This window comes from Bufo bufo, chromosome 1 (genome assembly GCF_905171765.1).
Source record: "Bufo bufo chromosome 1, aBufBuf1.1, whole genome shotgun sequence".
Taxonomy (NCBI): domain Eukaryota; kingdom Metazoa; phylum Chordata; class Amphibia; order Anura; family Bufonidae; genus Bufo; species Bufo bufo.
In genome coordinates, this window is record NC_053389.1 from 234399649 (window position 1) to 234532491 (window position 132843).

At 46.0% G+C, this 132843-nt stretch overlaps 3 protein-coding genes across 4 annotated transcripts; 1 reads left to right on the forward strand and 2 right to left on the reverse strand.

The window, feature by feature from the left end:
* Positions 1 to 22754: 22754 nt before the first annotated feature.
* CREBL2 (cAMP responsive element binding protein like 2) lies at positions 22755 to 29874 on the reverse strand. Its single transcript, XM_040437090.1, has 4 exons — positions 29617 to 29874; positions 28836 to 29033; positions 26070 to 26214; positions 22755 to 23601 (listed from the first exon to the last, which is right to left on the reverse strand). The coding sequence occupies exons 1-3, from the start codon at positions 29629 to 29631 to the stop codon at positions 26074 to 26076; spliced, it is 354 nt and encodes a 117-aa protein (XP_040293024.1). The 5' UTR covers positions 29632 to 29874; the 3' UTR covers positions 22755 to 23601; positions 26070 to 26073.
* Positions 29875 to 55968: 26094 nt separating this feature from the next.
* On the forward strand, positions 55969 to 74734 carry DUSP16 (dual specificity phosphatase 16). Its single transcript, XM_040437103.1, has 7 exons — positions 55969 to 56084; positions 64210 to 64676; positions 65841 to 65982; positions 68738 to 68901; positions 70044 to 70203; positions 70357 to 70480; positions 71896 to 74734. The coding sequence occupies exons 2-7, from the start codon at positions 64446 to 64448 to the stop codon at positions 72953 to 72955; spliced, it is 1881 nt and encodes a 626-aa protein (XP_040293037.1). The 5' UTR covers positions 55969 to 56084; positions 64210 to 64445; the 3' UTR covers positions 72956 to 74734.
* A 7049-nt stretch (positions 74735 to 81783) lies between these two features.
* Positions 81784 to 120541, reverse strand: BORCS5 (BLOC-1 related complex subunit 5). Of its 2 annotated transcripts, none has more exons than XM_040437113.1 (5): positions 120398 to 120541; positions 119186 to 119266; positions 118617 to 118760; positions 82385 to 82542; positions 81784 to 82313 (listed from the first exon to the last, which is right to left on the reverse strand). In XM_040437113.1, the coding sequence occupies exons 2-5, from the start codon at positions 119241 to 119243 to the stop codon at positions 82083 to 82085; spliced, it is 591 nt and encodes a 196-aa protein (XP_040293047.1). In that variant the 5' UTR covers positions 119244 to 119266; positions 120398 to 120541; the 3' UTR covers positions 81784 to 82082. The 2 variants fall into 2 exon arrangements, with proteins under 2 accessions (XP_040293047.1, XP_040293055.1); XM_040437121.1 differs by having other exon boundaries at positions 120377 to 120511.
* Positions 120542 to 132843: the final 12302 nt, after the last annotated feature.

The following is a 132843-nucleotide window of genomic DNA, read 5'->3' on the forward strand; positions in this document are numbered from 1 at the left end:
TAGTTGGCTGCCGTCCGAAATTCCAAGAAATAAGCCAGCACAGGAGAACCTCTTCCTCCGAATCGTCAGACATTATCCAACAGATAGCAGGAGCTAGAAAACAATGCCAGCCAAGCACAGTATTCCAACAAAGCTCTCAATGCTGAAACAAGCTGAAGAAAATACTGTCAAGGCAATCACATGACCATCTTATATAGGGGGTGTGAAAAGCGGGAAGTGGCTAAAATTTTTAACTCTTTATTGGCTCATTCTTTCGTCCATATACGATCTGCAAAAAAACGTAACACATATGGAAACCATACGGATATGATTTGTGACATAACGGAACGGATGCGGACTCAAAACAGGAAAAAAAAAACCTCAGATACGGAACAATGGATCAGTGAAAAACGAACCGCAAAACAACAACGGTCGTGTGCATGAGCCCTGAGACTAATAACATCACTAAGCAGCCCCAGAGTCTGCCAGTTATTGTCAGAAGGATCCTTTGTGCACTAGGCCAGCAATGATTACCTGATCATCGGTGTAACGACAAGATGCATGTACCACATACTGCCATTTCATACACGTGCAGAAAATGAGAATATAGAACAATTATGTATTTGTAACTTGGTATAAACATGAAGCTTGCAAAATGAGTGCAGATTGTTTCCAGGATACTAGACTATCACATGTGTATCTTCCATTCACTCTGCTGCACAGTTGCTGGGAAACAGTACATACGCCAGTCAATGATTAAAAAGAAAAAAAAAGAGGATAAAATCTAATGGATGGGGTTCTTACAGTATAATCATTCACATGTGGAAATTTATCCTAATGTTGCAGATCAGTGCAGAGGTGCAACTCCTGAACTGCTCTCTAGTCAGTGGCGTACATACAGGTGTCGCAGTTGCGACCGGGCCCGGCATTTCAGGGGGCCCGGCCGCCTGTGGACCCCTGGCCCCTGCATAAGTGCCACTCAGACTTGGTACTCAGGCACTTGATACTGGAAAATGAGGGAGGGGAAGGGGCACTTGATACTGGAAAATGGGGGGAGAAGGTTGGCACTTGATACTGGAAAATGAGGGGGGGGGGAGGTTGGCACTTGATACTGGAAAAAGGGGGGGGGGAGGTTGGGACTTGATACTGGAAAATGAGGGGGGGGAGTTGGCACTTGATACTGGAAAATGAGGGGAGGGGGGAGTTGGCACTTGATACTGGAAAATGAGAGGGGGGGCGGTTGGCACTTGATACTGGCACACGGGGCGGTTGGCACTTGATACTGGCACACAGGGCGGTTGGCTTTTGATACTGGCACAATATTGGGGGCACTATTGGGGACCACAGGGCACAGTATTGGGGTAGTAGGATGTTTTGTCCAGAAGATGGTAGGATGATGGAAAAGTAGTAAACTAAGATATTTTTTTGTTGTCAAACTGCAGAGATTAAAAACGGCGTAAAAATGGTGGTCTGGTCTGAAAGGAGAAGACGAGGACAGAGAACATCTACTTCAAAGGAGACGTCACTGGATGTAAGATGTACGGGCGCGATTTATGGGTGGGGCTGTGTGTGGGTGTGGTTTGAGGGTGGGTGGGGACACAGGGGCCCCATAATCTCCTATTGCCCGGGGAAATGCCCCTCCCGAGACTGGGGGGGGGGGGGGGGCATGGATCAGTTTCGCATCGGGGCCCCATGGATTGTGTGTACGCCACTGTCTCTAGTGAATGGATAGGCTACATTCTCAGTGATGATGTCACCACTGATCTCTAGTGAATGGATAGGCTGCATTCTCAGTGATGATGTCATGGCTGCTCTCTAGTGAATGGATAGACTGTATTCTCTGTGATGGCACTGCATATCTCTAGTGAATGAATAGGCTGCCTTCTCAGTGATGTCACCACTGCTCTGTAGTGAATGGATAGGCTGCCTTCTCAGTGATGTCACCACTGCTCTGTAGTGAATGGATAGGCTGCATTCTCAGTGATGTCATCACTGATCTCCAGTGAATGGATAGGACACATTCTCTGTGATCTCATAGCTACTCTCCGGTGAATGGATAGGCTGCATTCTCACTGATCTCTAGTGAATGGTTAGGCTGCATTCTCAGTGATGTCACCACTGCTCTCTAGTGAATAGATAGACTGCATTCTCAGTGATGTCAGCACTGATCTCTAGTGAATGGATAGGCTGCATTCTCAGTGATGTCAGCACTGATCTCTAGTGAATGGATAGGCTGCATTCTCAGTGATGTCAGCACTGATCTCTAGTGAATGGATATGCTGCATTCTCAGTGATGTTGCCACTGCTTTCTAGTGAATAGATAGGCTCCATTCTCCATGATGTCACCACTGTTCACTAGTGAATGGATAGGCTGCATTCTCTGTGATGTCACCACTGCTCTCTAATGAATGGATAGGCTGCATTCTCAGTGATGTCACCACTGCTCTCTAATGAATGGATAGGCTGCATTCTCAGTGATGTCACCACTGCTCTCTAATGAATGGATAGGCTGCATTCTCAGTGATGTCACCACTGATCTCTAGTGAATGGATAGGCTGCATTCTCAGTGATGTCACCACTGCTCTCTAGTGAATGGATAGGCTGCATTCTCAGTGATGTCACCACTGCTTTCTAGGGAATGGATGGATAGGGTGCATTCTCAGTGATGTCACCACTGCTTTCTAGGGAATGGATAGGCTGCATTTCCAGTGATGTCACAACTGATCTCTAGTGAATGAATAGGATGCATTCTCAGTAATGTCACCACTGATCTCTAGGGAATTGATAGGCTGCATTCTCAGTGATGACACTGCTGATCTCTAGTAAATGAATAGGTTGCATTGTCTCATTGACATCCCCCTTGGTTTCTATGGAATGAATAGACTGCATTCTCTGTGATGTCACTAAGACCCCCGCTGATCAGCTGTTTGAGAAGAAACCAGCGCTCGCAGTAGCTGATTGGTGGGGTTCCCAGGTGCTGGATGACCACTGATCAAATACTGATAACCTATCTGGAAGCTAGGTTATCAGTTCAAAAATCTCAGAATAGCCCATTTATGCTTTGCTGGAACAATTTAATTGCTAGAGTTAAAATGTGAATTTAATTTTAGTCTATAAAGCTCCGAAATCTCAGCATGTAGGAAATAGCTACAGCGATTTTAAAGAGATACTCAAGTTACTTAATGCATTCACTATGGAAAGTGACATCAGAATGATTTTTGGTAGTGTGAGAAAAGTCTCGGTGTAGCCCTAGCCTAAACCCAGAGAGCCCAGGCCCTGAAGACTTGCAAGTTGAGCGCTTGTTTGTCGATTAAACTGATTCTGTCTAATAAGCGTCTCTTCCTGCAGTAGTGAGAAGCAGATCACTTTTCTCCGGGGGCTGTTAATTCCTTCCCGTCTGCGCTGTGCCTGGCGCTCTGATTTAATTAAATCCAGAGTTGGCTTATTGATAGTCATTTCTCTATCTATAATTGGCAATTAGTCTGTGTTGTGGGTGCAGCAAATTCCCGCCGGGGAGAGTGAAGTATGCACAAAGTGCTAGAGCTTGCAGGAGTCACTGTCACAAAATAAGCACCCTTGGGGTTTCTGCTTACGCAATACATTATATATAGCACCACCATATTCTGCAGCGCTTTACAATTCAAAGGGTTCATCTGCAAAACAAAAGACATTACAACGTAACAGGCTAATATACAACTGAAACACTAGGAAGTGAGGGCCCTGCTTGCAAAAGCTTACAATGGGGCAGAGCATTCCAGAGAGTAGGTGCAGCTCGAGAAAAGTCTTGAAGACAGGAGTGAGAGGTATGAATTATGGAGGATGTTAATCTTACATCACTGGCAGAATGGAGAGCACGAGTAGGGTGGTAGATGGAGATGAGGGAGGAGATGTATGGAGGTGCAGCACTGTGGAGAGCACGAGTAGGGTGGTAGATGGAGATGAGGGAGGAGATGTATGGAGGTGCAGCACTGTGGAGAGCACGAGTAGGGTGGTAGATGGAGATGAGGGAGGAGATGTATGGAGGTGCAGCACTGTGGAGAGCACGAGTAGGGTGGTAGATGGAGATGAGGGAGGAGATGTATGGAGGTGCAGCACTGTGGAGAGCACGAGTAGGGTGGTAGATGGAAATGAGGGAGGAGATGTATGGAGGTGCAGCACTGTGGAGAGCACGAGTAGGGTGGTAGATGGAGATGAGGGAGGAGATGTATGGAGGTGCAGCACTGTGGAGAGCTTTGTGGGTTAGAAGTTTGAACTGTATTCTGTGGTAGATGGGCAACCAGTGAAGTGACTGGCACAGGCTAGTAGCATCAGTATAGCGGGTGGACAGATAGATGAGCCTGGCTGCAGCATTTAGGACTGACTGAAGGGGGGGGAGTTTAGTGAGAGGGAGACCGATTAGAAATGAATTACAGTAGTCAGGACGACAATGAATCAGGGCAACAACAAGAGTTTTGGTCATTTCCACTGTAAAAAAAAAAAAAAGGCGGATTCTGGCGATATTCTTCAGATGCAGACGACAAAAGCGTGCAAGTGATTGGATGTGGGGAACAAAGAAAAGACAAACATGACCCCAAGACAGCGGGCGTGTTGCCCAGGAGTTATGATAGTGGCACATACCGATATTGAAATATCAAGTTTAGGTGAGTTACTAGATAGTAAAGGACATAGATTTAGTTTTAAATACAGAGAGGAGATGATGTTACAGACAGCTGCCAGACAATTACTGGTGTTTTGGAGTAAAACCACAAACCAGTAAATAAAAATAAAAATAGGTAAACATATACAGTACATATAAGTAACTCACTTCACAGAGGAGATAGTCTAAGGCAGGGATGCTCAACCTGTGGCCCTCAAGCTGTTGTAAAACAACTCCCATCATGCCCTGCTGTAGGCTGATAGCTGTAGTGTCACGGAACCATGAACCAGACGTACAACAAGAGATAAGTGAAAATAAGAAGGCTTTATTGAAAATAAAGCTGTAAAGCAAAAGTCCAAACGGATGGTGAAACCGAGCAGAGTCTTTGCGAAGCCAGAGGTCAGGAACCAGCAGGGTAGTCAGACGAAGCCAGGATCAGGAACCAGCAGGGTAGTCAGACGAAGCCAGGATCAGGAACCAGCAGGGTAGTCAGACGAAGCCAGGATCAGGAACCAGAAGCAGCAGCAGTCTTAGAAGCATGTGAACACAAGAGGACCAAGCAAGGAACTGAAGCCACAGACCTCCTATATATATGAGCTAGGCATCCAGCTCCTCCCAGGGGAAGGAGGAGCCGCAGGGTGGAAGGCTACAAGAAACCCAGAAACCAAGATGGCCGCCAGCACATGTCAAACGAAGGAGAGCAGCAAGCAGGTAAGACCATGACAGTACCTCCCCCTCAAGGGCCCCTCCTCCGCGGAGCACAAAACGGTTTCTGAGGGAAGCGTGCGTGGAAGGCTCGGAGCAAGGCAGGAGCATGGACATCTGCGGAGGGAACCCAGGAACGCTCCTCTGGACCATAACCACGCCAATGGACCAAAAACTGCAACCGACCGCGGACCAGGCGTGAGTCCAGGATATTGCTCACCTCATATTCCTCACGATTGCCCACTTGGACCGGACGAGGCCGAGGAACCGAGGAAGTGAAACGATTACACACCAGTGGCTTCAACAGGGAGACATGAAACACGTTGGAGATCCGCATGCCAGGAGGAAGCGCAAGGGCATAGGCTACCGGGTTTACCCTGCGAAGCACTCGGAAGGGACCAACAAAGCGAGGCGCCAGCTTGGGAGTGGGCACTCGAAGGTTGAGGTTGCGGGTGGACAACCATACACGGTCTCCGACCTGGTAGGAAGGAGCAGGTGCTCGTCTGCGATCAGCCTGGAGTCTCTGGCGCTGCGCAGAGACCTCAAGGGACTTCTGGATCTGTACCCAAGAAGCACGTAGGACGGAAATGTGATCCTCCACAGCCGGAATATCCTGGGGAGAGAATACCTCCGGTAACACGGCAGGTTGGAACCCATAATTGGCCATGAAGGGAGACGTCCCAGAGGAAGAGTTCACCGCCGTGTTCCTGGCAAACTCAGCCCAAGGCAGGAGGTCAACCCAATTGTCTTGGTGATCGGAGACATAGCAACGAAGGAATTGCTCCAAGGCCTGATTGGATCGTTCTGCGGCCCCATTGGACTGAGGGTGGTAGGCCGAGGAGAAGGAGAGATGAATCCCCAACTGGGAGCAAAAGGCGCGCCAGAACCTGGACACAAACTGACTCCCCCGATCCGACACAATCTCCTTAGGCAAACCGTGCAACCGGAAGACCTCCCTGGCAAAAATCGTGGCCAACTCTTGTGCAGAGAGTAACTTCTTGAGAGGAACACAGTGGCACATTTTGGAAAACCGATCCACAATCATGAGAATGACCGTATGGCCTCGGGATGCAGGGAGGTCCACAATGAAATCCATCCCCAGGTGTGACCATGGGCGCTCCCCGGTGGCTATGGGTTGCAGAAGGCCCAACGGAAGGTGCCGAGGGGACTTACTCTGGGCACAAACGGAGCATGCCGCTACATATGCGGCGATGTCGGAACGTAGGGAAGGCCACCAGAACAGACGTGAAACAGCCCAGGACAGCTGATTCTTTCCAGGATGCCCCGCGGTCTTGGAGTTATGGTAGGTTCGCAACAACCGAGTGCGCAACTCCTCAGGCACAAAACATCTGCCGTTGGGTCTCCCAGAGGGAGCACCAGATTGAGCCGCCAAAATCTGCTCACCCAGGGGAGAGGTCAGGCTGGTGCGAATGGCGGCCAGGATCTGATTCGGAGGTATGACCGAAGTCGGAATCGACTCCTCCCTGGACAGCTCGGAGTACTGCCGTGATAAGGCATCCGCCCTGATGTTCTTGGAACCGGGTAGGTAGGAGACCACGTAATTAAAACGTGACAAGAACAGAGCCCATCTGGCCTGACGTGGTGTCAATCTCTTGGCCTCAGAAAGGTAGGTCAGATTCTTGTGGTCCGTCAGGATGAGAACCGGAACCACCGAACCCTCGAGCAAGTGCCTCCATTCTTTAAGGGCCTGCACGATGGCCAATAACTCCCTGTCACCAATCTGATAGTTGCACTCCGCGGAAGACAGTTTCCGGGAGTAAAACCCACAAGGAAGCAGAGGACCCTCTGGTGTTCTACGCTGAGACAGAAGGGCGCCTACTCCCGTCTCAGACGCGTCCACCTCGAGGACAAAGGGCAACCCAGGGTTGGGATGCGACAGAATCGGAGCCGACACAAAGGCGGACTTTAGGGCCTCAAAAGCTCGGATGGCCTCGAGCGGCCAGACCTGGGAATTACTGCCCTTCCTGGTCAGATCCGTGAGAGGCTTGGCCAGCATGGAAAAGTCCCTGATGAACTTCCGATAATAATTGGCGAAGCCCAAAAAGCGCTGCAGGGAACGAAGACCACTGGGCTGGGGCCACTGTAAGACAGCCGAAACCTTCTCAGGATCCATGGAGAACCCCTCAGCGGAAATGATGTAACCTAAGAAGGTTACCTGGGATCGGTGAAATTCGCATTTCTCAAGCTTACCGAACAGCTTGTTCTCTCGTAACCGTTGCAACACTCGTCTGACATCCAGAATGTGGGCCTCCATGGATTCAGAATATACCAAGATGTCATCCAAATAGACTACCACACACTGCTGCAACAGGTCACGGAAAACATCGTTGATGAATTCCTGAAAGACTGCGGGCGCATTGCACAACCCAAAGGGCATAACCAAGGATTCGTAATGACCGGTCCTGGTGTTAAACGCGGTCTTCCACTCATCGCCCGCCTTGATCCTTACCAGGTTATATGCCGCCCTCAGGTCGAGTTTGGTAAAGACCGTGGCCCCTTTAAGGCGATCGAACAGCTCGGAAATCAAGGGTATCGGGTAAGCGTTCTTGATCGTGATGCGATTGAGACCCCTGTAATCGATGCAAGGCCTCAACTCACCGCCCTTCTTTTTCACAAAGAAAAATCCAGCCCCTGCCGGGGACGAAGATTTGCGAATGTGTCCGCGTGAAAGCGCCTCCCTCACGTACTCCTCCATGGCCTCATTCTCCGCTACCGACAGTGGATAGACTTTGCCACGAGGAGGAACGGCACCAGATTGTAACTCTATGGCACAATCGTATGGGCGGTGCGGAGGTAGGGCAACCGCACGCACCTTATCGAATACATCCCGGTACTCCTCGTATTCAGGAGGCAACAGAGAGTCCGAGGAAGTACACAGCAACTTGACAGACCCATGGATGCAACTAGCCCCACACTGCGGTGACCACGAGAGGATCTCGACCGATCTCCAATCGAAAGTCGGATTATGCTTCTGGAGCCAGGGGTACCCCAAGACCACCGAGTAGTGTGGAGACGAAATAACCTGGAGGCAGACCGACTCTCTGTGAACGGCACCAATGGCTATCCCCACTGGAAGGGTCTCATGAGTCACGTGTGGCGGCAGAAGGGGTCTGCCGTCTATCGCCTCAAGAACCAGTGGGGAACCTCGAGCCTGCAGAGGAATGGAATTGGCGGCAGCGAACACACTATCAATGAACAAACCACCAGCACCAGAGTCCACCAACGCCTGGGTCGTCACCGAGCCCCCGACCCAGGAGAGGACAACAGTGATCAGTGGTTTGTCAACACGGGAAACCGGGGACGAGGAAACTCCACCCAAGATCTGCCCCCGACAGGATCTCAGGGTACGAGCGTTTCCCGGACGGTTCGGACATGCCAACCGAAAATGCCCACCGAGACCACAGTACATGCATCGGCCCTCGCGTCTCCGGAGTGCCCTCTCCCCCTCGGACAGGCGAGCAAACCCCAGCTGCATGGGTTCACCCCCAGACAAGTCATCCCCAGGAGGCGTGGGAGGAGAGGGAGGCACGGGTGGGACAGCAAACGTAGGCACCAATCTGTTAGAAGACCTCCGCAGGTTCTCCTTAAAGGAAGGTCTCTCCCTGAGTCTGGTGTCAATCAAAATCAGGAAAGAAATAAGAGACTCGAGCTCAACTGGTAGGTCCTTAGCTGCAACCTCATCCTTCAAGGCATCCGAGAGACCATGAGAGAAAGCAGCGACCAGAGCCTCATTATTCCAGCCCACCTCTGCTGCCAGGGTACGAAACTCAATGGCGTATTCAGCTACGGATCGTGAACCCTGTCTGATGGACATAAGGAGCTTCGCAGCAGAGGCAGCACGAGCCGGCACATCGAATACCTTCCGAAGAGAAGCAACAAAACCGGAAAACTCGGCAACCACCGGATTGTTGTTCTCCCATAAAGGGCTGGCCCAGGCCAAGGCCTTGTCCGAGAGCAGCGAGATCAAGAAGCCCACCTTTGATCTCTCAGTAGGAAAGGCATGTGGCAGCAACTCGAAATAAATGCCCACCTGGTTAAGGAAACCTCGGCACTGAGTTGGCTCTCCCCCAAAGCGCTGTGGAAGAGGGGCAGAACCGGTCATACCCCGAAACACCGCAGGCGCAACAACAGGTGTCGGGGTAGACTCTGGCGCAACAACCGGAGCGGCAGTAGGAGCGAGCCCAGGAGCGACAACCGACCCATCGGCAACGGGAGCGAAATGAGCCGTGCGTTCAAGCAGGGTTTGCAACGCCACAGCGAACCGACCCAACAGGTGATCCTGCTGATCAAGTCTGGCAACCAGCGTGGGTAGCGAGGATGGCCCTGTACCGTCAGAATTCATGGCTTGGTCCTAATGTCACGGAACCATGAACCAGACGTACAACAAGAGATAAGTGAAAATAAGAAGGCTTTATTGAAAATAAAGCTGTAAAGCAAAAGTCCAAACGGATGGTGAAACCGAGCAGAGTCTTTGCGAAGCCAGAGGTCAGGAACCAGCAGGGTAGTCAGACGAAGCCAGGATCAGGAACCAGCAGGGTAGTCAGACGAAGCCAGGATCAGGAACCAGCAGGGTAGTCAGACGAAGCCAGGATCAGGAACCAGAAGCAGCAGCAGTCTTAGAAGCATGTGAACACAAGAGGACCAAGCAAGGAACTGAAGCCACAGACCTCCTATATATATGAGCTAGGCATCCAGCTCCTCCCAGGGGAAGGAGGAGCCGCAGGGTGGAAGGCTACAAGAAACCCAGAAACCAAGATGGCCGCCAGCACATGTCAAACGAAGGAGAGCAGCAAGCAGGTAAGACCATGACATGTAGGCTGTCTGGGAATGCTGGGAGTTGTAGTTTTGCAACAGCTGGAGGGCCGCAGGTTGAGCATCCTTGGTCTAAGGTATAAGCATAAAACACCCAAAGGCTAAACTCCCCCGGCCAGGATCACTTGTAGAATCACAAGAACAAACCGCAGTCACCACAGGAAGAGCTTCTGGAGTATTCCTTTTATTAGAATCAAGGCTCAACGCTTTTCGGGGGCTGGGCAGATACCCCCTTCCTCAGGAGAAATTAATATGCATAGGTACAAAATATTATATTCTATATTTTGTACCTATGCATAATAATTGCTCCTGAGGAAGGGGGTATCTGCCCAGCCCCCGAAACGCGTTGAGCCTTGATTCTAATAAAAGGAATACTCCAGAAACTCTTCCTGTGGTGACTGCGGTTTGTTCTTGTGATTCTACAAGTGATCCTGGCCGGGGGAGTTTAGCCTTTAGGTGTTTTATGGTTATCCCCTTAGACTATCTCCCCCTGTGAAGTGAGTTACCGATATGTATATGTTTACCTACTGGTTTGTGGTTTTAATTTACCTTTATATGCTGCTATATACTGAGGTCTGAACGCACTATTAACTATTTGTTGATACATACAGACTGTTCCTCTATATAGCACATGGCCGTCCTATTGTTCACGGACTATATACATTCTAAAAACTTACTCTAAACATTATAATATTTATTCTGCCTCCTTATACCGCACTTCACTTTACCCAGGTGATTGGTGCCCTCATTGTGGCTGGGTTCTCAGTTTTTTTCCCTTTGCCTTATCGCTACTGTATACAGCTATTATTGCTGTATATTCAGCCACTCCTGGCAGCCTCTCACCACCTACCTACCTACTTATTCACTAGTGGTTTCTCTCTCCTCCCTGGTGGCGCCCGGTTGTTTTTCGAAAGACCACCTTTGGATATACCGTCCAAGGGAAGTCTAAGACTAACGCTCTTTTTCTGGTATTTTTCCCCCTCTCTCGTTTTGGAGTAAAGCAGGGATGATGTCAGGGGATGAAGTGTATAGTTGTGTATTGTCAGCATAGAGATGGTACTGAAAGCCGAATCTACTGATAGTCTGTCCGATGGGGGCTTTGTAGAGAGAGAAGAGTAGAGGACTTAGGACAGAACCCTGTGGAAGTGGAGTAGAACTTGCATAAAAAAAAAAATATATATACATATAGTAGCTCACAAGAGTACACCCCTCACATTTTTGAAAATATTTTATTATATATTTTCATGGGACAACACTGAAGATATAAGACTTTGATACAATGTAAAGTAGTCAGTGTACAGCTTGTATAACAGTGTAAATTAGTTGTGCCCTCAAAATAACTCAACACACAGACATTACTGTCTAAACCGCTGGCGACAAAAGTGAGTACACCCCTAAGTGAAAATGGCCAAATTGTGTCCAAAGTGTCAATATTTTGTGTGGCCACCATTATTTTCCAACACTGCCTTAACTCTCTTGGGCATGGAGTTCACTAGAACTTCACAGGTGGTCACTGGAATCCTCTTCCACTCCTCCGCGATGACATCACAAAGCTGGTGGATGTTAGGGACCTTGCGCTCCTCCACTGTCACGGTCCCTCAAGTGACTGATGTCAGAAAATCAAGGAGATTGGCTGAGCGTGGAGGAATCTAACAGCCTCCTTGATTTCTCTTGATTCAGTGTTGATAGGGTTAATGGCCACTTCCCTTTCCTCAGCTGTTGCTCAGTGGTCATCACTTCTACCCTTTATAGTCTCACCCCACCCTTCTGACTATGCGGTTGATAGCTTCATTTGGGTTTGGCTAAGCTGGTGTGAGATCCTCTCTGGTGTTCCTGTTCTTCCATCTCTACAGAAGTTAAGTGTCGCGTTTGTTTGTATTTGTTATTTTTCCTGTTATTGTATATGGGCCTGAGACAGAGACTTCCATTCGTCCATCTGGGGAGGAATGGGTTGTCTCTGGTCCTATACTTATTCCAGGGCATTATAGGGAAATCAGGGCCTAGGTATCCTGCTTATGAATATTCCTACCTTTAAGGTCTATTTAGATTGATAGGTAGTCAGGGCCCGGATTAGGGTTGTCTAGGAGTTGACCTGTTTCTTCCCTAGTTTCCAGGCCCAGTTACTGTTCCCCTTCCCTCCTGTGTTCAGTGTGGAGTCCCCCCCCCCACTAATTGTGACATCCACATTCCGTTTGATGATGCCCCACAAATACTCAATAGTGTTTAGGTCTGAAGACCTGCTTGGCCAGTCCAGCACCTTTACCCTCAGTTTCTTTAGCAAGGCAGTGGTCCTCTTGTAGGTGTGGTTGGGGTTGTTATCATGATCGAATACTGCCCTGCGGCCCAGTTTCCGAAGGGAGGGGATCATGCTCTACTTTACTATGTCACAGTACACATTGGCATTCATGGTTCCCTCAATGAACTGTAGCTCCCCACAGCCGGCAGCACTCATGCAGCCCCAAACCATGACACTCCCACCACCATGATTGACTGGAGACAAGACACACTTGTCTTTGTACTCCTCACCTGGTTGCCGCCCCACACGCTTGAAACCATCTGAACTAAATAAGTTTATCTTGGTCTCATCAGACCACAGGACATGGTTCCAGTAATCCATCTCCTTAGTCTGCTTGTCTTCAGCAAACTGTTTGCAGGCTTTCTTGTGCATCATCTTTAGAAGAGGCTTCCTTCTGGGCCGACAGCCATGCAGACCAATTTGATGTATGTGCGGTGTATGGTCTGAGCACTGACAGGCTAACCCCCCACCCTCTAACCTCTGCAGCAATGCTGGCAGCACTCATCTATTTTGAACAGACAACCTCTGGATATGACACTGAGGACGTGCACTCAAGCAGCAGTTTCATGGACACATCACTCCCAAAATTAAAATCGTGTCTATGAAATATGTTTCCCCTGGAAATATACAGTGGGGGAAAAGTGCTCCTGCGTCTTATGGGGCGAATACAGCATCGCAGACTGCGATGTATTAGTGAGGAGGGACTGTAGTAGACGGGGGGAGAGCGGCGGGGCAGTGCAGGCACTGTACTCTGGCCCCGCAGCTCAGTATGTACTGTATTATACAGTCCTGATCAAAAGTTTAAGACCACTTGAAAAATGGCAAAAAAATCATATTTAGCATGGCTGGATCTTAACAAGGTTCCAAGTAGAGCTTCAACATGCAACAAGAAGAAATGAGAGTGAGACAAAACTTTTTTTGAGCATTCAATTTAATGAAAACAACGATTAAACTGAAACAGGCTGTTTTTCAGCTGATCAAAATTTTAGGCCCACATGCCTTTAAAAGGCCAAATCTGTGCAAAGATGTGGATTCATTGTCATTTTCTGTCAGGTAGTCACACGTTGTGATGGCAAAGGCAAAAAAACTCTCCCTTTTTGAACGTGGTCGGGTTGTTGAACTGCATAAGCAGGGTCTCTCACAGCGCGCCATCGCTGCTGAGGTGGGACGCAGTAAGACAGTCATTTGGAATTTCTTAAATTCTTAAATGATCCTGAGGGTTATGGAACAAAAAAGTCAAGTGGAAGACCCAAAAAAATGTCCTCAGCACTGAGCCGTAGGATCCAATTGGCTGTCCGTCAAGACACTGAACGATCCTCAACCCAAATTAGGGCCCTTACTGGTGCTGAACGGCATCTGAGACTGAAGGGCTTCAAAAACAAAAAAACATCTTCAAAGACCTCGTCTCCTTGAACGCCACAGAACTGCTCGTTTGGACTTTGCAAGAGAGCACCAAACATGGGACATTCAAAGGTGGAAGAAAGTTTTATTCTCTGATGAGAAAAAATGTAAACTTGATGGTCCTGATGGTTTCCAACGTTACTAGCATGACAAGCAGATCCCACCTGAGATGTTTTCTACGCGCCACAGTGGAGGGGGCGCCATAATGGTCTGGGGTGCTTTTTCCTTCAGTGGAACAATGGAGCTTCAGGAAGTGCAGTCAAACGGCCGCTGGCTATGTCCAGATGTTGCAGAGAGCATTCCTCATGACTGAGGGCCCTCGTCTGTGTGGTAACGACTGGGTTTTTCAACAGGACAACGCTACAGTACACAATGCCCGCAGGACAAGGGACTTCTTCCAGGAGAATAACATCACTCTTTTGGCCAATCCTGCATGTTCCCCTGATTTAAATCCAATTGAGAACCTTTGGGGATGGATGGCAAGGGAAGTTTACAAAAATGGACATCAGTTCCAGACAGTAGATGGATGTCCTTCGTGCGGCCGTCTTCACCACTTGGAGAAATGTTCCCACTCACCTCATGGAAACGCTTGCATCAAGCATGCCGAAACGAATTTTTGAAGTGATCAACAATAACGGCGGAGATACTCAGTACTGAGTTCATGTTTGGAAGTTGGATTTCTGTTTTGGGGGGGTTTCGTTTTTTTTGGAGGTGTGGTCCTAAACTTTTGATCAGCTGAAAAACTGCCTGTTTCAGTTTATTCGTTGTTTTCATTAAATTGAATGCTCAAAAAATGTTTTGTCTCACTCCCATTTCTTCTTGTTGCATGTTAAAGCTCTACTTGGAACCTCACATTTAGCCATGCTAAATATGATTTTTCAAGTGGTCTTAAACTTTTGATCAGGACTGTACGTAGTGTTAATCATTAGATCTAAACTGAATAATGATGCACTCCCCCTGCTCCCCATGTGTACCGTACTTACCGGTACACATGTCACGCTCCCCTCATCATAATGCCATTCACAGCTCCCCCACATAACAGTGCCATCCACAGATCCCCCCCCCATAACAGTGCCATCCACAAATCCCCCACCCCATAACAGTGCATCATCCACAGATCCCCCATAATAGTGTCATGCACAGACTGCCATTAGTTCAAACCCACCAAAAGCACACCTTTTGGTTAAAAATAAATTTTTTCTTATTTTCCTCCTCAAAAACCTAGGTGCGTCTTATGGGCCGGTGCGTCTTATAGGGCGAAAAATACGGTAAATCCCTGATTTTGGCTATAAGAAGGAATCTCGATCATTAATTAATTGTAATTATTAATTACCATCTCACTGAACATTCCAATTGTCACTCAGCTTTCCTCAGGTCTTGAGTGCCGCATACATCTGCATTGTAGATGACATCACTACTCTTGTTGCATAGTATATATTTTTTTTTAACTAGGAAGGTCAGGAAGAACAGCTATAAATATAAATATATATCAGTGGTTAGCACTGGTGCCTTGCAGCGCTGGGGTCCTAGGTTCGAATCCGACCAAGGATAACATCTGCATGGAGTTTGTATGTTCTCCATGTGTTTGGGTGGGTTTCCTCTGGGTACTCCGGTTTCCTCCCACACTCCAAAGACATACTGAGAGGGACCTTAGATTGTGAGCCCCATTGGGGACAGTTGGAAGATAATGTCTGTAAAAGCACTGCGGAATATAGTAGCGCCATATAAGTGCATAAAATATATATATATCTTTGGCTTTCGGGTGAAATTTATGGAAAACGTAAAAAGTTTACGCTACAGTCATATTATACCATGAAAGTAGGGCATTTAAGTAGAAGTATGAAATTATGATTTCCACATCTCAAACAATTAATTGAAACAAAAGCGAACACCAGTGGTGGGTATACCACCACAAAAAAGTCAATGTCTCAAAAACTTGTCATGTGGCCTTGAGCATCTATTACAGCTTGACGACGACGACGTCTCATGCTGTTCACAAGTCGCCTTATTGTCTGCTGAGGCATGGCATCTCACTCTTCTTGAAGGACAGCCCTCAGATCATTGAGGTTCTGGGGTACAGAGTTACGAGCCTCTACACGGTGACTCAGCTGATCCCATAGGTTTTCAATGGGATTCAGGTCTGGAGAAAGTGCAGGCCACTCCATTTGAGGTACCCCAGTCTCCAGCAGCCATCCCCTAATGATGCAACCTCGATAAGCTGGCACATTGTCATCCATTAAGATGAAATTAGGCCTGTGTTGTTCATGCAGAGGCACAATGACTGGATTAATGATGTTATTCAAGTGGTATGAGCTTGTCACTGTACCAATCAAAAAGTGTAGGGCCGTTCTGCATTGTCTAGACTCTAGCCCAAGCATCCTCAACCTGCGGCCCTCCAGCTGTTGTAAAACTACAACTCCCAGCATGCCCGAACAGCCTACAGGTATCAGCCTGCAGAAGGGCATTGTGGGAGTTGTAGTTTTACAACAGCTGGAGGGCCACAGTTTGAGGATGCCTGGTCTAGACACACCTGCCCACACTGTAACACCACTATCAAAGGCTTGTCTGGTGACAACAGTGTCTGATACATAGCGCTCTCCATGTCTCTAACATTGTTGGCGGCCATCATTTCTGCTTAGCGTAAATCAACTTTCATCAGTGAACAGCACGGAGGCCCACCGATCCCTCATCCAGCGTAGATGCTCCCTGGCCCATGCAAGACGATGACGTCTGTGCCTGGTGGTGTGGTCAGGTACCCTTGCAGGTCGTCTAGCACGCAGACTACAGTCGAATGGTCTGACTTAATATTTGGGTGCCTCTGACCTCCCTTAAATGTAGCTGGAGTTGTGTGGCATTCTTTATCCGGTTCCGCAGGACATTGTTCACAATGAAGCAGTCATCAGTGTAGGATGTGGCCAAAGGATGTCCACTTTTATGCCTGTGACTCTTCTAGTCTCTCTGTTGCAACCTGATGATGACACTCTGGAACACTCTAAGCTCAGTGGCCACTTCCGTCTGAGAACATTCTGCTTAAAGGGACACTGACAGGCCCAATAAGCATAATTATCCATATATATTCATGCACAGGTCTTCTAATGTATATTAAAAACATATAAGTATAACCCCTGTCCACCTTATGAATACTGCAAACTGATGTTTTATAACCTGAAGTAATCACTCTTCTTTCTGCCCAAGGGGCGGCGTTTCAGCTTCTGCTGTCCCCGACGTTCCGAGATCCTGCGCATGCCCAATAGAAAGCTATGGGCATCGGACTCACTTTCAGCTTCTGCGCATGCGCCCGGCACCCTCACGCAGAAGCTGAAAGTGAATCCCATGCCCATAGCTTTCTATTGGGCATGCGCAGGATCTCGGAACGTCGGGGACAGCAGAAGCCGCCCAGCGAAGTGAATATTGATGAGCGGGGCAGCACTTCAAAACGGCGGTTGGGGGGCGGCTGGCTGGGCAGAAGTGAAGCTGAAACGCTGCCCCTTGGGCAGAAAGAAGAGTGATTACTTCAGGTTATAAAACATGAGTTTGCTGTATTTATAAGGTGGACAGGGGTTATACTTATATGTTTTTAATATACATTAGAAGACCTGTGTATGAATATATATGGATAATTATGCTTATTGGGCCTGTCAGTGTCCCTTTAACCTCCTCAGGACCGCTGTACGCAGGATTGCGTCTTTGCGGCGGCCCTGCTCTTCTGGGTGGACGCGCCGGTGCGTCCTCTCGCGAGACGCGAGATTTCCTGTGAACGCGCGCACACAGGCGCGCGCGTTCACAGGATCGGAAGGTAAGCGAGTGGATCTCCAGCCTGCCAGCGGCGATCGTTCGCTGGCAAGCTGGAGATGTGATTTTTTTTAACCCCTAACAGGTATATTAGACGCTGTTTTGATAACAGCGTCTAATATACCTGCTACCTGGTCCTCTGGTGGTCCCTTTTGTTTGGATCGACCACCAGAGGACACAGATAGCTCAGCAATATGTAGCACCAAGCACCACACTACACTACACCCCCCCCTGTCACTTATTAACCCCTTATTAGCCCCTGATCACCCCTGATCACCCCATATAGACTCCCTGATCACCCCCCTGTCATTGATTACCGCCGTGTCATTGATCACCCCCCTGTAAAGCTCCATTCAGACGTACGCATGATTTTTACGGATCCACTGATAGATGGATCGGATCCGCAAAACGCATACGGACGTCTGAATGGAGCCTTACAGGGGCGTGATCAATGACTGTGGTGATCACCCCATATAGACTCCCTGATCACCCCCCGTCATTGATTACCCCCCTGTCATTGATCACCCTCCTGTAAAGCTCCATTCAGACGTCCGCATGATTTTTACGGATCCACTGATAGATGGATCGGATCCGCAAAACACATACAGGCGTCTGAATGGAGCCTTACAGGGGTGTGATCAATGACTGTGGTGATCACCCCATATAGACTCCCTGATCACCCCCCTGTCATTGATCACCCCCCCTGTCATTGATCACCCCCCTGTCAGGCTGCATTCAGATGTCCGTATGATTTTTACGGATCCACGGATACATGGATCGGATCCGCAAAACACATATGGACATCTGAATGGAGCCTTATAGGGGGGTGATCAATGACAGGGGGGTGATCACCCCATATAGACTCCCTGATCACCCCCCTGTCATTGATCACCCCCCTGTCATTGATCACCCCTCTGTAAGGCTCCATTCAGACATTTTTTTGGCCCAAGTTAGCGGAAATTATTATTTTTTCTTACAAAGTCTCATATTCCACTAACTTGTGTCAAAAAATAAAATCTCACATGAACTCACCCTACCCCTCACGGAATCCAAATGCGTAAAAATTTTTAGACATTTATATTCCAGACTTCTTCTCACGCTTTAGGGCCCCTAGAATGCCAGGGCAGTATAAATACCCCACATATGACCCCATTTCGGAAAGAAGACACCCCCAGGTATTCCGTGAGGGGCATATTGAGTCCATGAAAGATTGAAATTTTTGTCCAAAGTTAGCGGAAAGGGAGACTTTGTGAGAAAAAAATAAATAAAATCAATTTCCGCTAACTTGTGCCAAAAAAAAAAAAATTCTATGAACTCGCCATGCCCGTCATTGAATACCTTGGGGTGTCTTCTTTCCAAAATGGGGTCACATGTGGGGTATTTATACTGCCCTGGCATTTTAGGGGCCCTAAAGCGTGAGAAGAAGTCTGGAATCCAAATGTCTAAAAATGCCCTCATAAAAGGAATGTGGGCCCCTTTGCGCATCTAGGCTGCAAAAAAGTGTCACACATCTGGTATCGCCGTACTCAGGAGAAGTTGGGCAATTTGTTTTTGGGTATCATTTTACATATACCCATGCTGGGTGAGACAAATATCTTGGTCAAATGCCAACTTTGTATAAAAAAAATGAGAAAAGTTGTCTTTTGCCGAGATATTTCTCTCACCCAGCATGAGTATATGTAAAAAGACACCCCAAAACACATTGCCCAACTTCTCCTGAATACGGCGATACCACATGTGTGACACTTTTTTGCAGCCTAGGTGGGCAAAGGGGCCCACATTCCAAAGAGCACCTTTAGGATTTCACAGGTCATTTACCTACTTACCACACATTAGGGCCCCTGGAAAATGCCAGGGCAGTATAACTACCCCACAAGTGACCCCATTTTGGAAAGAAGACACCCCAAGGTATTCCGTGAGGGGCATGGCGAGTTCCTAGAATTTTATATTTTTTGTCACAAGTTAGTGGAATATGAGACTTTGTAAGAAAAAAAAATCATCATTTTCCACTAACTTGTGACAAAAAATAAAAAGTTCTATGAACTCACTATGCCCATCAGCGAATACCTTAGGGTGTCTACTTTCCGAAATGGGGTCATTTGTGGGGTGTTTGTACTGTCTGGGCATTGTAGGACCTCAGGAAACATGACAGGTGCTCAGAAAGTCAGAGCTGCTTCAAAAAGCGGAAATTCACATTTTTGTACCATAGTTTGTAAACGCTATAACTTTTACCCAAAGCATTTTTTTTTTTTACCAAAGACATGTAGAACAATAAATTTAGAGAAAAATTTATATATGGATGTCGTTTTTTTTGCAAAATTTTACAACTGAAAGTGAAAAATGTCATTTTTCTGCAAAAAAATCGTTAAATTTCGATTAATAACAAAAAAAGTAAAAATGCCAGCAGCAATGAAATACCACCAAATGAAAGCTCTATTAGTGAGAAAAAAAGGAGGTAAAATTCATTTGGGTGGTAAGTTGCATGACCGAGCAATAAACGGTGAAAGTAGAGTAGGTCAGAAGTGTAAAAAGTGGCCTGGTCTTTAAGGGTGTTTAAGCTAGGGGGGCTGAGGTGGTTAAAGAGGACCTTTCACCTGGCAAAACATTGTGAACTAAGTGTCATGATCTGTACAGCGGCGCCCAGGGATCTCACTGCACTTACTATTATCCCCGGGTGCCGCTCCGTTCTCCTGCTATGCCCTCCGGTATGTTCGGTCACTTGGTTATAGTAGGAGGAGACTGCCCTTGTTCTCCTGGGCGTCTCCTTCTCCCAGGCTGTGAGCTCTGCGCTGCGATTGGCCAAGTGACCGAACATACCGGAGGGCATAGCAGGAGAACGGAGCGGCGCCCAGGGATAATAGTAAGTGCAGTGAGATCCCTGGGCACCGCTGTACATATCATGATACTTAGTTCACAATTTTTTGCCAGATGAAAGGTCCTCTTTAAAGCCTCGCAATGGCGAGGTACTGTTGATCAATTATTATGTGTTGTCTTGGTCTCATGATGTCAAAATGTGAACAGCATGATGAGGAGGACTGTTTAAATACGAATTCTAATTGAACCAGGAAATTTATTGGGCGATTCATGGACCAAACACCTGTTGTGAATTTTGCCGTTAAGCTACTTGTTAGAGAACAGCAAGTTGTGCAAAAAGTACTGAAACAATCAAAAGTTTAGAAAAGGTCACATTCAGTTCACCTGTAAAGGCTACAGTGCATTTTAGGTTCATACTGAAATTCCTAATGTTTTGTCAGTAGCGTATATATAGATATTTATCCATGCACTACAGGGAATGGAATTGTCGGAAGACACACTGGCCCACATTTACTATTCTGAGTGCACCCAGACTTTGTTGTAAAATGCAGCAAAGGCACATCTAGTTTTAGAAAAATCCACAGTATATAGCTTGCCACGGGGGCCTGTCTTAACAGAAAATGGGTGTGACCTAAGATGCAACATTTTGCACCACTGTTCTGGCATAAAATTCGGTTGCATAATAAGGCAACCAATAGTTAATATAAAGTAAACAAAAGCGTCTGCACCAAATATTCTCTACGGACAGCACACGTACCCATTGATTTCAATGTGTTTATTCAGACGTCAGTGATTCTCCACATACAGTGGAAACACATAGAAAAACAGAGACATGCACTACTTCGGTCTCTGCTGCACTCCCACTGAAATCTATGCAACGATGAAAGCCACTGACAGAACATGGATGACTTAGGCCTCTTTCACACGAGCGTGACGGATTGGCTCTGGATGCGTTCAGTGAAACTCGCACCATTTTGCAAGCAAGTTCAGTCAGTTTTGTCTGCGATTGCGATCAGTTTTTTCCGGGTGGGTGCAATGCGTTTTGATGCGTTTTTCACGCGCGTGATAAAAAACTGAAGGTTTACAAACATTACTTAGCAACCGTCAGTGAAAAACGCATTGCATCCGCACTTGCTTGCGGATGCAATATACGCTTTTCACTGAAGCCATTTACTTCTATGGGGTCAGGGCTGCGTGAAAAACTGAGAATATAGAACATGCTGTGTTTTTCATGCAACGAAAAACTGATGAGTGAAAAAACAAAAACAAACACTCATGTACACAGAAACATTGAAATTAATGGGTCAGGATTCAGTGCGGGTGCTATGCGTTAACGTCACGCATTGCACCCGCGTGAAAAACTCGCTCGTGTGAAAGGGGCCTTAGTATCCTGCAAGGAAACCAGTTTTATTCATCACCTGTAAAGTGATTTGAAAAGACACTACAAAATGCCCCAAAATAATTCCAATAACCCTGAGACTAGGGTTGAAACGAGTACTCAAATTAATCAAGTAACTTGACACCTTATTAATCACCGCTCCCTCCGGCTGGCGCTGCACTGTCCTCCTGACGTACACACATCATCAGGAAGTATGACCTGACGCTGTGTGAGGTCAGGTCCCAATGCATCGTGTGAAGAAGAGGATGCAAGATCTGTGGAGTGTCGGTGGCGCCCCTAGCAGGAGAGGTAAGTATTTGACTGGCGCTGCGGCTGGGCACTGATGGCTAGGAGGGGGAGTGGGGAAAGTGATGGCATGGGGTAGTTCATGGCATTGGGGGGAGCTGATGGTACAGGGGAGTTCATGGCACTTGGGGGAGCTGATGGCACTGGAGGAGGAACTGATGCTACTGAGGGGGCAGCTGATGGCACTGCTGAGGACTGATGGCATGGAGGGTGGGCTGATGATGGCATGGGAGGGGCTGATTAATTTTTATAGAATGTTTTTTTAATTCGTTTTTTCATATTAGAGTACTTGATTAATTGTTGGATTAAATTGGTAGAATACTTGATTGCTAAAATAATCGATAGCTGCAGCCCTACCCGAGACACGTCGGATTATCAGAAATCTGTTGTACAGAATGAACAGGTCACCTCTCAGAGTTTTCATTATTTTATTGCACAAGAAATTCTGCACAGTTTTGTCTCTACACAAGTCCCAGGTGTACTGTCCCTTTAAATAACGTATAACATTCAGTTCTGTTATTCGGTTTTACCTGAGCAGACACACAGAATATGGAATGATGCAAGCTATGCTATCCAAGATAACCTGCAGAATGCTAATCTAGCTGATTATGATCTATTGTAATGAATTCTGCTGGAGTTCCCCTATAACTAGCTTATTTCATTTGGTGATGTTAATAACTGGGGGGAGGGGAGGGGGGTTGTCCCCAATAATATATGAAGAAGAGGTATGAAACTCAAAGCTATGGATGACTAAACCAGAAGTTATAAGGGAGTAAGGAAAGGATTTGTTTTGGGTAGAGTTACCCTTTAAGCTAAGAAGTGGAATGTTGCATTTTGTGCAGTGATAGGATTTCCTCATATCTGTAGCATACCACTGGTTGTTTTTTTCTGGACAGGACACATGATGTGCTACTTTCTGTCAAATTCAGAGAATCCCTTTAAGGGCACTTTGTGTGTATGTCTATGGCTGTAATGTAGCAGAGCTGTAAAGCTACAGTTAGCTGAACTGACAGACAACATCAAGCAGAACGGACAATAGATGCTGACGCTCCAGCCACTGCTAACTTCAGATATACCCATTGAATGCACATGTCTGACCCCCAAGAACTCTTCTTAAATGGACCGACACAATTCTGCATTGCATACTGGAGCATGTAGTTACAGAATAGTAAGGAGACTAGCTTCTTATAGCACTAAAAGCAGAACACCAAGTATCTAATCCCTGGAGCCTATTTGGGGAGCAAGGTCGGTCTCTCTCCTTGGCTACGGACAGGGAGGTGACGTGCAGTCACAAACACAAGAGAAACATGAGTCCAATGTGACTTCCATTCCTGTCTGATGTTACGATCAGGGGTCTTGGGTCCAGAGGGGCCATAATAGATTCTTAGCTGCCAGACCCCCGTTCCTCCACATAGCCGTCTGTGCATAGACGTGTCCAACCAATAAAAGAACACACCGCTCCTATCAAAATAAAACAAAATTTGATTTTGTATGGATGACTCTGAGTGCCTACAGTTCCATAACACGCCATGTGTATATGCCCTTAAAACCCACATATCCCTTCACAACCAATTTTTATTTCTTCTCTGCCTCTAAAATGAAAATGAGCTTTGCAAATGGCCTTGGTTAAATACTGCGACTGTTTTGTGTCTCCATGGTTACAGACCACAAACAAACCTTACGTTGTCAGATCCTGCAGTCTTAATGCTGAGTTCACAAGGGCGTTGCGGGAAAATGTGCGGGTGCGTTGCGGGAACATGCACAATTTTTCTGCGCGAGTGCAAAACATTGTAATGCGTTTTGCACTCGCGTGAGAAAAATCGCGCATGTTTGGTACCCAAACCCCAACTTCTTCACAGAAGTTCGGGCTTGGGATCGGTGTTCTGTAGATTGTATTATTTTCCCTTATAACATGTTTATAAAGGGAAAATAATAGTATTCTGAATACAGAATGCATAGTACAATAGCGCTGGAGGGGTTAAAAAATAAATAAATAATAATTTAACTCACCTTAATCCACTTGCTCACACAGCCCAGCATCTCTTCTGTCTTCATCTTAGCTGTGTGCAGGAAAAGGACCTGTGGTGACGTCACTCCGGTCATCACATGGTCCGTCACATGATCTTTTACCATGATGATGGATCATGTGCTGACCGGAGTGACGTCACCACAGGTCCTTTTCCTGCACACAGCTAAGATGAAGACAGAAGAGATGCCGGCTGTGCGAGCAAGTGGATTAAGGTGAGTTAAATTATTATTATTATTTTTTTAACCCCTCCAGCGCTATTGTACTATGCATTCTGTATTCAGAATGCTATTATTTTCCCTTATAACCATGTTATAAGGGAAAATAATAATGATCGGGTCTCCATCCTGATAGTCTCCTAGCAACCGCGTGTGAAAATCGCACCGCATCCGCACTTGCTTGCGGATGCTTGCGATTTTCACGCAGCCCCATTCACTTCTATGGGGCCTGCGTTGCGTGGAAAACGCAGAATATAGAGCATGCTGCGATTTTCACGCAACGCATAAGTGATGCGTGAAAATCACAGCACATGTGAACAGCCCCATAGAAATGAATGGGTCCAGATTCAGTGCGGGTGCAATGCGTTCACCTCACGCATCGCACCCGCACTGAATACTCGCCCGTGTGAACTCAGCCTTACTACTTCCATCTCCTTCTTTAAATCCAACCGAATGTTGGTAAGGTAAAAACAGGAGACAGAGGGAGGGCTGTGACTGTGATGTGAACCAGAGTTGAAAACACAACAACAGTGGGAATGTTTTAACAACAAAAAAAGTTACAGCTTTCAGAATGCAAGGATGGAAAAAAAAAATAAAAAAGGCCTTAACCCCTTAAAGAGGTTTGATATTGATGGCCATCAGATCAGTGGGAGGGGGAGAAGGGGGGGTCTGACACTGGTGTCTATGAGATGCTGAACTGTAGGGTCAGCGTGCAGGTCACATAGTACAACTGAGGAATGGAAAAGGAGTGATCATTTTAGAAGTAACCCATCACAAAGAAAATTTGCAGCATGGCTATTTGCTGGACGCAAGATACAAGTGCGCCAAACAATAAAAAACTTTTCCCGGAGTTTTGCTTTAAAGAGGTTTTCCAAGATTTTTATACTGATGACCAATCCTCTGGATAGGTCGTCAGTATCTGATTGGTGAGGGTCCAACAACCGGGACCCCCGACGATCAGCGGTTTGAGAGGGCGCCGGCGCTCCTGTGAGCACCGCAGCCTTCTCTCTGCCATGTGACCAATGAACGAGGCCTAGTAGCAGCTCACCCCCCTTGAAGTGAATGGGCCTGAGCGCGATACCAAGCACTGCTGCTATACAATTTACAGAGCTGTGCTTGGTACATGGCGAGAAGGCAGCGGTGCTCGCAGGAGCGCCGGTGCCTTCTCCAACAGCTGATCAGCAGAGACCCCCACCATTCAGATACTGATGACTTATCCTGAGAGTAGGTCATCAGTATAAAATACTTCTGGGCATTCTGGTTATATGACTGACAATAGCTGCTAGGACTCCAACCGATCACGAGAATGGGGACCCCGTACCCCGTGCAGCCACCCCCAAAATGAACAGCCGAGTTCAGAGCTCAGCTACCTCCGAAACTCCCATAGATATGAATAGAGGTGCTGTCTGCATGCTCGACCTGGGGTGGGGTTCCATGGGGTACAGGGTTCCTGTTCTCTTGATCGGTGGGGGGCCCAGCTGTAGGATATCCAGTGATCTAATAGTTATCCCCTATCCTGTGGAAATGGAATAACATTATATAACCGGAATACTCCTCAATTTTTGCGGAGGGGGTGGGGGGTGGAAGGCTGTGACTTGTCAATACACCTAATTTATCCAACCCCGCCCCACAATACCATACATACTTATTACCAGTACGTGGTGCAGAGATAAGCGGCTACTCACCATTTCATTTCTCAGCTGGTTCTGTTTTTACGGATCTTTGCTGTTTACTGGAATTTGAAGATTTATTAAGTTCCTCTCCGGTGAGAAGAGCTCGGATTTCAGATGGAATTTTACCTTGATCCATCGCTTTACACCACTGCTTGTACTAGATGGACCAGAACACAGAGAAGGGTAAACGATAATACAACCCATATCACGTCAACGTCCACAGAGGGGAAGGGGCCACGGACAGTACATGGCGCATACAATGATCACTACAGGTTTTTATGAGAAAAATAAAAAAAGGTCCAAGAAACCACTTGTATTTTTTTCTCCATATCGCTTGCGATTTTTTTAGAGTAGGAAGTTTTTTCCGCTATAGGGAAAAAGATTTAAAAAAATGCCTTAAAAACCTGCAGCTTCAACATGCAAGAGATAAAAAGTCACCAATCTGAGAAAATGTCAGACAAAAAAAACCTGCATTTCATAATTTAACATTTACTTTGAGCTACCAAAAGGAATACAAAAAATAAGCAGGTTAAAAAAAAATGCCATAAAAGAGGGCAGAGTCAGTGTTTGATCAGCGAGGCCTCTTGCGGATTCCGTTTGCGGTCCATATGTGGAACCATTCATTTCAATGGTTCCGCAGAAAATACGGAATGTACTTCGTATGCATTCCGTATCCGCATTTCCGTAAATCCGTTCCGCTGAAAGATAGAACTTGTCCTATTATTGCCTGCAAATAACGATCCGTGGCTCCATTCAAGTCAAGGGGTCCGCAGAAAATTCGGAATGCATATGGAACACATCCGTATGTCATCCGTTTTTTGCAGATCCATGCTTACTTTGCCCATGTGTATAACTGTTTAAACACATTACATTAATGATTAAAAATGTTAGGCTTCTGTTTGCGATCCACAAACAACGGATAGCATGCGGAAACCGTACGGAAATTTTTTGCAGAACTATGGAATGGAAACAAAAAACGGAACAGTGGATCTGTTAAAAAGCGGACCACAAAAATACTGAAAAAAAACTGAGATGAGCGAACTTCTGTTTTAAGTTCGGCGTCTAAAGTTCGGCTTCCGGTTAGTGGAGGATCCCGATATGGATTCTGAATTCCGTTGTGGTCCGTGGTAGCGGAATCAATAATGACCATTATTGATTCCGCTACCACGGACCACAACGGAATTCAGAATCCATATCGAGATCCTCCGCTAACCGGAAGCCGAACTTTAGACGCCGAACTTAAAACAGAAGTTCGCTCATCTCTAAAAAAAAAAACATACGGTTGTGTGCAAGAGGCCTGATTGTGAGCCAAGAACAGTTCTGGGTCAAAAACACTGAATGGATCGGCAATCTGGGAGATGCGGATCGGAAGCACTAAGGAGTGCTTCCGTGGCATTTCTGTCTGTGCCTCCGCACCGCAAAAAAATAGAACATGTTCTATTTTTTTACGGTGCGGACGGATCACGGACCCATTAAAGTTGAATGGGTCTTGATCCGTCCTGGCCGCCGCACGGATGCTGCGCGTGCATTGGGGACCGCACATTGCGGTCCCCAATGCACGGAAAGGCCGCATGCATGAGCCCTTACACTGTATGGGTAGGTTCACATCTCCGCTAATATAATCATCCAGTCGTCTGTTTCGGCAGAGTAACAAATTACTGATCTGTATCTGTCATAGCCGGATCCCCATTGACTTTAATGGGATCTAGCTTAAATGCCACCATTTAGGATGGAAAGCTGCCGGTTCCCATTATAGTGAATGGGGATGTGGCAGTGGACAGCCGTGTCTGGCTATGACGGGTACAGCAACTCCTGCTCTGCTGAAACAGACTACCGGATTATTTTAGCAGAGATGTGAACCCTAAAAGGCAGCTGCAGCAGGAAACTGTATGAAAGAGACCCTACCACAAGGTGGCGCTTCAGGACTTGTGATTCTGATGTCTCTCACCTGACTTTCTATACATTTCTATCTCCTTTCCATTTGCAGGTCAACATAGTCTTATTGCTCCCTGTTATCATCCATTTCAGGCAGGAGAGCCATGGAAGCATTCCTTTCTATACCCAGAGGCTGTAAACCTGTCCAGAGCGGACACAGCATCAGTCTATTGAATCACATCCACAGCACAAGTTGATAGTTTGGTACAATGTATCAGTCTGAAGTCAAGGCAGATTAGATCACAAAGGGCTGCCTACACTGGATACAACTGCAGCAAACCCTCAGCTGTAATACTGGTTTTCAGCTTCTGGATACAAGAAATATAGTAGAGGAATAGAAGATAATGGGAATCACGTATTACGTCCCTCTATGCCAGACACTGCCATTAAAAAGTCACACGGGTCCATGTTGCGTCTTTATCCCATTTTCACCACTGGGGACTGGTGGGGCAGGACCATCAGCCCCGGCAAATTTACTGGCATAAATGACAACTGAAATCTACTCCACTAGGGACTGGCACACAGAATGGCAGAGGATTCACCTAAATTAAAGGGAACCTGTCACCTGGATTTTGAGTATGAGTCACGTACAGGACTCCTCTCGGGTTAATTTGCCTATGTATAAAATCTTTTTGTTTTTTTACACAATAAAAGCACAGAGCTGTGGGGACTGGGTATTGCGGATGTGCTAGTGGCCATCTAGCAACCCATGTCCTCAGCTCTATACACAAATCCCGGTGACAGGTTCCCTTTAATGTCACCCTCAAGCAGCACAGGGGATATCACAGGCCAGTGTTTTACGGGCTCGAGTGGGTACTAGTATTTAGGAAGTCTTTGACTTACCATCTCCAGCTCCTCCCTCAGAGCACAGATGGCTCGTTCCCGGCTGGACACCAACTCCTCCAGGTACTGGTAACGCAGTTTCTTCCGGGCTCGACATTCCCGCGCGCTCTGACGGCTTCGCTCCAGTTTGGCTTTCAGGTCAATTTTGGCTGGTTTCCTCCCCCTCTTTCCAGGCTTCTTCACCTTTCCTCCAGATACCTGTAAAGATGATTGGCCTGAGATACTGTATTCTGACATTGATATGTATTACTCCAATCACATCCAGAGCTGCGCTCACAATTCTGCTGGTTTCCTGCTTGTTTGGCATCTGTAGAGAGCATGATAATGCATTGTGGGAGCCTTAGTGATTACACACTATCCCACAATGCAATGCAGCATAGAGCAGGTAAGACATGAGGGGGCGTGTCTGTCAGCAAACTGCTGAGGGGGCGTGTCTGTCAGCAAACTGCTGAGGGGGCGTGTCTGTCAGCAAACTGCTGAGGGGGCGTGTCTGTCAGCAAACTGCTGAGGGGGCGTGTCTGTCAGCAAACTGCTGAGGGGGCGTGTCTGTCAGCAAACTGACAACAGATTCCAGGAGTCAGCCAATGAGATTGTGAGTGCTGCTCAGGAGGTCCAGCCCTGGGGGCATCACCCTCCCCTGTGGCAGTCCAGGTTGTCATGACAGCCCTGGTCCTGGCCAGTGGTCCTCCTCCCCAGCAGGCCGGTCCAGTAGGCGCTGCACTGGTTATAATGGAGCAGGCAGCTGTAGATTATAGCAGAATTTGGCTCCTTATGCTCTTACCTTGTTTTCCTCCATGTCGCTGATGCTTTGTGCTCCGAATATAGCAGATGGTATTCTATGGCAGCTTCCCACTGATGTACGCTCAGCACTACTGGGCCCCTGAGTCGTCCTGTGGCCCCTAACACGCCGTACAGCTCTTTACAGGCCCTTGAGGAAAAAGCCCAGTTTGTTTACAATCGCTCAGCTGACTCCCGATCCTTTAAACGGGAAGTGGCGTGGAGACTTCTGGGAAATGTAGTTCTCCACCTCTCCACACACCCATCTGTGTCGTGTATACGAAGGGACTTGCTCCTGATGTCACGGGAAGAGGTGGAGTCTAATGGGCGGGGCCGCGAGGGTTACGAAAGAAGCGCCAGTGCACGCACGCTGGTGAGGAGGGGAGTCACAGGTGGCCCCGTGTGTGGAGGGGGAAATGGGGTTTCTTTGACATGGGACTATTTTTTATTTATTTGAAATTGTGTTTGTTTTTTAATTACAGGAGACTGTATGGTGGAGATTTTGAAGGAAGGTGTTTATTTTATTATGTAACTGTATGATGGAGGGGAGTGATTTTTTTTTTTTACATAGGACTTTCTGATGGAGGGGAGTGATGTTATTTACATAGGACTGTCTGCAGGAGGGGACTGAAGGGAGGGGAGTGATGTTATTTACATAGGACTGTCTGCAGGAGGGGACTGATGTTATTTACATAGGACTGTCTGCAGGAGGGGACTGATGTTATTTACATAGGACTGTCTGCAGGAGGGGACTGATGTTATTTACATAGGACTGTCTGCAGGAGGGGACTGATGTTATTTACATAGGACTGTCTGCAGGAGGGGACTGATGTTATTTACATAGGACTGTCTGGTGGAGGGGAGTGATGTTATTTATATGGGATAATTGTATGTTGGAGGTGGGTGAAGCTTATTACATGGGACTATATGTTGGAGGACACTGAAGGGAGACCAGTAAAGTTTCTCATATGGGACTGTAAGTTGGAGGGGCTGAAGGGAGTGGAGTAAAGATTCTTACATGGGACTGTATGTTGCAGAAGACTGAAGGGAGGGAAATTGGGTTACTTGCTGAAGGAAGGGGAATGATGTTTTGCACATGGGGGGGGGGGCTGTATGTTGGAGTGGGTTGAAGGTGTTGTTTTTTTTTTTGTTTTTTTTACATGGGACTCTTTGTTGGAGGGGAGAGATGTTCCTCAGAGTGGGACTGTATGTTGGTGGTGACCCATAAAATGGAGATACTCCAGATAGGTATTAAACCATGTTTATAGGCTTTCTGATAATGGTGACTTTGTTGTAGTTTTGAGATTTTATTTTCTCTAACTTTACTTATCGAGTCTTTTCCTCCCCCAGCCTGTGACCCCACAGCATTGTTAGGCCCTGTGAGGGATACCACCCCTCGTGCCCGCTTGACGTCAACTACGTCGAGCTCACAACATACGATATGGTCACTGGTTACCAAGGCGTGACGTTACGCCCTCCTGGAGGAGTGGGTAAGGTCAGTCTTGGTACAGTTTTCACAGACTCCTCCTGTCCACACGGGCACAGAGAGGCAACAAGCTGAGAGAGCCTTTTCACTGCCCCAGTGAAACAGCGCGTTCTCAGCCCGGAAAGACTGCCACCAGTTCCTTGTTTGATATAAGCCCGATCCGCTAACGGGATTATATAGGGTAAGGAACAAACCCGCGTAGCGTATTACTAGGCCGAAACACGGACGTGGGGATTCGTGATCGAGACACAAGACAGCACAAGATTAAATTATATATTTAATTGCCTTAAGGACTCACTAGAAATAACACTATACACACAAGGAATATATACAGTGGTCAGAGGTTACAAATATAGGTGGTATGGTACAAACAGGGTTAAGCAGAACAAAAGTCAGTTTACCAGATGGATGAGTCCTTTTAGGTTGTGATGAGTTCTTCGCTGTATTCACATGGAGGGCAGTGATGTCAGCAGGTCCCTCTAAACACATGGCACGATGTGATCCTCCTTTAGAGAAAAGACATGCCCGCTTGCTGGCACAAGCCTTTTACGGTTCAATCATTATTTTATTAAATCGTATAATTGAATAATGTATAAATATATCCAATGAGTATACAAAACAGTAAAGTACAAGGTCGAGAACTGGACATACCAATAAGTCTGAGGTAGTATTACATTCAATAATTAGTCTTACGGAACAAAATTTCAAGCATTAGCAGGCACAAGCCTTTTAAACTGTAGCCGGCCCCTCCCGGCCTCAGGGAGGGGTCCACTCCCCCTCTTCTGGGCTGGCAGCAAATGACCCACAAAACCCTTTAGGGTTCATCGCTCCAGACTAGAAGGTCACAGGGAGATGGTTCTGGGACCAACAGACCTGCCTTGGTTCCGACTACAAATAGAGTCCCAACCAGGTACCGTTATGTGGTTTCTGTGGGGAGATATGTATATCTCCCCTCCCTGGCATCCGAACACAGGCCTGTTCATCGTGGCCACAGGGACACAAATATGTATCCGTTTTGTGCCTGTGATGGCCGGACGATTTGTAATTCCTTATGAACTGCCGGCTCCAATATGTCTGATAATTCTGACTAAACTGGGAACTGGCCTAGACCCCCTGCACAGAGGTCTTTCCTGTTCCATTAGTTGGGTTCCTGGCTGGCTGAATGGAGGTGAGAAATGTAAACAAAGGTGGACTGCTAGAGGCTCTCTGCCATCTGGCTGGCTGGCTTTGAAGCAGGGCCCCCCTGTGGAGCTCACTACCTCTGCTACCTTTCAGCAGATGGTTGGTGTGGAAACATGGCTGACAGTAAATATTAATCCATATTCCTCACAGGCCTCTTTCACACAAGCGAGTTTTCAGCGCGGGTGCAATGCGTGACGTGAACGCATAGCACCCGCACTGAATCCTGACCCATTCATTTCAATGGGCCTGTGTACATGAGCATTTTTTTTTTTTTCACGCATCACTTCTGCGTTGCGTGAAAAACGCAGCATGTTCTATATTCTGTGTTTTTCACGCAGCCTTGGCCCCATAGAAGTGAATGGGGCTTCAGTGAAAAACGCATTGCATCCGGAAGCAAGTGCGGATGCAATGCGTTTTTCACCGATGGCTGTTAAGAGATGTTGTTTGTAAACCTTCAGTTTTTTTATCACGTGCGTCAAAAACGCATCGAAACGCATTGCACCCGCACGGAAAAAACTGAACGCAATCGCAGACAAAACTGACTGAACTTGCTTACAAAATGGTGCGAGTTTTACTGAACGCATCCGGAGCCAATCCGTCACGCTCGTGTGAAAAAGGCCTTACAGCGCCCCCACTGCCCAAGAGCTTGGAGAAGTGGTCAGTGTAGTGACAACCATGATTAAATTAAAAGGTGTTAAAGGGGGTTTCTGAGATTTGACTGGTGACTAGGGTTGAGAGAAGCATGCTTCAGATCATAGATCTAAGGTCGCTTCATTTAAAACTTCTTTTGAATGCTGTATAGAAACCCATCTCTGTACAGCATTTAAATGTATAGGCTCCCCTGAGGTGAAATTCGTTAAAGGGGTTGTCTCACCTCATTAATCAATAGTCATTCTGTTCCTTGCAGCGTGATGATTGATTTTGCCATTTACTTCTATTTTCCATTTTTCCTCTGTGAACTCTTTTTCCCCAGCTAAGACTCCCAAATTGCCTGCTCATTTCTAGGGGCTACGGCCACCGCTATAATGCCATCAGTGGTGGCTGTGCAGGCGCATGGAAAGAGCTTTGGCCGACTGCTCTGGTGGCTGGGATTTGCAGGAACGAGCGCGCACATATTCATGCGCAGTGACTCCCAGACACCTCGCCTGTGCTCTGTCACATTCTCCCGCAGCTTGTGGAATCTATAACGCGGGAGCGTGCACGCACAGGCAGGGGGTGGGATTGCATTATCCCTGCCCTGCTCGTCTGTGGCTTCAATCAAACCTATCAGCACCGCCCCCCCAGCAGGCTAGGAATCAAGGCCCTGAGAGGTGTGTGGAAGCCAGGAAAGACCGAGGTGAGACAACCCCTTTAAGTCTGAAGTCTCTAGAATTTGGCATTCTATTTGACAACTTGAAAACCATCTTAAAACAGCAATCTAAAGTCAGCTTCGGTACCAGTCAGTACCTACGCCGACTTCGGATTGCAGTTTTAAAATGGTTTTCAAGTTGTCAAATCGAACGCCAAATTCTTGAGACTTCGGACTTACCAAATTGCACCTCCAAAGTAAAGCTCAATCCTACTGAAGACCTATCCCCTGGATCGACACCGAGGACCGCCCTCCCAATTGGCAGTTAGAGAAGGCACCAATGCTCACAGTAGTGCTGCGGCCTTCTCTCTGCTCACCAAGCACAGTGCCGTACATTTGATAGTGACTGTGCTTGGTATTGCAGCTCAACCCCATTCATTTTAATAGGGCTGAGTTGCGCCTGGGCCATGTGAACCGTTGAATGTGAAGACCTGGCCTAGACAAAGCTTGCGAGAAGGCAGCACCGCTACTGCGAGTGCCGGTGCCTTCTCAAACAGCTGATCGATTGTGGTCCCGGGTGTCAGACCCCCACTGGTTAGATATTGATGACCTTGGCAGTGACACATTGAACCTGCTGAGTGCCTGTATTCACTGAAGAGCAACCCACAGCTTTCCTCCCCTATTATTTTAAAGGGGTTGTCCAGCTTTTGCTAAATGATGGCCTGTCCACTAGATGATGCCAGGATTTAGCAGAGCCAAGCGAGGACGGATAGGAGCTCTGCTTAGTACATTGCTGCTCTGCTCCATCCAGGCATAGTATATTGGTGCATGGTATCCTATGGCAGAGGGTGCAGGCAGGAGCACACATTGCTGCAGGGCATCGATCACTGCAGCGCATATTGTAGAAATCGGAATCCGTACACTGCATATATGGCTACGGAACGATCCTCTATGTGCTGCAGTGAGGAGCGCTTAAGGAAAGCCTGAACTTCTGGAGCCTCATTTGATTGTAAAATAATAAATGAAGTATTACAAAATATATTATTGGAGTACTTTTGACAGTTGAAAAAATATTTCTTGAAAGTATAGGTAAACTTAAGTTTTTTATTTTATTCATTTTTATTAGTAAACCTCCCCTCAGATTACAAGAAGGGGGTTCTGTGTCCCTCTGTAGCAACATGCAAACTTTAAATTTCACTCCAAAATTAAATCAATGCACACAACTGTAATCTCCACCTCTAACACATGAGTCTCAAACTCAGCCAGATGTATGGGCCTTACATGGGAAAAAAATTTGAGTAGAAGGCATACATTCTTTTCAAATACAATACAAAATTATTAATAGAATATAACACCACGTACCTATTACATCCAGTAATGTCTCCACTGATATAGACATTATCTTTCCAAATCGTCTCCATTTGGACCAGACAACACATGATGACTTCTTTCTGCCGTGTCTTGTCCTCCCCTCAAGATCGTCCATTATTATCAGATCGGCGGGAGTTAGGCTGGTTTCACACGGGCTTTGCGGGAACACCCGCGATTTTTCCGCATTGTAATGCGTTTTGCACGCACGTGAGAAAAATCGCGCATGTTTGGTACCCAAACCCGAACTTCTTCACAGAAGTTCGGGCTTGGGATCGGTATTCTGTAGATTGTATTATTTTCCCTTATAACATGGCTATAAGGGAAAATAATTGCATTCTGAATACAGAATGCAAAGTAAAACAGCGCTGGACGGGTTAAAAAAATCATGGTAAAAGATCATGTGACGTACCATGTGATGACCGGAGTGACGTCATCAAAGGTCCTGTAACTGTATTTAATGCTCACCACAGGTCCTATTTTTTTTTAACCCCTCCAGCCCTATTTTACTTTGCATTCTGTATTCAGAATGCTATTATTTTCCCTTATAACCATGTTATAAGGGAAAATAATAATGATCGGGTCTCCATCCCGATCGTCTCCTAGCAACCGTGCGTGAAAATCGCACCGCATCCGCACTTGCTTGCGGATGCTTGCGATTTTCACGCAACCCCATTCACTTCTATGGGGCCTGCGTTTCTTGAAAAACGCAGAATATAGAGCATGCTGCGATTTTCACACAACGCATAAGTGCTCATCTGAACAGCCCCATAGAAATGAATGGGTCGGTATTCAGTGTGGGTGCAATGCGTTCACCTCACGCATCGAATCCGCGCGGAATACTCGCCCGTGTGAAAGGGGCCTTACACTACATTTTCTTCACAGTATAACCCAACAGTTATACTCCGTCTGCACATTGCCACTGAAGTGAATAGGACGGCGGAGTTGTAATTATCTATTCTCCCAAAATATCAGGCACCAAATCAGCCAATAAAATCAGCCATATGCAACAGCATATGAGAAACATTCAACTAATATGTATAACATATACATAACGATGAGGGAAGGTCCTCGAAGCCCCAATTATTCCTCTTAACCCCATATGGGGAATTTCATCCGGCCTCCAGCGGATGAGTGCCAGCTCTGAGGCACCAACTGATGCAGACCTAAACCCACCACAACAAACCACTGGGAGTCCAGCACCAATTGTGGAGCCCTCCCATCCTCCACAACCTGTGATTCCACCAACTTCGAGGACCTCCCACTGCCGTGACAAGGACAAAAACATACGCAACAACCCAGAAAACACCAAAATATCAAGGGTTGGTGCTTCACAAAAAGGACCCACAAAATGGCACCTGTATCACCTTCCCTGCCCTTCTTTGCCCCACTTAAAGAGGACCTGTCACCCAAAAATGCAGTGCAATCTGAAAGCACCATGTTGTAGAGCAGAAGAAGGTGAGCAAATTAATTTGATTTTGTGGGAAAACATTCAGTAAAACCTGTAAGGCTACTTTCATATATAAATTTAGCTGTCCGGTTTTGAGATCCGGCAACGTATCTCAAAACCACAGCACAAAGCTTCTGTTCGAATAATACAAATGAACGCATCCGTTCAGAAAGGATCCAGTTGTATTATATCGAAAATGAAGAAACCGGATCAGGCACTAAAACCATTATAAGTCAATAGGCGTCGGATGCATTTTTTATGTATCTGAAAAACTGGATCTGGCACCATTGACTTACATGGTTTTTGGTGCCGGATCCAGCTTGTTGAGTTTTCCACGCCGGACACAAAGAAGCATCAAACTGGAACAGAATGCATTCTGGTGCACTCCATTCTGGTTTGTTCAGTTTTGTCCCCATTGACAATGAATGGGGACAAAATTGAAGCAATTTCCTCCGGTTTGGACATCCTCTGCCAGATCTCAAAACCAGAACGGAAATCGCATATGTGAAAGTAGCCTAATTTATCCATTTATAGCTTTGATTTTTTTTTCACCTCTTGTCAGGGGCGTTGCTATGGTCTCAAAAGATCCGGGGCCCAAGCCCCAATGAATATGGCCCAGTTCTCTAAGTCAACCCTCCCCCGCACACTGCATTTTGCTATACAGCAGCACATACCTGTAACATCCAGAGCCTCCCAGGTGACGTCTTCTCCAATGTAGATCTTCTCTGTCATCATCTTCTCCATTCGGTCCGTACAACTTCTCTCAGCCACCTCGTCTCTGCAGAGTGTGACACACAGACATCTTAGCTTCCTCACTTTTCTATTATCAACCCCCAACCTCGAGTCCCAACAGTGTTATCCTACTGCTCGCTGTGCTCCCCAATACCCCCAAATACTATCCTAAAGAAAAATGTGTGCCCCCCATAATAATAGTGCTCCTCATAGTCCCACCAATAGTAATTCCCTTCTAGAATGCCCTAATTTAGTAATACTGCTACTTACAGTGCTCCCAACAGTGATAATGCCCCCACTAGTAATACTGCCCCCTACAGTGCCCCTAACCGTGATAACGCTCCCCAAGAGTGCCCCCATTAGTAGAAGAGCCCTCCAGTATTAATAATACCCTCACAGAGCCCCCAGTAGAAATAAGGCCCCCTATTGTTCTCCCAGTGGTAATAAAGCTCTCTACAGACCCCTCAGTAGTAATAAGACCCCCATAGTGCTCTTAGTAGAAATAAGGCGGATCTATAAGTCCCTCCTATAAACCCCTCAGTAGTAATAAGAATGCCTATAATGTCCCCTGGGTTTATAATACCCCTACATACCCCTGGCAAACCAGCATGTAATTAATTGACGGGAAATGACATAGGTGTCTCCCAAAAGATAATAAGACGATGTACAATAGGCATTATTGTGGGAGAAAAAAATATTTCTCAGCTTTTATTTACATTTGAGAAAAAAGTGTCCAGTCCAAAATTATTCATTCCCTTCTCAATAATCAATAGAAAAGCCTTTATTGGCTATTACAGCAATCAAACGCTTCCTATAATTGCAGACCAGCTTTTTGCATGTCTCCACAGGTATTTTTGCCCATTCATCTTTAGCAATGAGCTCCAAATCTTTCAGGTTGGAGGGTCTTCTTGCCATCACCCTGATCTTTAGCTCCCTCCACAGATTCTCAATTGGATTCAAGTCTGGACTCTGGTTGGGCCACTCCAAAACGTTAATGTTATTGTCTGCTAACCATTTGTTCACCACTTTTGCTGTGTGTTTTGGGTCATTGTCATGCTGAAATGTCCACTGGTGCCCAAGGCCAAGTTTCTCTGCAGACTGCCTGATGTTGTCGTTGAGAATCCTCATGTATTGCTCTTTTATCATGGTGCCGTTTACGGTGATTAGGTTCCCTGGTCCATTGGCTAAAAAAAACCCCCAAAGCATTAGGTTCCCACCACCATGTTTGACAGTGGGGATGGTGTTCTTTGGGTTGAAGGCTTCTCCTTTTTTACGCCAACTGGACACTTTTTGCTCAAATGTAAATAAAAGCTGAGAATGATGTTTTTTCCCACAATAATGCTTCTTGTATAGTGTCTTATTATCTTTTGGGAGACACCTATGTCATTTCCTGTCAAAAAATTACTTGCTGGTTGAATAAAAGTAACTTTTTAAGTCAAAATTTGCCAGGGGTATGAATCATTATGGGCAGCACTGTATGTTACAACAAAAATTTGGCGACTAAAAAATTTCATTTGGCGACTAAATTTTCAGATTAGGAGCCAATGGCTCCTTGATGTTTTTTTTTGTCTGGAGCACTGATACAGTCCCATGTAAATAACATCACAGCCTCCCCCAGCCGCCTACGACATACAGTCCCATGTAAATAACATCATCCCCTCCCACAGCCGTCTTTAACATACAGTCCCACGTAAATAACATTACCCTGCCACAGCCCCTCCAACATACAGTTCCATGTAAATAACTTCCCTCCCTTCAGCCCTAAAATACAGTCCCAGTTAAATAACCACAACTCCCAGCATTGCTCTGCCTCTCCCTTCACTTACCTCTCCTCAGGTAGCAGACATCACCACAGCTTCTTCACCATGACTTGTCCTCTCTGGCACTGGTCACATGATGGTGGCATCATCGTAGGTCCTTCTCAACCACTGCCTGTTTTATTGGTCACATGACCTGTGATGTCACCACAGGTCCTTCAGCTCTTCCAGTGCATTAGATTCAATTGTAATCATGAGGACGGCAATCCAGTTGTATCTAGATGGCAGGCAGGATATTCGGGGCCTGGGACAAAATATCAGGGTCCCAGGTCCCGAATGTTTTAACCTAGCACCACCCCTGCCTCCTGTGAAGAGCTATCGGAACAGGGAGGAGGTGTTATCAGTGACTAATAGGACTGAGTGTATAAATGTGCATAGACATATCTGTCACTGATAACTCCTTCTCCCTGCACTGATAGCATGCGCAGCTTGCTGTTCTTTTATTGCCGTGGGAGTTCCAAATAGCCAAATGAGCGCAGCCATCCCTCCATCAGAGGGTGGCTGCACATGCGTAGCTGTTCTCTGTTCACTTCGGGGGTCCCATTCTTAAGATAGGAGCCTCAGTGCTCCAGATGGGAATACCCCTTTAAGTGTCTCTTAAGTTGCTCCTGTCAAGTCCTCCCTTTAGTAACTCCATTCTAGCATCCTACAGAACTGTCTAAAGTGGAGTTGCTGTAGGGAAGATCTGCAAGGAGCAGGATAGGTTATCAATATAAGATTAGCGGGGGTCCAGCACTCGTACAAGTGCCATGTTGTCTTCACGGTTTACCTGTTCGACATTGCAGTGGTGGAGCAGTGTAACTACAGCGGCTCAGTCCCTTTCACTGGAAGTGAATGGGATAGAGCCGCTGTAATTACACTGCTCTACATACGCAAGACATGAGTAGTACTGCAGATAAGAAGTCGAGATCACTAATCTTTATTTTCATCCAACCCGCTCCTGATTCCCCCACTGTGCACTGACAAACGTATGTCGGATTACACAGCCCAACAGCAGTATGAACTATGTAATGCACCTTTCTTGCCAGTGTGCCGGCGCAGTATGAAAATATAAATGAGCTATTTGGACACTTTATGGGGTATTCCAGTTATAACAAACTATCCCCTATGCATTTCTATGGGAGCGCTGGAGATAGCCAAGTAGCTCCTATAGAAATGAATGGATCGGTGGTGTGCTTTTTATTTATTTTTACCAGTCACGCTGTCCATTTCAGGGTGGGATCCACAGGTAATAATGCACAACACAATAGATGCAAGCATTATATATGGACTAAGCCCTCACTCTGATATGAAAAAATCGGAGACTCTCAGACAATATATTTTGATCAAAACATATCTGTGACCGCCTGCCCACGCCAAGGTGGTCTCAGTCAGGCAGGACCTACTCTAAACCTACCTATGTCGTTGGGCATCTACATTCAGGAGAGCCGACCCTGCACATATAGGGCCAGATTTATCATGACTCTGACAGCTCACTCCACTTTAACATATGGCTAAAGTCAGTTTTAGCCAAGTCAGATTTATGATCGGCCCTTTAAGACTGTAATAAATGTGGTTTGACGGTAGCAGTTTATCCGTCAGTAAGCAGCTTTACAAAAGTCGCACGTTTTTATCAAAAAGTCGCACGTTTTTTTATAAAAAGTCGCATGTTGTATTAAAAAGTCTCATAAGATAAGCATGGTCCTCACTGGAGTGAAATTGGGACTTTTTTGCGACTTTTTTAAATAGTCCCAATAGTAAATCTGTCTAGAGATTCATTTACATAAGAAAACACGCCCACTTTCAGAAAACTGGCGAGCATAGTGCAGAGCAGAAAAAAGTCGCGAATTTGTGCGCAGTTTTAGCGTTTGGGACTTTTTTGGGACTTTTTCAATCCATTATTCTGACCTGAGCTAATGATAAATCTGGCCCATAGAGGTGACTAGGAGCAGCACACTATGTGCACCAAGCAACCAATGAGAGGAAGAACTCGCACACCTATATGTACCACCTAATTAAAGTCGCCTGTGGGACAGGAAAAAAACATCCTGAACGATATGATTGATAAATATGCGGATTTCCATGGCTACGTTTATGAAAAAAAATCACAGACAACAGATTATAAATACAATAGATGCAAGCATTATATATGGATTAGAGGTGACTAGGAGCAGCAAACTACATGTGCAGGGCCTGCTCTCCTGAACATAGATGCCCAACGACATAGGTTTAGCGTAGGACCTGCCTGACTGAGACCATCTTGGCGCTGGTAGGCGGGCAAAGATGTGTTTTGATCAAAATATATTGGCTGAGAGTCTTAGATTTTATCATATCAGAGTGAGGGCTTAAAGAGGACCTTTCATGGGTCCAGACATTATAAACGAAGTATCAGGATATGTAGGGCATAGTGCATAGATCTAACTGCACTTACAATTTTTTCTGGGCACTGCTCCGTTCGCCCACTGTGGCCCCCGTTGTATTCTCCCACCTGGTATGCTAATTTTAGCATCAGTACAGGGAGGATGAGACTGCCCTGTTTCTCAATGGGCGTCTCCTTCTACGTGGCTGTAACGCGGTCCAATCACAGCGGAGAGCATAACAGCCAAGGAGAAGGTGAGGTTTTTTTTTTCTCCCTGACTTACCAACTAGGATGTGCGGCCACCATGATGTTCCTATAGCCCGATGGTGGTGAATTATCAATTATCCTGGAAGTTGGCGTCGGCGATAAAGAGGGATTCCCAAGATCCAGCGCCACCACTGGAGGTCCAGCTACCGCAGCCCCTGCAACCGGAGATATTGAATCCATTTCCTCCGGCAGAACGTTGCTGCAGTGATGGCGAGTGTGACCACCAGGTCATTACCAAGATCAGCCACTAGAGGTCAGTGGAGCTCCACTACAGCAACAAGCTTAGCATACAAGAGGCAGGAGCGACCTCTGTCTTTTAGCAGCAGTAGCTGCTAAAAAGATTTCAAGAACCTCCTCTAAGGAACTTCTTCCCCAGCCTGCTTAAAGAAAAGAAGAACCATGAACTAATGGGAGCCACTTCATGGACTGGACTTGATGGGTGAGGACGTGTTGGCTCGTTTTATGTTTGGTTGCCCCCGTTTGTTCCTCACATGTCTGTGAGGACTCCCCCCATCTTCAGAAACATTCACGGTTGCGCACCATTCCTTTCTCCCCCCTTCTCAGGTTGATTGGGAGCCCCTTTGCTTAAAAGAGTTCTCATTACCATTGCTGCTACTTTATATTTTATATTACTACTCCATGTGGATTATAAATGACATTGTGCCTTATGTGGATTACCAATAATGATGTTGTTATTTCCCGTGGATTACAAAGGACTTTTTGCACTAAAGATTCCAGTTTGGTGCATGTCATCCGCCAGCACTGAAGAAAAGGACTCTAATGTGAATTGCACTACGCTATTGCCTTATATATTTGCATTGTGTTTGCACTAACCTTTTGAGTTTCAGCAGCGTTCAAGTATTTTGCCCATTGTCTGTATTCTTTTATAGGTACTGCAATGTGATGTTATGGACTTTAATTGGACTCTGCACTTTATATGGTTAGCCAGATAATTAGCACCTTACTCTAATGCTCATATGGACTGCCTCTGAGGACGTTAATACTAATGGTTCTTATTTTACCTTGTGTTAGCTTAGAAAGCCTAGGCATTGTATTGTATTTTTGCTACACAAGGGGGACCAATTGTTAAGTCACAAGCAAATCTTACACCGTCAAGGGTAAACCCGCTGCTAATGTGTGTTTAGAGGGAGTAGCCCTCCTGGAGTGCTTGGAGAGAACCGGCTCCTCCTCCTACTTTAGTGTGTCCTAAGGCATTGCGCGCCGCCTTAAGGAAAAATATTAAGTTACCTTAGACAGAAGAAGCAAAGTTATACAGTCAACCTGTCAGTACAGCCGGGCCAGAGAGAAACAGATGTAGCAGAGTCGAGTTTGCCTGCCAGTTTTAATGCTAAAACCTGCTGGGACCAAGACAAAGTCTGTAAACCGTTTTGGAGAACGTTTATGCAAAGTAAAGCTGCTGTTCAATTACATACAAGGTCTGGACGCAATCTTTCTTTCAAATGCCTCAATTATTCCCCCTATTTATTGCTTCGGAGCCAAAGCCTGGGGTCCAGCTGTATCCAGGTAGGAGCACCTTGACACATCTAAAGGGAGATTTTAGGCCGCATTATACCACTCGGCATTCCTACACCTGGGCCCTAGGGAGAGGCGCCCGTCGCACATGCCAGCAGGATCAACTCAGATGCCAGGCCCTATCATGCGCCTACACCATAGTCGACACTATTGGACCATGTGCAGTACATCTACCTCTGCTTCCCCAGCAGCACAGATGACTACTGAACATGAGATGGCATCATCATCTATTTTTTTCTTGTAAAAGGATAGTGGGTGGTACCTATCCATTGCTGCACGTTGCTCCCTAGGATGGTGGGGCCATCTAAGAGACTGGAAGTCCTTAGTCCAGCCATCTTGGATCTTGGTAACTACACATGCATCCCTAGTAACATAGTATATAAGGCTGAAAAAATACATTTGTCCATCCAGTTCGGCCTGTCATCCTGCAAGTTGATCCAGAGGAAGGCAAAAAAAGACCCTGTGAGGTAGAAGCCAATTTTCCCCACTTTAGGGGAATAAAAAATTCCTTCCCGACTCCAATCAGGCAATCAGAATAACTCCCTGGATTAACGACCCCTCTCTAGTAGCTATATCCTGTAATATTATTACACTCCAGAAATACATCCAGGCCCCTCTTGAATTCCTTTATTGTACTCACCATCACTACCTCCTCAGGCAGAGAGTTCCATAGTCTCACTGCTCTTACCGTAAAGAACCCTTTTCTATGTTTGTGTACAAACCTTCTTTCCTCCAAATGCAGAGGATGTCCCCTCGTCACAGTCCTAGGGATAAATAGATGATGGGATAGATCTCTGTACTGACCCCTGATATATTTATACATAGTAATTAGATCTCCCCTCAGTCGTCTTTTTTCTAAAGTGAATAACCCTAATTTTGATAATCTTTCAGGGTACTGTAGTTGCCCCATTCCAGTTATTACTTTAGTTGCCCTCCTCTGGACCCTCTCCAGCTCTGCTATGTCTGCCTTGTTCACAGGAGCCCAGAACTGTACACAGTAGATTAGAGAGTTTACCTAGACGGATTGCCAGTACCTCGCATCTGGAGTCTGCAGGAGAAAACGTTATCCTCCAGTTTGAGAGAACTTGTAGCCATCCATCTAGCTTAACTACACATTGGTCCTCAAATCAAGCGGAGGCTGTCAGGATCATTAACAGACAGGGAAGCATGTGATTGCAATCTCTGAAATGAGTGGGAATGAACTTGACTTGGGCATAAAAGAAACTTTCTGCAGTTCACATTCAGAGAGCTTTCAGTGTGGTGGCAGACCAACTGAGTTGGAGGCACTTTAGTCCTAGGAGAATGGTCTATGAGCTGGGAGTTCTTTCATAAGATCACTCTGAGATAGGGAGTGCCAGAGATAGTTGCTCTGTTCATTCCGTGAAGGTTCAGGCTGACCTACACATTACCTCCTGTTTCCATGATACCAAGGATATTGATGAAGATCAGGCAAGACCAGGCCATGGTAAAAGCAAACATACTATTCTGGCAAAAGAGAATGTGTTTTTTCCCAACTTATTCAGATGAGTCAAGGGCAATATTGGAGACTTCCCATTGCAGAACCCGGTATCTCAGAGTACTCAGCTATGCCCAGCCCTTAATGTATTCTACAGTCGTGGCCAAAAGTTTTGAGAATTACATAAATATTGGAAATTGGAAAAGTTGCTGCTTAAGTTTTTATAATAGCAATTTGCATATACTCCAGAATGTTATGAAGAGTGATCAGATGAATTGCATAGTCCTTCTTTGCCATGAAAATTAACTTAATCCCAAAAAAACATTTCCACTGCATTTCATTGCTGTCATCAAAGGACCTGCTGAGATCATTTCAGTAATCGTCTTGTTAACTCAGGTGAGAATGTTGACGAGCACAAGGCTGGAGATCATTATGTCAGGCTGATTGGGTTAAAATGGCAGACTTGACATGTTATAAGGAGGGTGATGCTGGAAATCATTGTTCTTCCATTGTTAACCATGGTGACCTGCAAAGAAACGCGTGCAGCCATCATTGCGTTGCATAAAAATGGCTTCACAGGCAAGGATATTGTGGCTACTAAGATTGCACCTCAATCAACAATTTATAGGATCATCAAGAACTTCAAAGAAAGAGGTTCAATTCTTGTTAAGAAGGCTTAAGGGCGTCCAAGAAAGTCCAGCAAGCGCCAGGATCGTCTCCTAAAGAGGATTCAGCTGCGGGATTGGAGTGCCACCAGTGCAGAGCTTGCTCAGGAATGGCAGCAGGCAGGTGTGAGCGCATCTGCACGCACAGTGAGGCGAAGACTTTTGGAAGATGGTCTGGTGTCAAGAAGGGCAGCAAATAAGCCACTTCTCTCCAAAAAAACCCATCAGGGACAGATTGATCTTCTGCAGAAAGTATGGTGAATGGACTACTGAGGACTGGGGCAAAGTCATATTCTCCGATGAAGCCTCTTTCCGATTGTTTGGGGCATCTGGAAAAAGGCTGGTCCGGAGAAGAAAAGGTGAGCGCTACCATCAGTCCTGTGTCCTGCCAACAGTAAAGCATCCTGAGACCATTTATGTGTGGGGTTGCTTCTAATCCAAGGGAGTGGGCTCACTCACAATTTTGCCCAAAAACACAGCCATGAATAAAGAATGGTACCAAAACACCCTCCAACAGCAACTTCTTCCAACAATCCAACAACAGTTTGGTGAAGAACAATGCATTTTCCAGCACGATGGAGCACCGTGCCATAAGGCAAAAGTGATAACTAAGTGGCTCGGGGACCAAAACGTTGACATTTTGGGTCCATGGCCTGGAAACTCCCCAGATCTTAATCCCATTGAGAACTTGTGGTCAATCCTCAAGAGACGGGTGGACAAACAAAAACCCACTAATTCTGACAAACTCCAAGAAGTGATTATGAAAGAATGGGTTGCTATCAGTCAGAAATTGGCCCAGAAGTTGATTGAGAGCATGCCCAGTCGAACTGCAGAGGTCCTGAAAAAGAAGGGCCAACACTGCAAATACTGACTCTTTGCATAAATGTCATGTAATTGTCGATAAAAGCCTTTGAAACGTATATAGTGCGTGTAATTATATTTCACTACATCACAGAAACAACTGAAACAAAGATCTAAAAGCAGTTTAGCAGCAAACTTTGTGAAAACTACTATTTGTGTCATTCTCAAAACTTTTGGCCACGACTGTAGAGGGCTTCAGATGCAGTCATGAACACCTTATTCAAGTCAGGAGCTGACTCGAAAGTGTGGTGATGTGAACAGTGAAGGGTATGGTAAAGTCCTGGAATTGGGGTATATCTCACCCAGATTCCTCAACTGGGTGAGGTAAGTAAGATCCAGAATAGCACTGGCTTCAGCAAGCATAGTTGCTGGAGCTATTTTTCTTTTTGTTGTTGTATGGGCTGGATTTTATTTGGATTGGGAAGGTAGGTTTGGTAGTGCGATCTTTCCAATCCACCCCATTCCAGGGAAAGATTTTTCCCTAGCATGAGGGATCCCCAGGTGTAATCCACCTGGGATCGTTAGTGGGAAGTAAAAGCCCATTCCAGACTGTCAATCTGGGGAGAGAGTGATTTGGAACAGAGACCTGCAGAGGACTAAGGGGCCACGAGGCTATGTGAAGCCTGATCTCTTCCCGGTGTGGATTGTTGGTTGATGAGCGGACCGACTAACGGCTTGGAGCCTGAGACCCTGACCCTAAGCGATGTTCTTTAGGTGAGTCAGCGATATGATGTTTGTATTAGCAAGTGCCTAGATGGGCAGGTGTTTATTTTGTATTGTTTATGTTTGGGCTGGTGAAAATAAACCGTCATTTGGACTTCAATCCTGGTGCCGATGAAAAAATCTGTGATTGTGACCCCCTGAAAGAAGGTGATGCCTTACAAAAGCATATGTTAGAATCAAGAGAATATTTCTAGCTTGGTGTTTGTAGAAGGAGTTAGATAGTTCAGATCCATCTCTAGTTAAAATATTGGAATTACTACAGAAAGGCTTAGAGAGAGGACTTGAATGTCTCTACCCTGAGAGTCCAAGTGGCAGCTACTGTACTTTATATCTGCTTTTCTAGGCAAGTCTTTCCCAAGAACCTTTACTCAAGATTAAGACCTATAGTTTTAAGGTTGGTGCCACAGTGGGACCTCTTGGTAGTCCTTTAGAGCCACTGCGCCCATACATTTGAGCCACTGAAGGAAGGTGATATGAAATTCCTGTCTTATAAGGTTGCATTTCTACTGGCCATTACATCATCTGAGAGGCTTAGTCGGCTTCAGGCCTTTTTGGCTTCTGAGCGAAATACTAACTTCCTCCCAGATACACACTTACCTACCTTCTCTCCAAAGTTTCCTTCCTTTGAAAATATCAACCATGTCATCTCCCTGTGTTGTTTCCCGAGCATTCCTCTACATTCCATAGATATTCCTACAAAATTTACCTTCAGAGAACTAGTCTGTTCAGGAAGATTCAGAATTTGTTTCGGACTAACAAAGGCCTAAATGCCTGTTAACCAATTCTATGTAAGTGGATTAACGAGGCCATCAAATTATCTTTTCAGTCTTGGAACCTCCTTCCTTTGTTTGAGCCCATTCTATCCGTTCCTTCCCGCCAATCGCCTGCTTGTTAGTGGAGGAGATTGCTGCTATTACTTGAATAAGGCTCCGTAATTCACACTGGTGCATCGCAACTAAATAATCCCCGAATATAGCCTGATAGTTTTAATTTGTATTAGTATAGGATTGTGGTTTTAATGATAGAAATAAAGCATGTAGTTTTTTAAAGCATAGGTAGGACCCCTACAGTGATTTTCCGGCCAATTGACCGACATTGTTCTGTTCATGGTATATCCCGAGGGACTAAACCAGGGCCAATTTAGAGAACTGGATAGGAGAGCACAAAGCCTCTGGGTACCCAAAACCCAGCACACAATAACAATATATAAATCTGAATACTAGCTAGGGCTCTCAGTAATAAAGATGACCAGTTAGCTCTCTACTTATAAAATGTATTACAGATAGCATACAACTATTCCTAGTCGCTGAAGAGAGAATGACTCTGGCAGGCCACTGTTCACACACAGACATTTGCTGTTGTTTGGATTTTGTATGTCCTTTACGTGCAACACTGGTTAGGAAACACTTGAGGGCGAGCCGCTTTGCGTGATACTTTGGAGTGTGAGACACTTTTGGGCAATAGTTGCTCTATTCAGAAATATGACCCTCATGTGCAGTAGTGACTGCAAGATGCTAGGAAGAAGCTACACATGGTGCTACAGCGCTGAGGCAACCCACAACTCCAATATTCGTGGAGCATGGAGGTACAAATAGGCTAGGAGCCTGAATTAACGCTCAGGGGGGAAAATTCCTATATTAGGGCTGGCTGTATGGGGGCAAATTACTATGTGTGGGGGAAATTACTATATGGGGCAGTGTGGGGGAAATTACTATATGGGGGCAGTGTGGGGGAAATTACTACACTGCTCAAAAAAATAAAGGGAACACTTAAACAACACAATGTAACTCCAAGTCAATCACACTTCTGTGAAATCAAACTGTCCACTTAGGAAGCAACACTGAGTGACAATCAATTTCACATGCTGTTGTGCAAATGGGATAGACAACAGGTGGAAATTATAGGCAATTAGCAAGACCCCCCCAATAAAGGAGTGGTTCTGCAGGTGGTTCCCACAGACCACTTCTCAGTTCCTATGCTTCCTGGCTGATGTTTTGGTCACTTTTGAATGCTGGCGGTGCTTTCACTCTAGTGGTAGCATGAGACGGAGTCTACAACCCACACAAGTGGCTCAGGTAGTGCAGCTTATCCAGGATGGCACATCAATGCGAGCTGTGGCAAGAAGGTTTGCTGTGTCTGTCAGCGTAGTGTCCAGAGCATGGAGGCGCTACCAGGAGACAGGCCAGTACATCAGGAAACGTGGAGGAGGCCGTAGGAGGGCAACAACCCAGCAGCAGGACCGCTACCTCCGCCTTCGTGAAAGGAGGAACAGGAGGAGCACTGCCAGAGCCCTGCAAAATGACCTCCAGCAGGCCACAAATGTGCATGTGTCTGCTCAAACAGTCAGAAACAGACTCCATGAGGGTGATATGAGGGCCCGACGTCCACAGGTGGGGGTTGTGTTTACAGCCCAACACCGTGCAGGACGTTTGGCATTTGCCAGAGGACACCAAGATTGGCAAATTCGCCACTGGCGCCCTGTGCTCTTCACAGATGAAAGCAGGTTCACACTGAGCATATGTGACAGAGTCTGGAGACGCCGTGGAGAACGTTCTGCTGCCTGCAACATCCTCCAGCATGACCGGTTTGGCATTGGGTCAGTAATGGTGTGGGGTGGCATTTCTTTGGAGGGCCGCACAGCCCTCCATGTGCTCGCCAGAGGTAGCCTGACTGCCATTAGGTACCGAGATGAGATCCTCAGACCCCTTGTGAGACCATATGCTGGTGCGGTTGGCCCTGGGTTCCTCCTAATGCAAGACAATGCTAGACCTCATGTGGCTGGAGTGTGTCAGCAGTTCCTGCAAGACGAAGGCATTGATGCTATGGACTGGCCCGCCCGTTCCCCAGACCTGAATCCAATTGAGCACATCTGGGACATCATGTCTCGCTCTATCCACCAACAGACTGTCCAGGAGTTGGCAGATGCTTTAGTCCAGGTCTGGGAGGAGATCCCTCAGGAGGCCGTCCGCCACCTCATCAGGAGCATGCACAGGCGTTGTAGGGAGGTCATACAGGCACGTGGAGGCCACACATACTACTAAGCCTCATTTTGACTTGTTTTAAGGACATTACATCAAAGTGGGATCAGCCTGTAGTGTGTTTTTCCACTTTAATTTTGAGTGTGACTCCAAATCCAGACCTCCATGGGTTGAAAAATTTGATTTCCATTTTTTTTTTTTGTGTGATCTTGTTGTCAGCACATTCAACTATGTAAAGAACAAAGTATTTCAGAAGAATATTTAATTAACTCAGATCTAGGATGTGTTATTTTTGTGTTCCCTTTATTTTTTTGAGCAGTGTATATGGGGGCAGTGTGGGGGAAATTACTATATGGGGGCATTCTGGGGGAAATTACTATATGGGGGCATTCTGGGGGAAATTACTATATGCGGGGCAGTGTGGGGGAAATTACTATATGGGGGCAGTGTGGGGGAAATTACTATATGGGGGCAGTGTGGGGGAAATTACTATATGGGGCAGTGTGGGGGAAATTACTATATGGGGGCATTGTGGGGGAAATTACTATATGCGGGGCAGTGTAGGGGAAATTACTATATGGGGGCAGTGTGGGGGGAATTACTATATGGGGGGCAGTGTGGGGGGAATTACTATATGGGGGGCAGTGTAGGGGAAATTACTATATGGGGCAGTGTGGGGGTAATTACTATATGGGGGGCAGTGTAGGGGAAATTACTATATGGGGGCTGTGTGGGGGAAATTACTGTATGGGGGCAGTGTGGGGGAAATTACTGTATGGGGGCAGTGTGGGGGAAATTACTGTATGGGGGCAGTGAGGGGGAAATTACTATATGGAGGCAGTGTGGGAGAAATTACTATATGGGGCAGTGTGGGGAAAATTACTATATGGGGCAGTGTGGGGGAAATTACTATATGCGGGGCATTGTGGGGGAAATTACTATATGCGGGGCATTGTGGGGGAAATTACTATATGCGGGGCAGTGTGGGGGAAATTACTATATGGGGGCAGTGTGGGGGGAATTACTATATGGGGCAGTGTGGGGGGAATTACTATATGGGGCAGTGTGGGGGAAATTACTGTATGGGGGCAATGTGGGGGAAATTACTGTATGGGGCAGTGTGGGGGAAATTACTGTATGGGGCAGTGTGGGGGAAATTACTATATGGGGGCAGTGAGGGGGAAATTACTATATGGGGCAGTGTGGGGGAAATTACTATATGGGGCAGTGTGGGGGAAATTACTATATGGGGCAGTGTGGGGGAAATTACTGTATGGGGCAGTGTGGGGGAAATTACTGTATGGGGCAGTGTGGGGGAAATTACTGTATGGGGCAGTGTGGGGGAAATTACTATATGGGGCAGTGAGGGGGAAATTACTATATGGGGCAGTGTGGGGGAAATTACTATATGGGGCAGTGTGGGGGAAATTACTGTATGGGGCAGTGTGGGGGAAATTACTATATGGGGCAGTGAGGGGGAAATTACTATATGGGGCAGTGTGGGGGAAATTACTATATGGGGCAGTGTGGGGGGAAATTACTGTATTGGGGCATTGTGGGGGAAATTACTATGTGTGGGGGAAATTACTATATGGGGCAGTGTGGGGGAAATTACTGCATGGGGACATTGTGGGGGAAATTACTATATGGGGCAGTGTGGGGGAAATTACTGTATGGGGACATTGTGGGGGAAATTACTATATGGGGCAGTGTGGGGGAAATTACTGTATGGGGACATTGTGGGGGAAATTACTGTATGGGGACATTGTGGGGGAAATTACTGTATGGGGACATTGTGGGGGAAATTACTGTATGGGGGCAATGTGGGGGAAATTACTATATGGGGCAGTGAGGGGGAAATTACTATATGGGGCAGTGAGGGGGAAATTACTATATGGACAGTGTGGGGGAAATTACTATATGGGACAGTGTGGGGGAAATTACTGTATGGGGACATTGTGGGGGAAATTACTATATGGGGCAGTGTGGGGGAAATTACTGTATGGGGCAGTGTGGGGGAAATTACTATATGGGGCAGTGTGGGGGAAATTACTATATGGGGCAGTGTGGGGGAAATTACTATATGGGGCAGTGTGGGGGAAATTACTATATGGGGCAGTGTGGGGGAAATTACTATATGGGGCAGTGTGGGGGAAATTACTATATGGGGCAGTGTGGGGGAAATTACTATATGGGGCAGTGTGGGGGAAATTACTATATGGGGCAGTGTGGGGGAAATTACTATATGGGGCAGTGTGGGGGAAATTACTATATGGGGCAGTGTGGGGGAAATTACTATATGGGACAGTGTGGGGGAAATTACTATATGGGGCAGTGTGGGGGAAATTACTATATGGGGCAGTGAGGGGGAAATTACTGTATGGGGGCAGTGTGGGGAAATTACTGTATGGGGGCAGTGTGGGGAAATTACTATTTGGGGGCAGTGTAGGGGAAATTACTATATGGGGGCAGTATGGGGGCAGTGTGGGAGAAATTACTATATGGGGCAGTGTGGGGGAAATTACTGTATGGGGACATTGTGGGGGAAATTACTGTATGGGGACATTGTGGGGGAAATTACTGTATGGGGGCAGTGTGGGGGAAATTACTGTATGGGGGCATTGTGGGGGAAATTACTGTATGGGGGCAGTGTGGGGGAAATTACTGTATGGGGGCAGTGTGGGGGAAATTACTATATGGGGCAGTGTGGGGGAAATTACTATATGGACAGTGTGGGGGAAATTACTATATGGGGCAGTGTGGGGAAAATTACTATATGGGGCAGTGAGGGGGAAATTACTGTATGGGGGCAGTGAGGGGGAAATTACTGTATGGGGGCAGTGTGGGGGAAATTACTATTTGGGGGCAGTGTAGGGGAAATTACTATATGGGGGAAATTACTGTATGGGGGCAGTGTGGGGAAAATTACGGTATGGGGCAGTGTGGGGGAAATTACTATTTGGGGGCATTGTGGGGGAAATTACTATGTGGGGGAAATTACTGTATGGGGGAAATTACTATATGGGAGCAGTGTGGGGGAAATTACTATATGGGGGCAGTGTGGGGGAAATTACTGTATTGGGGGAAATTACTATGGGGGATTACTATATGGGGCAGTGTGGGGGAAATTACTGTATTGGGGCAAATTACTATGGGGGATTACTATGGGAGGCAGTGTGGGGAAATTATATGGGGGAAGCGTGGGGGGCGTTGCTATTGGGGCGGCACTGTAGGGGCAATTCTATTATTTCTGGGGACACTATACAGGGATTACTACCTGGAGCACAATATAGGGTGGTATTATTACTGGGGGGCTTTAGGGGACATTATAACTGCTGTAGACACATTTGGGATGATTTATCAAACTGGTGTAAAGTAGAACTGGCTTAGTTGCCCATAGCAGCCAATCAGGTTCCACCTTTCATATTTGACAGCTCTTTTGGAAATCCAGTTCTACTTTACACCAGTTTGATAAATGACCCCAATTATGTCTATTAGGGTCACTATTTTTTCAGCAGTACAGTACCTGGGGCATTGGGAGGCACAACGGGCACAGGTATTGGGGGTGGCAGCAGGATGACACTGTGGGGACACCAGGATGGGGAGGTTGATGGAAAAATTGGGAACTCTTAACGTGTCTGTGTAACAAACTCTGTAGAGACGAGATGCGGCTAAAAGAATTTGTCATGGCGGAAAGAGATGGTCTACATGACAGGAGATGTCCCTGGATGTAAGAGGTATGTGGTGCTGTATTCTCCTCCAAGTCTTTTTTTATTATAATTATATGTATTTTAAAAAAAATTCAGTTTAGGAGCCAATTTGGGGTATTTTTTTAGTCTGAAGATGTCATATGGCCTAGGAAGAGACTGTGGCGCTCATGAAGCACCGCAGCCTCTTCATACAAAAAAAATACAAAAAAAAAACTAAACTAAAATGGAGGGAGGGGCCCAAGTTGGGTAGACAGCCCCAGGCCTATCATGCACTCAATCCGCCCCTGGGAGCAAGTAAGTATAATGTAGACGAGGGCACGGGCATTGGGGGGGTTCATTATAGGGGGTTAGATAATCCCTTTAATATGTTATTACAGTGCAGGGGTTATTATATCACATTATTATGTTCCGTCACTTATTACAGTGCAGTGGTTATTATATCACATTATTATGTTCCATCAGTGATTACAGTGCAGGGGTTATTACATCACATTATTATGTCCCATCAGTGATTACAGTGCAGGGGTTATTATATCACATTATTATGTTCCATCACTTATTACAGTGCAGGGGTTATTACATCACATTATTATGTTCCATCAGTGATTACAGTGCAGGGGTTATTATATCACATTATTATGTTCCATCACTTATTACAGTGCAGGGGTTATTATATCACATTATTATGTTCATCAGTGATTACAGTGCAGGGGCTATTATATCATATTATTATGTTCCATCAGTTATTACAGTGCAGGGGTTATTACATCACATTATTATGTTTCATCAGTTATTACAGTGCAGGGGTTATTATATCACATTATTATGTTCCATCAGTGATTACAGTGCAGGGGTTATTATATCACATTATGTTCCATCAGTTATTACAGTGCAGTGGTTATTATATCACATTATTATGTTCCATCAGTTATTACAGTGCAGGGGTTATTACATCACATTATTATGTTCCATCAGTTATTACAGTGCAGGGGGTATTACATCACATTATTATGTGCCATCAGTGATTACAGTGCAGGGGTTATTACATCACATTATTATGTTCATCAGTTATTACAGGGGTTATTATATCACATTATGTTCCATCAGTTATTACAGTGCAGGGGCTATTGTATCACATTATTATGTTCCATCAGCTATTACAGTGCAGGGGTTATTATATCACATTATTATGTTCCATCAGCTATTACAGTGCAGGGGTTATTATATCACATTATGTTCCATCAGTTATTACAGTGCAGGGGTTATTATATCACATTATTATGTTCCATCAGCTATTACAGTGCAGGGGTTATTACATCACATTATTATGTTCCATCAGTTATTACAGTGCAGGGGTTATTACATCACATTATTATGTTCCATCAGTTATTACAGTGCAGTGGTTATTACATCACATTATTATGTTCCATCAGCTATTACAGTGCAGGGGTTATTATATATCACATTATTATGTTCCATCAGCTATTACAGTGCAGGGGTTATTATATCACATTATGTTCCATCAGTTATTACAGTGCAGGGGCTATTATATCACATTATGTTCCATCAGTTATTACAGTGCAGGGGCTATTATATCACATTATTATGTTCCATCAGCTATTACAGTGCAGGGGTTATTACATCACATTATTATGTTCCATCAGTGTTTACAGTGCAGGGGTTATTACATCACATTATTATGTTCCATCAGTGATTACAGTGCAGTGGTTATCATATCACATTATTATGTGCCATCAGTGATTACAGTGCAGGGGTTATTACATCACATTATTATGTTCCATCAGTTATTACAGTGCAGGGGTTATTACATCACATTATTATGTTCCATCAGTGATTACAGTGCAGGGGTTATTATATCACATTATTATGTTCATCAGTTATTACAGTGCAGGGGTTATTACATCACATTATTATGTTCCATCAGTTATTACAGTGCAGGGGTTATTATATAACATTATTATGTTCATCAGTGATTACAGTGCAGGGATTATTATATCACATTATTATGTTCCATCAGTTATTACAGTGCAGGGGTTATTACATCACATTATTATGTTCCATCAGTTATTACAGTGCAGGGGTTATTATATAACATTATTATGTTCATCAGTGATTACAGTGCAGGGATTATTATATCACATTATTATGTTCCATCAGTTATTACAGTGCAGGGGTTATTACATCACATTATTATGTTCCATCAGTTATTACAGTGCAGGGGTTATTATATAACATTATTATGTTCATCAGTGATTACAGTGCAGGGATTATTATATCACATTATTATGTTCCATCAGTTATTACAGTGCAGGGGTTATTACATCACATTATTATGTTCCATCAGTTATTACAGTGCAGGGGTTATTACAGATCGCCTGCAGCTGCTGGGACTCCCCTGCATGACATCATTCCCCCGCCCATATGAGTGACGCACATGGAGGCCACGCCGCTGTCTCCGCCCCCTGTTCTGATTGGCTGGCGCTTACGTCATGCAGCTCCTCTTCCCGGTGACCTCATTGCAGCCGCTCTCACCCGCTCCGCCTGGAGCCCGGACACTGACCCGTTGTTGAGGCCCGTACTGCAGGCCCGGATCAGCGGTGAGTACTGGCGATTATGCGTTTGACGTCATTACCCTGCGTCATTGACACCTGTGACATAAAGACCCCCCCGGCAATCATCCTGTCACCGTCCGCTGCCCGCCCCTCAGCCGTCATCACATGGAAGGACAGGCTGCGTACCCCTCCGTGTCCTGCATAGCCCCCTCTATGCCACTACATGTGCGGTCTCTTAGGGTCCGGTGTATGTGTCCCCTGTGCCCTCATATATTTCCACACTGACCTCCATACATCCCCTATAGGTACCCTCCAGCATATCCGCTGTGCCCTCTATGTGCCTCTGTGATGGGAGGTCAGTATATGAGGGGGTCGTCCAATGTCCGGCCTGAGCCATGGATGTCCCTTTATAAATGTAAGCTATGCCATCCTCACAGGCGATAACCGAGAACACCAGCTTGTCAAGGTCTTCACCCCTCCTTTTGCTTTGGTATTAAGCCAGCTCTTAAAGGGACTTGAAGTGGGGACTGAACCATCGTGGCAGGGGAGCGGGGAGGTATAGATTTTTTTTTTTTGTTTTAACTCCCTGTGAGCCATAACTTGTAATACTGCTGGACAACCCCTTTAACACTTCTTCAGCACATCAGTTGTATTTTGCTCTGTGGCCGGTGTCCAGTCTTATACTTCTGTAATGGAAAGTTCTTCAGCTGTCAGACTTTGTGCTTCTATTTTCTTTTCACACTTTTCAAGATCTCCGATAACTGTCAGCGAATAGCAACATTCATGGTTTCCATCTTTAAATCTGAAAAACCCATCACAACCTATCCAGTGTAGACAATCGCCTGTAAGCTAATCAGGCAGACACTTTACCTGCACTGATGCACTGTAACAAACCCTCAGCTGTGAAAAGTATTAGGTTTAGGCCTCATGCACGCGACCGTTGTTTTGGTCCGCATCCGAGCCGCAGTTTTTGCGGCTTGGATGCAGACCCTTTCACTTCAATGAGGCCGCAAAAGATGCGCACAGCACTCCGTGTTCTGTCCGCATCCATTGCTCCGTTCCGTGGTCCACCAAAAAAATATAACCTGTCCTATTCTTGTCCGTTTTGCGGACAAGGATAGGCAGTTATATCAATGGCTGTCCGTGGCGTTCCGCAAATCTGTGTTTTGCAGATCCGCAATTTGCGGACCGCGAAACACACAGCGGTCGCGTGCATGAGGCATTAGGCTGCATGCACACGACAGTATGTGTTTTGCGGTCCGCAAATTGCAGATCCGCAAAAAAAAAACTAAAACGGATGACATCCGTATGCCATGCGTTTTTTTTTTGCGGATCAATTGTAACAATGCTTAAAACGGACAGGAATAGGACATGTTATATTTTTTTTGCTGGACTACGTAACGGACATACGGATGCGGATAGCACACGGTGTGCTGTACGCATTTTTTGGGGACCCATTAAAATTAATCGGTCTGCATCCTATCCGCAAAAAAAAACGGAACGGACACAGAAACAAAATACTTTCGTGTGCATGAGGCCTTAGGCAGATTTTCATCTCCTGAACATAAGGAACAATCTTTCCCTTCACCGACATTAGGAAGAGATGTTAAACACAAAGGGGGGGGGGATTACTTGGCTGGCGTGGTGTTAGCAGATTGTGGCACAAGGTCCATTTTTCAGAAAATTTGCAACTTCTTTTTACAGCTTCTGCCAACCTCGCCAATTTTACAAAAAGTGTGTGTGCCAGTATGTGTGGCGCACTTTACACCAGGATGGAATCGCCAGTACGCCAGCTTCTGGTGCTCAGGACGTGCCAACGTTAACCCCCCGAAAGTCTGTTAGAAAGTTGCAGAACATTTCACCATATGGTAGTTCAGCTCTGGATCCCATTTACACAATCGAATTTTCGGACCACATTTATTCACGGATCAATGGGGCCACAAAATATGTGGACGGGACACCGCGTTCTGTCCGCATCCGTATGTCCATCCCACTTCCCTACAAAAAAGATAGAACATGTCCTATACTTGTCTGTTTTGCGGCCCAGAATAGGCTTTCCTAACACGGGGTGGGACGCGCGGAAGGGTAAAAATGCGGGATGCACACAGCCGGTATCTATATTTTGGGGATCTGCGATTTGTGGACCCCAAAACGGATACAGTTGTATGCATGAGCCCTTATTGACAGGGCACCAGCCTTTAAAGCTCAGGTATGATTGCAGCTGCATGTTCCCATTATGGCCTATAGACCATGACATGGGGGGGGCAACAAAAGCTGCATCATAAAAAGCGCGTGCGTTTCTACCGCAATCAGATACGGTAACTGTTTAATTAATGTGTTTCCCCTGTAAAATCCTCGTGGGCAATGAACACATCACAAAACCACAACTTACAGCATGTCACCCCCACCCTCATGTGGGTTGTCCTCTCCGTTTTGTACCAGGACAGGGTTGTTTTTGTTACAATGTATCAGTGCAGGGAAATGACACTTTGTAACATTGTATCTAGTGTTAGTAAAGAAACCCAAACATCTCATCTTTATAAACTCCTTTAATCCACCATCCAGTGTCAGATAACCTGGCACTTGTCTCCGTTTGTTCCGCCACTGTCTGATAGTCCAGAACACTGGACCCTCCTGCGACTATCAAGTCCTGGTGCCGCCGGATTAAAGGAATTTGTCCTGTGTGACTACACAATCCTCAGCTTCACGGTAGCAATTTCACATGGTTGAAAATGAGAAGAAGCACCATTTCCCCTTTGGAGTCCTGGCGGAGGGTGAAGGGTTAAGGCCCGGGTGACATCATGCTGTATTGTGATCACAGCTGCAGAGGAGGGAGAGGGATCGCACCCCCTGACTGGCGGGATCACAGTGGCTGATGTCATGGTGGAGCTATGTTACATGAAATGGAGGGAAAGAGGGAGAGCGGATAACATCCTGGAAAGGACCCCCTCCCTCCCCCACCATATATACGATATAATATTAAAATATTTTCAGATAACCATATGTATCCATGCAGAGCACCGTCACTTGTTGACCCCCTCCCTAATATTTTGGCGTGGCTCCCCGAGAATGATGGTGATCGCTATGCATCCCGATGGTTTTTATGAATCTTTCTATTTTCTATGCATCGGATCGTTTCGTTAGCTCTCTTCATCATTGTGTCTAACCTAGACAATCTGGACTTCAGCCTCGTACACCTTAGGCCTCATGCACACAACCGTTGTGTGTTTTGCGATCCGCAAACCGCGGATCTGCAAAACACGGATGGCGTCCATGTGCGTTCCGCAATTTGCGGAACGGCACGGACAGCCATTAATATAACTGCCTATTCTTGTCCAACAAACGCGGACAAGAATACGACAGGTAAAAAAAAAATTGCGGACCACGGAACGGAGTGCTGTCCGCATCTTTTGCGGCCCCATTGAAGTGAATGGTTCCGCACCTGAGCCGCCAAAATTGCGGCTCAGATGCAGACCAAAACAACGGCCGTGTGCATGAGGCCTTACCTGCACTGATACATTGTAACAAACCATCAGGGCAGGACAGAGATTTGTGCTGCTGCTGTCTTTAGCTCTCAGAGGATTGTCTGGCCTGGATACAATTGTAACAAACCCCCAGCTTTTTTTTCTTTTTCAGCAGAACTAGGCCAGGACAGGTTTTCAACCTCTCGATGTAAACAAGAATGTCCTCAGCAAACGGAGATCTTGAAAATGAAATGAGAGTCTATTAGGAAGTTGCAGAATGTTTCATATACAGTGAAGCATGCACCAGCCCTTTAAGCGCAGTCGCGGTGTGTCAGTGCTTGGCGGTTTGATTTGCATGTGGCGGGTGATGGTTCAGTGAACAGAACCTGGCATCTCGGGGTTACGTGCAGTTCTGCCTGGGTCGGACACTGGCGCCAGTGATAATCGGACAGGAGCTGCTGGTGTTACTCACAGTTGGGGTCTTAAATTCCTCTATGGAGCACAACTGCTGGGTGACGTCCAGGAGCTGGCAGCATCTGTACTGGGCCCAAGTAGAGGGACTTGGCAGAGGTGCCCGCTCTCATTCCTGTGTGTCTGGCACCTCACGAAGGCTCCATCCAGCAGGTCACCCCACAATGACCTGTCCCGTACAGTTCCCTGGTAATTTAGCAGCAATGGCTGCTCTTTATTTGGCCGGCTGCATAAGACATCCTGGTGGTTGAGTGGCCCCAATCCTGCTGACAGGTTCCCTTTAAAGGGACCGCCCTTTTTTATTTGGCAGCACTCCTGACAATGAGCTGAATAGAGGGGGCTCCCACTAGTTGACCTCCCTCCCCCGCTAACTTCAGAAGTCCCGATAGGGTTTAAACATTCAGAGCCATCTTTTAGCTCTCGGGGGGTGTGAGGCCTCCCTGAGCATGCTCTGCTGTAGTGCATTGTGGGAGATGACGTGTTCTCCCCAAATGCTGTATACTAGAGTCCAAGTGTGAGTGGAGCAATGTCGTGGCCTTGTGCCACCACATAACAGATACAAAAAAGTACAATACCCCATAATCACAAGGTGAAAACAATATATTTGACATTTTTGATAATTTATTGAAAAGGAAAAACTAAACTCTTGCACTGACATAAGTATTTAGGTCCTTTACTCAGGACTTGAAGAACCTTTTGGCAGTGATTACAGGCTCCAGTCTTCTTGGGTATGATACCACAAGGTTTCCACACCTGGATTTGGAGATTTTCTGCCATTCTTCTCTGCAGATCCTCTCAAGCTCTGTCAGGTTGGATGGAGACCGGTGGTGGACATCCATTTTCAGGTCTCTTCAGGGATGGTTGATTAAGTTCAGGTCAGGGAACAGAAGTGTCCCTAGGCCATTCCTGTGTTATCTTGGGCTGTGCTTACGGACATTGTCTTGTTGGAAGATGAACCGTCAGCCCAGTCGGAGGTCCAGAACACACTGGATCAGGCTTTCATTAAGAAGATATCTGTATTTTGCTCCATTCAGCTTACCCTCAACCCTGACCAGTCTCCCTGTCCCAAACACAAAAAAAAACACCCCAACTGCATAATACGGTCACTGCAGGGATGATGGTATTGGGTAGGTGATAAGCAGTGCCTGGTTTCCTTCAAACATGATGCTTAGAATTGAGGCCAATAAGTTCTGTCTTGGTTTCATCAGACCAGAGAATCGTGTTTCTCTGTCTGGGAGTCCTTTAGCTTCATTTTTTTGCAAACTCCAACTGGACTTTGATGTGTCTTTTACTGAGGAGAGGCTTCTTTTTGGCCACTCTTCCTTAAAGCCCAGTGCGACAGTGATGGTCGACATGATGGAATCACAGCATCTTTGGCGCTCATCCAGAGTGACCACTCGGTCACTGCTCTTATCAAGGTCCTTTTTTCCCCAGTTACTTAGTTTGTTGGGTTGGGCAGCTCCAAGAAACTCCTTCCATTTGAAGATTTAGGTCATTGTGCTCTTGGAAACTTTCAGTGAAGTAGAATTTTGTTTTATACATTTCTCCAGCTCTGTGCCTCCACACAATCCTTTATCTGAGCTCTACAGGCAGTGCTTTCCTCATGGCTTGGTCTTTGCACTGTCAGCTGTGAGACCTTATGTAGACAAGGGTTTGTCTTTCCAGTATTTACCACAGATGGACTTCAATCAAGATGTAGAAACATCTCAAAGATCATCAAGAGAAACAGGAGGCCCCAGAACTAAATGTCAAGTGTTATAGCAGAGGGTCCGAATACTTATGTCCATGTGAAGTTTTAGTTTTTCCTTTTTAATAAATTTGCAAACATTTCTAAAATTCTATTTTCACTTTCTCCTTATGGGGAATTAGGTGCAGATTTAGCACAAATCTGCAACATGACAAAAAGTGAAAGGGTCTGAAGACTTTCCAAAGTCATTGAAGATTCTCCACTGTATTAGGACCCCGATAGGTGCACATTACACCAGGAAATTACCGACCTGCGCTTCTCGCATCTTCCTGTTTACAGGGCGCGGTGCCAGGGATGTGATTACATTTCTTGACGGGCGTAAACATGATTCATCTGAGAATCCAAAGGTGTTTCTGGTTTTCACCGTTTAACACCAGGTTATTCAGAGCCACCACTTGTGTCTGTTTCAGTTTCACCAGAGCAGAGATTCTCATTTCTAATTTCATATCCCTTTTTATCAGATTTTGGGACAGCTGGGTGAGTACAAATATGGTCACCTTTGTGTCTCCCACAGAGGCTGCCAAGAGTCGTGCATGGCAAAGCTGCCTAGTTAAGTGGCTTATGTACAGCTGTTTAACAGATGAGCCATTCGGGACTCCAGGAAAGCTGGGTGACCCGCATGTTTTTAACGACCTATAGACTCGGCTGTGCCTGATAGGACGAGGTGTGCACGCCCAGTGCTGCTCGGTGTGAGATCACCGCTCCCTCATCTCTGAATAAACTCCATGAGGTTATTTTGTTACAAGGCCAAAGATCACGTGACTTCATCCGTGCAGCCGCTGATTACAGCTCCGGACTTTATCCGAGGTTGAAAAGAACAAACTTTACATAAGACACCAGCAGGTCACCAGCGGACAAGTACGTGGGCGGGGTAGTTACAATCTCATTCATTAGTCAGTCTTATATAGCGATCAGCAGTGACATCACTGAGAATGCAGCCTATCCATTCACTAGACAGCAACAGTGACATCACTGAGAATGCAGCCTATCCATTCACTAGACAGCAACAGTGACATCACTGAGAATGCAGCCTATCCATTCACTAGACAGCAACAGTGACATCACTGAGAATGCAGCCTATCCATTCACTAGAGATCAGCAGTGACATTGCAGCCTATCCATTCACTAGAGATCAGCAGTGACATCACAGCCTATCCATTCACTAGAGATCAGCAGTGACATCACAGCCTATCCATTCACTAGAGATCAGCAGTGACATCACAGCCTATCCATTCACTAGAGATCAGCAGTGACAATGCAGCCTATCCATTCACTAGAGATCAGCAGTGACAATGCAGCCTATCCATTCACTAGAGATCAGCAGTGACAGTGCAGCCTATCCATTCACTAGAAATCAGCAGTGACAGTGCAGCCTATCCATTCACTAGAGATCAGCAGTGACAATGCAGCCTATCCATTCACTAAAGATCAGCAGTGACGTCACAGCCTATCCATTCACTAGAGATCAGCAGTGAGAATGCAGCCTATCCATTCACTAGAGATCAGCAGTGACATCGCAGCCTATCCATTCACTAGAGATCAGCAGTGACATTGCAGCCTATCCATTCACTAGAGATCAGCAGTGACATCGCAGCCTATCCATTCACTAGAGATCAGCAGTGACATCGCAGCCTATCCATTCACTAGAGATCAGCAGTGACATCCTGCAGCTTGAAACGTTGAAAGTTTAAATGCAGCTCTGGAAGTGACCAGAGGATGACTTTATATTCAAAAGGGTTTAACACTATGGGACAGATTTGCCATCTCCCTTTGCCTTGGTTTTGGTGTTAAAAGGTTTAAAAACCTGTTTTTGCAACTTTTTAAATGCCATTGCGACTAAATCAAGTGGCCTTGGATGTTCACAAAAATGGGACGGGGCCATCGGTCCCAGCACATTTATCATATACTCCAGAAACTTGGACTCTAGTATACAGCATTTGGGGAGAACACGTCATCTCCCACAATGCACTACAGCAGACCTACGTTAGATATGAACTGGAGTAGATTTCAGTCTGTTACTCCGGAGGAGTTCTGCACCTAGTTCTAAAAATGTCTTCTCCGGTGGCGCAGGGTCCATCAAGCCCGATGTAGCACACGGCCGTCTTGATAAATCCGGGCCTATGTTTTATTTCCCCTATAATCTAATGGCCACGTAACAGCGAGGAGGCAATGAACGGCTTCTCTGAGCCAATGCTCTGGTCGCAGTTAAATGGTTTAATCTTTCACTCACTGATGTCATCCGGTTAATGTTAAACAGGATCGGCCATGGTGGAAACTTCACCAGAGAACGAAAAAATCTGGAGAATGATTAATGGGAGAGATCCTGGAAAGTGGATGTGGAATGGTCTGTCATATCAACAGACCATTCCACGTGTGTATATCTGATATGCCAGGGGCTCATTCAGGGTGTGCGGAAATCTGGGTAACCACTACAATGTTCCTGAAAAAAACCATGTGAAAATTAATTTCCAGTATGTTTTCTCCCCAGAATCCATTCATTCCTGTGACATCTGAGCTGTCGGTGACAGGAGTCGGCTGAAGAAGAGGATGTCATAACCACACATTGGAGAACGCACTAGCAGCAGATCCTGCGTTCTGCGCTGTGTTTCTGTCCACTTGAGGAGCAGGATGCCCTGATAGTGCTCCTCACATCATGAACCGGTTACAGCCCTAAGGACCGCTGGCTACTGACCCCCCTGTGTGTGACCGGCAGGAGGCGGGGCCATGGCCACGGCGGGCCTGCACTGTCGATTGCTGACTGTAGACAAGCTGGTGGCATGGATGGAGGGAGGTGCGGAAAAGGTGCTTCTGATTGATAGCCGGCCTTTTGTGGATTACAACACCTCCCACATCCTGGACGCCATCAATATCAACTGCTCAAAACTGATGAAGAGGCGACTGCAGCAGGACAAGGTGCAGATCACTGAGCTGATCCAACACTCGGCCAAGCAAAAGGTGGGACACAGCTCATCTCACACTAACGTACCAAATTTTTGATTATATTTTGATACCATAAAAAAGTATTGCGATACTCGATACCATTCGATAACATGCGAAAATAATAAAACGCCAAAAAAGCTGTGTGCATTTTATGGAATGTCTGGCCCATTATAGAACAGTCCTATCCTATTTTTTTGGGGGTCACAAGTAGACAAAAAAATGGCGAATCGCGCGTTTTCTTTTCTGTTATGCGTTCACCGTATAGGAGATATTTTTTTATATTTTGATAGTTTTGACTTTTTCGGGCGTGGCGATACGGATTATTATAATTTTTTTAATTAATATATTTTATATGTAATATACTTTTAATATTTTGGTGCTTTTGTTTTAAGATTTTTATTTTTTAATAAATAATATATTTTTTAAACTTCTTATTTAATAACTATTAGCCCCCTTAAGGGGCTAGAACCTGGGATCTATAGAATAAGAGCAGATAGTGAGAATTACACCCAGTATACAGGACAAGAGAAGTGGTACTGTGCAGTGTCTATATATACAGAATAAGAGCAGATACTGAGAATTACACCCAACATACAGGAGAATAGAAGTGGTACTGTGCAGTGTCCATATATACAGAATAAGAGCAGATACTGAGAATTACACCCAGTATACAGGACATGAGAAGTGGTACTGTGCAGTGTCCATATATACAGAATAAGAGCAGATACTGAGAATTACACCCAGTATACAGGACATGAGAAGTGGTACTGTGCAGTGTCCATATATACAGAATAAGAGCAGATACTGAGAATTACACCCTGTATACAGGACATGAGAAGTGGTACTGTGCAGTGTCCATATATACAGAATAAGAGCAGATACTGAGAATTACACCCAGTGTACAGGACAAGAGAAGTGGTAATGTGCAGTGTCCATATATACAGAATAAGAGCAGATACTGAGAATTGCACCCAACATACAGGAGAATAGAAGTGGTACTGTGCAGTGTCCATATATACAGAATAAGAGCAGATACTGAGAATTACACCCAACATACAGGAGAATAGAAGTAGTACTGTGCAGCATTCATAGGCCGCTCTTTCAGTTTGCGGTGGTTCTGCTGTAATTATTCATGCCACTCCTAATTTACCAACGTGACAATCCCTCTTCTTTTCGCAGGTGGAGCTGGAGTGTCAGGTACAGCAGGTAGTTGTATATGATCAGAGCTCAGTGGACATCTCATCTCTGCCCAGTGATTGCTTCCTCTCTGTGCTGCTGGGAAAGCTGGAGAAGTTGTTCAGCCATGTTCATCTCCTGTCAGGTATCACATACATTTCACTTGTGCTGATATAGTGCAACAAACTGTCAGGACAGTAGAGAGTTTTGTACTTCTGGGGATACATTGCAACAAACATTCAGCTATGAGAAGTGCCAGGGCTGTGCAGGTTTTTAGCCTCTGTTTCTAAACAATGAATGTTTCCTTTTAGCTAACAGCAAGAAGAGGTCTTGAAAATGGTGAGGAATGGAAACACAATGGGGGAGATTTATCATTTCCCTCACACCATGGATTTGGTGTAAGGCCTCTTCACGTACACTATCTCACAAAAGTGAATACATCTCTCACATTTTTCTAAATATTTTATTATATCTTTTCATGGGACAACACTGAAGATATAAGACTTTAATACAATGTAAAGTAGTCAGTGTACAGCTTGTATAACAGTGTAAATGTGGTGTGCCCTCAACATAACTAAACACACAGCCATTACTGTCTAAACCACTGGCAACAAAAGTGAGTACACCTCTAAGTGCAAATGGCCAAATTGTGCCCAATTAGCCATTTTCCCTCCCCGCTGTCATGTGACTCGTTAGTGTTACAAGTTCTCAGGTGTGAATGGGGAGCAGGTGTGTTAAATTTGGTGTTATCGCTCTCTCACACTCTCTCATACTGGTCACTGGAAGTTCACCATGGCACCTCATGGCAAAGAACTCTCTGAGGATCTGAAAAAAAGAATTGTTGCTCTACATAAAGACGGCCCAGGCTATAAGAAGATTGCCAAGACCCTGAAACTGAGATGCAGCATGGTGGCCAAGACCATATAGCGGTTTAACAAGACGTGTTCCTCTCAGAACACGCCTCTCCATGGTCAACCAAAAAAGTTTGCTGAAGACAAGCAGACTAAGGAGATAGATTACTGGAACCATGTCCTGTCGTCTGATGAGACCAAGAGAAACCTATTTGGTTCAGATGATGTCAAGCGTGTGTGGTGGCAGCCAGGTGAGGAGTACAAAGACAAGTGTGTCTTGCCTACAGTCAAAAATAGTGGTGGGAGTGTCATGGTTTGGGGGCTGCATAAGTGTGCCGGCTGTGGAGAGCTACAGTAAATTGAGGGAACCATGAATGCCAACGTGTACTGTGATATACTGAGGCAGAACATGATCCCCTCCCTTCGGAAAGTGGGCTATAGAGCAGTATTCCAACATAACGACCCCAAGCACACTTCCAAGATGACCACTGCCTTGCTAAAGAAACTGAGGGTAAAACTGCATGTCTCCAGACCTAAACTCTATTGAGCATCTGTGGGGCATCCTCAAACAGAAGGTGGAGGAGAGCAAGGTCTCTAACATCCACCAGCTCCGTGATGTTGTCATGGAGGAGTGGAAGAGGATTCCAGTGGCAACCTGTGAAGCTCTAGTGAACTCCATGCCCAAGAGAGATAAGACGGTGCTGGAAAATAATGGTGGCCACACAAAATATTGACACTTTGGGCACAATTTGGCCATTTGCACTTAGAGGTGTACTCACTTTTGTTGCCAGTGGTTTAGACAGTAATGGCTGTGTGTTGAGTTATGTTGAGGGCACACCACATGTACACTGTTATACAAGCTGTACACTGACTACTTTATATTGTATCAAAGTCTCATATCTTCAGTGTTGTCCCATGAAAAGATATAATAAAATATATACAAAAATGTGAGGGGTGTACTCACTTTTGTGAGATACTTTATTTCAGATGATCCGGTACAGTTCCCCTCTGGCGTGAAGCAGAAACTGCTAGGAGGGAACTGAGCTAGAACTGATCCCATAGTTTAATGTTATTGTGCGCCTCACTTATGACATGGGATGTCTAATAGCGCCGGGCAGAAAAACACTGCATACTCGGTTTTTCTGTCCGGCGCGATCAGTGTACAGACCGCGGATGTGTGTAGTTCACATATATCAGTTGTCACAACTGATATGATGTGAAGCAGGTCTAAAAAGTCACAAAACCCGGTTTTGCAACATTTTAATTGCCATTTTGACTAGATTTAGTCACAACTGGCATTTTTTACGTAACCCTCACTAGTTTCCAATAAGAGGGCAGGGATATATGTTAGTTTCTGGAATAAACGATGACTAAAATCTATGCCAACTTCAAGCTGGAGTAGATTTCAGTCTGGTACACGGACTGCCAGAGGAGGCATTTCGATTATGACAAGGCCTGCACCTCTTCCTAAATTAAAGGTGTAAAAAATGAAAATCCTATTCTTTATTACCTGACCATCTCTTTCTAACATTACTATAACCAGCCCTATACCTCACATGGATCATTTATTGCTCCAACTGCTCTGCTAGGTTTATTTCAAGCTAGCGTGGAGGCGTGTCGTCTCTGTTGCAGCTAGTGGCAGTTGATGGAATGAACTGAGCATGTGCGACCACTTCAGTGAGGTGGACAGAGAAATTAGAAAAAGAGCAAACAAGTGGGGCTTTACAGACAGATTTCATTGAATAATTTAGTGGCTATTCAAAGTTTGTAACTACAAAAGTATTCAGATCCAGGTGCTGGTTTGAAAACTGTAGAAGATTTTTCGTGGGACGACCCCTTTAATGTTTGCTTGGACAGCATAGGGCTTATCAAGGTCAGCATAACACATGCCGGTCTTGATAAATCAGGACAAAGTGTATTAGAAAGCTTTATTTTCAGAAAACCGGTTGAAGGGGGATGTTGAAATAATGCTTGCATCAGTGGCAGCAGTTGGGGCATTTTTTGGGTAGTCCTTTGTTATTCCCTCACCTGCGCTTTCCTTGTTTCCAGGTGGTTTCTACGAGTTCTCGTCGTACTTTCCTGGTCTGTGTGAAGGGAAAGCCTCTGTTGTCCCCACCTGTATCTCTCAGCCATGCCTCCCCGTGTCAAGTGTCGGCCCCACACGTATCCTGCCTCATCTCTACCTGGGCTGCCAGCGAGACGTGCTGAACAAGGTGAGGTTCATGAGGGGATCCTCAAATGAAGAAACTAAAATGAAAGCATAGAGACCCTTAATTTTTTTCCCTCTGCACTCCAAAAAACTAGAGTTGAGCGAATTTCATATTTCTCCTGCATAACGGAAATGGGACGGATCCGTTATGCAGCCCATGGACTTCTATTATAGGCATCCCGTTATGCATTCCGTCATAGAATTGCATTATGGTCCGTGGTAATGGAATCCATAATGCAATTCACCCTTTTACCAGTAAACGAATCGCAAACAAATTTTATAACCGGAAATTCGGTCATCTCTACAAAAACACTTTTTTTTTTTTTTTCCAGGATGAGTTATATAGTTGAATGTTTTAATGCCCCCATTTTGGGATACATATAATATTTTTTTTTTTTTCGGACCCCGCAGAATGGAGGGCACTACTGGGGGCAATATTTATATTGGATGCCACTATTGGGGGGCCTTATTTACAGGGGCCAGTGTGGAGGGCATTTTAGACACTGGGGCCACTACAAGGGGCCATTATAGATACTGGGGAAATATGGTGGCTCTTATTTAGGGCTCATGCACACGACCCTATATATTTTGCGGTCTGCAAAACACGGATACGCCAAAAATACAGATGACGTCCGTGTGCATTCCTTAATTTGTGGAATGGAACAGCTGGCCCCTAATAGAACAGTACTATCCTTGTCCGTAATGCAGACAATAATAGGACATGTTCTACTTTTTTGCGGAACGGACATACGGAAACAGAATGCACACGGAGAAGCTTCCGTTATTTTTTTTTTTTTTGCGGACCCATTGAAATGAACGGTTCCGCTTACAGCCCGCAAAAAAAAGGAATGGACACGGAAAGAAAATACAGTTGTGTGCATGAGCCCTTATACTGGGGGCACTGTGGGGATGTATAATATATACTGTAGGAACTTCTGAGGTTGGGATGTTCAAAAAAACTAAAACGTGACGTTAATCCATTATTCATGGGCGTTTGTTTACGGCCATGAAAAAACGGATTCAAAAGAACCATTACAAATGGGCAAACTGTTGTGTGAATTTAGCCTTAAAGGGCCAGTAATCCTCAGAGCAGAGCTTGATGTCCGATTATCTTTATCATTGTGATTTCCACCCCTCCCCCTACAGGAGCTGATGCAACAGAATGAGATTGGTTTTGTCCTAAATGCCAGTAACACCTGTCCCAAACCAGATTTCATCTGTGACTCCCACTTCTTGCGGGTCCCGGTGAATGACAGCTTCTGTGAGAAGATCCTGCCCTGGCTGGACAAGTCTGTGGACTTCATAGGTGAGGACATAGGGTGGGGTACCATGTTGACCCCTGCTCTGTTTAGCCATCTGTTATTGTTATAGCTAGCTTTTCAAGCAAGTTTGGCATTAGTATCTTCATTCTTTTTTGTTTTGTTCTTACTAAAATTAGTTGTTTTTTTTTATCACCCAGAAAAAGCGAAGGCATCTAATGGTCGCGTCCTGGTCCACTGCTTGGCAGGGATCTCTCGCTCTGCAACTATCGCCATCGCCTACATCATGAAGAGGATGGATATGACCCTTGATGAGGCCTACAGGTAAAAACTACTGTCCCTAAGTAGTAAAAATTCTATTGGACTTGTGCCCAGGAAACCTGAGTAACACTTAGGCCCTTTTCACATGGGCGCAATGCGTGAGGTGAACGCATTGCACCCGCACTGAATCCAGACCCATTCACTTCAATGGGGCTGTGCAGATGAGCAGTGATTTTCACGCATCACTTGTGCATTGCGTGAAAATCGCAGCATGCTCTATATTCTGCGTTTTTCACGCAACGCAGGCCCCATAGAAATGAATGACGCTGCATGGTTGCTAGGAGATAAGGATGAGCAACCCCAGAAACCATTAAACCCTATTCACTGTATTAATTTGCCTTATAACAATGTTATAAGGGAAAATAATAGCATTCTTAATACAGAATGCTTAGTAAAATGTGCCTTGAGGGGTTAAAAAATAAAAAAAATTAACTCCCCTCATCCACTTGATCGCGCAGCCGGCATCGTCTTTCTTCTTCTTTCTGGACCTGCAAAAGGACCTTTGATGACGTAATCGCGCTCACCACGTGGTGAGAGCGGTGATGTCAGCGCAGGTCCTGCTGAATGAAGATAGAAGATCCTTCTATCTTCATTCAGCAGGACCTGCGCTGAAGTCACCGCTCTCACCATGTGGTGAGCGCGATTACGTCATTAAAGGTCCTTTTGCAGGTCCAGAAAGATCGCGCAGCCGGGATCCTCTTCAAGTGGATGAGGTGAGTTATGTTTTTATTTTTAACCCTCAATTGACATTATACTTGGCATTCTGTATTAAAGAATGCTATTATTTTCCATGTTATAATGGAAAATAATAAAATCTACAGAACACCAAACCCGAACTTCAGTGAAAAGGTTTGGGTCTGGGTACCACATTCAGTTTTTTTTTTCACGCGCGTGCAAAACGCATTGTACTAGCGCGGAAAAAACTGAACAATGGAACGCAATCGCAGTAAAAACTGACTGAAATAGCGTGCCTACTCGCACGGTTTTCCCTGAACGCACCTGCATCGCATCTGGCCCTCACCCGCGACGCCCATGTGAAAGAGGCCTAAGGCTTTTTTCACACTGGCGTTAGGCTCGTCCAGCAGGCTCTTCGGGCAGGGGAACAGCCTGCCGGATCCGTACTAATGTTTGCACACGTGTGCTGCTGGAAGTCTGCCCCGGCCCCATTCATTATAATGGGGACGGGCCTGAGATGCGGCTGCAGCACGGCAAACATGTTGGAATAGCCTGCCGGACAAGGCTAACGCCAGTGTGAAAGTAGCCTAAGTGTGACCGCTGCAGAGTGCAGTAGGCAGACTTATGGATCAACGGGCATTGAAAGATGTACGACATGATATTGTTTGTCAGAAAAGAATGACGGAACAACTGGGTGACAAGTCTTCAGCATTTTCTGACCTTTCTTTTTTCTACGTCCACAGGTTTGTTAAGGAGAAGAGACCGACCATCTCTCCAAACTTCAACTTCTTGGGTCAGCTTCTGGACTTTGAGAAGAAGATAAAGGTTCAGACTGGCCAGACAGCGCCGGTCTGCAAACTGAAGCTACATCTGGAGTATGGCACCGTTCCAGTGGAGGTCCCTCAGCAGCCAGCAAGTCCATCGCTCGCTTTTCCTACCTCATCCGAGCCACCGAGAACGCAGGAGGAAGTGGCGGCCCCTCTCCTGCAAGGCCTCAATGGTCTGCATGTGTCCCAGAGGGAGAAGCTGGAGGACAGCAATAAGATGAAGCGTTCGTTCTCTCTGGACATAAAGTCTGTGTCTTACTGCAGCACGGTCACCACGCAACCTGGAACTTCCACTTCAGAAGGCCTGGAGGGAGGGGGCAGCAAGTTGTGCCAGTTCTCCCCAGTAGAGGAAGTGTCCGAGCAAACGCCGGAGTCCAGCCCTGACCGTGAACAGGCAGCAGTAAAGGTCCCAGAGAAGCCTATCACCTGCCGGCAAGCAGAAAACAAAGGGCGGCAGCAGCAAATGTTGAGCCGCAGCAGCATCCGGTCACTGGCAGCTCCACTGCTCCGTAGTGGGAGCATGGAGGACAATCGCAAAAGTAACTTTCTTTTTGGACTGTCCAGCAGCCAGCAGCACTTGGCCAAGCCAGCTCTGGGCCTGAAAGACTGGCACTCGGACATTCTAGCGACTCAGGCCTCCTCACTGACTGGCAGCTGGTACTTCAGCCCAGACGCCCCCGCCCACTTCTACTCTGCGTCTACTTTGTATGGAGGGGGAAACTTCACGGCCTTCAGCTGTGGTCAGCTGCCCGCTGACCCTTGCTGCGCAGTGCGCAGGAGGCAGAAGCCCAGTGCTCGTGGGGACTCTCGACGCAGTTGGCATGAGGAAAGTCCCTTTGAAAAGCAATTTAAAAGGCGCAGCTGCCAAATGGAGTTTGGAGATGAACTGGTGGATGGCCGAACCCGAGAGGAGCTGGGCAAAGTTGGCAGTCAGACCAGCTTCTCAGGAAGTATGGAAATCATTGAAGTGTCCTGAGGCGGGCACTGGGGGTGAGCCGGGCAGCGGAGCTTCCTGGGTTAATCATTAATATTATTGTTTTGTTTTTCTTGTTTCCAAATCATTTTGTTCCCTATAAATCTGAATGGAGGATTGCAGAATGTTGTGTTCAGTTAGCCAGGTGGGCAGCTGCACTGGGCACATGGTAATAGCTGATGGGACGGTTGCCCCCTTGGACAATGCCCCCTGTACTTAACACAGAATGCTTACAGCTCCACCAAACCTTTAAGATGGGCAGACTGGCTTATGAGTGTGCCCCCCACAGCATTCTGTTTAATGTAATACCCTGGTGCCACCTTTCATAATCTCCAGGGACTAATCACAGATATGAAGAAAGGACAGTGTTGATTTATTGGAGGAAAAAAAATTGCTATTACATTGTATAGTTTAGGGAGAAATGATCCTTTGAGGGAATCTAAGGAGGGGGTATAAAATAATTGGAAAGTTACTCTATGTGGTAACCCTGAGCTGATCTGAGCACAGGGGAGGTAGGAGTATCTTTCCTGGAGACTGGTCATTGATTCTTTAAATGATAGGGGTGCCCTGACATAGTTATAACCCCCCCCCCCCCCCCCCACCTTTTTTTACGTTTCATCACTCTAGTCACATACAGAGCTGCACGCACAATTCTGGTTCCATTGCCTCCTCCCTGCACTGACTGATGTAGAGATACTGCATTGCATGTGATTTGGCATCTACTGCCTGCACAGCTCTGAGGGATTCATAGTGGCAGAATTTGTGACTGCAGCTCTGGAGGTGATTGAGGGATAATAGTTTCAGAACAACAAAGGGTTTTTAGCATTTTTAAACACTGCAGTCAGAACCTAGAATTCCTCGTACAGGCTTCACATATGCCGTGTGACAGAAGATTATCTGTATATAAACGATGGTGGTGGACCTGGATCGCTGAGGGTGGCTCTCAGATTTTTAGTAGGAAGTTTACAAAGAATTCCTCCTGTGAATCCTCTTCGTGTTCTGATTGTATCGGTTCTGTTGATTTTTCTAGTGCCTTATAGCCTGGAGTTCACCCCCCCCCCCCCCAGTGGCATATTACAGGTTAAATTCACAACGAATGTTCAGGTACTTTGCTTTAGGCCCCAGGCACACGACTGTATGTGTTTTGCGTTCCGCAAAATACAGATAGAGGCAGTGTGCGTGTCATCATTTTTTTTTTCCCCACCGCTTTTTGAAATATCCTATTCTTGTCCAAAAAAACAGACAAGAAGAGGACATCTCTTTTGTGGCGCCACGGAATGGACATGCAATTTTTTGCAGCCCCATTGAAATGAATGACTCTGCATCTGATCCGCAGAAAAATGCAGATTGGATACGGACTGAAAATACGGTCATGTTCATGGGGCCTTTCTTGTTTTTTAACATGTGTAACATCATGACCCCTACTCTAGTCACATCCAGAGCTGCAATCAAAATTTTGGTTTGTTGCAGGGTCTTACACCACCCAGCCTGTGCTGGTTCAGTGTCTAGCCCAAACACCTCCTGCTGTGGTGCATTTTGTACCTGTACTGGTGGATCTCCGCTGTGCCTCTACCATCTGTCTATTTCTGTGTTCTAGGTTCACATTGCGTTTGCCCTGTACAGTTTTTTTTTCGTAGGGTTACATCTAAATGCCCGAAAACACTATTCAAACATTCACTTTAAGGCCTCTTTCACACAGGCGTCGCGTGTGAGGGCCGGATAGGATGCGGGTGCGTCGTGGGAAAATCGTGCGATTTTTATTAATTTTTTGCCTGCGAGTGGGGTGAGTTTTGTATGCGATTGCGTTGCGTTCTTTAGTTTTTTCCACGCGAGTGCAATGCATTTTGCACGCGCGTGAGAAAAAACTGAATGTGGTACCCAGACCCAAATTCGGGTTTGGCTTAGTTATCCTGTAGATTTTAGGGTACTTTCACACTTGCGGCAGGACGGATCCGACAGGCTGTTCACCCTGTCGGATCCGTCCTTCCGCTATTTCGCTGTGCCGCCGGACCACCACTCAATAGTCAATGGGCACGCGGGCGGAGCTCCGGCGCAGCACGGCAGTTTGCGGTCAGAGGCTGCCGGACTAAAAAGTCGGGCATGCAGTACTTTTAGTCAGGCGGCCTTTCGCAGTGCTGCGCCGGAGCTCCGCCCCCGTCCCCATTATAGTCAATGGGGACAGAGCGGCAGCACGGCGAAATAGCGGAAGGACGGATCAGACAGGGTGAACAGCCTGTCGGATCCGTCCTGCCGCAAGTGTGAAAGTACCCTTAATTTCCCTTATAACATGGTTATAAGGGAAAATAATAGCATTGTTAATAAAAAATAGTCACCTCATCCACTTGTTCGTGCAGCCCGGCTTGTCTTCTTTCTTCTTCTTTGAGGACCTGGGAGAAAAGGACTTTTGGTGACGTCACTACGCTCATCACATGGTCCATCACTAAAGGTCCTTTTCCTCCAAGGTCATCAAAGAAGAAGAAAGAACATGAGCCGGGCTGCGCGAACAAGTGGATGAGGTGAGTTTAATTATTTTTCTTTTTTTTAACCCCTCCATCCCTAATTTACTTCGCATTCTATATTAAGAATGCTATTATTTTCCCTTATAACCATGTTATAAGGGAAAATTAATAATGATCGGGTCCCCATCCCGATCGTCACCTAGAAACCATGCGTGAAAATCGCACCGCATCCGCACTTGCTTGCGATTTTCACGCAGCCCCATTCACTTCTATAGGGGCTGCGTTGCGTGAAAAACTCCCCCGTGTGGAAGGGGCCTAATGGATCAAGTGGAGATAAAAGGATTCATCTTTAGACTCTGCTATACTGTGTGGTAAAGAAGCTGGAAACTAATGGAAAGCAGGTTAAATGGAGTAATGAATCCTTTAATCTCCGCTTTACCCATTAAAGTGAATGTACTCTTCCGGTATATGTTTGAATACTGTTTTCAGGTATTTAGATGTATAATCCTGGAAAGCTTTAAGGAGGACTATAACGCAATGTGAACCCAGCCTTATATGCGCATCAGCAGTGGGACAACTTCAAAGTAGCAACCAGAAGATTTGTGACTTTAGTTCTAGGTGCGACTGGAGCAGGTCAGATATGTGACTAAAGTGTAAATTCTGGTGTTTCATTGGGTCCGCATAAGATGCTGTGCACTACTTTTTTTTTTTTTCTTCAAAAATTCCGTTTTTTTTGAGGGGGAGAGGAGAAAAAAACGCCATGGCCAGATGTTACATGTTGGCCAATAAGAGATTATAATGCCCTACAAATGCTGCGTTTTTTTGTAGTGGTGTTTAAAATGAGTTTCCTGGTGGTTTTTTTTTTTTTTTTTGCTTCCTCAACATTTCTTATTTTATTTTTAGGGCTAGGTTCACATTTGTAGTGCTGCAATCTGTCAGGCTGTTCAGGCAGAGACAGCCTGCCAGAGTTCTCCGGATCTGGCATTGCCAGATGTTACCAAAATGCCTGCCGGTCCTATTAACTATAATGAGATCTGGCGGAGATCCGGCCACTACCTGGCAAATATGCTGCACGCAGCGGTTTTTGTCCTACTGTTTCCCGTAATTCTGCAATGGAAAAGCCTGCCAGAAGGCTGTACTGCAAATGTGAAAGATACCTAAATCGCAGCACCTCCTGGGTGTGGTGTTTTTTCATAGACTTCTCTATAGGGCAAAAAAAGGTCTGAAAGAAAATGTGTGATAAAAAAATACACCACCCAGGATAACAGACTGAACTTTCAGCTTTATAAACTATGTTACCCCCAGGGGGAAAAAAGCTTGTAAACAAAAAAAAACATGAATTTCATGTGGGTTTTTTTTTGTTTTGTTTTTAACGAGCAAAAAAAAAAAAAGAAAAAGTGGTGTTGACAGCTGTGCATTTTATGTACAATGATCTTTATCAGATCACTTTTGCTGTGGGACCTCATACCCCACAGGAGTTACTTACAGATCTGAAGCACTCTAATGGGAGTTGCCCCTGGTGCCCGATGTCTGACGGACAACCCCCTGATACATTGTAGTAAATCAGAATCACTCGCTGCCTTCAACCAATCACAAGTCTCGTCTTCAGTGTCTTTCTTTCTCGTCAGGAATGTTCAGGGACTTCGTCTTTTCTTCTTCAGCCCATAAAACTGCAAATGTCACAAATCAGTGACTCATTTTGTACTCAGTTTCTGGCAAAACATGCGCGGATCAATCCTGTGATTTATCTGGTTATCTGTTATATTTTGAGCCTTAATTCTGAGACCTTGAACCAAACATTAAAAATTCAAGTGAATTGTTCAGAGTCCTGTGGTTATTTCATATGACAAGAGGGAAAGTTAAAGGGGCACTGTTATTGTAACCTTTGTATAATGAGAAGTTCTACATATTTGTGATAAGCTTTCTTTTTTTCATGATCTTTGCTGTCAGCGAATGGCAAAATTTAAATTCAGAAACGAAACATCTGTGATGACCTACTGACTACGCTCAGCAGAGGGTGTGTTTCAGTTGTATCCAGTCTAGAAAGGGTGACATGAACAGCCTGGACTCCAGCCTGATACATTTTACCTGCACTGATACAGATTAGGCCTCTTTCACACTTGCGTTGTCCGGATCCGTCGTGTACTCCATTTGCCGGAAGTGCCTGCCGGATCCGTAACACCGCAAGTGAACTGAAAGCATTTGAAGACTGATCCGTCTTCAAAATGCGTTCAGTGTTACTATGGCAGCCAGGACGCTATTAAAGTCCTGGTTGCCGTAGTAGTGGGGAGCGGGGGAGCAGTATACTTACCGTCCGTGCGGCTCCCGAATGACGTCAGAGCGCCCCATGCGCATGGATGACGTGATCCATGTGATCACGTCATCCATGCGTGTGGGGCGCCCTGACGTCACTCTGAAGCGCCCCGGGAGCAGCACGGACTGCTCCGCCGCTCCCCACTACACTTCACCATGGCAAACAGGACTTTAGCGTCCTGGCAGCCATGGTAACCATTCAGAAAAAGCTAAACGTCGGATCCGGTAATGCGCCGAAACAACGTTTAGCTTAAGGCCGAATCCGGATTAATGCCTTTCAATCCGGATCCGGCCTTGCGGCAAGTGTTCAGGATTTTTGACCGGAGCAAAAAGCGCAGCATGCTGCGGTATTTTCTCCGGCCAAAAAACGTTCCGGTCCGGAACTGAAGACATCCTGATGCATCCTGAACGGATTTCTCTCTATTCAGAATGCATGGGGATAATCCTGATCAGGATTCTTCCGGCATAGAGCCCCGACGACGGAACTCTATGCCGGAACAGAACAACGCAAGTGTGAAAGAGCCCTTAGTGCTGCTGATGTGTTTACATCACAGGGGATTTGCTACACTGGAAAAAACTGTATCAAGACCTCAACTGTGAGCAAACTAGATCAGGATGGTTTTTCAGCCTCTGCATGTATGTAAGAATTTTTCTGAACTGCAGGCAAAGATCTTCAGAATGATGAGTAATTGTGGCAGAACTTTTCAGTAATTCTTCAGCTGCCAATGATGTATCTCATACTTCCTAGGAGAGAGGCACATGAGCATCCAGGGACATATGAGGACTCCTTCCTACTAACAGCTCAATCTCACACTGAATAGCAGCTAGAGATATCAGCTAAGCTGTAAAACAAGACCAGGATCACGGTATGAGCTACATACACTCTGGGATGAGAAGAGGGATGCTAGTGGGTGATGTGCTGACAGACTGCAGGGAGAGGAGAGGCATAGGTCCTCCACTCCCTGTGTAACTGCATATGACCCTGGGTCCTTTTTTTTTTTCCCCCCCTCTCCCTTATTTAACCCATAATAAAAGGCTATAGCTTTGTCATAGTAAGAATAATGTTTGTTATGCTAATACATATTGCTGGTTTCTTTATAACCATATATTGTGCCTGTGAATAAACTAGTAATGTTTTCGGTTTCCAAGCATAAAAACACTATTCACAATATAGTAAGGCTGTCGCCTTTATTATAGGTTTAATGAGAGAGAAATAAATAACAGAAAAAACACATACAGTGCTGCCCATAATTATTCATACCCCTGGCAAATTTTGACTTAAAATTACTTGCTGGTTGAATAAAAGTAACTTTTTGACGGGAAATGACATAGTCTTATTATCTTTTGGGAGACACCTATGTCCTTTCCCGTCAAAAAATTACTTGCTGGTTGAATAAAAGTAACTTTAAGTCAAAATTTGTCAGGGGCATGAATAATTATGGGCAGCACTGTATATAAGTCTCTCCTGGGACTTGAATTTTGTATTTCTACTTGCAAGGCTGACCACTTATAACCAAGCAATAGCCTTGCCACGTAGAAAATAATGTTTTTTTTCTATACTTGGAAAGCTAATACATATTAGTGTTTTCTTTATAATCATGCCTGTGAATATAGCAGTAATATGTATATTAGCTTTCTAAACATAGAAATCTACTCTTCTCATTATGTTAAGGCTATAGTAAATAGTGTATAGGATATGTACATGCTAAAACACAGATCTGCTCTCGGCATGCTGATGTCTAGCCCTGTCAATCCAGGGGAAGGAGGAGTGTGCAGAGCACAGGGGGTGGTTACAAAAGCAGTGCTCCAAGGATTCAGCCCTTTTCCCTGGTGCTCCAACTTGCTTATTTGCATATAAATAATCTGTCAAACTTTTTAGCATACAGACAAAAGAAATGTATCGTTTTACTCAGCATGATCAACCCTACGAGTCAGTATGCCTGGTTTAATAGGTTAATCATGCTGACAGACTCTTTAAGGCCCCTTTGCACAAAGAAGAAAGCATTTGTTGGGAAAGAAGCGTTCCTTCCCGACAATCACTTGATCGTCAATGGAGAAGAATGTTGCATTTAAATACAGTGATCTCCTCCCCAGTATGGTGAAGAGTGATTGCTAATGTCATTGCTATTCCTCATACAGACTCATTGTTTGCTAGCAGCAGAGCGTGTTTAGATTGCACGATCTGCCGACGGCCAACGATTTAGGGGTCAGTACAAACTATTCTATTACCCGATGAACTAGTGTTTTGGCAGCACCTTTACACAGGCAGATTATCACTAACAAGTGTCCTTACGAACGCTGGTTAGCGCTAGTTTGCCCGAACAGTGCAGTGGGCAGTGTAAAGATCCCTTAAAGGGCTTCTGCCCCCCCAAAAACAGCAATTTTCAGTATTGGACTTAATATAATTGCTAATGTACGCAGAGTCCATATATACCCCTCTTACCTCTGGCTGTGCTTTAAATTCTTTAAAAACAGTACTTTTGTGATATGCAAATTTCTTCACTACCAGCAAGTTGGGCGGTTACCTGCTGGTAGCCGCCGCATCCTCGGTCTAAAAAAACGCCCCCTCCTCCACTTGATTGACAGGGCCAGTGAGCGCTCTCCTCCCTCCGCTGGCCCTGCTTGCAGCTGAAATCCCGCGCCGTACCGGTCCTCAAGCGGCACAGGCGCTCTGAGAGAAGGACGCTCGCTTGGCTGCCCCTTCCTCAGTGCGCCTGCGCCGATGAAGTCAGCCCTACACCCGGAAGAGAAGACGCCGGCATCGCTGGTAAGAAGGCGGAGAGTCCGGTGATGTCGCTGGATGCTTGATTCAGGTAAGTATTTGCCTAATAAGCATGCAGCCACTACAACCACCAACGAAATGGGGTGCCATTATTTTACAAAAAGTATATTTAGACACACTATACCACCAACGCTTATAAATAATATACCCATAATTAATATATATATATATATATATATACACACATACACACACTATACTACTATAATACCATGTACAAGAATATAACTACTATAATACTGCCCCTATGTACAAGAATACAACTATTATAATACTGTCAAAGGAAGAAATTTTCAGCCACCGGTAAAACAACTTCAGATATTTATTGTAGTTACTTAGATAAAATCCACAGGTAAGAACACATCATGCACATGTACAGTACCATTTGACGCATTTCAGATGCCTTAACACCCTCATACACACTACCGTTTTTGTGGTCCGCACCCGAGCCGCATTTTTTGCGGCTCATGTGCGGACCCATTCACTTCAATGTGCTGTCCGCATCTGTTCCTCTGTTCCACTGTTCCGTGGCCCCGCAAAAAAAAATATAGCATGTCCTATTCTTGTCCGTTTTGCGAACAAGAATAGGCATTTCTACAATGGGCTGCCCATTCCATGTACTGTACATGTGTGTGCAAGAACGGACTAGGAACTTAAAGTGGCCCCAAAAAAAAAAAAAAGGTGGCCGCATATTGTAAACGGGTCCAAATTACCGTAAAAGAAGGTGCAGCAACACAAGTGGCAGGACAATAGAAATAGGCGATGCCAGTAATATCATAGTACAGAACAAAACACCGGCCCAGTAGAACCAATATCACAGTGCAGCGGGGCAGCAGTAATTTGCACTGTTATATTTGGTTTTACTGGGGCGGTGTTTTGTGCTGTACTATGAAGGGGACCTAGCATTAATTAATGCTGAGGGTATACAGTCATTATAATTATGTACCCAGCGGCCATGTGAAGGGCTCAGGCAGCCCACCGGGAAATTTCCCTGTGGGGTCTACGGCCATGTCGCCCCGTATCCTTACGTGTGGATTTTATCTAAATAACTACAATATTGTTTTACCGGTGGCTAGAAATGTCTTCAGCTGACTGTCTTCTGGCGCTCCACCGCCTTTCTTGTGCCCCGGATCTCTGTGGGGATCTGGCGGTGTATCATTTTGTTCATACTATAATACTGCCCCTATGTCCAAGAATACAACTACTATAATGCTGCCTCCTATGTACAAGAATACAACTACTTTAGTACTGAAATGAAAGTAGACATTCACACAGAGGTTATATAATAATATATTCAGTGTTCTGAGTGAGGGTCAAAGTTCAATATTTACAATTCACATGATGCGATGCTCTGCAGCTTTGCCATCAGCTCCACTATACACCATGCTAATAGAGCAGTTTCACAGCGGGATCCCAGAGGGAGGATGATGGGCGTAGTTATACTCTTCCGCACATATAAATAGCTTTTATAGCAATGAGCTGGTAATGGCAGTATTCATATGGAGTATGCAGGCAGCACAGGGGGTTGGCGCTCTTGCCTGCAGGTCACTCAGTGTCCCTGAGGGGGCAATGCATATCACGGTTTGTGTTCCCTGTCCAGACTCATACAAAACGGCTCCAGCCTTTCATTCTCCGGCAGCATGGCATTCAGCTTCTCCATCAGGGGCACCGTCTGATCGATGCCCATCTGAATGCGCCTTAAGATTGCCGACATCTCATTCACCTTCTGGATCTGCTCTGCGTACTTGGCGAATCGTTTCTGCCGCTCCTGCATGTGGCTGTACAGAGTGTCCACTGAGGAGTCCATCTGCCGAGGACAGAGGGTGAGGTCAGGGGATAGTTACTAGATCTGTATAATGCAGGCTGCAGAACACGTACCTCTTTGATGCGCTTCACCAGGGCATTCTGGTCAAAAGCAACCGCCTCGGCGCACTGGTGCAGGTGGTCCTGGTATCGGACACACAGTTGCAGGACCTGGGGGGAGTCCAGTCTCTCCAGTCGGACGTTGGTGGGGGAAGTCTGACCACTCAGGAGACCTGGGGGAGCAGAGAGGACATATGATCAAGACCTGCACACTACAACTCCCAGTCCTGAGCCAAGTGCAGCAATCACCAACCTTAATACACAATCTGTCTGCTCTCCATTTACTTTGCAGCTATTATTTATTTATTTATTTTATGCACTTATATAGCACTACTATGTTCTGCAGCGCTTTACAGACATTAGCACCAAGCTGTCCCCAATGGGGCTCACAGTCTAAGGTCCCTATCAGTTTGTCTTCGGAGTGTGGGAGAAAACCGGAGTACCCAGAGGACACCCACCCAAACACAGGGAGAACATACAAACTACATGCAGATGTTGTCCTTGGTCGGATACGAACCCAGTGCTACAAGGCACCAGTGCTAACCACTGAGCCACCGTGCTGTCCATATTATTCACCGTTACTGGCCATTTCAGGCCAAGAAGAGGCCGACTGTAGACCAGGTGAAGGTTGGAGGCTATGGAGAAGATGTATGTAGGACAGATACCTGTAATTTCAATGGGATGAGTGACAGGCAGTGTAACCTGCCTGCCCCCCATGATTACTACTTTAGGTCAAGTATATCCAGTGCAGAGACCTCACAGAGACAGTCACATCCATATGTGACATATCAGATGACCTTCTTAGAACGCTCCAGCAGTGTTATAAACTACTGACTGCAGGGATCGTTCATCCCCATAAAGCCCCATGATCTCTGCAGCTAACAGACAGGCAATGATCGGGAAGGAACGTTCCTAGGAACATTTCTTCCTGATCAATGTTCGCTCTTCTGGCCCCTTACAAGATCCAGCCTAGGATTGTAGAGCTGTGTGCTCCCTGGGTGCCAGTGATGGGGTTAAGTTTAGGAGACTGGAGCAGCTGCCAGCGCTGACCTCACTCCATTCTTATCTGCTGATGTCATCCAAACATCAGAGAAGCCCCCTCCTCGCCCGTTTTTTATTGCTGGCCTCCATACAAACACAATAATTATGAAACTCACAGAGGACTGCTGATCTCCTCATGGCCGTTCATGTGGCCTCTTCTAGTTGGAGAGTAACCTGTCAGGACTGTCACTCAACTGTCCCAAATCCAGTTTAGTTACGCAGAGGGGGATTCATTACCCCCAGGCTTCCCAATTTAAATAACGTGCCAGCGGAGAATTTATATTCACATCTAGAGCAGCAGTCACATTTCTGCTGTGTCCAGAGCTGTAGTTACAATTCTACTATCACATCAATATCAGATCGGAGGGCCCGACAGCCTATATCCTGCTGCTGGCACTGAACTACCACTAGGTAATGGACGGAGCTGAAGTGCAGGAGTTTAACAACTGCCTCATGCAAAGCACAGGTAAGATACCAAAACCAAGGATAATGGGAGAGTGCAAGAGAGCACCTAGCCTTCTGCTGCCCGAGGAAAAAGGTAAAATGGCACCCCCTCCCACGAAAAAAAAATAATAATATAACCGATTTCCAATGTTGCCGATCTGACCTTAGATTTTAGACTTTGCAATGGTAAAATCTACGGTGAAACATGGTAAAACCCACTGTAGTACATTCGGATTTTGCTGCAAATTCTAGGGGCGTGTCCTCAGCAAAAAAAACGTCACTATGGCCTCATGCACATGACCGTATGTGTTTTGCGGTCCGCAAAAAAAAACAAAAAACGTTTTTTTTTTTGCGGATCCATTGTAATAATGCCTATCCTTGTCCGCAAACTAGAAAAAAATAAGACATGCACTATTTTTTTTGTTGCGGACCCATTGAAATGAATGTGTTCACATCCTGTAAGCAAAAAAAAATGAACGGACAAGGAAACAAAATACGGTCGTGTGCATGAGGCCTATGTGTATTATTATATTTTGTGGCTGTTAGTGATGGAGTTAAGGGTCTACGGAAGGGGATGAGTCAAGTACTTGGTGACCAGTGGTTACTCACCTCCTCAGGCTCCAGCGCTGTCCTTTGCCCCTATCCTTGGTCCACAATTAGGTGCTGAATCCAGGGATCCTGCCATATAGACAGCTGGCAATAGGTGTGGGGTCACTAACACTCAGAGGGAGAGTCAGGGACAGGCTCACACTAGGGTTGGGCAATAAACCAGTATTAACAATATACTGGAGTATTAAGAAATGATGATTAGTGACATCATAGGGGCAGTCGCACGTCCGGCGCACATTACAGCCAACACAGTGGAGAAGGAGAGAATCCCTCCATCCCCACTGTGATGTGGCTGCCGCTGCGACACCAATCAGAAGTGCAGAGAGGAGGAGGGGAAGTGGTGCTGTACGGTGTCCATATATACAGAATAAGAGCAGATACTGAGAATTACACCCAGTATACAGGACAAGAGAAGTGGTACTGTGCAGTGTCCATATATACAGAATAAGAGCAGATACTGAGAATTACACCCAGTATACAGGACAGGAGAAGTGGTACTGTGCAGTGTCCATATATACAGAATAAGAGCAGATACTGAGAATTACACCCAGTATACAGGACAAGAGAAGTGGTACTGTGCAGTGTCCATATATACAGAATAAGAGCAGATACTGAGAATTACACCCAGTATACAGGACTAGAGAAGTGGTACTGTGCAGTGTCCATATATACAGAATAAGAGCAGATACTGAGAATTACACCCAGTATACAGGACAGGAGAAGTGGTACTGTGCAGTGTCCATATATACAGAATAAGAGCAGATACTGAGAATTACACCCAGTATACAGGACAAGAGAAGTGGTACTGTGCAGTGTCCATATATACAGAATAAGAGCAGATACTGAGAATTACACCCAGTATACAGGACAAGAGAAGTGGTACTGTGCAGTGTCCATATATACAGAATAAGAGCAGATACTGAGAATTACACCCAGTATACAGGACAGGAGAAGTGGTACTGTGCAGTGTCCATATATACAGAATAAGAGCAGATACTGAGAATTACACCCAGTATACAGGACAAGAGAAGTGGTACTGTGCAGTGTGTATATATACAGAATAAGAGCAGATACTGAGAATTACACCCAGTATACAGGACAGGAGAAGTGGTACTGTGCAGTGTCCATATATACAGAATAAGAGCAGATACTGAGAATTACATCCAGTATACAGGACAGGAGAAGTGGTACTGTGCAGTGTCCACATATACAGAATAAGAGAAGATACTGAGAATTACACCCAGTATACAGGACAGGAGAAGTGGTACTGTGCAGTGTCCATATATACAGAATAAGAGCAGATACTGAGAATTACACCCAGTATACAGGACAGGAGAAGTGGTACTGTGCAGTGTCCATATATACAGAATAAGAGCAGATACTGAGAATTACACCCAGTATACAGGACAGGAGAAGTGGTACTGTGCAGTGTCCATATATACAGAATAAGAGCAGATACTGAGAATTACACCCAGTATACAGGACAAGAGAAGTGGTACTGTGCAGTGTCCATATATACAGAATAAGAGCAGATACTGAGAATTACACCCAGTATACAGGACAGGAGAAGTGGTACTGTGCAGTGTCCATATATACAGAATAAGAGCAGATACTGAGAATTACACCCAGTATACAGGACAAGAGAAGTGGTACTGTGCAGTGTGTATATATACAGAATAAGAGCAGATACTGAGAATTACACCCAGTATACAGGACAAGAGAAGTGGTACTGTGCAGTGTCCATATATACAGAATAAGAGCAGATACTGAGAATTACATCCAGTATACAGGACAGGAGAAGTGGTACTGTGCAGTGTCCACATATACAGAATAAGAGAAGATACTGAGAATTACACCCAGTATACAGGACAGGAGAAGTGGTACTGTGCAGTGTCCATATATACAGAATAAGAGCAGATACTGAGAATTACACCCAGTATACAGGACAGGAGAAGTGGTACTGTGCAGTGTCCATATATACAGAATAAGAGCAGATACTGAGAATTACACCCAGTATACAGGACAGGAGAAGTGGTACTGTGCAGTGTCCATATATACAGAATAAGAGCAGATACTGAGAATTACACCCAGTATACAGGACAAGAGAAGTGGTACTGTGCAGTGTACATATATACAGAATAAGAGCAGATACTGAGAATTACACCCAGTATACAGGACAGGAGAAGTGGTACTGTGCAGTGTTCATATATACAGAATAAGAGCAGATACTGAGAATTACACCCAGTATACAGGACAGGAGAAGTGGTACTGTGCAGTGTCCATATATACAGAATAAGAGCAGATACTGAGAATTACACCCAGTATACAGGACAAGAGAAGTGGTACTGTGCAGTGTACATATATACAGAATAAGAGCAGATACTGAGAATTACACCCAGTATACAGGACAGGAGAAGTGGTACTGTGCAGTGTCCATATATACAGAATAAGAACAGATACTGAGAACTACACCCAGTATACAGGACAAGAGAAGTGGTACTGTGCAGTGTCCATATATACAGAATAAGAGCAGATACTGAGAATTACACCCAGTATACAGGAGAATAGAAGTGGTACTGTGCAGTGTCCATATATACAGAATAAGAGCAGATACTGAGAATTACACCCAGTATACAGGACAAGAGAAGTGGTACTGTGCAGTGTCCATATATACAGAATAAGAGCAGATACTGAGAATTACACCCAGTATACAGGACAGGAGAAGTGGTACTGTGCAGTGTCCATATATACAGAATAAGAGCAGATACTGAGAATTACACCCAGTATACAGGACAAGAGAAGTGGTACTGTGCAGTGTGTATATATACAGAATAAGAGCAGATACTGAGAATTACACCCAGTATACAGGACAAGAGAAGTGGTACTGTGCAGTGTCCATATATACAGAATAAGAGCAGATACTGAGAATTACATCCAGTATACAGGACAGGAGAAGTGGTACTGTGCAGTGTCCACATATACAGAATAAGAGAAGATACTGAGAATTACACCCAGTATACAGGACAGGAGAAGTGGTACTGTGCAGTGTCCATATATACAGAATAAGAGCAGATACTGAGAATTACACCCAGTATACAGGACAGGAGAAGTGGTACTGTGCAGTGTCCATATATACAGAATAAGAGCAGATACTGAGAATTACACCCAGTATACAGGACAGGAGAAGTGGTACTGTGCAGTGTCCATATATACAGAATAAGAGCAGATACTGAGAATTACACCCAGTATACAGGACAAGAGAAGTGGTACTGTGCAGTGTACATATATACAGAATAAGAGCAGATACTGAGAATTACACCCAGTATACAGGACAGGAGAAGTGGTACTGTGCAGTGTTCATATATACAGAATAAGAGCAGATACTGAGAATTACACCCAGTATACAGGACAGGAGAAGTGGTACTGTGCAGTGTCCATATATACAGAATAAGAGCAGATACTGAGAATTACACCCAGTATACAGGACAAGAGAAGTGGTACTGTGCAGTGTCCATATATACAGAATAAGAGCAGATACTGAGAATTACACCCAGTATACAGGACAAGAGAAGTGGTACTGTGCAGTGTCCATATATACAGAATAAGAGCAGATACTGAGAATTACACCCAGTATACAGGACAGGAGAAGTGGTACTGTGCAGTGTCCATATATACAGAATAAGAGCAGATACTGAGAATTACACCCAGTATACAGGACAAGAGAAGTGGTACTGTGCAGTGTGTATATATACAGAATAAGAGCAGATACTGAGAATTACACCCAGTATACAGGACAAGAGAAGTGGTACTGTGCAGTGTCCATATATACAGAATAAGAGCAGATACTGAGAATTACATCCAGTATACAGGACAGGAGAAGTGGTACTGTGCAGTGTCCACATATACAGAATAAGAGAAGATACTGAGAATTACACCCAGTATACAGGACAGGAGAAGTGGTACTGTGCAGTGTCCATATATACAGAATAAGAGCAGATACTGAGAATTACACCCAGTATACAGGACAGGACAAGTGGTACTGTGCAGTGTGCATATATACAGAATAAGAGCAGATACTGAGAATTACACCCAGTATACAGGACAGGAGAAGTGGTACTGTGCAGTGTTCATATATACAGAATAAGAGCAGATACTGAGAATTACACCCAGTATACAGGACAGGAGAAGTGGTACTGTGCAGTGTCCATATATACAGAATAAGAGCAGATACTGAGAATTACACCCAGTATACAGGACAAGAGAAGTGGTACTGTGCAGTGTACATATATACAGAATAAGAGCAGATACTGAGAATTACACCCAGTATACAGGACAGGAGAAGTGGTACTGTGCAGTGTTCATATATACAGAATAAGAGCAGATACTGAGAATTACACCCAGTATACAGGACAGGAGAAGAAGTGGTACTGTGCAGTGTCCATATATACAGAATAAGAGCAGATACTGAGAATTACACCCAGTATACAGGACAGGAGAAGTGGTACTGTGCAGTGTCCATATATACAGAATAAGAACAGATACTGAGAACTACACCCAGTATACAGGACAGGAGAAGTGGTGGGAGGAGTTGCTGTTCCTTCCTGTTCCTGTTTCCTGTTTCCTGTTGTTTGTGGGTGTGTGAGGTCCGGGAGGCTTACCAGCGCTTTGTTTGCCGGGGGAATTGCTACCCTTTCCCCAGGGGGTGGCAGTTTCTCCCGGTATGGATCCCCGGGCCTCCGGCTGCCGGCGTTCATCACCACGTGCCGGCAGCCGTGGCGGAGATGCGCGAGTGGAGAGGAGGGCCTCCAGGACTGGAGACCTGGGCTTAGATACCTTGACGCTACTGGAGGTGGACGACGACGCGGATGTGAAGATTCCGCAGCAAGCGGCCGCAAGGTCGCAGGTAATGGAGGGCAGCCCCGCAAGTGCCGCGGGCAGGAGGGGCCCTGCTACTAGGAGCGGCCGCGATCCCTGCAGTGAGCCCAATGGAGTGCCAGGTGAGGTCCGGAGGGGTCCCAGGAGAGCAGCCAGCTTGGGATCCTCTCTGGACATTTTGAGTCAGCACCCAAGAAAACAGGATGCTGTGGAAAGGCCCGCTGCTGCACAAGCAGCGGGTGGAAACATGAAAAGTGCAATGGCTGGACAAGCTGCCGGACGGACCGTTGGACGGGATACAGGGAAGGCTGTGGAGAAGGTGACGAGGCCAGAGGCTGAGGTAGGTGATTCAGCATGTGGTGTGTCTGTGTCGGTGCCTCAGCCCGGCAACAAAGTTACTGTAAAGAAGCATGGTGTCGGGGGTTCTTCCTGCCCAGCGGTTGAGAGACTGCATAATTGGGGTACTTTGGGCCCTAAGGAGTCTCCAAAAACCTTTTCCTCCCGGGTAGCATATTTCCTGAACATGCATGAGGAGGTCAAGAGGGAATTAAAAAGACTGAATGTGGAATTTAAAAATGTACAAATGCAACTTAAAATGGCGCCTAAGACAAAGAAGGCAATCCTCTCCTCCAGACTGGTGAGGTTGGAGGAGATAATCGCGGTTTTTGAGGAGAAGAGGGCCGCCATTGTGGAAAATGGCGGCCCATTCTTGGAGAAATTCAGGAATGACTGCAGGTTTCAGGGTATGTCTGGACTGTCTGGTACGCCTGGCCCCAGTTTGTCAGGGCAGCAGGCTGGAAGCCAGGGGAAGGTGGTACCAGGAACACAGGATTCGGAGGCGGACTCTCTGCCTTGTGGCCAGGGGGACCCCTCAGACCTGATTGCGGCCGCCTCCGGGGATGAAAGCGGGTCTGGGGGAAGGCTAATGCTGGAAGTCAGGCAGCTGGAGTCCCCGGTGGGCAGACTGTATTTTGGGGATGAGGAGGTCCCTGAGGATGAGCTGGTGAAAATCAGAAAGAAGAAAAATAAAACTGTAACGGAAGAAGTGCTTCAATTTGTGCCTTTTGAATCCGCTGCTGTGCCCAGCCCGGTTCCTGTAGTGGAATCGGGTCAAACAGTGCGGGAGATTAATTCTAAGATGGTGACGGGAGGTGCCCCCCCTTCCTGTAGTGGTAGGGTGGTCACAGGAAGCGCAGGGGGTAAAACCCCAAACAGTGTGGCGGACAAGGATGTGGTGATTGTGGACAAGGTTCAAGGTGGTGGTGCTGAGAAAGAGGATGTAAAGACTTTGGAACCTGGAGAGAACACTATGGTCGATTATCCCAGGACTGTGGGGGGTGCGGGAGATGGGGAGTCCCCTGCGGGTTTTGCGGGGGGCTCCTCAGGGCCCGCCCCCAGTGATTCTCCGGTCTCTTTAGGGAACCCGACCAGTCCAGGGGGAGTGAAAGGTGATGCAAATGTGGTTGTTAATGGGATTGTGGGTAATAATGTGCAGGTGGCTGTGGGGGTGAATGAGAACGTAGACGAGGTTATAAATGAGGATACAAATGAATTGGTGAATGGGATTGTGGATGAGGAAGAAATTGAGATGGTGGATGAGGAAGCTTTGATTGAGGAGTATATTGCGGATACGGAAGTGGATGAAGAGGAGGAAGTTATGCGGAAGGAAGCAATGAGGAAGGATGTGAGAGAGAGGATGGCAAAAACAAAGACGTATGCGGGTGTTGTTTCGGGTGACTTTTTGCCCAAGGTTTCGGGCGGGGGTGACTTGCAGCGGCGCCTCCTGGAGGCCCTAAAAAAAGGACCGGGGACTTCCATACAGGTAGAGGGAGGGTCGGTTGACCTGGCTTTCTGGACAGAAAGGCATGGTTTTAGGGCCTTCCGAGAACAAAGGAGGGGTGAGATCGTATGGACTCACCCCACACCGGGGAGGGACCGTAGGAATGTGGCCCGTCTCTATTGGAGGAGTAAGGAAGCAGCAGTTCCTTCTAGGAAGACTGTTGTGGAACTTCTCCTGGGGGCGGGGTTTGTCGCGAATGACATCTTTGCGCTCATACATCCCTACGGCACCGCTATGTTCGACGTCAGCTTTGTTAGGCCGGAGGGTTTGGAGCTTTTCTGGTCTAAATATGAGCTGATGAAGAACACCCCGGAGTGGCGGGGTTTTGCCGTTGAGGCCATCACCCGCCAATCGACTGTGAAGACAGTGACCGTTTTGACCTGTAATGAATCACTGTCTAGTGTAGACATCATGACTTGGCTCAGTCGATATGGTAGGGTGGGGCAGTTCCCCGCCAAGGTGCTCGATGAGCATGGCATCTGGTCAGGTGCCTGGACCTTCAGCGTGGAGCTGTTTGATCGGGGCAATTCTGTTGCTCATATTCCCTCCTCTGCCTTCATAGGAAGGGATAGGATTATGGTGTTCTATAGGGGCCAGCCAAAGGTCTGTCACAAGTGCGGCAGTCCCACCCACTTCAGCGCACAATGCGATGTTCGCATGTGTGCGAAGTGTGGGGACACTGGTCATCTTGCCGCATCTTGTAGGCGGATCCGGTGCAACCTCTGTGGGGACCTAGGTCACCCGTTTAGTCGCTGTCCGCTTGCCTTCGCCAACAGGGTTCAGTGCCGGGCTCAAGATCAGGCAGGCACTAGCCGCGAGGCTGGGTCTGTGGTTGGGGAGGAGCCTGCTGCCGGGACTGAATCAGTTGGTGAGGGGACAAGCGCTGGAACTACTAGCGCTGGAAGAAGCAGGCAGGATCCGAAGAAGCAAAGGCCGTCCAAGATCAGGCGGCTAGAACAACGCCGTAAGGATAGGGAACAGGTAGCAGCTGATCCTTCAGCTGGTCTTTTGGCTGGTCTGGCTGAGGATCCCGGTTGTAGTGACCAGGGGTACAGCGACGATGGGGAACCAGAGGCCCAACCTGTGGAGGCTAACCCATCCGCCAACCCTGTCTCCTCGTACGGCGAAAGCTTGGACGAGGGTGGCAGAGCGTGGTTGGAGGGTAGGAGGAACAAGCGGAGTAAGAAGAAAAAGAAAGGAGAGGGTCGTAAGCCCTCTCTGGAGTGGGACCCATCTGTCCCACTCATCCTTGACCAGAGGCCTAAGGAAGGATCAACTGGGTCCCCTCTGGTGGAAGTCTCTAATCGGTACCAGGCCCTTGACGAGGATCCCCCAACTGCTTCAGCTGGGGGGGAGGAGGGTGTGGTGCCAGAACGCGTGGGGGCCTCCTCGCAGGCTGCCGGGCCCTGTCCTTCGGGGGGTAAATTACCTTCTGGAGGGGGGGCCAAGCCTGGAACCTTGGGCAAAAAGGATGGTATGGATGTCTCTGTATGTTTGAAAAGACAGAAGGAGTGTGATGGTTCAGATGAAAATGCTGATGGTGGTGGGGTGGGGAAAAAGAAGGCTATCTAACTCGATCATCAATGATGGCGGAACTCACCCCGTTGACACTGGCAAGCATTAACGTTGCCAGTATTAAGTCAGACGCAGCTCGTTTCCTGGCCTTTGATTTTTTCAGCCGTATTGAAGCTGATATTTTATTTTTGCAAGAGACCTGGTTAACAAGTACAACTCTGCTGGCAAAAGCCAAGCGAGAATGGCGGCTAGGTCCGTCTTTCTGGTCTCTTGCGGCCGAGCCACGTAGCGGGGTGGCGGTACTTTTTAAGACCGCCGAAAGAGTGGAATGCAGGAGGATAATAGAGTTAGAAATGGGAAGGTGCCTGATTTTAGATGTCCTCATGGGGAGACAAGAATTGAGACTAATAAACATCTACGGCCCACAGAGTAAGTGGGACCGCAAGTGTCTCCTCATGAGGATTAAGCCTTTTCTTTTTACCAGCCGGCAAGTGATCTTTGGAGGGGACTTCAACAATGTGACGAGGGCCTGTGATAGGGGAGGCTCCAAAGGTGGGCTGGATGCTGATAGCATTGTGTTGTCTAGGATAGTTGAGGATACTCGTCTGGTGGACGCCCATTTACGGCATAAGCCAGACCACGTGGATTTCACCTTTCATCAGGGAAATCGTAGGTCTAGAATAGATAGGTTTTATTTAAAGGAGGAGGCTGTTTTCTCGGCTTTAGAAGCCGTGGAAGTGGAATTCTCCGACCACTGTTTGATTATTTTTTCTTTGAATGTTGCAGAGACTCCCTGTATGGGCAGAGGTATGTGGAAGCTGAATTCATCTCTCCTGGAAGAAGTGACAATAAGACAGTCCTTTGAGGATTTCCTTCAGAGCCAGGAACCCTTGGTGGACCTCTGCGACAGTAAGTCGGAGTGGTGGGAGATATTCAAAAAAAGGACGGCGAGGTTTTTCCGTGAGCTTTCTAACCTCAGGAGCTGGGACAGATACTGTCTGTACCAGGAACTGAGGAAGAAACTTGAAAGACTGGTTTCGACGGGGGGTAGCCGTGAGGATATCTCTCGTGTGAAATCCTTGCTCAAGAGGTGTCAGTACGATAGATACGCCTCTTTGGTAGCTGAAAGGGATTTCGGGAAGTACCGCTCACCCGACCCCTTTGGAAACTGTAAGATGGCAGTAAAAAGTAAATTTGTGGTAGGCCTGGTCGACAGTACGGGTTCCCTGAATAGGTCCAAATCAGGGATCCTGGAGGTCGTCAGGTCTTTCTACTCTCACCTCTTGGGTAGGAAAGAACTAAATCGGGACAGTTTTTCAGCTTTCTTGGCTGAAGCTATTCCCAAGGCAGGAATAGACCCCTCTCTTGATGTTTTGGCAGAACCTATCAGGCAAGAGGAAGTGGGACTGGCCATTGATGGGCTTAGGCCCAAGAAATCGCCAGGTCCGGATGGCTTAACATCCGAGTGGTACAAGGCTTTCAAGGAACAATTAGTTCCTCTCTTGACCGAGGTGTTTAACGAGTGTCTTTCCTCGGGCACTCTGCCAAAGTCAATGGGTAAGTCAGCCCTGATTATTCTGTCAAAGGGTAAAGATCCATCCCGCATTGAGAACTGGAGACCCATATCGCTTCTCAATGTGGACAGGAAGATTCTGGCAAAAATACTTTTCTGCAGATTGGTGAAGTTTGCACCGAGACTTCTTTCTGGGGCTCAGCACTGCTCTGTTCCCGGTCGAAGCGCTTTTAGCGCCGTTCTCAGTGTCCGAGAAGCCGTGGAGCGGGGCAGGGCGGGTGTTTGGAAAGGGTTTCTGTTATCTTTGGACCAGGCGAAGGCTTTTGACCGGGTGAACCATGAGTACCTGTGGTCTGTTCTCTTGTGGTATGGTCTACCAGGGAGGTTTGTAGACTGGTTAAAAACTTTGTACAAAGGGGCGGAGAGTTTCCCGTTGATTAACGGTTGGTCGGGTCGACCTTTTGAGGTGGCTTCTGGTGTCCGCCAGGGATGTCCTTTAAGCCCTTTGCTGTATGTGTTTGCGATTGATCCCTTCATTAGAAGGGTAGATCGTGGACCGTTGGCGGGGGTGGGGATGGAACTGGCGGTGCGGGGGCCATCTCTGAAGGTGGTGGCATACGCCGATGATGTCTCCATTCTTGCCTCCTCGGAGGATGAGGTGAGCTGGGTGATGTCGGAGGTAGACTGCTATTCAGAGGTTTCTGGGTCTCAGATCAACTGGGACAAATGTGAGACTCTCTGGCTGGGGGAAGGGGATCCTGTTTTCGATCTCCAGGGCACTCTTCCAGAACCTCAGAAGTCCGTAAAGATCTTAGGCATCAATTTCGGCCAGGATAGAGATTATCATCAGCAAAATTGGGAGAGTAGACTAAAAGATGTCGCCCAAAAGGTGGACCGTTGGAAGGGATGGTCTTTATCCCTCAGGGAAAGGGTTCACCTGTGCAAAGCCTACCTGATTCCTGTGCTTTTGTATCTAAGCAGTGTTTGTGTTTTGCCAGGGTCTCTCTGGGGTACGGTCTACAGCCTCTTTTTCCAGATGTTGTGGGGAAACAGGCTGAACCTAATCAGGAGAGAGGTTACTTACCGCACAAGGAGACTAGGCGGGTTGGATATGGTCAACCCTGTGGTATTCTTAACAAATACCTTTTTGAAAATTAATATTGCAAACCTCTGGAAAGAGAGGGCTCCTTTGTGGGTAATTTCCTGTAGGGAGTGGTTTCGGCCTTTCTTCCAGGAATGGGAGACAGGAGGGCGAGTGAAAGACCTACGTGCGTCACATGGATATCTTCCGGCTTACGTTGCCCCGGTTCTGAGAATCCTGAGACGGTGGGGTCTGGGGAAGGGAGAGGTGGAGACCATGTCGAGGTTTTCCCTTGACAGGAAGGTTCTATCTTACCTTTTTCAGGCCCCACTGACCTTGAGGGACTGCCCAAGTCAGGATCTGGAGGGTGGGCTGTCTTTGTTGAATTCAGAAAGGATCCCTAAGAAAGTTTGGGATGTGACTTGGCGCTGCTTCCACGGTAAGCTATATGTAAGGGACAATGTGAAGTGTAGAAACTCTGAGGAAAGGGGTTGTCCCCGGGAGGAGTGTGGTAACCTGCTGGAAACCATGGACCACTTCTTACTTCATTGTCTCTTTAATATAGAGGTATACAAAAGGGTGGGGGCTTCCATCGGTTGGCCTAGGCTGGCCGCCCTGTCCTATGCGGAGTGGGCCTATGGGGCTTTCAAAGACCTTGGTGGGAGGGACCGTCGCACTTTATTCGTAGTTAGTGCAGTGGTTAGGCACCACATCTGGTGTGCACGGTGTCTAGTGTCAACAAAGAGTCACAAAATCCTCCCGGTGGAGACGGTATATAGGAACATCATGGGTGACCTGGTGAAGGTACGCTCTCTTGAGTACGAAAGGTGGGGGGACCCCAAGGCCTCTCGTCTGTGGAGGGGCTTCTGTTTTGGGGTTCCTTAGCTGAGTAGTGCTCTTTTCCTGGTGGTGGGCTGATATAGCACACACATAGGGTTTTGTTTTGTTTTGTAGTAATGCAAGTATGGAAAGGCTTACGGGTACCGAACCATAGCTGGTTTAGGTGTAATAGTATTGGTTTATGGTGTCTATATTGTATTATATAGGTATGTTTTGTATTATGTTAGTGTATGATAATATTATATTATTATATTAGTATTGTTAAGTTTATAGTGGGGTTTAGTTAGGTTGGGAGGGGGCTGGGAGGGAGGAGGGAGTGTATATATTTTTGTTTTCTATTATATATTATATACATATATAAAAAAAAAAAAAAAAAAAATTATAAAAAGAAAAAAATAAAGAAAAAAATATATATATCTAAAAAAAAAAAAAAAAAAATGGTGTTTTTTTTTGTTTGTTGCAAACTGACTGACCCCAGTCCGACTGGGGAAAGACTAGGACTTCTCAAAGCTCGGGGTTTATCCCCTTGGAACTTTGGGGGTTATCAGTTTGCATATTTGCTGTGGACTGGTGGTGGGTTAGTTAGATTTAGTTCTATAAGTTGTATATAATTTGTATATCATTTGTATATAGTTTGTGTATATAGTCGGTATATAGTTTGTATATAGTTTATGTATATTGTGTATATATTTTATTTTATGGATTTTATGTATACGTGTAAGATGCAAATATGTAAATATGTATAGTATGGGGTTACGAAAGTGTTTTAAGTGTGAATAGTATTGTAGGTTCTAGTGGGGTGGTGGACTGGTCGGGATGGGTTTAGTCATGTGTTTCGTTTCTGTGTATAGATATTGTTATGGCCTTTTGTTATTTATTTACAAATTAAAAGAGTCCATATATACAGAATAAGAGCAGATACTGAGAATTACACCCAGTATACAGGACAAGAGAAGTGGTACTGTGCAGTGTCCATATATACAGAATAAGAGCAGATACTGAGAATTACACCCAGTATACAGGACAGGAGAAGTGGTACTGTGCAGTGTCCATATATACAGAATAAGAGCAGATACTGAGAATTACACCCAGTATACAGGACAAGAGAAGTGGTACTGTGCAGTGTCCATATATACAGAATAAGAGCAGATACTGAGAATTACACCCAGTATACAGGACTAGAGAAGTGGTACTGTGCAGTGTCCATATATACAGAATAAGAGAAGATACTGAGAATTACACCCAGCATACAGGACAAGAGAAGTGGTACTGTGCAGTGTGTATATATACAGAATAAGAGCAGATACTGAGAATTACACCCAGTATACAGGACAGGAGAAGTGGTACTGTGTAGTGTCCATATATACAGAATAAGAGCAGATACTGAGAATTACACCCAGTATACAGGACAAGAGAAGTGGTACTGTGCAGTGTCCATATATACAGAATAAGAGCAGATACTGAGAATTACACCCAGTATACAGGACAGGAGAAGTGGTACTGTGCAGTGTCCATATATACAGAATAAGAGCAGATACTGAGAATTACACCCAGTATACAGGACAAGAGAAGTGGTACTGTGCAGTGTGTATATATACAGAATAAGAGCAGATACTGAGAATTACACCCAGTATACAGGACAAGAGAAGTGGTACTGTGCAGTGTCCATATATACAGAATAAGAGCAGATACTGAGAATTACATCCAGTATACAGGACAGGAGAAGTGGTACTGTGCAGTGTCCACATATACAGAATAAGAGAAGATACTGAGAATTACACCCAGTATACAGGACAGGAGAAGTGGTACTGTGCAGTGTCCATATATACAGAATAAGAGCAGATACTGAGAATTACACCCAGTATACAGGACAGGAGAAGTGGTACTGTGCAGTGTCCATATATACAGAATAAGAGCAGATACTGAGAATTACACCCAGTATACAGGACAGGAGAAGTGGTACTGTGCAGTGTCCATATATACAGAATAAGAGCAGATACTGAGAATTACACCCAGTATACAGGACAAGAGAAGTGGTACTGTGCAGTGTCCATATATACAGAATAAGAGCAGATACTGAGAATTACACCCAGTATACAGGACAGGAGAAGTGGTACTGTGCAGTGTCCATATATACAGAATAAGAGCAGATACTGAGAATTACACCCAGTATACAGGACAAGAGAAGTGGTACTGTGCAGTGTGTATATATACAGAATAAGAGCAGATACTGAGAATTACACCCAGTATACAGGACAGGAGAAGTGGTACTGTGCAGTGTCCACATATACAGAATAAGAGCAGATACTGAGAATTACATCCAGTATACAGGACAGGAGAAGTGGTACTGTGCAGTGTCCACATATACAGAATAAGAGAAGATACTGAGAATTACACCCAGTATACAGGACAGGAGAAGTGGTACTGTGCAGTGTCCATATATACAGAATAAGAGCAGATACTGAGAATTACACCCAGTATACAGGACAAGAGAAGTGGTACTGTGCAGTGTCCATATATACAGAATAAGAGCAGATACTGAGAATTACACCCAGTATACAGGACAGGAGAAGTGGTACTGTGCAGTGTGTATATATACAGAATAAGAGCAGATACTGAGAATTACACCCAGTATACAGGACAAGAGAAGTGGTACTGTGCAGTGTACATATATACAGAATAAGAGCAGATACTGAGAATTACACCCAGTATACAGGACAGGAGAAGTGGTACTGTGCAGTGTTCATATATACAGAATAAGAGCAGATACTGAGAATTACACCCAGTATACAGGACAGGAGAAGTGGTACTGTGCAGTGTCCATATATACAGAATAAGAGCAGATACTGAGAATTACACCCAGTATACAGGACAAGAGAAGTGGTACTGTGCAGTGTACATATATACAGAATAAGAGCAGATACTGAGAATTACACCCAGTATACAGGACAGGAGAAGTGGTACTGTGCAGTGTCCATATATACAGAATAAGAACAGATACTGAGAACTACACCCAGTATACAGGACAAGAGAAGTGGTACTGTGCAGTGTCCATATATACAGAATAAGAGCAGATACTGAGAATTACACCCAGTATACAGGAGAATAGAAGTGGTACTGTGCAGTGTCCATATATACAGAATAAGAGCAGATACTGAGAATTACACCCAGTATACAGGACAAGAGAAGTGGTACTGTGCAGTGTCCATATATACAGAATAAGAGCAGATACTGAGAATTACACCCAGTATACAGGACAGGAGAAGTGGTACTGTGCAGTGTCCATATATACAGAATAAGAGCAGATACTGAGAATTACACCCAGTATACAGGACAAGAGAAGTGGTACTGTGCAGTGTGTATATATACAGAATAAGAGCAGATACTGAGAATTACACCCAGTATACAGGACAAGAGAAGTGGTACTGTGCAGTGTCCATATATACAGAATAAGAGCAGATACTGAGAATTACATCCAGTATACAGGACAGGAGAAGTGGTACTGTGCAGTGTCCACATATACAGAATAAGAGAAGATACTGAGAATTACACCCAGTATACAGGACAGGAGAAGTGGTACTGTGCAGTGTCCATATATACAGAATAAGAGCAGATACTGAGAATTACACCCAGTATACAGGACAGGAGAAGTGGTACTGTGCAGTGTCCATATATACAGAATAAGAGCAGATACTGAGAATTACACCCAGTATACAGGACAGGAGAAGTGGTACTGTGCAGTGTCCATATATACAGAATAAGAGCAGATACTGAGAATTACACCCAGTATACAGGACAAGAGAAGTGGTACTGTGCAGTGTACATATATACAGAATAAGAGCAGATACTGAGAATTACACCCAGTATACAGGACAGGAGAAGTGGTACTGTGCAGTGTTCATATATACAGAATAAGAGCAGATACTGAGAATTACACCCAGTATACAGGACAGGAGAAGTGGTACTGTGCAGTGTCCATATATACAGAATAAGAGCAGATACTGAGAATTACACCCAGTATACAGGACAAGAGAAGTGGTACTGTGCAGTGTCCATATATACAGAATAAGAGCAGATACTGAGAATTACACCCAGTATACAGGACAAGAGAAGTGGTACTGTGCAGTGTCCATATATACAGAATAAGAGCAGATACTGAGAATTACACCCAGTATACAGGACAGGAGAAGTGGTACTGTGCAGTGTCCATATATACAGAATAAGAGCAGATACTGAGAATTACACCCAGTATACAGGACAAGAGAAGTGGTACTGTGCAGTGTGTATATATACAGAATAAGAGCAGATACTGAGAATTACACCCAGTATACAGGACAAGAGAAGTGGTACTGTGCAGTGTCCATATATACAGAATAAGAGCAGATACTGAGAATTACATCCAGTATACAGGACAGGAGAAGTGGTACTGTGCAGTGTCCACATATACAGAATAAGAGAAGATACTGAGAATTACACCCAGTATACAGGACAGGAGAAGTGGTACTGTGCAGTGTCCATATATACAGAATAAGAGCAGATACTGAGAATTACACCCAGTATACAGGACAGGACAAGTGGTACTGTGCAGTGTGCATATATACAGAATAAGAGCAGATACTGAGAATTACACCCAGTATACAGGACAGGAGAAGTGGTACTGTGCAGTGTTCATATATACAGAATAAGAGCAGATACTGAGAATTACACCCAGTATACAGGACAGGAGAAGTGGTACTGTGCAGTGTCCATATATACAGAATAAGAGCAGATACTGAGAATTACACCCAGTATACAGGACAAGAGAAGTGGTACTGTGCAGTGTACATATATACAGAATAAGAGCAGATACTGAGAATTACACCCAGTATACAGGACAGGAGAAGTGGTACTGTGCAGTGTTCATATATACAGAATAAGAGCAGATACTGAGAATTACACCCAGTATACAGGACAGGAGAAGAAGTGGTACTGTGCAGTGTCCATATATACAGAATAAGAGCAGATACTGAGAATTACACCCAGTATACAGGACAGGAGAAGTGGTACTGTGCAGTGTCCATATATACAGAATAAGAACAGATACTGAGAACTACACCCAGTATACAGGACAGGAGAAGTGGTGGGAGGAGTTGCTGTTCCTTCCTGTTCCTGTTTCCTGTTTCCTGTTGTTTGTGGGTGTGTGAGGTCCGGGAGGCTTACCAGCGCTTTGTTTGCCGGGGGAATTGCTACCCTTTCCCCAGGGGGTGGCAGTTTCTCCCGGTATGGATCCCCGGGCCTCCGGCTGCCGGCGTTCATCACCACGTGCCGGCAGCCGTGGCGGAGATGCGCGAGTGGAGAGGAGGGCCTCCAGGACTGGAGACCTGGGCTTAGATACCTTGACGCTACTGGAGGTGGACGACGACGCGGATGTGAAGATTCCGCAGCAAGCGGCCGCAAGGTCGCAGGTAATGGAGGGCAGCCCCGCAAGTGCCGCGGGCAGGAGGGGCCCTGCTACTAGGAGCGGCCGCGATCCCTGCAGTGAGCCCAATGGAGTGCCAGGTGAGGTCCGGAGGGGTCCCAGGAGAGCAGCCAGCTTGGGATCCTCTCTGGACATTTTGAGTCAGCACCCAAGAAAACAGGATGCTGTGGAAAGGCCCGCTGCTGCACAAGCAGCGGGTGGAAACATGAAAAGTGCAATGGCTGGACAAGCTGCCGGACGGACCGTTGGACGGGATACAGGGAAGGCTGTGGAGAAGGTGACGAGGCCAGAGGCTGAGGTAGGTGATTCAGCATGTGGTGTGTCTGTGTCGGTGCCTCAGCCCGGCAACAAAGTTACTGTAAAGAAGCATGGTGTCGGGGGTTCTTCCTGCCCAGCGGTTGAGAGACTGCATAATTGGGGTACTTTGGGCCCTAAGGAGTCTCCAAAAACCTTTTCCTCCCGGGTAGCATATTTCCTGAACATGCATGAGGAGGTCAAGAGGGAATTAAAAAGACTGAATGTGGAATTTAAAAATGTACAAATGCAACTTAAAATGGCGCCTAAGACAAAGAAGGCAATCCTCTCCTCCAGACTGGTGAGGTTGGAGGAGATAATCGCGGTTTTTGAGGAGAAGAGGGCCGCCATTGTGGAAAATGGCGGCCCATTCTTGGAGAAATTCAGGAATGACTGCAGGTTTCAGGGTATGTCTGGACTGTCTGGTACGCCTGGCCCCAGTTTGTCAGGGCAGCAGGCTGGAAGCCAGGGGAAGGTGGTACCAGGAACACAGGATTCGGAGGCGGACTCTCTGCCTTGTGGCCAGGGGGACCCCTCAGACCTGATTGCGGCCGCCTCCGGGGATGAAAGCGGGTCTGGGGGAAGGCTAATGCTGGAAGTCAGGCAGCTGGAGTCCCCGGTGGGCAGACTGTATTTTGGGGATGAGGAGGTCCCTGAGGATGAGCTGGTGAAAATCAGAAAGAAGAAAAATAAAACTGTAACGGAAGAAGTGCTTCAATTTGTGCCTTTTGAATCCGCTGCTGTGCCCAGCCCGGTTCCTGTAGTGGAATCGGGTCAAACAGTGCGGGAGATTAATTCTAAGATGGTGACGGGAGGTGCCCCCCCTTCCTGTAGTGGTAGGGTGGTCACAGGAAGCGCAGGGGGTAAAACCCCAAACAGTGTGGCGGACAAGGATGTGGTGATTGTGGACAAGGTTCAAGGTGGTGGTGCTGAGAAAGAGGATGTAAAGACTTTGGAACCTGGAGAGAACACTATGGTCGATTATCCCAGGACTGTGGGGGGTGCGGGAGATGGGGAGTCCCCTGCGGGTTTTGCGGGGGGCTCCTCAGGGCCCGCCCCCAGTGATTCTCCGGTCTCTTTAGGGAACCCGACCAGTCCAGGGGGAGTGAAAGGTGATGCAAATGTGGTTGTTAATGGGATTGTGGGTAATAATGTGCAGGTGGCTGTGGGGGTGAATGAGAACGTAGACGAGGTTATAAATGAGGATACAAATGAATTGGTGAATGGGATTGTGGATGAGGAAGAAATTGAGATGGTGGATGAGGAAGCTTTGATTGAGGAGTATATTGCGGATACGGAAGTGGATGAAGAGGAGGAAGTTATGCGGAAGGAAGCAATGAGGAAGGATGTGAGAGAGAGGATGGCAAAAACAAAGACGTATGCGGGTGTTGTTTCGGGTGACTTTTTGCCCAAGGTTTCGGGCGGGGGTGACTTGCAGCGGCGCCTCCTGGAGGCCCTAAAAAAAGGACCGGGGACTTCCATACAGGTAGAGGGAGGGTCGGTTGACCTGGCTTTCTGGACAGAAAGGCATGGTTTTAGGGCCTTCCGAGAACAAAGGAGGGGTGAGATCGTATGGACTCACCCCACACCGGGGAGGGACCGTAGGAATGTGGCCCGTCTCTATTGGAGGAGTAAGGAAGCAGCAGTTCCTTCTAGGAAGACTGTTGTGGAACTTCTCCTGGGGGCGGGGTTTGTCGCGAATGACATCTTTGCGCTCATACATCCCTACGGCACCGCTATGTTCGACGTCAGCTTTGTTAGGCCGGAGGGTTTGGAGCTTTTCTGGTCTAAATATGAGCTGATGAAGAACACCCCGGAGTGGCGGGGTTTTGCCGTTGAGGCCATCACCCGCCAATCGACTGTGAAGACAGTGACCGTTTTGACCTGTAATGAATCACTGTCTAGTGTAGACATCATGACTTGGCTCAGTCGATATGGTAGGGTGGGGCAGTTCCCCGCCAAGGTGCTCGATGAGCATGGCATCTGGTCAGGTGCCTGGACCTTCAGCGTGGAGCTGTTTGATCGGGGCAATTCTGTTGCTCATATTCCCTCCTCTGCCTTCATAGGAAGGGATAGGATTATGGTGTTCTATAGGGGCCAGCCAAAGGTCTGTCACAAGTGCGGCAGTCCCACCCACTTCAGCGCACAATGCGATGTTCGCATGTGTGCGAAGTGTGGGGACACTGGTCATCTTGCCGCATCTTGTAGGCGGATCCGGTGCAACCTCTGTGGGGACCTAGGTCACCCGTTTAGTCGCTGTCCGCTTGCCTTCGCCAACAGGGTTCAGTGCCGGGCTCAAGATCAGGCAGGCACTAGCCGCGAGGCTGGGTCTGTGGTTGGGGAGGAGCCTGCTGCCGGGACTGAATCAGTTGGTGAGGGGACAAGCGCTGGAACTACTAGCGCTGGAAGAAGCAGGCAGGATCCGAAGAAGCAAAGGCCGTCCAAGATCAGGCGGCTAGAACAACGCCGTAAGGATAGGGAACAGGTAGCAGCTGATCCTTCAGCTGGTCTTTTGGCTGGTCTGGCTGAGGATCCCGGTTGTAGTGACCCGGGGTACAGCGACGATGGGGAACCAGAAGCCCAACCTGTGGAGGCTAACCCATCCGCCAACCCTGTCTCCTCGTACGGCGAAAGCTTGGACGAGGGTGGCAGAGCGTGGTTGGAGGGTAGGAGGAACAAGCGGAGTAAGAAGAAGAAGAAAGGAGAGGGTCGTAAGCCCTCTCTGGAGTGGGACCCATCTGTCCCACTCATCCTTGACCAGAGGCCTAAGGAAGGATCAACTGGGTCCCCTCTGGTGGAAGTCTCTAATCGGTACCAGGCCCTTGACGAGGATCCCCCAACTGCTTCAGCTGGGGGGGAGGAGGGTGTGGTGCCAGAACGCGTGGGGGCCTCCTCGCAGGCTGCCGGGCCCTGTCCTTCGGGGGGTAAATTACCTTCTGGAGGGGGGGCCAAGCCTGGAACCTTGGGCAAAAAGGATGGTATGGATGTCTCTGTATGTTTGAAAAGACAGAAGGAGTGTGATGGTTCAGATGAAAATGCTGATGGTGGTGGGGTGGGGAAAAAGAAGGCTATCTAACTCGATCATCAATGATGGCGGAACTCACCCCGTTGACACTGGCAAGCATTAACGTTGCCAGTATTAAGTCAGACGCAGCTCGTTTCCTGGCCTTTGATTTTTTCAGCCGTATTGAAGCTGATATTTTGTTTTTGCAAGAGACCTGGTTAACAAGTACAACTCTGCTGGCAAAAGCCAAGCGAGAATGGCGGCTAGGTCCGTCTTTCTGGTCTCTTGCGGCCGAGCCACGTAGCGGGGTGGCGGTACTTTTTAAGACCGCCGAAAGAGTGGAATGCAGGAGGATAATCGAGTTAGAAATGGGAAGGTGCCTGATTTTAGATGTCCTCATGGGGAGACAAGAATTGAGACTAATAAACATCTACGGCCCACAGAGTAAGTGGGACCGCAAGTGTCTCCTCATGAGGATTAAGCCTTTTCTTTTTACCAGCCGGCAAGTGATCTTTGGAGGGGACTTCAACAATGTGACGAGGGCCTGTGATAGGGGAGGCTCCAAAGGTGGGCTGGATGCTGATAGCATTGTGTTGTCTAGGATAGTTGAGGATACTCGTCTGGTGGACGCCCATTTACGGCATAAGCCAGACCACGTGGATTTCACCTTTCATCAGGGAAATCGTAGGTCTAGAATAGATAGGTTTTATTTAAAGGAGGAGGCTGTTTTCTCGGCTTTAGAAGCCGTGGAAGTGGAATTCTCCGACCACTGTTTGATTATTTTTTCTTTGAATGTTGCAGAGACTCCCTGTATGGGCAGAGGTATGTGGAAGCTGAATTCATCTCTCCTGGAAGAAGTGACAATAAGACAGTCCTTTGAGGATTTCCTTCAGAGCCAGGAACCCTTGGTGGACCTCTGCAACAGTAAGTCGGAGTGGTGGGAGATATTCAAAAAAAGGACGGCGAGGTTTTTCCGTGAGCTTTCTAACCTCAGGAGCTGGGACAGATACTGTCTGTACCAGGAACTGAGGAAGAAACTTGAAAGACTGGTTTCGACGGGGGGTAGCCGTGAGGATATCTCTCGTGTGAAATCCTTGCTCAAGAGGTGTCAGTACGATAGATACGCCTCTTTGGTAGCTGAAAGGGATTTCGGGAAGTACCGCTCACCCGACCCCTTTGGAAACTGTAAGATGGCAGTAAAAAGTAAATTTGTGGTAGGCCTGGTCGACAGTACGGGTTCCCTGAATAGGTCCAAATCAGGGATCCTGGAGGTAGTCAGGTCTTTCTACTCTCACCTCTTGGGTAGGAAAGAACTAAATCGGGACAGTTTTTCAGCTTTCTTGGCTGAAGCTATTCCCAAGGCAGGAATAGACCCCTCTCTTGATGTTTTGGCAGAACCTATCAGGCAAGAGGAAGTGGGACTGGCCATTGATGGGCTTAGGCCCAAGAAATCGCCAGGTCCGGATGGCTTAACATCCGAGTGGTACAAGGCTTTCAAGGAACAATTAGTTCCTCTCTTGACCGAGGTGTTTAACGAGTGTCTTTCCTCGGGCACTCTGCCAAAGTCAATGGGTAAGTCAGCCCTGATTATTCTGTCAAAGGGTAAAGATCCATCCCGCATTGAGAACTGGAGACCCATATCGCTTCTCAATGTGGACAGGAAGATTCTGGCAAAAATACTTTTCTGCAGATTGGTGAAGTTTGCACCGAGACTTCTTTCTGGGGCTCAGCACTGCTCTGTTCCCGGTCGGAGCGCTTTTAGCGCCGTTCTCAGTGTCCGAGAAGCCGTGGAGCGGGGCAGGGCGGGTGTTTGGAAAGGGTTTCTGTTATCTTTGGACCAGGCAAAGGCTTTTGACCGGGTGAACCATGAGTACCTGTGGTCTGTTCTCTTGTGGTATGGTCTACCAGGGAGGTTTGTAGACTGGTTACAAACTTTGTACAAAGGGGCGGAGAGTTTCCCGTTGATTAACGGTTGGTCGGGTCGACCTTTTGAGGTGGCTTCTGGTGTCCGCCAGGGATGTCCTTTAAGCCCTTTGCTGTATGTGTTTGCGATTGATCCCTTCATTAGAAGGGTAGATCGTGGACCGTTGGCGGGGGTGGGGATGGAACTGGCGGTGCGGGGGCCATCTCTGAAGGTGGTGGCATACGCCGATGATGTCTCCATTCTTGCCTCCTCGGAGGATGAGGTGAGCTGGGTGATGTCGGAGGTGGACTGCTATTCAGAGGTTTCTGGGTCTCAGATCAACTGGGACAAATGTGAGACTCTCTGGCTGGGGGAAGGGGATCCTGTTTTCGATCTCCAGGGCACTCTTCCAGAACCTCAGAAGTCCGTAAAGATCTTAGGCATCAATTTCGGCCAGGATGGAGATTATCATCAGCAAAATTGGGAGAGTAGACTAAAAGATGTCGCCCAAAAGGTGGACCGTTGGAAGGGATGGTCTTTATCCCTCAGGGAAAGGGTTCACCTGTGCAAAGCCTACCTGATTCCCGTGCTTTTGTATCTAAGCAGTGTTTGTGTTTTGCCAGGGTCTCTCTGGGGTACGGTCTACAGCCTCTTTTTCCAGATGTTGTGGGGAAACAGGCTGAACCTAATCAGGAGAGAGGTTACTTACCGCACAAGGAGACTAGGCGGGTTGGATATGGTCAACCCTGTGGTATTCTTAACAAATACCTTTTTGAAAATTAATATTGCAAACCTCTGGAAAGAGAGGGCTCCTTTGTGGGTAATTTCCTGTAGGGAGTGGTTTCGGCCTTTCTTCCAGGAATGGGAGACAGGAGGGCGAGTGAAAGACCTACGTGCGTCACATGGATATCTTCCGGCTTACGTTGCCCCGGTTCTGAGAATCCTGAGACGGTGGGGTCTGGGGAAGGGAGAGGTGGAGACCATGTCGAGGTTTTCCCTTGACAGGAAGGTTCTATCTTACCTTTTTCAGGCCCCACTGGCCTTGAGGGACTGCCCAAGTCAGGATCTGGAGGGTGGGCTGTCTTTGTTGAATTCAGAAAGGATCCCTAAGAAAGTTTGGGATGTGACTTGGCGCTGCTTCCACGGTAAGCTATATGTAAGGGACAATGTGAAGTGTAGAAACTCTGAGGAAAGGGGTTGTCCCCGGGAGGAGTGTGGTAACCTGCTGGAAACCATGGACCACTTCTTACTTCATTGTCTCTTTAATATAGAGGTATACAAAAGGGTGGGGGCTTCCATCGGTTGGCCTAGGCTGGCCGCCCTGTCCTATGCGGAGTGGGCCTATGGGGCTTTCAAAGACCTTGGTGGGAGGGACCGTCGCACTTTATTCGTAGTTAGTGCAGTGGTTAGGCACCACATCTGGTGTGCACGGTGTCTAGTGTCAACAAAGAGTCACAAAATCCTCCCGGTGGAGACGGTATATAGGAACATCATGGGTGACCTGGTGAAGGTACGCTCTCTTGAGTACGAAAGGTGGGGGGACCCCAAGGCCTCTCGTCTGTGGAGGGGCTTCTGTTTTGGGGTTCCTTAGCTGAGTAGTGCTCTTTTCCTGGTGGTGGGCTGATATAGCACACACATAGGGTTTTGTTTTGTTTTGTAGTAATGCAAGTATGGAAAGGCTTACGGGTACCGAACCATAGCTGGTTTAGGTGTAATAGTATTGGTTTATGGTGTCTATATTGTATTATATAGGTATGTTTTGTATTATGTTAGTGTATGATAATATTATATTATTATATTAGTATTGTTAAGTTTATAGTGGGGTTTAGTTAGGTTGGGAGGGGGCTGGGAGGGAGGAGGGAGTGTATATATTTTTGTTTTCTATTATATATTATATACATATATAAAAAAAAAAAAAAAAAAATTATAAAAAGAAAAAAAATAAAGAAAAAAATATATATATATAAAAAAAAAAAAAAAAAGGGTGTTTTTTTTTTGTTTGTTGCAAACTGACTGACCCCAGTCCGACTGGGGAAAGACTAGGACTTCTCAAAGCTCGGGGTTTATCCCCTTGGAACTTTGGGGGTTATCAGTTTGCATATTTGCTGTGGACTGGTGGTGGGTTAGTTAGATTTAGTTCTATAAGTTGTATATAATTTATATATCATTTGTATATAGTTTGTGTATATAGTCGGTATATAGTTTGTATATAGTTTATGTATATTGTGTATATATTTTATTTTATGGATTTTATGTATATACGTGTAAGATGTAAATATGTTTAGTATGGGGTTACGAAAGTGTTTTAAGTGTGAATAGTATTGTAGGTTCTAGTGGGGTGGTGGACTGGTCGGGATGGGTTTAGTAATGTGTTTCATTTCTGTGTATAGATATTGTTATGGCCTTTTGTTATTTATTTACAAATTAAAAGAGTCCATATATACAGAATAAGAACAGATACTGAGAATTACACCCAGTATACAGGACAGGAGAAGTGGTACTGTGCAGTGTCCATATATACAGAATAAGAGCAGATACTGAGAATTACACCCAGTATACAGGACAGGAGAAGTGGTACTGTGCAGTGTCAATATATACAGGATAAGAGCATATACTGAGAATTACACCCAGTATACAGGACAGGAGAAGTGGTACTGTGCAGTGTCCATATATACAGAATAAGATCAGATACTGAGAATTACACCCAGTATACAGGACAGGAGAAGTGGTACTGTGCAGTGTCCATATATACAGAATAAGAGCAGATACTGAGAATTACACCCAGTATACAGGACAAGAGAAGTGGTACTGTGCAGTGTCCATATATACAGAATAAGAGCAGATACTGAGAATTACACCCAGTATACAGGACAGGAGAAGTGGTACCAATGTTCAGGACAGTGGTGCTGTGCAGTTCCCCTATATACAGATGAAGCAGATGTTGACATACATACAGACAATACCAGTAGAATATTTTTTGTGGAACAACCCCCTTAAGGACTTTTGAGATGACCGATCAGGTGACATGCACAGATCATCAATCCCAAAGGTCCTTTAACCTCACATTACATTATCCCAAAGGTCCTTTACCCTCTCCTACACAGGGGGTCATTGTACATTGCGGTTTTGTCACGGTTTTTGCCATGAATTGCTGGAAAAACCACAATAAAACTGTGGTATACAATAATCCCCAAAGACAAAGATGTGTGCAGTGCTGTGCAGGGGATGAAGACTAGAGGCTGAATTGCTGCCCTACCTTGCAGTCCGAGCACAGTCTCACTTTGCCTCATGAACAGTGCGTCCCTGGGGGTGGGGGTGATGGACGTATTGAAAGAAGATATTGGGAATGAAATGAGCAGTGTCCCTGGCATCAGGGGGCAACATGTATCATCCCCCGCAGATCAAGGAGACGGGTGTGAACTCAGTGCAGCTGCATCCTCAGAGATTAGCTTCACGCTTGGGGGAAGGGAGGATCTGAGGGACATTAAAGCTTTGATACATGACAGGAACATTAACATCACAGCGTCACCGGCTGAAAGACATCAGGACATCGACGCCCCAGGAGTGCCAAGTGGGCAGCATCACATTCAGGGCGGTCGGGAAGTTGTCTAGTTACAAAGTGAAAAGCTGATTGAACATTAAAGAAAATAACTTAACTTTGGTTTCAGGATCCTGGTAAAAAAAAAGAAACTTGATGAAAAAAGAAAACTGTGCCATCTGAGATCGGACTGTGGCACAATGTGAAGCCGCGGCCGATCGTAGGAATCCGAGGTTACTGCTTCAATTAACAGAATGAAACGTATAATCGCATAAATGGCGCAGACACCAATGCTAAACAAGGTGGCATAATGCCTAACATCCATACACACAACCCCCATCATGCTACCGCATAATAAAATGCACCACAGATCTCTCTCCTCTTTTCAGTCATCTGGATGCCTGCAGTGTAAAGCATGGGACGGTGAACTTCAGACTACCTCAGTCTCCAATAGTCACTCATCATAACTGTGTCCTAATACAGCAGTCTAAAGTATGGGGCAAGTCTTAAAGGGGTACCCCTCTGAGCAGTAAAGAAGAAGCCAGGAATATAATCAGTGGGAGAAGGAATGAAGCCGAATGTCCAGCGTCTCCAGGCACTCCTGATGCCTTGCATTCACTTGACAGCCTTGTCGGTGGGGAAGGTCCATTGGTCCAGCAATTAAAGGGACAGTATAATGTGCTCTGTTCCCTGTTATCAGCCATTCTGGGTGATAGTACAGGTTGATTTTACACGTGCAGATATTCGGGCGGATTTTCCGAGACGAACATTCCTGCGAACGCTCATTCCCGACAATCTGCCCGTTTAAAGGTGGAGCCGATCATTCGTTGAATGACCAAAACACTCGTACGTTGGGTGAAAATGTTATTAGTGCTTGCAAGTAAATTATCGTTTCAGCACTCTTCTGCCTAAAAACTATGCAGCTGTATGAGGACCAGCCATCGCTCGTTCTCACACTGTGGAGGTGATCGCTGTGGAGGTAAACAGCGCTTCACCTCCACTGAACAAGTAGCCGACTGTCAGGAAGTAACGCTATCTTCCAGATAATTGGCTGCTCCTCTGTACGTGAAAATCCACCTAAAGTTCTCTTTAGGCCTCTTTCTCACAACCGTTTTTTCTTTTCCGTATACGGGCCAGTTTTTGAGTTCCGTATACAGAACCATTCATTTCAATGGTTCCGCAAAAAAAACTGAATATACTCCATATGCATTCCGTTTCCGTATTTCCATTCCGTTGAAAGATAGACCATATCCTATTATTGCACGCAACTCACGTTCCGTGGCTCCATTCAAATCAATGGGTCCACACAAAAAATGAACACATACGGAAATGCATCCGTATGTCTTCCGTATTCGTTCCGTTTTGGGGAACCATCTATTGAAAATTTTATGCCCAGCCCAATTTTTTCGATGTAATTACTGTATACTGTATATGCCATAAGGAAAAACGCAACGGACACACAAAGGAAACAAAAAACGGAACAGATCCGTGAAAAACGGACTGCAAAACACTGAAAAAGCCATACGGTCGTGTGAAAGAGGCTTTAGACGGGTCAATCGTTCAGGCGATTCCTTTCCGGCAATTGCCTGCTCAGCAGTGGAGGAGACTACTGCATTTACATGCAGTGATCTCCTCTACATTATGGGAAGAAGCAAATCGCTAATGCCATCGCTCGTCCCCATACAAACTTGTTGTTCGCCGCCAGCAGATCGCTGTTTACACAGAACGATCTTCTGCCGGCAAAAAATGATTTAGGTGCCTGCACAGACAATCTAATCCCCCGAGGAACGAGCTTTCCGCTCATTGATCGGGTAATGGGTGGCACCTTTACACCACCAGATTATCACTATGAATGATCGTTAGCGATTATCTGGCGGATTCTCGGCCAGTGTAAAGGGCCCTTTAAGAGAGGCGCATACAATCTGTTATCAGACATTTAGGGCCCTGGAGAGGTTGTACAACAGATGAATGTTATCTATTGTTCCCAGTTATCGCCCCACACTGTAGTGGCTTACTTGAATTCAGGAGGGCACCTTCGGACACTGGCCACTCGCATAAGTGCCTGATGCTCCTACATTAAGTAATGCTGAGCCCATCGGATCTTAAGGTACCTAGCTGGCGTCCATAAGGGGAGCTTGGGCAGCCCTGTGGGCATCAGCCCACCAGTAAATTTCCCTGTTGGGTCTAAGGCCAGTCCGCCCATGGGGAGACCATGCTATTACAAGCAGCAATCTCCTGCCAGATGAACAAGCGTTTTCTCGTTCATCTGGTAATCCGTGGCAGTATTACACTGCCAGTCTAATATAACCCCTCTTGACTTGTCGGTTTTAGTAGCTACCCATGTAATCATTCAATTCATTTCTAGTGTAATACAATTATTTACTAAAAAAAGACTGGTGAATACAATCTATTGTTCAGCTGTTTCAGGCTGGCTGTAGTGTTGTATAATGGGATGAGTGACAGGTAGTGCAGAAACCTCCCGGACCCCCATGATGACTACTTTATGTCACATATTTCCAGAGACATTTACATCCCTATGTGACCCATATCAGCTGCCCCTCTTATAACGCTCCTGCACTAAATATAGACACACACCATACCTCCATACTTTTGAAAAGCCCAAAGAGAGCGAACAGCTGCAAAAATGTGAAAAATGTTTATTTTTTTACACTAAACCATGCCTTTAACTCTGCCCAATGCCTGTCTATACATGCCCATTTTCAACAAGTCGTTCTTGTGCCTTCACACAGTACTTAAGCCCCCTTCGTTCCCCCACAGACTAGAATGTCCCCTTGGTGTCCCTACACAGTAAAATGTCCCCATAGTGCCACCACACAATAGTGCTGAACCATTAATGTTAATCCGTTCCCGACCACCTTATCTATAGATATATATATATATATAGATATATCGGCGGTTGGGACTTTAACCCCTTCAGGACCTCCGCCGTACATATATGAGCCCTCACACATCCCCGTACATATAACTACAAAAAATTTATAAGGGTCAGAATAGGGTGATAAAATGTTAATTTTTTTCTGTATTAAAATGCAAGAAAAACATACAACTGTGGTATTGTTGTAACCATACTGACCTGGAGAATGAAGATAACAGGTACATTTTATCGCATAGTGTAAAAATAAAATAAATTTAAACCTGTCAGAATTGCGTTTTTTCCCAATTCTACCCCATTTGGAATTTTATTTCTGCTTCCCACTACATTGCATGCAACCGTAAATGGCGCCATTAGAAAGTACAACTTGTCCCGCAAAAAATAAGCTCTCATAAGGCTATGTGAACGGAAAAGTAAAAAAGTTAGGACTATGGCAAGGCGGGGAGTGAAAAATGAAAACGCAAAAATGGAAAATCGAAGGGTCCTCTAAAGGTTAAATATGGCGCCTGCTCGCATGTGCATTGCAGTTTTAAACAGCAGGCACCCTAGGCTAATGTTCGTAACTGTCGAAAAAGTGCTAAAAAAGAAAAAGTGCTAAAAAATAAAAAGTTTTAAAAATATAAAAAAATGTAATAGTTAAAATCATAAAAAAAAATGTAAAAATCAAAATCACCCGCCTTACCCAAAGTTAAAAATAAAGTACATAAACAATTTAAAAAAATAAACATCATGGGTATCGCCATGTGTGAAAATGCCTGTACTATTAAAATATAAAATTATTTATCCTATACAGAAAATGGTGAAACGTAAAAAAAAAAAAAAGGCAAAATCGCCAATTCCCCGTTTTTTTTGGTTGCTTCAGCTCCCACAAAAAATGTAATACAAAGTGATCAAAAAGTCATACACACCTGGAAATGGTATCAATCAAAAGTACAGATCGCCCCAGAAAAAATTAGTCCTCTCACAGCTCTGTACACATAAAAATAAAAAAGTTATGGGGGTAAGACTATGGTAATGTGAATGGAAAATTAAAGAAGTTATGGCTTTGGGAAAGCTGGGAAGAAGAAGAAAAAAAAAAAAAAAAAAAAAAAAAAGGAAGAAGAAAATTTCCCAGTTATTAAGGGGTTAATAAAAAAATAATATATTATATATATATATATATATGTCCAGAAAATGAACGGCACTCTGGTAAATTATGAACAAATGACTCCTTTAATCACCCGTGCGGTGCAATGTTTCGGCTCAATACTAGAGCCTTTTTCAAGCCTAGGCTTGAAAAAGGCTCTAGTATTGAGCCGAAACGTTGCACCGCACGGGTGATTAAAGGAGTCATTTGTTCATAATTTACCGGGGTGCCGTTCATTTTCTGGACTATTCATTTATTGGGGTAATTGCCAGTCTAGTCTCCAGCTCAGTAGGTGTGATGACATCACCTCATCGTGCCTGCTGCTGTGCAGAAGTTGAAAGTCCCTACTTCACCATTGTATTCAACTGTATCGGAGTCGTCACAACGCAGATAGTGGAAACTGAGACAAACCTCAGCCATCCAAGGACAGCCACCAAAATTCAGGACTGTCCTGTCTGATCCGTGATGGTCGGAACCAGAGATGAGCGAATTTCATGTTATGAAATTCGATCACGCTTTGTTTGGTAGTAAAAGCAGAATTGCATTATGGATTCCGTTACCACGGACCATAACGCAATTCTATTACGGAATGCATAACGGAATGCCTTTAGAGACATTCTGTTATTCATTCCGTCATAATAGAAGTCTACGGCCTGCATAACGGATCTGTCCCGTTTCCGTTACGCAGGAGAGGAATCCCCTGCAGCCCATAGACTTCTATTATGATGGAATAAATAACAGAATGCCTCTAAAGGCATCATAGAATTGCGTTATGGTCCGTAGTAACTGAATCCATAACACAATTCTGCTTTTACCGCCAAACGAAGCGTGAATTAATTTCAAAATATGAAATTCGCTCATCTCTAGCTGGGACCTATGCATGCACAGTATATACACGCAAACATAAGATTTATTGATTCTGTATTTAGAACTCTGCTGCCCCCTGTTGTTCATAGGGAGATATTACAAAGACATGAAAGACACATTCCAAGGAAGCTACGAAGTGTCAATTAAACGTACCAACTACCAATATTATTATAGAATAGTTTGGCCCCTTTCACACGGGCGAGAATTCCGCGCGGGTGCGATGCGTGAGGTGAGCTGAATCCAGACCCATTCACTTCAATGGGGCTGTTCAGATGAGCGGTGATTTTCACGCATCACTTGTGCGTTGCGTGAAAATCGCAGCATGTTCTATATTCAGCGTTTTTCACGCAACTCAGGCCCCATAGAAATGAATGGGGTTGCGTGAAAATCGCAAGCATCCGCAAGCAAGTGCGGATGCGGTGCAATTTTCATTCATAGTTGCTAGGAGATAATAGGGATGAAAACAACCCCAGACCACATTAAAGTCTATTCCCTGTATTATTTTCCCTTATAACATGGTTATAAGGGAAAATAATAGCATTCGTAATACAGAATGCTTAGTAAACTTTAGATTGAGGTGTTAAAAAAAAAAAAAAAAAATTAACTTACCTGTTCCAATTGATCGCTCAGCCAGCATCGTCTTCTTGCTTCTTCTTTCAGGACCTGCAAAAGGACCTTTGGTGACGTAATCACGCTCACCACGTCAGCGCAGGTCTTCTATCTTCATTCATTCACGTGCGCTGACGTCAACGCGCTCACCATGATTACATCACCAAAGGTCCTTTTGCAGGTCCTGAAAGAAGAAGCAAGAAGACGATGACGGCTGTGCGATCAATTGGATGAGGGGAGTTCATTTCTTTTTATTTTTTGAACACCTTAATCTACAGTTTACTTAGCATTCTGTATTAAGAATGCTATTATTTTCCCTTATAACCATGTTATAAGGGAAAATATTAAAATCCACACAACACCTAACCCAAACCCGAACTTCAGTGAAGAAATCCGGGTTCGGGTCTGGGTACCACAGTCAGTTTTTTATCACGCACGTGCAAAACGCATTGCACCCGCGCGATAAAAACTGAACATCGGAACGCAATCGCAGTCAAAACTGACTGCAATTATGTACCTACTCGCATGGTTTTCCCGCGACGCACTCGCATCCTATCCGGCCCTTACACGCGTCGCCCGTGTGAAAGAGGCCATACAGTGCAAGAAATTATACCCCGGCACATTGCATTAATGCTGTGCTTACCCTCCTGCCCGTTCAGCGCTGAAAACCGATATCCCCACAACCCTATCAGGGCAGGCAGAACAGCACAGTGCAGGGTCAGTGCAGATGCCCATACTAGAAGGTGGATGGATGAGAACCCCCTAAAGATGGATTTAGATGCCCAGATAATTGGGCACATTATCGGGGATGAACGTTCCTGCGAACGCTCGTTCCCGCCCATCTGCCTAAGTGTGAATGAGCGAAATGCTCGTTCATCAGGTGATCCTGTCATTCGTGAAGGCACCACAGATCACAGTTCCTGGGCAGCAGATCGTGGTGTCTAAACAGGGATCTGCTGCCCAGAAACAAAGCAGCTGTATGGGGACAAGTGATCGCAGGAGCCATCCCCTATTCTCATACTGTGGAGGAGATTGCTGCATGTAAATAGTCGCTTTACACCACTGAACCAGCAACTAATTGTCGGGAAGGAGCGCTTCCTTCTCGATAATCATCTGCTCATCTACGCGTGTAAATGTGCCTTTACACCTTGCACCACTACCACTGTCATCCTTTACAGTCAGGCAATGGGCCCAATATATAGTAACATTCACATAATCCAGCAAACTAAGATTATCGAAAATCCTGAACTACTAGAACTAGAAGTTTTAATGCACACAAATACACATCAGTCCCGGACGATGAAATACATTTCCTGCTCATCCATCCCGGGTCACATTACTGGAATTAAAGGAATTTCCCTTCACAATGTTTGTGGAGATAAATGCAGAGCAAATGATTAGAGGAGGCGGGGCAGTCGAGCCGCGGAAGGCGCAGATGAGATGAATCGGACAAGAAGGAGTGGAGAAGATGCAGAGAAAGAGAGGGGTTGTGTAAGGCTGCGTTCACACGGGCGAGATTTCCGCGCGGGTGCAATGCGGTAGGTGAACGCATTGCACCCGCACTGAATCTGGACCCATTCATTTCAATGGGGCTGTTCAGATGAGCAATGATTTTCACGCATCACTTATGCGTTGCGTGAAAATCGCAGCATGCTCTATATTCTGCGTTTTTCACGCAACGCAGGCCCCATAGAAGTGAATGGGGTTGCGTGAAAATCGCATGCATCCGCAAGCAAGTGCGGATGCGGTGCGATTTTCACGCACGGTTGCTAGGTGACTGTCTATACACTGTATTATTTTCCCTTATAACATGGTTATAAGGGAAAATAATAGCATTCTGAATACAGAATGCTTAGTAGGTGATCAATTGAGGGTTAAAAAATAAAAAAAAATTAACTCACCTTGTCCTCTTGTTCGCATAGTTCTCCCGGTCTTTAGTTCTTTAAAAAGATGAACTATGGGCTAAAGGACCTTTGGTGACGTCAGATCACATGCTCCAATCACAGGGTCCATCACCGCAGTGATGTACCATGTGATTGGAGCATGTGATCTGACGTCACCAAAGGTCCTTTAGCCCATAGTTCATCTTTTTAAAGAACTAAAGACCGGGAACTACGCGAACAAGAGGAGAAGGTGAGTTAATTTTTTTTATTTTTTAACCCTCAATTGATCACCTACTAAGCATTCTGTATTCAGAATGCTATTATTTTCCCTTATAACCATGTTATAAGGGAAAATTATAACATCTACACAACACCGAACCCAAACCTGAACTTCAGTGAAGAAGTTCGGGTCTGGGTACCACAGTCGTTTTTTTATCACGCGCGTGCAAAACACATTGCACCCGCGCGATAAAAACTGAACATCGGAACGCAATCGCAGTCAAAACTGACTGCAATTGCATTCCTACTCGCGCGGGTTTGCCGCAACACACCGGGACGCATCCGGAACTAATCCGGACACGCTTGTGTGAACGCAGCCTAAGAGAAGAAGCAAAGGAGAAGTGGAGGTGGAAGGGAAGAAAAGGGGTTGTACAGGAGGAGGAGGAGCAGAACAAGTGCCAGGAGGGGGTGGAGGAGCAAAACAAGTGCCAGGAGGGGGTGGAGAAGGAAAAGTGTAGAAGGAGGAGAGAAGAATACATGAGGAGGGGCAGCAGAGGAGGAGGAAGATCAGAAGAGGAGCAGCTGCCCGTCATCTCTCAGCATTGTGAAGAGTTTCTATAATACAGGCCAACATGGCGACTACATGTGGGAGATACATACATGTAGAGGGTGAACGCCAGGCACACAGGACTGACCTTTCAGGAGGGGCTGGAAGGTGGGGATCTCCTGCAGCTTGATCACCTCGGGATCTTTGGTCACATTGCGGTGAGACTGAGTGCCAGAAGCCACCACGACAATGTCATCCATTTTGGCTCTCTGTTTGGCCGGTGAGGGATTGGCTGTGGGCAGAAGAATGGGAGACATGAATCCCTCCCGACATTACGTGGCTTTGTTCCTCGCTCTGCAGCCCTCAGATCATCTCTTAAACTTCTGTATAATAGAAACTCCACAAGGAAATATCCCCGAATATCATCAGGAGATGAGCAGCAGAAAAGGTCAAGACCTAAAACTGTGAACATTATGGCCATTCAGTCTGTTGCTAGCTGGAAACCATCAACAAGCTGCTGTTCACTGATCCGCTCCTGGAATCTGTATTTATCACCATCAGTGGATGTACAATGATCTATTTCAGAATTTTGATAGCCTGAAACCTATTTGGTCCAATAAATGAAGTACTGAAGATATTTTACTGTAATGGCCTCTCTGTAGTGAGAAGGATCAGTTGGATTGGAGCTCACTGCTCCTAGGGATGTAATCCACTCACCCGAAGAGCTGACGTCCCCATGCCTGACGTCCGGCTCAGAGCTCTGCTCTGCCCCCATAGTGCCACGTCCTCAGGCTGCGCCTAGATCAAAGTGACAGGAAATTACCGTGAGCAAACAGCAGAAATCAGACATAGCTAGACTACACCTGTGCCAGGAAGAGATCGGTGCCAGCTGTCCTAGAAACTGCCACATCCATCCCAGGAATGCCGACAGGCATCACTGAGGGAGCTGGAATGGCAGACATGCTGGTTTCCACTCTACTTTCCTAGTAACAGATAAAATAATTTGCACACACATTATTATAAGGACATCTGCGGATGATACACTGTTAGGGTCCATTCACACGTCCGCAAAATGGGTCCGCATCCGTTCCTAAATTTTGCGGAACAGGTGCGGACCCATTCATTTTCAATTGGGCCGGAATGTGCTGTCCGCATCCGCATTTCCGTGCACATGCATGTGGTGTGCACACTTATGGGGGGCACCTGGGGACAGCAACCTTATTGGGGGGCACCTGGGGACAGCACCTTTATTGGGGGGCACCTGTGGACAGCAACTTTTTTTCGTGGGGGCGTCTTTAGACGACACCCTTATTGTGGGGGGGGGGTGTCTGGGGATGACACCCTTATTGTGGGGGAAGGGGTGTCTGGAGATGACACCCTTATCGGGGGGGGGGGGGCATATGGGGACGACACACTGCTATGGGGGGACATCTGGGGATGACACACTGCTATGGGGGGACATCTGGGGATGACACACTGCTATGGGGGGACATCTGCGGACGACACCCTTATTGTGGGAGGGGGGTCTGGGGACGACACCCTTATTGTGGGAGGGGGGTCTGGGGACGACACCCTTATTGTGGGAGGGGGGGTCTGGGGACGACACCCTTATTGTGGGAGGGGGGGTCTGGGGACGACACCCTTATTGGGGGGGGGGGGCATCTGGGGACGACACACTGCTATGGGGGACATCTGGGGACGACACACTGAGACACTTGCTGCATTCACTTTCATGAGGACTGAAGGCGAAATATATTTAACTCAATGGCGAATTGTCAGACAACGCAAAAGTGCCTGCGATATTCAGAGATTATTGTACATCTGCACATATTTCATTGTCGCTGCGATAAAGACGCACATTATTGGCGCCGGGTATAATCTATATATAAAGGGATTATATGCCGTTAACGGCGGGAAGGTCACACTCACAAGTATCGGGGTCACCCTCCTCTTCTCCTGCACCCCGACATCAGTCGCACATCCGTAGTCAGCAGCCCTGGTTACCCCGGTAACAGCCTGCACTTCCCGCTTCCGGGCTGTAGTTGAGGGGCTACGTCTTCTACTTCCCAAGTCAGCCACGCCCTTTAAAGGCGCCGTTTCAATCCCCCGTCTGCTGGAGAAAAAGGAGGCGCGGCTGAGACCTGTGATAGGGGCGCACAATCTGATAATGACCATGGCATTATAATAATACTGTATAATTACCTGTATAATGAGATCGCTTCCCTAAAAACTGAGCCCCTATAATAACACCATAAAAATAATATAGCCCCTATAATAACAGTAATGATATGCCCCTGTAATACACTATAAAGATAAAGATAATGTGCCCCCTATAACAACACTACAATGATAATGTGCCCCCCATAACAGCACTACAATGACAATGTACCCCCTATAACAACACTACAATGACAATGTACCCCCTATAACAACACTACAATGATAATGTGCCCCCTATAACAACACTACAATGATAATGTGCCCCCTATAACAACACTACAATGATAATGTGCCCCCCATAACAACACTACAATGACAATGTACCCCCTATAACAACACTACAATGACAATGTACCCCCTATAACAACACTACAATGATAATGTGCCCCCTATAACAACACTACAATGATAATGTGCCCCCTATAACAACACTACAATGATAATGTGCCCCCCATAACAACACTACAATGATAATGTACCCCCTATAACAACACTACAATGATAATGTACCCCCTATAACAACACTACAATGATAATGTACCCCCTATAACAACACTACAATGATAATGTGCCCCCTATAATAACACTAGAGCGATAATGTGCCCCCTATAATGACACTACAATGATAATATTCCCCCTATAATAACACTAGAATGATAATGTGCCCCTATAATAACACTAGAATGATAATGTACCCCCATAACAACACTACAATGATAATGTACCCCCTATAACAACACTACAATGATAATGTGCCCCCTATAATAACACTACGATAATGTACCCCCATAACAACACTACAATGATAATGTACCCCCTATAACAACACTACAATGATAATGTACCCCCTATAACAACACTACAATGATAATGTGCCCCCTATAATAACACTACGATAATGTACCCCCATAACAACACTACAATGATAATGTACCCCCTATAACAACACTACAATGATAATGTACCCCCTATAACAACACTACAATGATAATGTGCCCCCTATAATAACACTACGATAATGTACCCCCATAACACTACAATGATAATGTACCCCCTATAACACTACAATGATAATGTACCCCCTATAACAACACTACAATGATAATGTGCCCCCTATAAAAACACTAGAGTGATAATGTGCCCCCTATAACAACACTAGAATGATAATGTGCCCCCTATAACAACACTACAATGATAATGTACCCCCTATAACAACACTACAATGATAATGTGCCCCCTATAATAACACTACGATAATGTACCCCCATAACAACACTACAATGATAATGTACCCCCTATAACAACACTACAATGATAATGTACCCCCTATAACAACACTACAATGATAATGTGCCCCCTATAATAACACTACGATAATGTACCCCCATAACAACACTACAATGATAATGTACCCCCTATAACAACACTACAATGATAATGTACCCCCTATAACAGCACTAGAATGATAATGTGCCCCCTATAACACTACAATGATAATGTGCCCCCTATAATAACACTAGCATGATATTGTGCCCCCTATAACACTAGCATGATATTGTGTCCCCTATAATAACACTAGAGTGATAATGTGCCCCCTATAATAACACTAGAATGATAATGTGTCCCCTATAATAACACTAGAATGATAATCTGCCCCCTATTATGACACTACAATGATAATGTGCCCCCTATAACAACACTAGAGCGATAATGTGTCCCCTATAAAAACCCTACAATGATAATGTGCCCCCCTATAATAACACTATTGTGCCCCTATAATAACACTAGAATGATAATGTGCCCCTATAATAACACTACAATGATAATGTGCCCCTATAATAACACTAGAGTGATAATGTGCCCCTATAATAACACTAGAGTGATCATGTGCCCCTATAATAACACTACAATGATAATGTGCCCCTATAATAACACTACAATGATAATGTGCCCCTATAATAACACTACAATGATAATGTGCCCCTATAATAACACTACAATGATAATGTGCCCCTATAATAACACTAGAGTGATATTGTGCCCCTATAATAACACTAGAGTGATATTGTGCCCCTATAATAACACTAGAATGATAATGTGCCCCCTATAAATGTATCATGCCGTGTAGGTTCTGCCCCTCCCGCCGTTGAGGGCAGAACGTCACATATTTTTCCATGGGATTTTTCCTCTGGATATTAATAATGGATGTGTTCACTCACTGTCAGCAAGCAGAGATCTTAAAAATGGTTAAAAAACTGAAACACAGAGGCAGATACTGATCATACTGGTGTGCATGCTCTGCTCTACATTCATTAAGGGCTTTAGATATTTCTGCACCTCATTTTCATAAAGTATAGGGGGGCATGGCTGAGTGGATTCGTAAAATGTGCCAGGATTATTTATTGTGGACAGAACTCCACAAGATATAGCTCTACCTGCTGGATTTTCACACTGCTCAGTATATTAATCGTTAATTTCTAACGATAATTTGTTTTCCCTTTTAGTCCTAACAGCAGCACAACTGGGGTATTACTGCCCCTATGAATCACTATCACATCTGTAATGAACCTAGCCAACCAAACAACTAAGGAATCTCCCATACCTTCCCATTATCCGAATAAACGGTATTTACTGCACCCCCTGGAAAACCTTACGAACTATTCAGCAATATATATATATATATATATCACACCTGCATGTATGAGTTAGATTATACCTGTAATAAATAGAACGTCCCCTTATTTACATATCCGCTTGATATAAGCCGATACCTGTTGTCATGGAAACCGGATTAACTACTTAAACCTCAATGGACAATGTGTTGACCATCCCTGACGAAGGAGCCCGACAGGCCCCGAAACGCGTTGGAGGTTTTTTGTCCTACGGAGGCTACGGTATCCACAGAGGTGACGTCACCGAAGCGGTTTCCAGGACGACCGTAACAACAAGCTCCCTCGCACCACGCTTGCTTCCGGCCGGGGCAGCGTCTGTGCTAGCAGGTGAGCCAGGAGGACGGACTTATTGCAGTACACTTACAGGAACGGAGAAAAAAATAAATTGAAAAAGACACATCACTGAATTTAATAAAGCAGGAACATACCAGGTACACATTATACTTTATACTGCACACTGGAAATTTGCACCATTATTCGAATGTGCTTGCCTTCTTTGCATCCCTACAGCATAGACAGCGAGCACTACGGATTGCCCTTTTGTGGCCTTGGTATAGTCATCTGTACCCTCTCCCCCCTTCCTTTCCCCCCCCCTATACTTACTTATACATCTAAGACAAAGAGGGAGATAGCGGTCGGGTCTTGCCACTCCAGCGCTGGTGTCTCACGTCACCTTCGGGTGATACAACTACTACTTTGAACTCAGGACAGACCTGCCAAAGGCGGCATGTTCTGAACTTCTTAGATCAAGCCTATAATGGCTTACAAATGTAGCATGGGAACTTCATGAGGCCGCAGCACAAATGTGCTCCAATGGTACTAGGCTTTTCTTAGCCACCGAGGCAGCGACCGCTCTCGTAGAGTGAGCGTGGACAAAAGACGGGGGAGTCAACCCTTGAGTGACCAAAGCTACTCTGATTGTCTCCTTGATCCAGGCCACTGTTCTGTCCGGCAAAGAGAATGAACAAATTCTCGGATCTCCGAAAGTCTTTAGTTCTTTCTAAGTATACGTTCATGCTTCTGGCAACATCTAGGGTCTGAAGCACCTGTTCTTGCTCCAATACTGGAGCTGGATAGAAAACCGGTAAAGAAATTACCTGGTTTACGTTGTGGAAGGAAGGAACTTTAGGAACAAAGGTTGGGAGAAAACGCAGGAGGACTCTATCCGGTAAGAAGAATGTGTACGGCTCCACCGCGGCCAAGGCCTGCTATTCTCTGATTCTCTTTGCTGACGTAATAGCCAGCAAAAAACAGGTTTTCCAGGATAGGAACTTTAAATCCACGCTCTGAAGGGGCACAAAGGGGAGAGAGCATAACCCCCTGAGCACAACTGACAGATCCCACTCAGGTATAGGGCTCAGGATCCTGGGATGTAGTCTTTCGGCTCCCTTAAGGAACCTTTTGACTAGAGGGTCCTGAGAAAAGGGTTTTCCCAAATTTACTGACAAAGCTGAGGTATGTACCCTTAAGGTCGATGGTCTGAGACCATTGTCTAATCCATCCTGTAGAAACTGGAGTATGGACAAAACAGCGGGATCCCCAGGACACCATATTTAGGTCACACTACTGCCGAAAAATGCAATTCTGAAATAGGTTCTGTTGGTAGACTCAGCTCTAGAATGAGATAAAGTCCTCAGGACCCCTGCCGAAAACCCTCTAGATTCTAAAAGGGGGGGATCAACCTCCAGGCTGTCAGGTTGAGACTCTTCAAGTCTAGGCAGGACCCAGCTAGATGAACTAGGTCCTCCCTCTTGGGAAGCTTCCAATATTGTCCCAAGACCTCTTCGGCCAGATCACTGAGGTCTGGTCCTGCCTAAGTTTCATCAATGCTGTTGGTATTATGGAAACTGGAGGCAATATGTAGGTCAGCCTGAACCTCCATGGAATGGACACAGCATCCACTGCCTAGGGATTGTTCTCCCTGTATAAGGAGTAAAACCTGGTTATCTTGGCGTTGAACCTTGTTGCCATAAGATCGGTCTCTGGCGTTCCCCACTGTTGTGTAATCTGGCGGAAGACCTCCTGGCTTAGTGACCACTTGCCTGGCATCGGAAGGTTTCGACTTAGGCGATCCACCACAATTTTTTTTTTAATAGTATCTTTTTATTTATTAATTTAGCAAAAAGCATAACAAACACATCAAATACAGACAATCATCAATTGAGTCCAGTACAAATCAAATACATGGGATCAATCATAACAGTTCCTCATGACCCAAGTTTGGGACAGAAGAAAAAGATATCATTTTCAGGATGAACAGTGCGATCCACCACAATTGGGCGTTCCTCTGATGTGAACTGCGGTCAGGTGGGTAAGGTTCTTTTCTGCCCAAGCTAAGATCCATCCCACTTCCTGGAGGAGAGGTTGGGTTGTAAAACACTGTCATCATATTGTCCGAGCGAACCTTCACAGCTTTGCCCTGGAGTTGAGGCGTGAAGTGCAGGAGTGCCAACTGGACCGCTGTCAATTCTTTTAAGTTCGACAACATCTGGCTCTCTTGGGGAGTCCAAGTACCTTGTACTGGAACTTCTTCCAGATGGGCTTCCCAACCTAGAAGGGATGCATCTGTGGTCAACATGATCCACCGGGGTGGAGCGGCGACTCCAAGGAGACAGGGAGCATTTCTTGTCCAACCCCGTAGGGTTGCGGTTCCACAGGCCCAACACTTCTGACTGAAGAGGGCCCAAGTGTGCTAGGGCCCAAGGGACTGCCTCTGTAGTTGCTGACATGTGGCCCAACATCTTCATCAAAGTTCTGACGGAAACCACACTGGGGACCATTAGAAACTCTGCGGCTCTGATTACGTTTTGACATCTCTCCAGAGTGAGGGAAAGAGTCATCCGAGAGGAGTCTATAATGAACCCCAAAAATCTTCTTGATGTTGCCCGCACAATCTCAGATTTTTCCCAATTTATTGTCCAGACAATTGTGGAGACAAGTAAGGGCTCGATGAAGATGGTTCTGCAAGACCTCTAGAGACACGGCCTTTAGTAGCCAGTCATCTAGGTACGGTATGATCTCTAACCCTTCTAACCTCAGGGCTGCCACTACCGCAACCACAACCTTTGTGAAGGTGTGGGGGGCAGAAGAGATTCCAAAGGGCAGGACAGCAAACTGAAAATGTGTGACAGTGCCCCTGAGAGAGACAGCAATGCTTAGGTATCTTCTGACCTCTCGATGCACAGGTATATGAAGATATGCATCTTTGAAGTCTATAGTGACCATGGGATCCCCTGGTTGCAAACTTTGTATGACCGAGCGAATGGTCTCCACCTTGAATCACTTTTGAGTTACAAACTGGTTCAGATAGCGGAGGTCTATAATCATTCGCCAACTCCCATCCGGTTTGGGAACAAGAAACACTGGTGAATACACTCCAAAGCCTCTCTCTGGAGAGGGTACCTCCTGTGGCGCTTCCTTCTGTATGTAAAGAAGGATGGTCTTCTCTAAATACGCTTGTTTTAGCGGAGAAAGGAGTGAGGTCCTCACGAACCTTGAAGGGGGAGAAGCTTATTCTGTACCCCTCTCTTATGACCTGAAGGACCCACAGGTCCGAAATTTTGTGTTCCCAATCTCTTTAGAAGTGGCGGAGATGTCCGCCTACAGGAGTGAGCAAGCCGGGGGGAAAATAGGGGTCTACAGTAAGGTCTGCCAGAGGAGTAGAGATGGCGTCAAAGGCTCGAATTTTTTCCTCTAGGCTCCTGGGTGCACGGATTCCCTCTGCCGCAATAGCCTTGTCCCCTGTGGGATCTACAGTAGGATTGGGATCCGGATCCTCTAAATTGCCGACTTCTCCCTCTAGAGGATTGCTGAGGGAGACACATCCCTTTATTATTGGAGAGTCCCTCCATTATCTTATCCAGCTCGGACTCAAAAAGTCTACCAGGTTCATAAGGGAGACCACAAAGATTGTATTTGGAGGCATTGTCTGCCTTCCAGGATCTAAGCCAGAGGGGTCTTCTACTGGCCACGGAAAGGGTCATGGACTTAGAAGGCAGCTTAAATTGTTGAGACGCCGATTCAGTTTGAAATTCCGCACCTAAGATAGCAGACCTGAACTGGGAAGTGATGTCAGCTCTAGCTACGCCAGAGTCTATATCTGCCTGAATTTCCAGGAGCTACTTTCTGAGAAAATTAGCAACTTCTGATGATGCAACCGCAACTGAGGCAGAAGTGGCAGAATAGCCTCTTCTTAAAGTGCATTCCACTCTTCTATCTAGTGGATCCTGGAGATTAGACCCATCTTTAGAGTGGACCACAGTGCGTCTCGACAGCTTGGCTATGGCTAGATCCACTTTAGGAGGCGGACCCCAGTCGTCCAGTTGGTCTTGGATTAAGGGGTATAAGGTTTTGAATCTCTTAGATATCACCAGTCTCTTCTCTGGATGCTTCAATTCAGTTGTCATCAGACTCCTGAGCGACTTTTCCACCTGGAAGACCCTAGGTCCCCTAGAGGTGGATGCAGAAGCTTCCCCTTGATCAACATCCTGGTCCATTGACCTGATGGATCTTAAAAGTCGCTGCACCTTTTCCACTGGGAATATCTGGGTGGTGGTGTTCTCCTCTTCCTCACTATCAGCAGCAGAGGAATGGACTTCATCGATAATCAAGTCTTCTCCAAGAGATGACGATCTCCTAGGAGAACTCTGTCTAGGTCTCTTCTGGGCCAATGCATCAGCTATGAACTTCCCCACAAATTCCTTTACCCAGGATATCATATCCAGAGACTGGGTCTCAGTCTCAGGAGAGGGGCGACAACTCTGACACCTATCAGAGATAATCGTCAGGCAGCGGAGTGTCACATTCCCAACATAACAGGTGTCTGCGTTTGGAAGAGGTTTTGCGTCCCGAAGAGGGCATTTCGCCAGAGCCTGGAGAGGACATCTGCAAAAAATAATAGGTGGATGCTTACAGCAGCAGAGGCAGGACGATTTAGCAGGGAGTAACCGCCTGTAGTACTCACTAGACTGCACCAACGTGTTAGCTACACTCAGCACAAGGGTGGCTGAGAGACAGTTGATGGGAATGCCTACTTAAATAGGTAAGAGGGGAGGAGCCAACCTTTACTGCCGCTTCAACGTTCAGACTGAAGAAGAAAGAAAAATAGAGCCTACAGCTGACCAAAGGTGTAGAACCTCCAAACTACCTGTTTGTAGTTGGAGCTAAGGAAAAGGGACTCCTTAAAGGGGTTGTCAGAGTTATATCTATCGATGACCTATCCTCAGGATAGGTCATCAATATCAGATCGGCTGGGGTCTTACACTCGGCACCCCTGCCGATCAGCTGTTTGAAGAGGAGGCGCGCGCCGTGCCAGCGCTGCCTCCTCTTCACTGTTTACCTTCTCGCCGTTGCATCTGCAGCGGTGAGCAGGTGTAATTACACCTAACTGTCCCATTCATTTCAATAGGACGGATTGTTCCCATACACTTGTATAGGATCGATCCGTACCATTGAAATGAATGGGACGGTTAGGTGTAATTACACCTGCTCACCGCTGCAGATGCAACGGCGAGAAGGTAAACAGTGAAGAGGAGGCAGTGCTGGCACGGCGCGCGGCTCCTCTTCAAACAGCTGATCGGCAGGGGTTCCGAGTGTCGGACCCCAGCCGATCTGATATTGATGACCTATCCTGAGGATAGGTCATCAATAAATATAACTCGGACAACCCCTTTAAACTTTGGTGTCGCTCCGCTTCCGGTCCGACGGCGACCGGAAGTTGGAGGTTCACTGGAGCCCGACACTGAGAAGGAGGATGTGGACTGACCTTCCACTGCCAGGGCCGGACGGCGCAACTTCACCCTACGGCCTCTGGTCCTGGAGACGGACCGGAAGTACGGCACTACACAGATCACTGAGGCGATGTTAGAGGCGCACGGAGGCACCTCCCCCCGTACCAAAAAGGCTACGGTCGGAGCCAGACAGAGGAGTACCTGATCGTCTCCAAACCCGACACAGGGTAGTAAGAAAAAAATGAGGGGAGGGGGGGCCCAGGGGGTCCGCACAACGGACGCCTGAACTGTGCAGGAATAAGGTTTTGGGGGTGGGCTTTATAGGGGGCACTCCTGGTTTATTACTACTTTGTTTGACTTAATTAATAAAAGTTCCACCTGTCCTGATTGTTCACAGGGGCAGTAATACCCCGGTTGTGCTGCTGCTTGGACGTAAGGGAATGGAGGGATGGCGTGAAATCCAATCAAAAGGAAAAGAGTGCTTGAGTGATATTAGAAGTTCTGGATTTTTCTTTTCCTTCGTGCTGTTTATGCATGCCCTAGGCCGTGCTATGAATCCTGGTTCACTGTATTGCTATACACAGACTGGTGAGCTTCTCTCTTCACAAGGTAAAGGGGTTTTCTGAGATTTTCTCACTAATGACCTATCCTCTGTATCTGATAAGAGGGGGTCCGACACCTGGGATCCCTGACGATCAGCTATTTGAGAAGGCACCTGCGCTCCTGTGAGTGACCAAGCACAGCGCCATACATGGTATAGCGGCTGTGCTTGGTATGGCAGCTCAGCCTCATTCACTTCTCTGGGGCCGAGTTGCTCCTAGGCCATGTACCCAATGAACGTGATGTCACTGGCCTAGGAAAATATGTGAAAAGGCCGCAGCGCGACTGCAAGCGTTGATGCCTTCTCGAACATCTGATTGCCAGGGGTCCCTGGTGTCGTACCACCAACGATTAGATACTGATGACCTATCCAGATGAAAACACCATCAATGTAAACCAGTAGTCTACCGGAGCCCAGTACACACGATATATACAGATATACACGTCATGTACAGTGGGATGCGAAAGTTTGGGCAACCTTGTTAATCGTCATGATTTTCTTGTATAAATCGTTGGTTGTTACGAAAAAAAAATGTCAGTTACATATATCATATAGGAGACACACACAGTGATACAGTCCTGATCAAAAGTTTAAGACCACTTGAAAAATGGCAAAAAATCATATTTAGCATGGCTGGATCTTAACAAGGTTCCAAGTAGAGCTTCAACATGCAACAAGAAGAAATGGGAGCGAGAAAACATTTTTTGAGCATTCAATTTAATGAAAACAACGAATAAACTGAAACAGGTTGTTTTCCAGCAGATCAAAATTTTAGGACCACATGCCTTTAAAAGGCCAAATCTGTGCAAAGATGTGGATTCATTGTCATTTTCTGTCAGGTAGTCACACGTTGTGATGGCAAAGGCAAAAAAACTCTCCCTTTTTGAACGTGGTCGGGTTGTTGAACTGCATTAGCAGGGTCTCTGACAGTGCGCCATCGCTGCTGAGGTGGGACGCAGTAAGACAGTCATTTGGAATTTCTTAAATTCTTAAATGATCCTGAGGGTTATGGAACAAAAAAGTCAAGTGGAAGACCCCAAAAAATTTAATCAGCACTGAGCCGTAGGATCCAATTGGATGTCCGTCAAGACACTGGACGATCCTCGACCCAACTTAAGGCCTTTACTGGTGCTGACTGCAGCCCCATAGCCATCAGACGGCATCTGAGACTGAAGGGCTTCAAAAACAAAAAACGTCTTCAAAGACCTCGTCTCCTTGAACGCCACAGAACTGCTCGTTTGAACTTTGCAAGAGAGCACCAAACATGGGACATTCAAAAGGTGGAAGAAAGTTTTATTCTCCGATGAGAAAAAATGTAACCTTGATGGTCCTGATGGTTTCCAACATTACTGGCATGACAAGCAGATCCCACCTGAGATGTTATCTACGCGCCACAGTGGAGGGGGCGCCATAATGGTCTGGGGTGCTTTTTCCTTCAGTGGAACAATGGAGCTTCAGGAAGTGCAGGGGCATCAAACGGCCACTGGCTATGTCCAGATGTTGCAGAGAGCAGAGGACCCTCGTCTGTGTGGTAACGACTGGGTTTTTCAACAGGACAACGCTACAGTACACAATGCCCGCAGGACAAGGGTCTTCTTCAAGGAGAATAACATCACTCTTTTGGCCCCTCCTGCGTGTTCCCCTGATTTAAATCCAATTGAGAACCTTAGGGGATGGATGGCAAGGGAAGTTTACAAAAATTAACAACAGTTCCAGACAGTAGATGGCCTTCATGCGGCCGTCTTCACCACTTGGAGAAATGTTCCCACTCGCCTAATGGAAACGCTTGCATCAAGCATGCCGAAACAAATTTTTGAAGTGATAAACAATAACGGCGGAGCTACTCATTACTGAGTTCATGTTTGGAAGTTGGATTTCTGTTTTGGGGGGGTTTCGTTTTTTTTGGAGGTGTGGTCCTAAACTTTTTATCAGCTGAAAAACAGCCTGTTTCAGTTTATTCGTTGTTTTCATTAAATTGAATGATCAAAAAAAGTTTTGTCTCACTCCCATTTCTTCTTGTTGCATGTTGAAGCTCTACTTGGAACCTTGTTAAGATCCAGCCATGCTAAATATGATTTCTTGCCATTTTTCAAGTGGTCTTAAACTTTTGATCAGGACTGTATTTGAGAAGTGAAATGAAGTTTATTGGATTTACAGAAAGTGTGCTATAATTGTTTAAACAAAATTAGGCAGGTGCATAAATTTGGGCACTGTTGTCATTTTATTGATTCCAAAACCTTTAGAACTAATTATTGGAACTCAAATTGGCTTGGTAAGCTCAGTGACCCCTGACCTACATACACAGGTGAATCCAATTATGAGAAAGAGTATTTAAGGGGGTCAATTGTAAGTTTCCCTCCTCTTTTAATTTTGTCTGAAGAGTAGCAACATGGGGGTCTCAAAACAACTCTCAAATGACCTGAAGACAAAGATTGTTCACCATAATGGTTTAGGGGAAGGATACAGAAAGCTGTCTCAGAGATTTCAGCTGTCTGTTTCCACAGTTAGGAACATATTGAGGAAATGGAAGACCACAGGCTCAGTTCAAGTTAAGGCTCGAAGTGGCAGACCAAGAAAAATCTCGGATAGACAGAAGCGACGAATGGTGAGAACAGTCAGAGTCAACCCACAGACCAGCACCAAAGACCTACAACATCATCTTGCTGCAGATGGAGTCACTGTGCATCGTTCAACCATTCGGCGCACTTTACACAAGGAGATGCTGTATGCGAGAGTGATACAGAGGAAGCCTTTTCTCCACCCACAGCACAAAAAGTGCCGCTTGAGGTGGGCTAAAGCACATTTGGACAAGCCAGCTTCCTTTTGGAATAAGGTGCTGTGGACTGATGAAACTAAAATTGAGTTATTTGGCCATAACAAGGGGCGTTATGCATGGAGGAAAAAGAACACAGCATTCCAAGAAAAACACCTGCTACCTACAGTAAAATATGGTGGTGGTTCCATCATGCTATGGGGCTGTGAGGCCAGTGCAGGGACTGGGAATCTTGTCAAAGTTGAGGGACGCATGGATTCCACTCAGTATCAGCAGATTCTGGAGACCAATGTCCAGGAATCAGTGAAAAAGCTGAAGCTGCGCCGGGGCTGGACAACGACCCTAAACACTGCTCAAAATCCACTAAGGCATTTATGCAG

Coding starts and splice junctions, on each gene's coding strand:
- DUSP16 (XM_040437103.1), top strand. CDS start 64,446: ATGGCCACGGCGGGCCTGCACTGTCGATTGCTGACTGTAGACAAGCTG. Junction 64,677..65,840: donor AACACTCGGCCAAGCAAAAG/GTGGGACACAGC, acceptor TTCTTTTCGCAG/GTGGAGCTGGAGTGTCAGGT. Junction 68,902..70,043: donor AGCGAGACGTGCTGAACAAG/GTGAGGTTCATG, acceptor CTCCCCCTACAG/GAGCTGATGCAACAGAATGA.
- CREBL2 (XM_040437090.1), bottom strand. Junction 26,215..28,835: donor TGAGGGAGGAGCTGGAGATG/GTAAGTCAAAGA, acceptor TGGTCCATCTAG/TACAAGCAGTGGTGTAAAGC.
- BORCS5 (XM_040437113.1), bottom strand. CDS start 119,243: ATGGGGGCAGAGCAGAGCTCTGAGCCGGACGTCAGGCATGGGGACGTC. Junction 118,761..119,185: donor TGGGGACGTCAGCTCTTCGG/GTGAGTGGATTA, acceptor TTCTGCCCACAG/CCAATCCCTCACCGGCCAAA. Junction 82,543..118,616: donor CTTCCAGCCCCTCCTGAAAG/GTCAGTCCTGTG, acceptor CTGCTCCCCCAG/GTCTCCTGAGTGGTCAGACT.